This window comes from Polychytrium aggregatum (genome assembly GCF_025602895.1).
Source record: "Polychytrium aggregatum strain JEL109 chromosome Unknown BJ171scaffold_61, whole genome shotgun sequence".
NCBI classification, from domain to species: domain Eukaryota; kingdom Fungi; phylum Chytridiomycota; class Chytridiomycetes; order Polychytriales; genus Polychytrium; species Polychytrium aggregatum.
In genome coordinates, this window is record NW_026516263.1 from 50,483 (window position 1) to 181,929 (window position 131,447).

General features: G+C 57.5%; 28 protein-coding genes across 28 annotated transcripts; 15 read left to right on the forward strand and 13 right to left on the reverse strand.

Annotated features, from left to right (window-relative positions):
- Window positions 1-777: 777 nt before the first annotated feature.
- BJ171DRAFT_429764 (uncharacterized protein) lies at window positions 778-2,443 on the reverse strand (the record flags this gene model as incomplete). The annotated part of the gene is made up of 4 exons (XM_053107881.1): window positions 778-1,416; window positions 1,602-1,811; window positions 1,964-2,167; window positions 2,354-2,443. 4 exons carry the CDS (start codon window positions 2,441-2,443, stop codon window positions 778-780), a joined length of 1,143 nt encoding a protein of 380 aa, XP_052962397.1.
- A 1,144-nt stretch (window positions 2,444-3,587) lies between these two features.
- On the forward strand, window positions 3,588-4,653 carry BJ171DRAFT_526681 (uncharacterized protein). Its single transcript, XM_053112674.1, has 2 exons — window positions 3,588-3,863; window positions 3,971-4,653. The coding sequence occupies exons 1-2, from the start codon at window positions 3,788-3,790 to the stop codon at window positions 4,312-4,314; spliced, it is 420 nt and encodes a 139-aa protein (XP_052962398.1). The 5' UTR covers window positions 3,588-3,787; the 3' UTR covers window positions 4,315-4,653.
- A 936-nt stretch (window positions 4,654-5,589) lies between these two features.
- On the forward strand, window positions 5,590-7,723 carry BJ171DRAFT_262519 (ferric reductase NAD binding domain-containing protein). The gene is made up of 3 exons (XM_053106775.1): window positions 5,590-5,790; window positions 5,919-5,994; window positions 6,162-7,723. The coding sequence occupies exons 1-3, from the start codon at window positions 5,778-5,780 to the stop codon at window positions 7,609-7,611; spliced, it is 1,539 nt and encodes a 512-aa protein (XP_052962399.1). The 5' UTR covers window positions 5,590-5,777; the 3' UTR covers window positions 7,612-7,723.
- Window positions 7,724-8,762: 1,039 nt separating this feature from the next.
- Window positions 8,763-9,853, forward strand: BJ171DRAFT_603363 (uncharacterized protein). The gene is made up of 2 exons (XM_053115171.1): window positions 8,763-9,021; window positions 9,138-9,853. The coding sequence occupies exons 1-2, from the start codon at window positions 8,948-8,950 to the stop codon at window positions 9,703-9,705; spliced, it is 642 nt and encodes a 213-aa protein (XP_052962400.1). The 5' UTR covers window positions 8,763-8,947; the 3' UTR covers window positions 9,706-9,853.
- A 605-nt stretch (window positions 9,854-10,458) lies between these two features.
- Window positions 10,459-10,851, forward strand: BJ171DRAFT_262544 (uncharacterized protein). Its single transcript, XM_053106777.1, has one exon. It carries the CDS (start codon window positions 10,542-10,544, stop codon window positions 10,770-10,772), a length of 231 nt encoding a protein of 76 aa, XP_052962401.1. The 5' UTR covers window positions 10,459-10,541; the 3' UTR covers window positions 10,773-10,851.
- BJ171DRAFT_262543 (uncharacterized protein) lies at window positions 10,852-18,005 on the reverse strand. Its single transcript, XM_053106776.1, has 13 exons — window positions 17,941-18,005; window positions 16,434-17,604; window positions 15,940-16,150; window positions 15,321-15,795; window positions 14,892-15,159; window positions 14,705-14,786; window positions 14,360-14,540; window positions 14,216-14,257; window positions 13,852-14,123; window positions 13,112-13,718; window positions 12,843-12,997; window positions 11,656-12,633; window positions 10,852-11,452 (listed from the first exon to the last, which is right to left on the reverse strand). Exons 2-13 carry the CDS (start codon window positions 17,546-17,548, stop codon window positions 10,931-10,933), a joined length of 4,908 nt encoding a protein of 1,635 aa, XP_052962402.1. The 5' UTR covers window positions 17,549-17,604; window positions 17,941-18,005; the 3' UTR covers window positions 10,852-10,930.
- Window positions 18,006-18,651: 646 nt separating this feature from the next.
- Window positions 18,652-21,048, forward strand: BJ171DRAFT_262572 (kinase-like domain-containing protein). The gene is made up of 6 exons (XM_053106778.1): window positions 18,652-18,981; window positions 19,133-19,259; window positions 19,363-19,410; window positions 19,517-19,694; window positions 19,922-20,001; window positions 20,080-21,048. Exons 1-6 carry the CDS (start codon window positions 18,694-18,696, stop codon window positions 20,979-20,981), a joined length of 1,623 nt encoding a protein of 540 aa, XP_052962403.1. The 5' UTR covers window positions 18,652-18,693; the 3' UTR covers window positions 20,982-21,048.
- Window positions 21,049-21,661: 613 nt separating this feature from the next.
- BJ171DRAFT_398591 (uncharacterized protein) lies at window positions 21,662-22,039 on the reverse strand (the record flags this gene model as incomplete). The annotated part of the gene is made up of 1 exon (XM_053107195.1): window positions 21,662-22,039. A coding segment is annotated over one exon (378 nt), but the record flags the coding sequence as incomplete, so codon positions are not given.
- Window positions 22,040-22,241: 202 nt separating this feature from the next.
- On the forward strand, window positions 22,242-24,957 carry BJ171DRAFT_526689 (regulator of chromosome condensation 1/beta-lactamase-inhibitor protein II). Its single transcript, XM_053112675.1, has 8 exons — window positions 22,242-22,538; window positions 22,712-22,788; window positions 22,919-22,938; window positions 23,051-23,106; window positions 23,229-23,470; window positions 23,554-24,144; window positions 24,319-24,339; window positions 24,515-24,957. Exons 1-8 carry the CDS (start codon window positions 22,360-22,362, stop codon window positions 24,883-24,885), a joined length of 1,557 nt encoding a protein of 518 aa, XP_052962405.1. The 5' UTR covers window positions 22,242-22,359; the 3' UTR covers window positions 24,886-24,957.
- Window positions 24,958-32,236: 7,279 nt separating this feature from the next.
- Window positions 32,237-33,211, reverse strand: BJ171DRAFT_587174 (uncharacterized protein; the record flags this gene model as incomplete). Its single annotated transcript, XM_053114420.1, has 1 exon — window positions 32,237-33,211. One exon carries the CDS (start codon window positions 33,209-33,211, stop codon window positions 32,237-32,239), a length of 975 nt encoding a protein of 324 aa, XP_052962406.1.
- An 85-nt stretch (window positions 33,212-33,296) lies between these two features.
- Window positions 33,297-35,808, reverse strand: BJ171DRAFT_526739 (uncharacterized protein). The gene has a single exon (XM_053112676.1). The coding sequence runs from the start codon at window positions 35,396-35,398 to the stop codon at window positions 33,509-33,511; it is 1,890 nt and encodes a 629-aa protein (XP_052962407.1). The 5' UTR covers window positions 35,399-35,808; the 3' UTR covers window positions 33,297-33,508.
- On the forward strand, window positions 35,593-36,224 carry BJ171DRAFT_587176 (uncharacterized protein; the record flags this gene model as incomplete). The annotated part of the gene is made up of 3 exons (XM_053114421.1): window positions 35,593-35,857; window positions 35,890-35,957; window positions 36,108-36,224. 3 exons carry the CDS (start codon window positions 35,593-35,595, stop codon window positions 36,222-36,224), a joined length of 450 nt encoding a protein of 149 aa, XP_052962408.1.
- A 400-nt stretch (window positions 36,225-36,624) lies between these two features.
- BJ171DRAFT_636837 (uncharacterized protein) lies at window positions 36,625-37,958 on the forward strand (the record flags this gene model as incomplete). The annotated part of the gene is made up of 1 exon (XM_053115724.1): window positions 36,625-37,958. One exon carries the CDS (start codon window positions 36,625-36,627, stop codon window positions 37,780-37,782), a length of 1,158 nt encoding a protein of 385 aa, XP_052962409.1. The 3' UTR covers window positions 37,783-37,958.
- A 3,691-nt stretch (window positions 37,959-41,649) lies between these two features.
- Window positions 41,650-44,125, forward strand: BJ171DRAFT_447450 (male sterility protein-domain-containing protein; the record flags this gene model as incomplete). The annotated part of the gene is made up of 4 exons (XM_053108198.1): window positions 41,650-41,904; window positions 42,035-43,377; window positions 43,568-43,760; window positions 43,876-44,125. Coding segments are annotated over exons 1-4 (1,836 nt in total), but the record flags the coding sequence as incomplete, so codon positions are not given.
- Window positions 44,126-44,436: 311 nt separating this feature from the next.
- On the reverse strand, window positions 44,437-46,630 carry BJ171DRAFT_526769 (lysozyme-like domain-containing protein). The gene is made up of 2 exons (XM_053112677.1): window positions 46,194-46,630; window positions 44,437-46,094 (listed from the first exon to the last, which is right to left on the reverse strand). Exons 1-2 carry the CDS (start codon window positions 46,533-46,535, stop codon window positions 44,691-44,693), a joined length of 1,746 nt encoding a protein of 581 aa, XP_052962411.1. The 5' UTR covers window positions 46,536-46,630; the 3' UTR covers window positions 44,437-44,690.
- Window positions 46,631-46,825: 195 nt separating this feature from the next.
- BJ171DRAFT_479054 (uncharacterized protein) lies at window positions 46,826-47,400 on the forward strand (the record flags this gene model as incomplete). Its single annotated transcript, XM_053108920.1, has 2 exons — window positions 46,826-46,913; window positions 46,946-47,400. The coding sequence occupies 2 exons, from the start codon at window positions 46,826-46,828 to the stop codon at window positions 47,398-47,400; spliced, it is 543 nt and encodes a 180-aa protein (XP_052962412.1).
- Window positions 47,401-48,305: 905 nt separating this feature from the next.
- On the forward strand, window positions 48,306-54,521 carry BJ171DRAFT_526771 (Saccharopine dehydrogenase-domain-containing protein). Its single transcript, XM_053112678.1, has 20 exons — window positions 48,306-48,933; window positions 49,355-49,439; window positions 49,580-49,647; window positions 49,738-49,884; window positions 50,035-50,113; window positions 50,290-50,423; window positions 50,569-50,715; window positions 50,977-51,062; window positions 51,174-51,285; window positions 51,470-51,585; window positions 51,719-51,837; window positions 51,934-52,060; window positions 52,200-52,310; window positions 52,419-52,668; window positions 52,837-53,010; window positions 53,130-53,216; window positions 53,353-53,495; window positions 53,667-53,826; window positions 54,056-54,164; window positions 54,301-54,521. The coding sequence occupies exons 1-20, from the start codon at window positions 48,487-48,489 to the stop codon at window positions 54,420-54,422; spliced, it is 2,823 nt and encodes a 940-aa protein (XP_052962413.1). The 5' UTR covers window positions 48,306-48,486; the 3' UTR covers window positions 54,423-54,521.
- An 8-nt stretch (window positions 54,522-54,529) lies between these two features.
- On the forward strand, window positions 54,530-56,577 carry BJ171DRAFT_262750 (WD40-repeat-containing domain protein). The gene is made up of 2 exons (XM_053106779.1): window positions 54,530-54,970; window positions 55,155-56,577. The coding sequence occupies exons 1-2, from the start codon at window positions 54,687-54,689 to the stop codon at window positions 56,476-56,478; spliced, it is 1,608 nt and encodes a 535-aa protein (XP_052962414.1). The 5' UTR covers window positions 54,530-54,686; the 3' UTR covers window positions 56,479-56,577.
- Window positions 56,578-57,029: 452 nt separating this feature from the next.
- BJ171DRAFT_262769 (acyl-CoA N-acyltransferase) lies at window positions 57,030-58,569 on the reverse strand. Its single transcript, XM_053106780.1, has 3 exons — window positions 57,773-58,569; window positions 57,416-57,550; window positions 57,030-57,286 (listed from the first exon to the last, which is right to left on the reverse strand). The coding sequence occupies exons 1-3, from the start codon at window positions 58,326-58,328 to the stop codon at window positions 57,063-57,065; spliced, it is 915 nt and encodes a 304-aa protein (XP_052962415.1). The 5' UTR covers window positions 58,329-58,569; the 3' UTR covers window positions 57,030-57,062.
- A 269-nt stretch (window positions 58,570-58,838) lies between these two features.
- Window positions 58,839-60,336, reverse strand: BJ171DRAFT_464339 (uncharacterized protein). Its single transcript, XM_053108542.1, has 4 exons — window positions 60,059-60,336; window positions 59,772-59,875; window positions 59,512-59,614; window positions 58,839-59,339 (listed from the first exon to the last, which is right to left on the reverse strand). Exons 1-4 carry the CDS (start codon window positions 60,153-60,155, stop codon window positions 58,864-58,866), a joined length of 780 nt encoding a protein of 259 aa, XP_052962416.1. The 5' UTR covers window positions 60,156-60,336; the 3' UTR covers window positions 58,839-58,863.
- Window positions 60,337-61,172: 836 nt separating this feature from the next.
- BJ171DRAFT_526778 (uncharacterized protein) lies at window positions 61,173-62,841 on the forward strand (the record flags this gene model as incomplete). The annotated part of the gene is made up of 6 exons (XM_053112679.1): window positions 61,173-61,312; window positions 61,658-61,726; window positions 61,903-61,958; window positions 62,047-62,095; window positions 62,259-62,556; window positions 62,683-62,841. Coding segments are annotated over 6 exons (677 nt in total), but the record flags the coding sequence as incomplete, so codon positions are not given.
- Window positions 62,842-64,483, reverse strand: BJ171DRAFT_526779 (uncharacterized protein). Its single transcript, XM_053112680.1, has 2 exons — window positions 64,120-64,483; window positions 62,842-63,997 (listed from the first exon to the last, which is right to left on the reverse strand). The coding sequence occupies exons 1-2, from the start codon at window positions 64,419-64,421 to the stop codon at window positions 63,181-63,183; spliced, it is 1,119 nt and encodes a 372-aa protein (XP_052962418.1). The 5' UTR covers window positions 64,422-64,483; the 3' UTR covers window positions 62,842-63,180.
- A 496-nt stretch (window positions 64,484-64,979) lies between these two features.
- Window positions 64,980-67,125, forward strand: BJ171DRAFT_262937 (uncharacterized protein). The gene has a single exon (XM_053106781.1). It carries the CDS (start codon window positions 65,226-65,228, stop codon window positions 66,951-66,953), a length of 1,728 nt encoding a protein of 575 aa, XP_052962419.1. The 5' UTR covers window positions 64,980-65,225; the 3' UTR covers window positions 66,954-67,125.
- A 239-nt stretch (window positions 67,126-67,364) lies between these two features.
- On the forward strand, window positions 67,365-69,697 carry BJ171DRAFT_526784 (uncharacterized protein). The gene is made up of 7 exons (XM_053112681.1): window positions 67,365-67,740; window positions 67,888-67,985; window positions 68,139-68,285; window positions 68,449-68,556; window positions 68,704-68,845; window positions 68,969-69,151; window positions 69,278-69,697. Exons 1-7 carry the CDS (start codon window positions 67,622-67,624, stop codon window positions 69,591-69,593), a joined length of 1,113 nt encoding a protein of 370 aa, XP_052962420.1. The 5' UTR covers window positions 67,365-67,621; the 3' UTR covers window positions 69,594-69,697.
- BJ171DRAFT_526785 (mitochondrial biogenesis AIM24-domain-containing protein) lies at window positions 69,698-71,978 on the reverse strand. Its single transcript, XM_053112682.1, has 8 exons — window positions 71,418-71,978; window positions 71,216-71,295; window positions 70,964-71,047; window positions 70,709-70,876; window positions 70,501-70,619; window positions 70,157-70,415; window positions 69,990-70,066; window positions 69,698-69,825 (listed from the first exon to the last, which is right to left on the reverse strand). Exons 1-8 carry the CDS (start codon window positions 71,815-71,817, stop codon window positions 69,759-69,761), a joined length of 1,254 nt encoding a protein of 417 aa, XP_052962421.1. The 5' UTR covers window positions 71,818-71,978; the 3' UTR covers window positions 69,698-69,758.
- Window positions 71,979-72,545: 567 nt separating this feature from the next.
- BJ171DRAFT_263017 (Piwi domain-containing protein) lies at window positions 72,546-75,868 on the reverse strand. The gene is made up of 2 exons (XM_053106782.1): window positions 75,398-75,868; window positions 72,546-75,095 (listed from the first exon to the last, which is right to left on the reverse strand). The coding sequence occupies exons 1-2, from the start codon at window positions 75,783-75,785 to the stop codon at window positions 72,685-72,687; spliced, it is 2,799 nt and encodes a 932-aa protein (XP_052962422.1). The 5' UTR covers window positions 75,786-75,868; the 3' UTR covers window positions 72,546-72,684.
- Window positions 75,869-76,616: 748 nt separating this feature from the next.
- Window positions 76,617-77,751, reverse strand: BJ171DRAFT_263035 (uncharacterized protein; the record flags this gene model as incomplete). Its single annotated transcript, XM_053106783.1, has 1 exon — window positions 76,617-77,751. A coding segment is annotated over exon 1 (718 nt), but the record flags the coding sequence as incomplete, so codon positions are not given.
- Window positions 77,752-77,905: 154 nt separating this feature from the next.
- Window positions 77,906-79,480, reverse strand: BJ171DRAFT_587190 (uncharacterized protein; the record flags this gene model as incomplete). The annotated part of the gene is made up of 1 exon (XM_053114422.1): window positions 77,906-79,480. One exon carries the CDS (start codon window positions 79,478-79,480, stop codon window positions 77,906-77,908), a length of 1,575 nt encoding a protein of 524 aa, XP_052962424.1.
- Window positions 79,481-131,447: the final 51,967 nt, after the last annotated feature.

Here is a 131,447-nt window from a genome sequence, read left to right on the forward strand (position 1 = left end):
GGCGTCGGAGCTGGGACGCAGGGAGATGTGAGAAGAGTAACGGAGCTCGCAAAAGCAACGACAGGCGCCATGGTGGAACAAAGCCAAAGTTGCAGCTGGGGGGGGGTGGTAATTCAACGGTCCTGTTGAGTCAACGACCCTGTTGACTCAATGGTCCTGCTGAAGAAAGGGAGTGCGAGTGCAACCTTGAAATGAAGATGAGAGGCTCGATAATGAGGAGGCCGCAAAACAAAATGATATCTAAGGTTCGAAAGGTTTCATCCCGACACTTTGAGGGAGGGCAGTGATTGCACGGTGCTGTATCGTGCAGCAGCGCTGACAGTGCTGACAGTGCTGGGAGCCGTTGCACCGCTACTGAGCCCAGATGTGCATGACATTGCCATGTGACAGCGCCGAGTCAATAGCAATGCTGAAATCCTCGTCGTCCATCATGGAAATCAGAACTTGTTCGTGTTCGGGCTCATCCTCGTCGCGGAACGACAGCTGTGGCATCTTGGAGAGACCGAGCTTCTGCATGACCTTGACTGAAAAGTCAGCAAAGCTCATCGAGTCCTCAATGAGGATGACGACCGTTTCCTTGGCATGGATCTTGACCTTGATCTGAGTGGCACAGTGGCGAAAAGGTGCACCAGATGGGTGAGAGAGAGAGGGGGCAAGGGTGAATGTGTAGACACAAATTAGATACTAGCACGGCGGGATTGTGGTTGTTTGTGAAGCTGATGGAACGTCGCCGTGTCCCTTCATCGCCCAGACCCCGGCGACTGTTTCCGCAACAAGTCAGCACGAATCCCTCACCTTGCCCAGTTTTGACTTTGTGTAGCCGGAATTCGAGAGACTGGCGCTTGGGGCGATGCTATCCTCTTGATCACGGCCAAAGATCGACCCTTGGATGCTGTTCTCGGTGTTGGATCTTGGGATCACCGGTCGGCTTAGCGACGAGAGGCGCGGAGTGTGTCGAGTGTTCATGGGCGGACTCGGATAGCTGCGACCAGGGTCCTGGTATTCGTCACTCGAGTCCGAGTTGAGTCGGAGGGGGATCGGCAGGGCCTCGTCGCGGAAGGTTCCAGCCCGGGGGAGCCCGGGGTTGCTGGCCTTGTGGCGAGGGCCCGGCGGAATCGGGGTGGGCCCGTCAAAGGTGGTTTTGCGCGGTAGCGATGAGGTTGGGAACTTGGAAATATCGTCCATATCTTCGAACCGTCGGTTGCCGTTGAGGTAGTCATAGGCCTCGGTGGTCTTGGTGCGCTGTGGACCAGGACTGGTGATGGCGGCACCAGAGAAGCCTGTGAAGGTGTCGTCGTTGTCACGGGCGACGACGACCTTGGCGCCGTCCAGATACTGCTTCTTTTTGAGATTCTTCATCTTGGACTCGCTGACAGTGAAGAGGGTTTCGTGCGGCACGGTAAAGATGGTGATTTCCTGCAATAGAGAGGGCGGTGAGCATCGGGCCCGAGGCGAGTGCGGCGGCAATGACTGATGAGATAAGATGGTGTAGAGCCCAAGGGCGCTGCGTGAAGAACAGACGCCGCACAACCAGGTTCGACGACAGATATGTGTTTTGGACCCAGCAGCGAGACAGAGTGGACTGGTTTGCAACCACATACCTGCAAGCCCACACGGGCTGCTCGCTCGATGATATTCTTGTGCTCCGAGGTTCGAACGACCAGCCGGGCGCTTTCAATGTCCCTGGAGGCCTCCTTGGAGTCGCCAAGCATCTCGAAGCACATGGCACGGTTGAAGTGGATTTCGCAGCGATAGAGCTTGTATTTGAGGCCCACCTGGGCATAGTCGATGTTATCGTTGTCGCGCAGGAGCTAAGAGGGTGGCATATGCGGTGCAGAACCACGAAGGGTGGAGCAGCAGCCCGTGGATGTTAATATCGAGACCAGTGGCAATGCTAAGATCGAGAGCGGGCAGGTCTCGCCCTAGAGCAGGAACCAAGCGAAAGCAAGGACGAGATCCGTACCTTGAGCGCCTCGTCGTAGTCCGAGATGGCGTATTCATAGTCTTGCTTGGCAAAGCTGCTGTATGCACGCTGGAAGAAGGCGATCGCAAAGAAAGGATCGGCAGCAATGGCGCGGGTGTACATCATGGATGAAGTGTAGTGGTCGCCCAGTTGAGAGTAGACCATGGCGATGTTGAACGAGATGCGGGAATAATCTCCAATTTCCTGCAGCGGCATGCAGCGGGAGGATGAAGGGCGAGGCTGGAGGTTAGCTAAGAGCAGGATGTAACGACATGTCGATGTGCCGGGCGGGGATCGACAGGGCAGATCGAGAGGGGGACCAAGGAGCCAGCGACCGGGCAATTCAGTCGGAAGACGGAGAGTCGGATCGACGGAGGAGCCGGATCTTACCTTGAATGCCCCCAGGGCACCGTTGAAGTCGCCCTTCTCGTAGGCTTTGATGCCCTTGTCCCAGAGCTCGATTTCCTCCTTGGTGGTCATGGCGAAGACTGCTGATGGAGCGATTGGGAGGCGGCGGATGCGACGGCGCTTTTAAGAAGTCGGGAGGGGGGGGTTCGAGGCGGAAGAACGATAGCCCAAGTTGCTGAGGAGCGGGAGAGAGTTTGAGGAGCGGGCGCAGGTGGCGTCGACGAGTGGTCCGGGAACTGCGGGGTGCGGCCAAGGCAGGCCGGAGGAGGGGGGTGAATCGCAGGTGGATGGAGAGAGAGACGCAGGGAAGCGAGGGCAGAGGAATAGATTAGTTGGCGGATGCGATCGCAGCAGCCCGGGGAGGAGAAGAAGGCGATGATCGACTGCTGGCAAAGGACTGTGTGCGAGACCCACAGAGATGCGATTGCACAGACGGAGCCGGCGGACGATGCGACTTGGCAGATGAGATGCACACGGCGGGAGCGCAGAAGACGGACAAGCAGCTCAAGTACAGATGCGGGTGCAAACGGGAGACGGGGGCGGTCTAAATGGCGGCGGCAGCCACGGACGACAGGGCATGACGACAACCGCATGCTGTGCGGGCACAAGGGCAGGCCCGGGCGGTTCCGCCGATCGCTGTGCCGGTTGCGGTGTTGATTTGGGGTGTTGGTTTGGGGTGTTGGTTTGGGTGGGATATCGAATGCAGATCGGTTTCGGTCGATGGTTTGGACAGCGATTTCGGAATGCACCAGTGCATCACATCCACCACATCCACCACATCCACCACATCCACAGCATCTGCAAACATTAGCATATCAATCCGAGCTGTCCATATCGCGTCCATCTATCGATCTATCCATTTGATCTGTCTCTCTCTCTCGCTCGCCCTCTCGCCCTCTCGCCCTTCTCGATCGACATCATCCGTCTTGCTGACTCCTCGTCGCGTCGGTGCGCCCTTGGCGCTTGGCGCAGCGCGCGCCCGTCGTCTCCTGCGCCGTAACGCTCGCGACGCCAACGTGGCTGGGCGCGGCCGCGGCGACAGCCCACGCCAAATCGGGCCCAGTCCCACGGGCCACTGTACAGTCGACAGACTCTGTGGCTGCTCGGCAGAAATCCCACAGCCAGCCAAACGGCCCTGCAAACCCAGCCCTGGCAACAACGCCGCTCGGGCCCAAACACTCCGCACGGCCCTCATGGCGGCCTCGGTGTCGGTGCGCCGTGTGCGCCAGCCCGTGGTGGTGTCTTGCCATGTCCGCGTCCGTCGCTGTGTCGCTGTCTATTGCCATCCAAAGCCGGTCTCGACGTTATAACCCGACCCGCGCCTTCCGGGTCGTCCGTTTCGAGTCCCTCGTCGTTTCGGCATCCCATCCCACTTGATCTGCATCTCTCCAGCCAATCCCTCCTCTCCGTCAAATCATGAGCTCCAGGCAGAAAAAGTGGGAGTCCACCGCCGAGGTCTGGGGAAAGTACCAGTCCATCACCACCGCGTTTAGTAAGTGACATCGCTGGCAGGATCCGAATCGATCGCATCGCTGGCAGGATCTGAATCGATCGCATCGCTAACACGCTCATCATCTCCATCTCTCGCTCCCGACCCAGTTCTCATCGATGGTGGTGTCCACAGTCTCTTCTACTCCTGGCCCTTGGTCGACAGCCTCCGCAGCCTGATCCCGTCGTTTTTCACCCCATTCAGCATCCCCGGCGTGGCTGCCATCGTCTTTGGCGTGCTCCTCCTCCTCCTCGAGACGCTGCCGTTTCTCAAGCCTGTCAACGCCGCCATGAACTTTTGGCCAAAGATCATCCTCTTTCTCCTCGCCGGCGCCTTTGTCATCCTCCAGTTCTCCAACATCTGGGGTGCCTCGGCCCTGCTCATCACCTCCATCACATTCGGAATCGCTGCGTTTTCCAAGGAGCCGCCTCGTGAAGACCGGGGCCGGAAGTAGATGATCTTGGCTGCTGGTGCCATTGTCGCTGTCGTGAATCTGCCTCGCCAGAAGCCGAGTTCGGACTCTTCAAGCAGCACGGATGCGCCTATTGTCAGCAAGGCTCCAGCAACGGATATCTCCAAGCGCCGTCCAAACAGCAAAGTACTCCTGTGGTGTACACATTGCCAAACAACGTCTGCTTCTACGCAGCCCGATTTTGCTCTCGATTTTCTGCGCTCGTTGAACTCGCGCTCTCCCACCTTCTGCCATGTCCCTTTTTGTACACTTTGCGCCCATGCACCGACCTTTGCGCCAGCAACACTACTGGTGGGTGTGCTGGTACGGTGCTGGTACGGTGCTGGTACGGTGCTGGTACGGTGCTGGTACGGTGCTGTTGCCCCGCACGGGGGCTCGCCGGTGCCAAAGCAGCTACTTTTCATTGTATTCATGTTCCACGATTGTGTTATGCTCCGTTAATATACTCAGCGCTAGTCCACTCAGATAGAAATGGTCGTCATTTGTTATCGTACTGCCAATGCTCTGCCTGCCGCACCGCTCCTTGTGCCCTCATCCACAATCACATCTTGTCGAGTGCGCAGTGTCTCGAGACTCGTCCAGGCTCTCTCAACGGCCGACGCGATCGGGGGTTGCCAGTCAATCGCTGACCACAGCGTCGACATGCGCATCGATGGACAGCACTTTCAGCCGCCGCACCGACGGCGCATCACTCCGAAATGCCAGCTGATCGGATTGGCACGCTGCATCCCCCCCCCACCGCCGTCACGAATCTCCACGGGATTTGACGAATATCCCCACATTCCTGACTTGATCTCCATGGATATCGATCCGGCGCAACATCCACCGACGCCGAAATGCCTTCATCAACGCGACATGGTTGCATCGCCGCGACGCCCGTCCCCCCTTGCGACTGCTTGTCTCGCTCACGTCATATCACGCCCACCCGCTGTTGCTTGCCGCTGTCCGTGTCCGTATTGCTCGATATCTGCGCCGGTCCCAGACGACGCCTGCACCGACGCTCGTCCCATCCGACACCGTGCCGTCCCATTTCGGCGGCGACGACAAGGCCGTGCCCACCTGGGCATGCATGGTGAGTCGCCTTTCGTCCCCGGTGTCCCTCTTGAGCTGGCGCGGCTGGCGCGGCCGACGCGCTCTCGGCTCGTTGGCGCCGCGCCTGGCTGAGCCGGGCACTGGGCTTGTCCTCTGGCGCAGGGGGGACGCAGCGGCTGGCCGCCTCCCGCCGAGCTGGCGGTCTGCGGGTCGCCATGCGGGCTGCTCGGGGGTGGGACCACAGACACGCCATTTAATAGCGCTCTCGGTCTCGCCCTCGCCGGCGGGTCAAGTGTCTGCCCTGCGAACCCGCTTCTCTCCATCTTTGGCTGCCTCGATCTGCGAATCTCCACCGATCAGCCAGCTCTTCCAACTGCAAATCACAACCACCTGCCGAGCTCTCCAGAAGAACAATGGGCCTGTGGGGTGAGCATCATCAGGACTGTCTCACACAGTGTCTTGGTCGAGCCTGGCGTCCCACATCCCGAAATCCTGGGGCTTTCGCTCTTGCGTTTGTTCGGCGATCGTTTACTGATCCGCCTCTCCTACCACAGAGATCACACCACGCCGAGTCATCTTTTATGTCCTCTGGACTGCGATCCATGTGGGTCTGTTCGTCTTTGGATACATGTACGTACTCGCTCGAACGTGATGGGTGCAGTCAGTCCCATGTCGATGTCAAAGTCATTCAGAGCGACCGACAGCTCGGCAGGGGTCGTATTCGGCCGGATCAGACCACCGCGCTGCTGGAGTTTCCACTCACATCTTCCTGACCCGCCTCATTCTTCCGCCTCCAGCAAGCAAAAGGATGACCCCGAGTTGTTCGTACTCGACTCGCTCGGCGCCTCAGTCTTCACCTCGCGTGGCGCCGGTCTGGTGCTGGCCTTTGACTGTGCGTTGCTCTTGCTGCCCATGTGCCGCAACCTGATCCGATACGTCCGCGACTTCAAGCCCCTCAACTTCATCATCCCGTTCGACTACAATGTCTATCTGCACAAGTGCACGGCCTATGCCATGCTGTTCTTTACCCTGATCCACACCAACGCCCACTACGTCAACTTTTACCGCGTCGAGATGATGCTTTTCGATGCCCTCCATCTCAGGAACTGGCAGGTCCACTACACCACCTGGGCCGGCACCACCGGACACATCATGCTGCTGTTCATGTTCCTGATCTACACCTCGGCCAAGATCGAGGTCCGCCATCGCAACTTTGAGGCCTTCTGGTTCACCCACCACCTGGCCATTCCCTTCTACCTGCTCCTGTTCTACCACTCCTTTGGCTGCTTTGTGCACTCGACCGTCACCGGCCAGTGCAAGGGCTATGGCTCCAACTTTTACACCGTCCCGGTCTTTTCGATCTACATCCTCGAGCGCATCATCCGCGAGCTGCGTGCCCGCCAGCAGACGACCCTGAGCAAGGTCATCATGCACCCCGGCAACACCATGGAGATCCAGTTCGAGAAGCCGTCGTTCCAGTACAAGTCGGGCCAGTACCTGTTCCTGAGCATCCCCGAGGTCTCCAAGTACCAATGGCATCCCTTTACCATCACCTCGACCCCCGAGGAGGGCTTTGTCTCGCTGCACATCCGCCTCGTCGGCGACTGGACCAAGGCCTCGGCCAAGCTGCTGCAGAGCTACTCGGCCCAGGGCTCGATCCTCAAGGTTGATTCGCCGCGGCTCCCGACCATCCGTGTCGACGGCCCCTACGGAGCTCCCGCCGAGGACTTTTACAACTACGAGACCGCCATCCTGATCGGCGCCGGTATTGGCGTGACGCCCGCGGCCTCGCTGCTCAAGTCGGTGTGGTATCGCCACTACCGCAAGGCGCAGATGCCTCTCAAGAAGGTGTACTTTTTCTGGGTCAACCGCGACAAGGAGGCCTTTGAGTGGTTCCAGTCGCTGCTGTCGTCGCTCGAGGAGTCCGTGCCGACATCGTTCCTGGAGATCCATGTGTACCTGACCGCCAAGCTCTCATCCGACGAGATTCAGAACATTGTCCTGCACGACGCCGATGGTGTCGATCCCCTGACGGAGCTGCAGAGCCGCTGCCACTTTGGCCGCCCCGAGTGGAATCGCATCTTTGCTGGTGTTCGCCAGGCCGCGGCCAACTCGGTGCGGGATCGCAAGCACGAGATTGGCGTCTTTTACTGTGGCCCATCGCCGCTGGCATCGTCGCTGAAGCAGGCCTGCAACAACGCCACCGGCGGCAACATCACCTTCACCTTCCGGAAGGAGCACTTTTAAGCAAACCAAAGGAAACCCACCCGATGCCTGGAAGGAAAATGCAAGAGAAGGCCGGCTAGTTGGCCTTTGCGGCTCCTCCACCTTTTTCTCCCCCCCCCGCAAGTTGGCAGCATATTGATGCCGGTGGCTCGTGGCTGCCGTTTTTGGGACTCCGTCTCCTGGCGGGACGGACAGGAGGACAACATCAAAGGCGTCTCCGTAGCCAAAGAGCAGAGCAAGGACGAATGCGGGGAAAGATGCGACAAGCAGACAATGTCCCCAGAGCGTCGGAGAACAGAGACCGGAGAACGGGGGGGGGAGCAGAGATGGAGACGGGAACTGGTCTGGTTCCTGCACCATCATCATCTTGTACAATAAGTGGCCGAGCAGCACAAATAATCTAAACATTCGAGCTCATCACATCGGTCTGCAGCGCGATCAGGTAGAATCATGGGGGGAGAGTCCCGTTCGTAGGCAAGGTGCAATCGAGTCAATCCACAGCGTTCTCGCCGAGACATGCATATCGCTGCCCACAGACGGATGTGATGCGATGCGATCTTGGTGGCTTTGGGCCGTGAGCCCACCTACTCACATACACGCATATTCGCCCTCGCGCAACAGCATCCGCCCGCCATCATGCCGCCGTGGGGGGAGGGAGGCGATTCTCGGGATTGTTTGTCGGGCATGACATCACCCGCCCCTTCCAAGCCGGTCTTGGGAGCTGGGCCGCTGCAGACCAGGCGAGCGCCTTGGACGCGTCTCCACGGCGGCCGGCGCCATGGCGCTGGCACGGAGGCCCTTGGCGCACGGCCCGCCGCTGTCGCGCCACACAGGGCCCAGTGGGAGAATGCGGCACCAGCGGGCCGAGCCAGACGGTTGAATAGCATTGAATAGTATGGCATTGAATTGAATAGCATTGAATTGAATAGCATTGAATGGAGGTGAATCAACTTGAGTCGATGGCTCTGTTCAATCCAAATGCAGCCCAGCCCAACAACAAACAAGCGGCGGCTCTGGGCAACCGCACACCGACCAAGTTGCTGATTGCTCCCACCGCAGCACAACCCATGCGCCAGCCAAGCAAAGCCCTGCGCCGGCCGTGAGAAACGAGGCCGCCATGGCGCCGCACGGCATATATAGCCCAAAGTCCCTTCCCCTCCCCATCTCCCCACTGGACCAGTCCGGCTTCATCGCAGCGTCGCATTCGATCGATCGATTTGGGGACCCTCCTATCGTGCAACTCGCCGCCGCAGTCTGTTGATCACTATCCGTTCTCGCTCGCACTTGCCTGCTGCATATCGACCTCGCTCGTCTCTCTCCGATCAAAGCACGCCTTGCACTTGACAGCCCCGCCAACATGCGATCCGTCCTGCTTGCCTTCTTCATCGCCGCCTTCTCCACGGCCGTTTACGCTCTGCCCACCGGCGCCCCGTAAGTCTCGCCCAGACTTGTGCTGCTATCGTCGCCATAGGTGCTGTCACCTCCCTCGAGACCTCTGCCCCTCCCCAAAGCACTAATTGCGTTGCCTCTGTCTCGTATGGTCACAGTCGCTGTGGAATCAATGCCACTGCCATCGCCAACGGCCATAACTTCCAGCCGCAAGACTTTGGCTTCCGGCTAAATGTCTCTCCCCAGAACGCCGGCGACATGAGCATCACCATCACCATCAGCAACGTCCAGAACAGCAGCATGAACTTCCAGGGCATCCTGCTGTACGTCGCCGGCGCCAACCTGACCCACCACCTCGGCCACTTTACCCAGTTTGATCAGACCAACTTCCACGCCCAGACCGAGATCTGCAAGAACCTGGGCTTTGTTGGCGACGATGCCTCGACCCTGACCCACTCCAACCCGCAGCCCAAGATCCTCGGCTCGACCCAGTTTGTGTGGACGCCGCTGCCCACGGATTCTTCCGAGCCCGGACCGTACATGGTCTATGCTGCCGTCGCCGGCACCGGTAACACCCCGGCCCAAACCCCGATCCCCTGGCAGGTTGTCGACCCCGTTGCTGTGAACTTTGTCGCCTCGGCCAACATGCTCTCCAACTCCAACAACAACAACATGTCCGGAGGCAACAAGCGCTACCGCTGCAAACCCAAGTCCTCGTCTTACTGAGTTCTCGGTGCTGCCGATGACATTCTTGCACTCTGCCTTTCTTTCACTTCTCGGGGTCTGAGACCACCGCCACCGTCATTCTCTTTCCTTCCTTTCCACTCCATTTTGGCAAGCCAAACTGTAATAAACACCTTTTTTGCTGCTGTCGTTGCTCGCGCGGTTGCGGATCAGAGGCCATTTCACTCGGACGACTCTGTCAACAACGGCGCTGTGATCTGGCGCGACTACAGGATATCTCAAGCGCGATGTCGGAGTGTCCCCCGCCTACTTTTGGGAGAATTGTATTTTGTATCTGCTTTTGACCGCTTCTTTCACGAGAGCAACAGCCAAGTCATCCTTCCCTCAGTCGGCGAACGATGAACCAGACGGACGGATACGTGCATGTATATTAAAATTGCGAGCTGACTCTGATCCTCTGGCTGCTCTTGGTTGCACTCTCGTTATGAAAGCCCTCCTGAGCAACTCGGCTGGCCCTCAGGACCCAAGTTCGCTCCTCGGCCCTGGTGGCAGCAAAGTATCGCTCAAACTTGTATTGGTGTCGTTTATGGTATTTGTGTCAATATACGTGTCCGAGAGTTTGGTCTTCGCAGTCCAAAAAAATAGAGAGAGAAAGAAAGAAAGGAAGAAGGCAAAGGAAGTAGGAAGGAAGGGGGGGGGGATGGAAGAGTAACGAGTACCAAATAAAGAACAGGGAGCGGCTGCCAGTGAGCAGTAAGAATAGGGTCCGAGATGAATGGGATAGGCGCGGGGAAGGATGTTATACTAGTTGCTGTCGAGCGAAGGTGGTGGTTATGGAGGGAGGAGGCAGTAAAGGATGAGAGCAATCATAGCTGCTGATGAACAGAGGGGTGGGGCATTCGCTTTTGTTGTGGCTCGGCTTGATTTGGTTTTGGAGTCACCGCGCATCGATCATCGTCCGTCCGTCGACTACTGCGTCACTGGTCTTTGAGCCGAGCGAAACCAAAAGCCAGAATCCAAATCCAAATCCAAGTTCAAATCCAAATTCAAACCCAAATCCAAATCCAAAGCCAAAGCCAAAAGCCAAGTCAAAAGTCAAAAGCCAATAATAATTACAAGGATGATAATAGTAGTAACAAAGAACAGAGCCCATCACAGGGAGGGAAAAAATGGTTAGGGCCAGGTGCCCCAGATTTCCGCTCCGTCATTGCTTCCCCCCCCCCAGAACTTGTCCCAGGAGCTTGCCGCCTCCGCACGGAATTGCGCCTCAGAACCCAAAGTTGCCGCCAACACCATCATCGTTCAGACCTTCAAGGTCGGCCGGGCCGTTGCTGTCAAAGACAGACGAAAGAAAGTCGTTGATGCCGTTGCCGTTCCAGTCTCCAAAAATGTTGTCATCCAGCATGCCTGTATCGGTCAAGCCCAAGTCCAGTCCGCGGTCCCCGGAAAGCGATCCGTCCATGGGATCGCCGCCAGATTCGCCGACATTCTGGGATGTGGGATCCAGCATATCTTCGTGCGGCTCGTTTGTCGGATTGGAGAGCAGGGGATCCTGCGAATTCGGCAGCGCTGAATTTTGGCGCGACTCTAACGGCTCCAACGGTTCTTGCGGCTGCGGCTCCAACTGTTCCAACGGCTGCTGCTCGAGCTGCTGCTTGTGCTTCTGCTGGTCCAGTTGCTGCTGTTGTTCCAGTTGCTGCTGCTTTTGTTGCTGCAGCAGTTGCTTTTGCTGTTGCTGCTGCTGCCGCTTCGTTAGCTTTTGTGGTTTTGATGCAGGTGGCGGCGGTGGCTGGAGGAGAGAAGAAGGAATCAGTGACGTTGTCAATGAGCCATACATTGCCAACGGTTGTACACCAAGTGCGCCGAGCTCCGAGTCAATACTGAATTGCCTTCGCCCCGCCAGAGTTCTCGCAAATCACCAAGCATGCCGCTGGGAGGGAGGAAGCGCGATGCTCTGTGCGCATGCAATGCAAGGCCCATCACACGACTTACCGCCGCAGCATCGGTGCTGGATGTGGGGGTGTTGGCACCGGTGCTGTTTTCCGACGGTGCCTGGCTTGGCTGGGGTGGGGTGTCGGCAGCGCCAGACTGCCGATTCGCGAGCTGGGCGGCAGTGAGCTGCGGCGAAGAGGTATCATGTCCGACCGCGGACGGATGTGTCGGTGGAACAGGCATGGGCCGCGCGGCACTGTTGACGATCATTCCGGGAGGGAGGCGCATAGAAGGCTGCTGTGGCGGCCGCTGTGGACCGGCTACACCGGGCATATGTGAGCCGCCAGGCGGGGGCCGCATCATCATTGCGGGTCGAAACCGAGGCTGCATCCCAGGCTGGCCCATGGCCACCATGCGCTGGATCTCGGGGCTGCTGACGGCACCTGGCATCGCCATGGCCATGCCGCGGCCGATGGCATACTGCGGGCCGTTCGCCGGGCCACGAACAATCATAGGACGAGCACCGGGAATCATGTGAATCACGTTGCCGGGCGTTGCCGGCGCCGTTGCGTTCATCATGCCTGCGATGCCGGGGCGGACATAGCTTCCGGGAGGGGGCACCATGCCCGGCATCGGCACGCCCATGGGGTTGCCAATCACCATTGGCGGCCTCACCGGCCCTGCCAGCGATGGGTTGCCCTGGGCCATCATGTTAGCAGGGCCGTGGACAACCATGCCGAGGGCGCTGTTGGTGGTGTTGGGAGAGGCGAGCATCTCGCGCAGCCGATTTTGCTGGGTAGCGCTGTGCTGCTGGGCGGCCATGATACACTCGTTGGGCGTCTGTTCTGACGGCGAAGTGTTCTGGCGCCCAGGCAGCGCCTGTCCAGATTTGATACCGGGCTCGGTGAGGGTTGGTGTGGTCGGCTCCTCGGTGCCTGCCTTGCGCTTCAGGGACATGTGGCCAGCCAGGTTGTCTGTAGAGCCTGTTCGGGGTGCCACGGGAGGGCTTGTGATAGAGCCCGCAGACATCGGGGCAGTCTGGAGCGAGGAAGGTGGGGAGATGAGTCAAAGGGTCTTGTGAGCAGCTGAGCCGAATCGACACGATCTATCGTGGTGAGGCAGCACGATAGCGCACGGGCGGAGAGAGCGAGGGCAGCGCGATTGTGCGATCGGCACACCAAGACAGTTTTTCGTGGCTCGGTGAGAGTGTGATTACACGGACAGACATGTCGCGCATGTCAACTCACCGGGTTGGGGTAGAGCCGGAGACGATTCATTTCGTCCTGGGCCTTCTTCTGGATGTCCTTTGTTGATTCGGCGAGCGAAGGCAGGCCCGGCTGAGGGAATTTAGAGTCGACCATCATGTCCATGGCCTTGTTTGCATTTGAACCGCCAGAAATATCTGCAGAGACGATGCAATCGAGAGACGCGGATGAGCAAATACGGCGATATCGAGGAAGCCACGGACGAGTGGGAGGGCAAGGCCAAGTGCATCGCAAAAAGCCAAAGATATCACCTTGTGTTCCGAGCGAGCCATCGCCAATCTCAGACTTGACATTCGCCGTAAAGACCGACAATAAATCGCTGGTGGAGGAGCTCTCGGCCGAGTCTTCGGCGCTGCCAGGATCCTTCTTCATAGACATCATAGAGACCGAGCCCGGCAGGGACGACTGAGACAGTAACGACGGAGGCTGTGAACTTGGTGCGCCGTGCAGGCTGGACGGGTGGACAGGCGGCGAGGATACGGCTCGGCTCATGTTGAGAGCGCTCACTGCTGCGGCATTCTGACCCATAGCGTGGACGCTGCCGTCAAGATTTGCACGGGCCAGACCAAAGCCAGCGGCGCCGCCCAGTTGTTGCGGCGTTGCCGGTTGCGACGTCGGCAGCGACGACGAATGGGACTGGGGAGACTGAGGGGGAATCGAAAAGGTGCGCTGATTGGAGAACGACGATTTGAGAACAGACGAAGGCATTTGCGGCGTGGACTGCTGCGAGGACTGTAGCGACGACGGGTCAACGACGGGGGACGATGGCTGCGTGCCCATCACGTTTTGCATTACCGTTGGCTGGGCACTGTCCATCTGGGCGGCCACGGCTCGCCTCATACCGTCGGACTGGATGGTCTGGCCAACGCGAAGCAGGCGAACCGGTCAGCGACATTGCCCAACCGATTCGGCGATTGAGACTTGACCGAGCATGCGGCCATTTTACCGGCCAAAGCGACACCCGCGCCCGCGATGAGTCTAGAGCACGTACCTCACTCGGAGCCCTTCGCATCGATGGCGGCTGCCCAGCAGGCACTGCGCCCATGCCAGGCATGCCCATCTGTTGCTGCAGCTGCACTTTCTGCTGGAGATAGTTCACGGGAGGCTGGCGTTGGGCGTGCATCGCAAAGGCAGGGTTGCCTTTCACATGGGCCATGAGCGGCTGTCCAGGAGCGGCAATCCCACCCATGAGCTGCTGCTGGCTCACGAGCGGCGACGAGTTCATCATCACGGCCGCATTGACGTTGGATCCCTCGAGCATGGCTGTGAACAGAGTGGATCAGCATTAGGACAGGTGCTCTATCAAGTCGACATCAAGAATCAAAGCGATGCAAAGCTACGGATAACGGGTGTACCATTTGGAACAATCGGACTCTGACGGATACCGATGCCTTGAACTACTGGATCCAGAATACAGACAGGTGCACGCGGTATCAGTAGCCAGCTCTGACTCGGAGCAGAGCCGCAAGCAGATCATCGCGGACATGTGCGCAACGTACGCTGAGCGCTCGTGACAATGGGACTTTGCCGTCCAGGGACGACGCTTGGGGATGGACTGAAGCTCCCAATACTGTTGTTCCTCTGACGCTTCTCCGCCGGCATGTTGCCAGCCAGAGCGTTTTGCTGACTCATAGGCGTCGCCGACATCCGGTTGTCTGCAACAACTGCGTCACCAGCATGCTGTGGGAGGGTAGTTGAGGATTCCAACAGCAGGCGCAAAGATAATGTGATGATTAGGGTGCGCAGGTTGGAGACGATGGCGGCAAGGGCTACAAAATGCCGCTGCGGGCTCAACGAGCAGGTCGGGCGATCGCATTAGGTGCAGTCGACGGCTGTGTCCATACCCGAATCTGGCCTTGAGGATGCGCTGCATCAGGCTGAATGGCGCCAGGGATCGGCTGGGAGTTGCTTCGTACCAGGGCCCCTCTGAACAACGACGCTAGAGATCAGCAAAGGAAAGCGAGGAGACCATGCAGGAGGCGAGGCTGCGCGGTAAGCGGATGAAGCGAAGGTGGTGCAGGAGGGAAGTACCTTCCGTGTCCGTTCTTTTCGTTAAAGTGGTGGACGATCCGAGCTTTCTGCTCGCTGCTGAGATCCTCGACCCGCATATTGGACAGGCCCAGCTCGTTCATGCTCTGTATGATGTCATCACGGCGCATCCCCATTGCCTCGGCCATGGACATATGGGCCACAGGACCCTGTGCTCCCGCGGCGTGCTGGGCCAACGCCGCTGCCCTCAGACCCTGGTTCATGGAATTGGCGGCAGCAGAGGCGAAGGCGGACAACTCCGCTGCATTGGCTGTAAAGGAGGTGGGAAGGGAGGGACCGATATTAACGAGAGAACGAGGGGTATTTGACATAAGCGGTGAGATATGACATAGATGTGACATAGTGGGGCTGACGTGGTGGATCGGCACACGCAGCAATCAGTCTAACGAATGGCAGACGGCGAGCACGTACCTCCAGGCGTACCGGGGCGAGAGACAGCGATGCCAGATGCACCCACGATCGGAGGCGTTCCGCCCAGTATGGGATTAGGGCCGCCTCCAGGGACCATGCGAGCACCGGTGCGATCTCCGGGTACCATCGGTACAGCCACCGGATTGACATATGGGAACACTCCCGGCTGGACAGGATTTACGTTGACGACGCCTTGTGGGAGATGTAGCTGCTGATGAGTCGGGGCCGGGGACTGCAACTGCGATTGTAGCTGTTGGTTCAGCGGCTGCGGCGAGGCTTGCTGGGAAAGTTGGACCTGCTGAAGCATTTGTGCGGACAACGCGAGCGGCGAAGGATGCTGTTGCTGCTGTTGCTGCTGCTGCTGTTGATGTTGCGGTTGTTGTTGTTGTTGTTGTTGTTGCTGTTGCCTCTGCCGCAGTGCCATGGCATTCCGCTGACGGACAAGAAAGTTTCGACCTTGGAGTGACGCTCGAACCTGGCCACCAGCAAATGAGGACAATATGACCAGTTTCAAGGGCGAGTGAGGACGGCAGAGTCACGAAGAAAGAGTCCTACGGGGACGATGCAACAGCGGGGGTTCAGGCAAGCCCACACGTTCTTCAAGCAGACGAGTGCGTACCTCTGAAATCAGGCCGGCCAGCTCAAGAGGGGTATGGATGATTCCGGACTTGCGCAACTCGTAGTAGATTGCCCACAGCTCCGGGAGTTGGTCGACGAAAGGATTCTGCCCGGTAATGAGTTCGGCCGGTATGTTGGACTCCTCAGCAAGGAGAGTAGCAGAACGGGGGCATTTGTGCTTGGCCAGATAGTCGTAGATTGAAGCATTCAGGCTGCGTAATTTTTTGGAGACAGACAGAGGTGGATGGAAGCACAGTTGGAGGATGGTTGGCAGCAAGCACAAGCAGTGATGACCCGAGGGCGTTAGCATGGTCCGGACAGCATCGAGAACGGTCCGAGTGGCGTCGATATTGAATCGGACAGCGGCAAAGGCAGACACGGCGGGCCAGCTCAATCAAGGAGTGCCCCAGCAACTGCGGCAAGGAGCGACTGAAGCAAGTGAGCATACAGTGGCTGGCACGGCATCTCAAGATCACTATCGGCCACGGTACATACAATTTCATGTGTTCATCGGAAAAGGCGATCCGGCCCAGGCCGGTGTCCGGCTCTGGGGAAAAGAAGGTAGATTGCGCGGTGGCAGCGGCACCGACAGGATGGCCGATCAAAGGGTTGCCGGCGATACCAAGAACGGCTTGGTGGCCGGGCTGACCCAGCGCCGACTGAGCGAGGACCGTCTGAACCATCAAGCCATTTGGCAGCGGGATTGGCGAGGGATTAGTGGCCTGCAACGAAGCACCCGGCGCAGCAATCGAGGACGGCAACCCGACAGCCGACGACGTTGCGGGCGTCGGCATTGGGTTCCTCCCAAGGTTTGGGTCGTGGGCATCGGCTTCGGCCATAGCCGTAGGCTGGGCACTGAGGAGCGCCGGATCGAGCAGCTTTATAGATGGGTCGGAGGGAGTGTCGGCAGCATGAGCGGGGTCGTCGTGCAAGAGTTTTTGTGGCTTGAAGGGTTGATTTGGTTGTTGGGGCTGAAGCTGCTGCTGAGGCTGCTGCTGGGGTTGCTGCTGGGGTTGCTGTTGTTGTTGGAGCTGTTGAAGCTGCGGCTGTTGGAGATGTTGCTGAAGGTGCTGCGGCTGAAGTTGGGCAACTTGTTGGTGGATTTGTGGACGCTGTTGGTACATCTGCTGTATGTGACGGTGCTGCAGCTGTTGGAGGCTCAACTGATGCTGACTCTTTTCATGCTGATGCTGCTGCTGCAACATACGAATCTGCTGTAGCTGAGAGGGATGCAGAGCAGATAGCTGCTGAGAATGAAATTGCTGCTGTTGTTGCTGCTGTTGCTGCTGTTGCTGTTGTTGCTGTTGTTGCTGTTGTTGCTGTTGGAAGTGCTGTTGCGAGATCTGGTTGGCATTAAATTGCTGGAGCATGCTCTGCGGCTGCTGGTGTTGCTGCTGCTGTTGCTGTTGCTGCTGCTGCTGCTGTTGAAACTGCTGTAGCTGTTGCTGTTGTTGTGGAAGAAAGGCCATGGCGTCGGCGGAGGACATTGCACCGATCGCGAGCCCTGAGCCATTCATGAGCAGAGGGTTGCCGGCCATGCTGGGGTTATTGTCGACCACTGTGGAGTGCGAACTGGGCGGAGGAGGGAGGGAAAACTGTCCTTGGTTCATTCGCTAGCAGAGAGGAGCGGAAACCGGGAGAGGTGCAGTGTGCCAAGCCAAGGATGCTGTTGGAGGAAAGCGGCACGAGAGCGGGCAAGTTAGAGCATGCGTTTGCGAGCCAGGCGCGAGGACGAAGGAAGGCCCCAGGTAGCAAACGAGACGGATGGATGTGGGGAAGGATTGAGGACGACGTGAGGGTGAGCGAGAGAGCAGACTCAAGACAAGAGAGACGATCGGGCAGCCGTGGATAAGGAGCCAGGAAGGATAGAGGAGGCGGAGAGGGCGAGTGTGTTGGATGCTTTGGGAGCAACAAGATCTGTGGCGGTTGAGGCGATGATTCCCATGCAGCCAGAGAAGGACATTGGGCCGATCGGCGGGGATCGACATGCGAGGACACTGACGTGTACTGGAGTCCAGGGGGCCCGGAGAGGGAAGCGGCTTCGAGACGAAACAGACAGGAAGCGGCAGGTTGTCCTGGATAGCCAGCGAGAAATACGAAGCTGGATTTGCGGACGCTGGCGAGACAAAGGAGGAGCACGGGCCGTGATTGGGCCGGCAGGAGCGACAGACAGGTCGGAGAGTAGACCGATGCCGAGGAGGCCGATGGGGGGTAGAGGCCAGCCAGCGGCGATGCAGAAGAGCGGTAGGCAGGTGGGAGGGAGGCAGTGGGATCAGGGCCAGGCCTGCAGAGAGCGAAGAGACGGGAGCGTGGATCTGCGATCCATTCTGCAGCGCATTTGGCGGAAGAGCGACGAAGGGGGTTTGGGGAGAACGGGAGGCGTGGTGGCGAGCGGCGGTTCGAGTGGCGGTTGCAGCCAGCAGACACTGTGGCGGTTGCTGTGGCGGTTGCTGTTGCTGTTGCTGTTGCTGTTGCTGTGTGACCCTGGATGCAACCCCTGTGCGACCATCACTGCAACCCTGGCTGCAAACCCTTGTGCGACCCCCGTTCCAGCCTCTCGCTCCAGCCTCTCGCTCCGGCCTCGTCGACCGAGAGCATCTTCTCGCTGGCTGGATCCCACTCGAGCCACACACACACACACATCAGCACACACACACACACCATAACCCAACAACCCAACAACCAACAACCCAACAACCCAACAACCCAAATACGCAAGTCGCATCATGGTCGATCCTGACTCCCGCCCCGCAGAATGACCAGCCGCGACCAGTCCGCCCTTGATCTCGTCCCTCCCTCGTGCGTCCCGGACCTGCCGCTCCAGAAGCTGGGCCAGGGCTCCTTTGGCAGGGTCTACCGCTTCCGCACCAAGCCCCGGCCGTCGTCCAGGGCCCTGGCTGTTTCGTCCGGGCTTGTTGCCGCCAAGGCCATTCCGCGGGCGTCACTGCTGGCTCTGCCGGCCCGCCAGGAGAGGCTGCTCAAGGAGATTGAGATCCTCAAGCGTCTCCACCACCGCAACGTCGTCCGCTTCATCGATCTGGAGGTGCGCCGCTCTTGATCCAGCGTCTATCCCTCCCCTCCATGCTCTTCGCAGCTGGTCGGGGCAGCATGCCGCCTTGAAATGCCATCGTCGTTGCTGCCTCACTGTTCATGCGGCTGATCGCCCATGCGGCCTCCCGTCTGGACCCATCCAGTGGAACCCCGTCTATGTGTTCATATTGATGGAATACTGTCCGCTGGGCTCCCTCCAATCCCTGCTGCTGAGGCGGCGCAAGCTTGCCGAGATCGATGCCCGTCTCCTTCTCAGGCAGATTGTGTGCGGTAGGCATGATGCAAAGTCGCTCCTATCCTCTCTCTCATGCCATAACAAACGTTGGCCATTTGCCTGTGCTGACGATCGATCGCTCGCTCAATCGCTTGCCAGGCATGGACTTTATATGGAGAAACAACTTTATCCATCGGGACCTCAAACGTATGTTCTGTGGTCAACACCATGCGCTTCCTCTGATGCTTCGCCTCTCATGCCTGTCCTTTGCTGTTGCGAGCTACTGACCCCACTGCAATGGGTTTCGATCCAGCGGCCAACCTGCTTCTCACGCGCACCGTCCCGCTCTCGGAGAACGATACTCCCGACACTCTTCTGCTTGCACAAGACGATGCCCACGGATACGTGATCCTCAAGATTGCCGACTTTGGAATTGCCGATGAAATCACCCAAGAGGCACACGAGTTTACCGACAGAGTCGGCTCGTTGAGGTATCTACGATGCATACTACTTGTCACTTGCTATTGGTCGTGCCATTGGTCTTGCTGTGTCGGCACCTGGGATACACCTGATGATATGGCAAACAGCTCGTCAGCAAGCCATACCCTTTCACTTGGACAACAGACATCTGCACCCCGATTCTCATGCTGAATCTCGTGTTGAATCTCGTGTTGAATCTCATGCGGATCCCACTCCGCTGTGCTGAACTCGGCCGCAGATACATGGCTCCAGAGGTCCTGGCGCACGAGACCTACGACCAACGCTGCGATCTGTGGTCGATCGGGGCCATCCTCTATGGTGAGAACTCTCTGTGGCTGCTTTCCAGGTCCGGTCAGATCGCGCCGCTTACTGATACACCCAACTCGATGCAACCAGAGATGCTGGCAGGCGCTGCCCCATTTTCAGATTGCCAATCGGAGAGCGGGCTCATGCAGGAGCTCTTGCGCTCTGAGCCGCCTTCGCTGTCTCTCCCGGCCTCGTCTGCAATCCCATCAACCACTCAAGACTGCCGCTTGCTGGTCTCGTCCTTGCTGACTCGGGCACCCTCCCAGCGCATCAGCATCGGCGAGCTGGTCGCGCATCCGTACATCGACCTCGACCATATTCCACATCTCGGATCACTTGCGCTATCGAACAGAGCCCTCGACAATGCCCTAAAGCTGGAGCGGCGCTGGGCCGACAGTAAGCTCACTCTACGAGAGGCCAGAAGCCTGGCCCGCGAATACACTGAAGCGGCCGCCCACATCCTGTCGTGGATCGAGTACTGCAATGGACTTTGCCCTCCAGCTTCTCCCTCAGAGTTCTTGAGCATGAAACCTCCCTCCAGCTACAGGCACGCCGAACTCCATATGCTGCGACGGAGAGCTGCTGCGCTCATCAGTCGCGCAGAACATGTTCGGTACCTGGAGCAAGACATGTCCCTCCGCACCGCATCACCTCCGACTTGGATCCAAGAGTGCAAGCAAGCACATGCCCAACTCGAGCGCTCGGGTTTACTTTGGACACCCGAGTTCCACTGCATATCGCTGCCTTTCCCCATCCAGAGCACCGGCTTCGGGCCCACAGTCGGCGCCACGATCAATTTAGCAAATCGATCGCTTTTGGAAGGACTCGAGTGTGAGTATCGATATGATTCGATCGCAGCCATCGCCTCCTACACTACTGGCCTCGGCTGCCTCCTCGAGGCTCTTGCCAGTGAGCAAGACCCCGGACGCAAGCTGGGGCTAAAGCATTTGTGTGGGCAGTGGATGACATATGTTGAAAGACTGAAGGGATAATCGGTCTCGAATGAACGCAAATAATATACCCACGGAATGAAGGTGCAATGCAGCCTGCGACTGAAACAGCGCTGCGATAGTGAAGATGGATTTTCGATCTGTCGGCACATGGCTCTATATTGCTCCGTATGAATCACCCTCCCAGGATACTGCCGCAGCAATCGGCGCATTGTTTCGGGGATGGAGCCTGCCCTTCGAGCTGCATTGAACTTTCCGACACGATGAGCCACTGCCGAAGGCGAAGACGACAAGCTGAGACTCGTCGGGGAGTCAACAAGCAATCCTGTGATGCCGTCAGTTTGACGAACTCGGCTGGCTCGATCGGAGCGTTCAAAAAGGATTCGAAACTCTTGTGCTGAACTGCAGCTAGCCCGTATCGTTTGGTGTTGCATCGACTATTCCGCAGATGGGAGAGGCGGCGACCTTCCGAGCGCCTTGCAGCCTCATGAACCATTGATCTGGCGGCACCGCTTGACCTGCAGGAGCAGATCGACTTGCTTCTGCTTCTGTTCTATCCAGTCGGCTCTGTCCAGTCGGATGGCTGTCTGGCTTGGGTGCTTCCAGGAGAATCACTCAAAAGAGGAGAGGAACGATTCCGCCGTCTCTTCGTCGGATCTAGCGCCATCGTTGACCTGGTCGCTCTGGTCTCGGTTCCGGTCTTGGCCATCGCTGCCGCCGTCGTCGAACCACAGATGGTCGCCATATGATATGAACAGCTCCTGCTCCGGCTGAATGTCCCTCAGGGTGTAGTATTTGATGCACGAATGCTCAAAGTCACGGATGAATCCAACGTTCTGACACCGCGACGAGTGATTGAAGAGCGATCCGAGGCCGAGCGCCAGGGCCATGGAGCCATTCTGCCACTTGTAGGTGTAGTGGTCCAGGATGGTGTGTCGCCCGTGCGCCTGGTACTCTTCCGGTGTGAAGAAAAGGATGGGCGAGATGTCGACGAGGGTGTTGGCGGGGATGGTCTTGGTGGCATAGACGCCTCGGCCCCGCTTCGGATGAGCAGCAAGCTTGAGGCTGTGGTTGTGGGTGGTCAGGAAGAAGGTCTGCGACATGTTCCATTGCGGCGCATCAGGGCTGTCGGTGCTGTGGGTGCAGTCTTGCATGGCGAGGGCTGGCGAGGGCTCGACCAGAGAGGCGATTGGAGAAGGCAGATTGCGAATCAAGCCCGGCTGCATCAGCGCACCCAGCGATCCAACAGCATCAGTCGGCGGGCCAAGGACAGAAGAAAAAAAAAGTTGGTGCAACAATCCTCCTGGCAATTGGTTTCTCTGGTTTGGGCGTGCTGGGGCTGGCCATCCAGCATCGGTTGCAGCACTCCCCATCGGAAACGCCCACTCCATTCGATTGCAGCAAGGCACAGATCGCACCGATGCTGGCGAGACCCACTCAGAAGGCCACACTCTTGCTCCGCTCTGCCTTGCTGCGGGTGCCGGCGAGAGCATTTGGGAAGCGAGCCTCCAAGCCCGGCGATGCAAACACCCTCGATGTCGACAGCTACGATCCATGGGCCCATCACAGCACCTTTACGCTCTCCTGGGGATCCGGCAAGTGCGTAACAATTCCGGCAGCCTCTGTGCGCAAATGCAGTGCGCATGAGCGTGGCTGCTTCTATTTCAAATGCCGTGACGATGCAATCTCTTCATCCTGCGCATCCCCCAGCATCTGAGTCGGCTCGACACGGGCTGACCTTGGCCGTTCCTTTGCCACCATCACAACCGCAGAGAAGGGAAGCTCGGTCACGGTACCACGGCTTCAAAGTCAAGAACCACCGTCATCCCGAGGCTGAACGATGTATCTGGTCAGTCGACATGAATGGTGTGCTTTGGGCTTGGCTTTGATGACGGAGTCAAGGGCGATCTGGCATGACGGTCTTGGACAGCGATCAAACGAGCGACTAACTCGGGACAACGCTTTCCATCGGGCTCCAGTGCGGGCACTCGCTTGTGGGGTATGGCACATTCCGCAGCAACATCTGGGCTTGTCCATGATCTGTTGCATCTGTTGCGTCTGCCAACGACGGGTGCTCGACTGACAGCTTTTATCGACAAACGGACGGACAGGCGATGCACACCGTGGCGATCGTGGACTCGCCGCAACCGCAGACTGTTCATGCTTGGTAGGTACTCAAGATCTGCGCCAGTTCCTCGATGGTTCCTGTTGCGGCCAAATCTCACGTTCGGCTCCAACCCGGGTGTGTACTCACAAGCCGTCAAATGTCCGTCCAACCCTTCATCCCAGGGGCTGCAACTTTTACTCGCAGGCAGGGCACGTTTCGGAGCCGACCGGATTCTTTGTCGAAGATGAGGAGGGTGACCAGGTTCTCAACCCTACGCCGATCTACGGACTCGAGGACTTTAGGGTCGCCGAGATTGCATCTGGCGACTTCCACAGCCTAGCGCTAACAGCACCCCGCGAGGAACAGCCGCCAGGCTCAGAGTCGGGCGGCGGCAAGGTGTACACCTGGGGCGCTGGTCTGCTGGGTGAGTTTGGACACGACTTGCCGGCCATTTGTCTTCAGCCCGTCAAATGGTAAACCGGGTCGCTGATCGTTCTCATCATCCAGGTCATAATGACGAGGTCTACGATGCCAATCCGCAGCCCGTGCGCTACTTTCAGGATATCCGACGTGAGGTCGTGGCCATTGGTGCCAATGCCAACTACTCGCTCGCCGTTGCCCGGGCCGAAACCAAGTCGGAGACAACAACACATGCGCCCATTCCGACCGAGAACGAAGTCTACGTCTGGGGTTACCTGAGGAGCCATACTGGCGAGCTGCTCAAGGCCCTTTCGCCCGTCGTGGTGCAGGCCAGTCTCGGATCGTTTACCGAGAAAGCTGTTTGTGGCTACGAGAGCTTTGCGGTGCTTTCGACGCGATTAGACGACGGCACTCGAATCCGGACACTTTCTGTATTTGGACTGGGCAAGAGAGAGCAGCCCCGCAAGACGACTCTGGAGACGAAAGCCGGGTGGCTCGGATGGCTCAAGGGCGCTCCTGGCGAGCAGGACAGGGTCCTGCCCGAGCACAAGACCTTTAAAAAGCTGCCAGACTATCCTCCCTCCTGGGAAGTGCCCCTCCTCAAAACAGTTTATCCGTTCGAACCTATCCTGCAAGTCCCTGTCGAGATAACTGTAGCCGATCTCGCTCTTGGACCCGGTGAGTAGGACCCGATGGCTGAATGAGAGTTCTTGGAAACGCACTGCAGATGAGCCGCACCAGCGACCCGACAACTCTGTGCCGTGAGACAGTCGAGCGACACCATATCATTTATTTTGATCCCCCCCCGGACCCATATCTACCACTCGCTGACCGATATTTGCCCGTGCCCAGGCTTTGTCGTCATTCTCGAGGGTCAGTGGACGACCTTGCCTCTGGACCGTCGGGGCTCGTCCGACATTGAGTCACAGGCATTTGGACTGCTGCGCTGCAGTGGTTAGTCATCAGCCAAATGCCAATCACAGCAACGCTTGCTAACGCATTGGATCTCTTTCTCCCGAATTCGATGGACAAAATGATGCGCCTGCAGATTCGGGATCCATCCACCTCCTTGAATTGCCTTGGGCAAGCGATCTGGGCTCAAGGAACGAAACTAGACACCAACTATGGCGTTTAGGCATCGAGTTGCCGAACAACGCTCGAGCCCGGAACATTGTATTGGGTCCCAACAGCCTCCACTGCCGAACCACGGAAGGAGGGGTCTATGTGTGGACGCCCGAAAGGAACCACTCGGACGGCGATGCTCCGCTGGACCTGTTTGATAGTCTCAAAATGCAGCGCGGGTCGTGGGATCGGGTGATCGAACGGGATGTCAAGATTCTGGCCGGTGGCTGGGACCATTGGGCAGCGTTTGTGGACAGGCGCCGGTACACTTTATTCAGAAAAAACGGGACAATATAGCCGTTTCCATGAACATGTAGTATGTGCTGTGCTTGCGTCAAGCAAAGCCACAAGAAATAAAACAGATCACTTTGGCAGCCTCCGAGTGAAGACCGCCGGTCGCTCTCCGATCTCCACAATCGACCTGCATACTATGATCATGTTGCGCGCCGCATTGACGTCGCGATTCCACACTGTCCGGCAGCTGGGATTCTTGCAGCTCCTGACAAAGTGGGAATTCGCAACACTGGGCGCATCGAGTCCTTCCAACCGAACTGGCTCCAGGCACTTGGAGCACACTTGCGAGGTGTTGAACTCGTTCGTCGAGGCCACCTTGATGCTTCCGTGAGGGTGATTGGGACGGCGTCGGTGGTGCTCGAACTGCTCAAAGTACTGAGCAAATCGCTGCCTCCGAGGGCTGGATGCATAGCCCTTGCCTTGCCGCCATGAGGCATTGCCAAAGGCGATCACCACATCGGTCCGTATCGGGGCGTGCTTCAGGACGGCCTTGCACATCCTGTCGACGGCCACTTGGCGTCTCCTGTGGCCCGTGAAGCGATGGTGACGGGCCTTCTTGCCAAGGTGGAAGTCGAGCTGCACTCGCAGCTCCGGTCGCAGGACATGGGTGAGATGGACCTTGAAAGCCTCCGAGGACGACACCTTGGGCGAGGGGGTGGTCGACATCCAGGTCTCGATGCTGAGTCGATACTTCATGATATTGTGCCACTTGGTGTTGGACGTATGGCCACACATGTGCTGGTAGTGGCCATTCGAGAATGAGACCACCTCGTCTTGGTGGCCCGGTGCTTGGATGACCGCCGTGAAGATGGAGCCGACTCCAGGATCGATGCCAATCCAAGTGGTGCGATCGGGGTCTGGGTCACCGATGTGGGCCTGGATACGCTGCTCGGCAGTCGGAGGAGGCTCGATGGTCTCGGTGTGATCGGTTCGAGGCACAAACTTGACGAGGCCGATGGTGCATCCAATGCCATCGGTGCTGATCTCGTAGTTGAACAGCTTCTTGTTCACGTCCCGCTCTTGGAAGAGGGAACGACGCAGCTTGAAGCAACTGCGCCAGAGACGATCCTGGTTGTTGACACCGTCCTCACCTTCATCCTTGAGCTTGTCCCGGGTGAGTCCAAGGCGCTTCTTTGGACCCAGGAGTTGCCAAAGAGTGACCGTGTCGATCTTGACATACTTGGCCCTTGCAGTACAGAGAGGGACCATCGTGCACACGGCCGGAGGAGTGTCGACGGCGAGTTGCTTGAGTGCCCACTTGAGCCTGGATGCCAGCTGGTTGATCTTGGCCTTGGTGGTGCCGAGCTCCGACTTGGCCGTGGTGAACCTCTTGTCGTCGGAGGGAATGCCTTGGGTAGTGAGCTCGTCCAGCTTGGCCTGGCGCTGCAGCTCGGTGACTCGGAGGGCGGGCATGTCACAGTCGATCCACTTGTGGACATTGTCGACCATCTTGTCTCGGGCGAGGATTCTCACATGGTGTGAGAGGCGATGGAGGGCCCGGAAGCGGTCCTGGTCGCTGCTGTACCGAAACTCGTCCAGGACGTGGCCAAAGTCTGGATAGAGGAACTCGAGATCGGCCTTGGGTGGAGTCTGCCCTGGTTTCTCGAAGAGCTCGAGACAGGCCTCGATGGCTTCGTGCTTATGCTTGTTGGCTGGGAAGACGGCAGCGCAGAAGCGGCGAAGGAGTCGCCAGTAGGCCAGGTCGAGGTGGGTGGTGCAGTTGGTGGCATAGGCATTGACAGCCAGGGTGAGAAGCTGACTGTGAGCACCATCAGGCAGACGAGGGGCCGGAGGCAGGTCTGCGTGCCGAGTGGTCTGGTAGTCGCGAAAGGAAGCGACCAGATGCTCGTTGTATTTCTCGTTGTCCCCGGTCGGCGAGAGGGCACCGGCCTCGACAATCTTGAAGCATTGGCGGATGAAAGCAGGGGTGGACTTGGAGATGACGGGGACGGGAAGATCCTGCTCGATGCACCGGAGGATGTGCAGGTTGAGCAGCCTGGATGCCTCGAACTGGATCTGGGTCATGGCCTCGACGGTGGCCTGGATCTTGTCGCGGAGAGCGGGATTGAGACAACAGCCATCCATCGTCTGCTTGAAGCAGCTGAACTGAGGGGCGGATGGCCTTCCATCCACGAGAGGGACGACAGAACTCTTGAGGGGCCGGTATTTGGGACATTTGCTGGTGTTGCAACGTTCGTGATCGGTGCCATCGCACTGGCGACATCGCTTGCCGGTACTCGAGGAAGTAGATGGACCAGGCTCGGTGGGATCGACATCCATTGGATCTGCAGAAGCAGTGGTGGTGAGCGACGGAGCAACAGACGACCAAGCATGCGCGGGGTCAGAATACGAACCAGAGACAGGCTCCGACTGTGACTTGGCTTTCTTGGGCCTGGGTGGCCGAGGCTGGCCATCACCGGCACCCTTGCGCTTCGGAGGCATGGGGACAGAGGGTGCTGGATGCCTGCCAGTGGTACTGGTCAGAGCAGAGACTTCTCTTTATCGTACAATAGCGCGATGATCCGATCAAGGCGAGATGAGGGAAGAAAGCAGCAGGACGAAGGTGTGGCATTTATACCCGAGAGCAGGAGCCCGTCTGCGCGGGCTGGTTGGGAAGTGACCCTGTTCAAAAATCGCCGAGAGGTTCAAGCCAGGGATGTGAACGCGAAAATGGCGGAGTTGACGTGATTCACACCCAGAAGCGCATCGCTCGCTCAATCAGCCGTGGGAAGACATCTGGAAGCACCCTCCGAACGGCAGACTCAAACAGGGTCACCATCCCGACTCTGAACCCCTCGGACGCATTCAGCGCTGCCGCCTTCCTGTACTGACGCTTCACAATCCCAAAGAAGTTCTCGATGGGATTGAAGTCGGGTGAAGCAGGTGGGGTGAAGATCACTGACCATCCTCGGCGATCGATGCAGTCCAGGACAGGCATTGTCTTGTGCATGCTGACATTGTCCATCACAATCACAGAGTCGTCTGGGAAGGTCGCTCGCTCAAAGAACTCGACCATCGAGTGTGTCTTGAATGATGTGGGGATGTACATGCGATGCAGCACACCAGAGTGGTTGATGGCAAATGCAGCCGAGACAGACTTGTGTTTCATGTGATTGCGCTAGCGAAGCGAAGCACCCTTCGGTGAGTATCCGTAGAGAGGGAAAATGGATTTCCTGATCCCCGTCTCATCGACAAAAACGAATCGTCGTGGGTCGATGGAGCGGACCTGGTCCCTGAACTGTGCCACTCGCTCATCCAGTCGCTTGGACTTGTAGAGGTGTGTTGCCCTCTTGTGTGAGAGACCTGCTCGGTGGATGGCAGTGTGGCAGAGTGAGAGTGATACTTTCCTCTGGAGGATGGACTCGAGCTTGCATCGCAACACAGGACCAGTCTGGAACGGGTCCTGTTCAATCAGGGTGCGAATGACTGGACATGCCTGCTCGAAGAAAGTGGATCTGCGAGCTGGGACCCGGGATGGGTCATCCAGCTTGCATCCTCGGTGCCATCGATGGATGGTGCTCTTGGATACACTGAATATGGAGGCGACCTTACGCAAGCTATGGATGAGATCGTAGCATCGCAATGCGGCGGTGCGAAAGTCGGATGTGTGGCGAATGGTCATGGCCAGCGCGCGATAGCATTGGGTAACAAAATATTCGATGAATGGTCAAAAACCCGGGTGTCCCGTTTTTTATTGGATTGCCGGTAAGCTGTCGACTGTCAGCCATGTCGCACCATCGACCGAGAATGCTCCCAAAGCTCAACACATCGCAGCCGGTGCCTGTTTGCCCGTCATCCATCTGCTACAGAGCATGAGTCGTGACAAACAAGACCCATCTTCCAATTGAGCGTGCCGACCGGAGGATCGCCTGTGTTCGAGGCCATGGAGATGGAAGCGGAACTGGGTCGATGGTCGATGGAAGTGAGATGAGAGCCCCGCCATAAAACGCAGTCTTGGACTACTGCTTGCCGGAGTAGACGAACTGGGCGATTCTGATGCAGGGCTCGTCTTGAGTCAGATGGAATGAGCGTCGTGGTGATTGCTGCAAACGTTATTATTGACTTATACGCAAGATAATGCATTGCTCAGCATGGCGTTTTCTGGCTCTACCGACTACATTTCGACCGACCCGTACATCTTCTGGGGACATCATCATCGTTGTCATCGTGGGTGTGAGCCATGTGGCGGCGAGAGTTCTGCCCTTGGTTCGGCGGTGCTTCCACTTCTGCCGGAGATTGTTGGCAAGAAAGCAGTTTGGACACCGACATCGTGGAGTCTGGCAGTTCGAACCCTTATATCCATCCCAGACACATACCCTGGAATACGGTGTGTATGAGGGATCGGACCACCGCATCATCTGGACGACCCTACCCCTCCAAGGCGGCGCCTACCCCAAAGAAGCCGCACCCCAGTGGAGACTGAGGAAGCTCGAAGACCCAGCGACCAGGGCTGAATACCAAGCGGCTTTCGACCAGGCCCGACACCCCACAACACAAGAAATCGGGGCAGCCCTGGCGCCGATCTCGGCTGGCTCGCAAGTCCCAATCAGCGAGACAGAGGCCCAAGAGGCAATCGACAAAGCCTGGGGCATATTTACCTCGACGATATACACCATCGCCGACACCGTCATCGGCAGATCGGCCCCAAAGAGGATCTGGAAGTCGCCCACACTCATCAAGAGCCTGAACGCACTCGACAAGAGACGCCGGTGGTTATGCAGACGACTGAAACGCCGATGGCTCACGGAGCTGGAGGAAAACACCACCAGAATCGGGCTGCGCGAGGTCCGAAGAGAGATCCGCCAGAAGACCCGCAGCTGCAAACGCGAAAGCTGGAGCCTGTTCATGAAGGAGATCAATCACATGAACAGTTCGGAGATGTCAAAGGCCATCAGTGCCCGACAGACCCGGCAGGAGAGGCGAGGCGCCCACAAGTTCGACAACTCCGACGAGGCCCTCGAGCAGCTGGTAACTCACTTTGGCAAGGTGTCGGCAGCCACGAACGACACCGACGAGGAATACGACCGCACCTCGGCGCCAGCACCCCAAAGCCAAGCACGGAGACACTTGCCGGATATCAGCTACCTTGCGGCCATCAACACCAAGACCATCAAGGACGCCATCAAAGCAGCCCCGCGACGGAAGGCATCGGGTTCCGATAGGATCAAGAGCGAATTGCTTCACCCAGTAGCGACGGTAGTCGCGGAGTGGCTCTGCGACATCAGCCGAGCCGCAATCAAGGCCTCGATCATCCCCACCGAATGGAGCACCGTCCTGATCCACCCGGTATACAAGAACAAGGGATCACAGCTAGACCCAGCGATGTACCGGCCGATAGGCCTCACGCAGGTGTGCCGCAAAATCCTCGAGCGGGCACTGCTACCATACCTGACGGACGCCTTCAGACCGATGGGTATTGCACAAGGCGGTTTCCGATCCAAGCGCGGAACCCTGGACCAGATCTATGCACTGGACTGCCTGATCAAGGACCGCAACGTGGCCGGAGAAGAATACGCCCTCGTCTTCCTGGATATCAAGGCTGCCTACGACAGTGTATGGCGAGAGAAGATGTGGGCCAAGATCGAGGGACGCATGGAAGCCACAAACCTGATTGAGTTCCTGAAGGTCATGTTTGACCGGGTGCACATTCAAGTGGCCAGCAAAGGCCGCCGCTCCAACCCCGTGTGGCTGCAGAAGGGACTGATCCAAGGCTCGGTCCTGAGCCCTCTGCTCTTCAGCGCCTTCATTGACGACCTCCCGAAACTCTTGAGGAGAGAGGGAGGAACGACCCTGACGACCACCCGCGGCATCAACATCCAGATCAACTCGCTGTGGTTTGCCGACGACGGCGCACTGATCTGCAGGCCCAGGCAAGCACAGAGATTGCTCGGCATCTGCGAACAGCACAGTATCGACAACAGATACAAGTTCTCGCCGCCCAAATGCGAAGTGATCTTCTCCGAGGGCAATCCTGAACGAGCAACCGGCCTCCGACTCTACGGCCAGCCGCTGCCCATGGCAAAGGAGTTCAAGTACCTCGGAGCCACCTTCGACGTCAACGGCCTCCGGATGGACCGACAGATCCAGAGGATGACGGCGACAGCCCAAGTAGTGGCTCAACGGACCGCAAAGCAAGGATACACCCTCGGCAACATGACCGCCAGATCGCTGGTGCGGGTCTACAAGACCTTTGTCCGACCGACGATGGAGTATGCCCTGTCCCTCGATCGGCTCGAAGCCAAACAAGCCAAGACGCTCAACCGAACCCAGATGCACTGCCTCACGGCGCTGTTCAAAGTGGTCCGAAACACATCGTGGGGAGCCATGCACATCAACTGCGGGCTCATATCAATGTCGGGCCGCCTCAAACAGCTGGCGATTCAATACCGGGCTGTCTGGGAGGACCGGAAAGACCAAGACGACAAGATGGTCTCGCTGGTGCTCCGATTCACCCGCGCGGACCCAGAACGCAAGTCCATATTCCTGGGAGCAACCATCTACGAGGACGACTACTGGAAGCGCCTCGAACAAGTCAAGACCCGGCGTCCCCTGGGAACAATGGGGTGGCTCTTTGCAGAAGGAACGGTTCAAGAACCCGGCCCAGCTCTGAAAATGGTGATGCACCTCGAAGACGCCCGCAGTTTCGACCGGAAGAAGGAGCTGACGGCGGCCTGCTCGCCTCTGACGACCATGTCGGGCCTGTGGGCTGCCAAGAAATCCAAAATGGACCGATGGCTGCACTGCATCGCGGCCCGATGGAGACTCGGAAGCTTCCCTGGCCACCCGAAAGGCGGGAGGAGGCACTGCAAGCAGTGCACGACAGACCCAAATGACCCGGTGATCCTCGACAGAACACATGCTCAGGAATGTGCGGACCCAAACGGGAGCCTCCACGAGGTGGTCCAAGAGTACAAAGACCAACACCCAGAGTGGGAGGAACCGACCCACGACAGCGTGGGGCCGATAGACAAGATCCTCGACCTCCTCAGCCATGTTGGATACGACAGAAGTGAGAGGATGGCGCGCTTCGTGAGATTTGACCCAGAGGTAGAAGCCCTGTGGGGTACGATCTCACAAATCTTCGTGAAGCTGACAAAAGACCTGGCTGGGTGGGCAGCACCTATCCATAGAAGATAGCCCAGGGGAGGAGGCGTATAGCCACCTTCCAGAACGACACTTTGCCGAGTATCAGTGATGCTGAGGGCAGGCGCACAAATAAAAGTGCGCTATTGAAACAAAAAAAAAAAAAGAAGCAGGGCCGGATGAAACTCAGCGATATCCACACGTGCTACGCCTGGTGTGGATATGAGAGTGCCCGTCGAAACAGGAATAGTTGCCAACACTTCGCTTGAGGTCATTGATCTTGATTGATCTTGGAGTATACACTGACATTGGGACTCCAGGCTGTGACCAGCCCAGAGGGGTCAAAGGTGGTGATGAAATCGCGCACACCAGGATCGACAGAGACAACCCCGAGATCACCCTGAGGAGCTTGGCTTTCGCTCCTCTTGGGTAGTGGCTCGGCGACGACAATGTAGACCTTGTTGGTGCGTGTCTTGATCAGGCGGGTGTCATGGGCCAGGGGGAGAGTGAGTTGCTTGCCTCGCTCGACTCGGCCCTCGACATTGAGCTTGAAGGGATTGAGTCTGTTCCAGAAGCTGTCCTCCTTGACGATCTTGCCCCAGTGCTTCTTGAGCAGGACACAGGACTCTTGTTTGGCCCGTTTCTTGCTCGAGAAATGCATGTCGAATGGACTGGGGTTGTTGCCTTGGGCTTGCTGGGACAGGTATCGCTGCTGGTTCGAGAACCAGTTCTTGACAATGTCTCGGACTGCTTCATCGATGAAATCGGCAGCGACACCAGTCTGGCGGATCCAGTGGTCCTTGTCGTAGCAAGACAGGACACCGACGCGCTGTCTCAGGTGCTCCAGGGGGACTGCCTTCTTCTTCTTGGGTGGATGGGGTTTCGGTGGCTCTGGAACCAGGATCTCGCCAAGGCGATTCTTCCACTGCTTGGGATACTGCTTCTGGAGAGCCTTGCGGGCAGCCATGTATGGCTCTCGCTCTCGTTTCCAGACTTGGAGTCGCTCGAGGTCTGCTCGCTGGTGGGATGAACTGACTCTGGCATAGTAGACGACGATCCTGGTTGTGATGGGCTGGGTGAGGCAGAAGACTCGCTCAATGTCCCGCACGTTGTAGAGTCTGTGTCCATTCTCGTTGGGGTGGATGTATCGCACTTTCCCAGCATCGGCCCACTTGGACAGGGTGGATGGGACGAGGCCGAACTGCTTGGTGAGCTTGTGGATGGATATGTATTTTTCATCGCTCATGGCAGACAGGGTTGTTGTCGATGCTGGCCCGTTCTTACCCTTGCCCAAGGAAAAAACAGCCAGAATCAACGCACGTTTTGAACAGGTACTGGCCTGGACGACGAGGATATTCTGCCCCAATTCATGGTGGGCTCATCCTCGTCGTTTCCTCTTGAGCGGCAAGTACAACGGCATCAAGTTCAAGACACACCGCTTCCCCGCGAACCTGCCCCCTCGGTGATGGATGGAGAAACCACTCTGTCAACTATCGAATCAAAAGAATGAAGGAATAGGCATAGTGTGGTGGAAGAGGGCTTCTCACAAAAGGTCGCGAACAGCATCTTTCCACTTTCTCTCACAGACCTCGACCATCTCATGTGCTCTTGGATCTCCGAGCCGATCTGCCATCCTGAACATCATGTACGCCAGCCGGTGCCTGCAAATGGGCTTGGAGTACAATGACATTCCAGTGTCGAACAACGGGGTTGCCATCAGGGCATCATCGTCGCCCATTGAGACCATATTCTGGATGATGGCTTTGTACTCTTGCTCGAATTCAACACCATGCTTTTGAGGGTCCTTCTTGGTGGCTTGAGCCAGGAGCATGAGTCCCTCCTGTCGTTGTCGGACTGACGGATTACTGGCGTTCTTGGCGTCGAGCCAATATTCGTACTCACTCTTGTTGTGGCGAGAGCCTGCCTCTCCATCAATCGCAATCGACACAAGGGGCGAGACAATGAACGTGGTCTGGAGCATGTGAGCGATCGCTCTGCGCATTGGTCTTGGACACACTGACTGAATGGTACTGAACCATTTTCTTGCTTGGCCAGAACCAGTCACATCAAAGTATACTGGATGGCTCTGAAGCCTCCGGATGTGTGCCTCGGATTCTTGGCATCCCAAATCGAGGGCCTTCTTGAACCAGTAGAGGGCGAGAATGGGATTTCGTCGTTTGTTGTTCGGATTGAAGAATGTGACTCCAAGCTTCACCAAGAGATGTCCATTTTGGACCGAATCAAAGAAACGAACTGTGGTTTGCATGTTCTTTCCTAGGTCCAACAGATACATCCCGCAGTCATAGACCACAAAGGGGTCGAGACCTTCGAAGGACACGATAGATACGAGGAATCTCGTGGCGTGGGGGGCAAGTTTCGCATGCATGTACATCTGGGCGAGATCGAGGAGTGCCCTGGAATCGCCATTTGTAGCAGCTCTCCGCATAAAGTAGTGATATCGCAGTCGATCAGAGGCAGTGTAGCGACGTTTGCTCTTCTTGATGGTAAGAGCATGTGCATAGAAGTCGCCAGTGACATCGGGACCAATGTAGGTGGTGTGGTATGCTGGAAAGTGGCTGTGGATGTCCAAGTTGTTCTTGATGATCAAGTCAGATGCAGCGATGCACCCCTTGTCCTCAACGAGGCGAACAAGCTCGACTACTGGTGCCTTGTTGATATCGCCATTCCCATATCCCATACTGGCGTGCGCCATGGTGAGCGACGCAAAGGCGTCGCCTTCACGAGCGAGTTCTTGGATCTCGATACGAACATCGCGATCCTTGGACTGCTTGATGCGAGCAGCGACGCTCCTGGCAAGCAGGCGGAGCTCGGGGCTTTCTTGCTTCTGGATCCTGGTTTGAAGCCAGCGTGCGTTTTCGTGGGCAGGTGGCTTTTGGGGAAACAGGTGGGTGAGCACCTTCTTGACCTCAAAGTCAAAGAGACCAATCTCGAATGGCTTCCCTACAATGCCAAGGGTGTGTGTCGTGGAAGACGAGGGGAGCACAGCCAGTCCGTTCTTGGCCATCCATCTGCGAAAGGCGATGGTCTTGAAGCTTGCCAGGAAGCAGAACATGTAGCGACAGGTGCGCATGAGCCTGATGATTTCGCGGGGCTCGAGAATCCAGAGCAGGTCTCCTTCCATGACACAGGCGTTCACGATTTCTGCCAGTTGGTCGATGTTGGGCTGGGTGGCCACGAGATCGCTCATGGAAACCTCAGAGCAGTCGAACCCATCGACGTAGCTGATCGTGCGCTTGAGACGCTTGGTGCCTCGGGGAGCAGGGGGCTGCGTGCTGGCTCGCTTGGGCATGGCTTGCTTGGATGTGGGCTGCGAGATGGAGGGGAAAGAGGAAAAGTCCAGCACCTCTCTGTTTGATTCATCCAGCACAGAAAATCCACACAGAACTCCAGACGCAGCGCCAACAAGATGCATCAACGCATTCCACCACCCCAACGCTCGCTCGTCGCAGACCTGATTTGCACTCCCCACAGGGATGGCCAAGCGACTCCATGACCCATTCTGGATCTTTGATCCCGCGATACTCCTGACGAGAGCCGACGAGTTTGTGCCGCGCGCCGAGTTCAACCTGGAAGAGAAGCGCAACTCGATCACCAGGTTTGTCGCCTATGTATGCCGGCCTGTTCCTGGCGACCTACAACCGAAACCTGGGCTATGGCTGTGTGGGCGTGATGGTCCTGATGCTGATCTGCGGAATGTACCTGCGGGTCTACAACATGGACCAGGCCAACGAAGAAGAGCAGCACAACGTCTCGCAGACCGCCCGACTCACATCCTCTGCCGCCGCATCCCAGACCGTCCTCAACATCAACGACCAGATCACGGACTGCACCCTGCCATCCGAGAACAACCCGCTGATGATGTGGCGGCCCGGTGACGACATGAACCAGCGCCGCCCTGCAAAGGCCCTGTCGTCAACGAGGCAGTCGATGCCATTCTCAACAACTACCCAAACTGGGAGGATCTCTTGAGCGTTTCAAAACTAAATAGGACACTCGTTTTGAGACAGGACTGATGTTATTTCTGGAACCTGAATACCCACCCACTCATCGCTTGTCACGACCAAACGCAGTACCATCGATTTCCGCATCGCTGCACTGCGATGCTACTCGCTGCTCCGCAGAGTACCAAGGTCGCCACCATCTTCAATGTGTCCAAGAACAGCATGATCACTGTGTGCAGGTCGATTGTGGTGACCGGAGAGCGACTGGAGGTCTTCACTCGGAGGCTGCCAAAGTGATCTGTTCCGTTTCTTATGGCTGAGCTTTATGCATGCCATCGCATACTACGCTGGCATGTGGGATGGTGAGCGTGTCCCGTTTCCCCCTGAATACAGTAGCGGTTGGCTCATTCGAGCCACTTCAAGGCCACGGCATATTGATTCGAGATGTTGCCCAATGGGCTCAATCAAAGCATCTTGTGTATGATTGGAAGATCAACAACGACCCCAGCCGACCCAATCCTCCGAAACGCCCTGTGATGTTGCGTCATCCAAACGAGTATCCGCCCGTTTTCGCTCATCACTCCGAGAAAAGGGCTTTCTCCGACCCAAGCGAGCACCATCAAGTGGTATCGACATTCACCGTTGTCGCCTATCTCTTCTCACTTGAACTCGACGCTGTCCATCGTATCGCTCCAATATGGCAAGCCAAGCCTTCGTTCCCACGGACCCTGAAGTCCCTGTCCCTCCCCCTCTCTCCACCATCGAGGCCTCTTCGGTCGACCTTCATGCCAGCGACTCGGCCACTCTCAACAGGGACAGTTGCTGCTCGTCCAGGTCCAGTCGTTCTGCCAAGTTCAAGTTTGATGGCATCTACTCCTCAGCCACTCGCCTCCCTGACTCACTCGTCTCTCGCGCCAAGCAAGGTGATCCCTCTGCTTGTTTCGATGCTGCCAAGTTGGTCTCAGAGGGTCTCCCGATCGACCATAATGAGTGGAAGCTCGCCGCTCAGTTGTTCAAGGCCGCCGCCGAACGGGGCAACCTCGAAGCGTCCTTCCAGATGGCCTGGGTCGCATTCCTGGGCGAAGGAATGGTCAAGAACGACCGCCGCGCCCTTTGGTTCTGGCAGGAAGTCAGCAGCAAGTCCACCGACCCGGTTCTCAAGCCCATCGCCACCCACATGGTCGGGTGGATGCACTATCTTGGCCGGGGCACACCCCTCGACAAACAGAATGGAATCAAGACCATCCGCGACAACCAGTCGGATGACTTCAAGCTCGGGGAGGACGAGTGCCTTGTCAAGTGGTGGAACAATGTCAAGTCGGAATCACCCACAGCCCACAAGTTCTTCGAACTGTGCCAGTCGGGATCTGATCGAGACTGGCTCTGCAGCCACTTGATGGCTGTGTGTCTGTTTCATGGATTCGGAACCACCCAGGACCAGACGAGAGCAGCGAGAACCTTCGAGCAACTCGCCAACGACGGCCATAGTGACAGCCAGGTGTGGATCGGAATGAGTTACGATTACGGCGATGGAGTATCTCGGGACTTGGTGAGGGCGTTTGAGTGGTACAGCAAGTCGACCAAACAAGACAACTCATATGGACAGTGGAGGGTTGGTCGATGCTACTACTATGGGCGCGGGGTTGCCAAGGACAAAAGGAAGGCATTCGAGTGGTTCAGCAAGTCGGCTGAACAGGGAAATCGGTACGGACAGTGTTGGGTTGGTTGGTGTCGCAATGAAGGTGACGGCGTTCCCAAGGACATTGATTCTGCCATCTTTTGGTGGCAACAGTCCGCCGACCAGGGAAACAGAGATGCCATCACCACCCTCAAGTATCTCGGCAAGTGGCCCTGATTATCGATTGTCATTCCCAACTGCCATATCATCATCACCGAGCCTATGGCCAGAGCAGCCGAGCAAACTGCACCAACACCCACCCCAGACAGCGCGATACCAAAGAGTGAGCTCGCAAAGTGATTCCGATGTTGTGGCAATGGCCGAGTGATGTTGTATTTGGCAACCAATACACCCAATACATTCAATACATCCAATATACAAGAGTGCTGTCCCACATCCGTTGCTCATATTGATTTACAGAACCATCGAATGACTCGAAAACGCCATTATCAACATTCACTCATCGATACCCGCTCTGCAGCCATAGATGATGAGCACGACCCAGACCATCCCTCGCCTCATCGTTCGGAAGAAAGCAGGCAGCAAGCCACCAGCCACCAGCCTTCCCCGACACCAAGACCATCTTCTCTCGATCCGACATGACCCACGACCAGATCAGTTCCTCTCGGCACATAAACCTCCCCCCTTCCAACCACATACATGGCGCGGGCCGTCGCACCACATCGCATCGTATCGCCAGCAGGGCTTGACCACTCCATCATCGTCGACAGAGCCAACCAGCCTCTCGAATACTCTCTCGCATTGGCGAGCAATTGATCATTCACCCACCAGGGTCGCCGTGATCAGATGACCCTACCCTCCATCCATCTCGCGGCCAGCGTTGAAGATGGTCGATTATATTTGTTACTATAGTCAACTTTATTCAAGAAGACAAGCCATCAGATCAAATAGGTTGGTACCCCCGGCACGTTGAGTACACAGGCAAGCCTATTTACTCCTGTTGCAGCCTAGTGCTGCCTCAGCTGCCCACAAGGTCAGAGACCAAGCGGGTGAACACATTTTCAAGCAGTTCCCACAAGGGAACAGCAGGATCGAGGGGAGGTCGAGGTGGTGGAGTGGCAAGTGCTGGCACTATACTACGCTGTGATGAGGGAGCAGGGGGAGACTGCAAGGGCGGAACTACACTGAGTGTGGGGGTGGGTGCTGGTGCAGGGTGTGCACCAAGTGCGAATGCTCGGAAGGCAGTGCGGGGAGCGGGTACATGAGCAACAAGTGATCCAAGTGCGGGAGGGGTGCGACTGCGAGGGGGAGTGCGATCGAAACTGAGCAGGTCCAGCAGCTTGCCTACCTGCTGTGGTCCTCGATGGTCCCGAATCCATGAAACAGACACACAGCCATGAGATATCTGCACAACCAGTCTCGGTCCGATTCCAGCTGGCAGAGGTTGAAGAACTTGCGAGATGCGGGTGAACCAGAGTTGGCAGTCGTCCCGTATTCATTTGCCAGACACTCGTCTTCTCCAAACCTGATGTCATCCGTTCTGCTGTCTCGGATGAGGGGAGTCGAATGAAGCCTGGGCGAGCAGCAACGCTATCCACAACCCCAAACCACACCCCGAGTGCAAGATCATGGTGGCCCTCACCATCGTTCTGCAAGATGCGATTCCTGAGATGGCAGGACGAGATGCAAGGCCAATGTCGGTATCGGCAGCTCCCACACTGCACTCCACAACGGTCCAGAAGCTTACCATCGCAATGCAGTTGATGGAGAAGCATGAATGCGGGTGCGCCGACCGACAGAGCATCGAGGTGGTTCGACAGAACAAGACACGATATCCACAATCAGAGCTGCTCACCAAAGAAACCACTCATCAGCGGGCCTGACGATGTCAGCTTGAGTGAACTGTCCAACAGCCGAGTGCTGGAACAGCAGGCTTGCCGAGCAGGGCAACAGCACAGCATCGAGGAGACAACCAGCCAGATCCACCGCCCAAGCACAGAGTCACATCGGCAGACTCAGCAGCCCAGTGAACACAACAGCACTCACGATGCAATCTGGCAGAACGGCCACACCAAGGCCGTCTCCTGGCTTGCCAACCCGACAGGGGGAAAGCGTCTGTCCTTTCCTTTCGGCTTTCCCTTCCCTCTGCTTTCGCCCTTTGGCTCTCCCTCACTCTCTGGACCTCATCTGCACGTCTTTGGAACCAAACGTCTCTTGACTCCCTCACCCAACCCCGCCATGCTCAGAGCAATCTCTTGTTGCTTTGGGGGACTCGCCGTCCCATCCAGCGACCGAGATGTCTCGTCGCAGACCCCTGTCTCCCAGCAGCCAACCTTCCCTTCTCCGCCCGATCCCTTTGGCCCCTGGCTCCATCCCGTCGAGTGTCTCGTCAACACTGCCCGCGACGAACCCGATTCCCTCCTGATCAACACCTACGAGAGCGGCGCCTCGGAGCGACTCTGCTATCTCCGTGTGTGGAAGCAGGCGTACTCGGTCGCCCAGGCTCTCAAGGCTCTTCCCGGCTGGGACGACGACGGCCACGAGGTCATCGGCACCTTCTGCGAGGCCGAAGCCAGCTGGGTGATCGACTCGCTCGCCGTGTGGATGCTGGGCAAGTGAGTGTCGCTGGTCTGGTGGGATGTTGTGATGTTGTGATGTTGTGATGTTGTGATGTTGTCGCTTGTTCGAGGCGATATTCACAACCCACATCACATGTCCAACCCTTGCTCCGTTCCATGACAAGGGTCGAGTCTCACCTGTCTCTTGTTGCCATCCAGGAAAACACTCAACTTTGCCCTCAACCTGCCTCCTGCAGCCCGCAAGGCCCTGTGCGAGAGGCATGTCCCTGTCCTGTTGTCGTGAGGATGAGCAGGCTGGTCCGAGGTTTGAATCGGGCCAGCTATGCCCGATCCCGATCTGACACTCGCTTCACCACCAACTGACAGACATGCGATCAAGTACATTCTCCACCACCACACCAAACCCGGCCGCACCGAGGGTGTGACGCTGATCGATGCCGCCACCTTCCCGGTGCTGGACAGCATTCCGTCCCCGTCTCTCGATGTCTGTGGGCCGCTTGATGAGTTTGTGACCATCCAATGCACCTCCGGAACAACAGGTACACCTGCCAGGCTGAGTGGATGTCACAGCAGGAAGGCTGAGGATGATGTTGTGTCGACGACGCATTTCCGATCCGTGACGCTGATCCATCTTGTCTCGGGGCCGATCCCACAGGCATCCCCAAGTCGTGAGTCTTCCTGAGACGGTTGATCACATATTGCAATGTTTGAACTCTCGCCTCTGGATCCCAGTGGAGGAGCCTCAGCACCCGACCTGATCCCATTTGGGTTTCGCATCCATCGATGCAGCTTCAAGTTCTCGCACACCGGAGGAATCGCAATTCGAAATTCCATCCGTCTTGCCGGAATCAGGACTGGGATCTGTCAGGTGAGATGGCCGACCTTTGCAGCCCAGATGGCTCGACACTCGGCCTTGTAACCAATGATATCGCTGTGGCCGTCAGACGCCATCGTTTGTGGCAACAATGACCTTGCTGCTCGGCACGCTCAATCTGAAGGGCTCGTTATGGATGCCTGAGCCAACACACAACACTGTCGACAAGGTCAAGAGTATCATACGGACACTGGATGATGGCGTGTGGTACCTCTACCTGGTAAGCTGTCAACCTGCCTCGGAGGAGTCGTTCACGATATGGATGCTGACGAACGATATTGTGCTGTCACTCTCATCGGTCAGACTCCCTCGTTCATGAAGATGATCATCAGCATGGCCCAGTCCGGTCGCTCGGATGTGGAGTGGGCGGCCGCCAAAATCATCGGCCTCGGCTCCGAGCTCGTTCCGTCAAGTGTTGTCCAGAGTGCGAGTCAGGTTTTCCCCAATGCTGAACTTCAGCTTGCTTATGCATCCAGTGAGGTAAGTGCAGAGCCAAATCTGGGTTGACATGACTTTCCGGAACAAAGGCTGTTTCTCACTCCATCTCGATCATCAGTCGCTGCTTGTGGGTGCTCTCTCAGTGGCATTCCTTCCAGCCAACAGCGATGTTCCTGATAAGCTGGTCTACAAGCTCGTCAAACCCGGTGTGCACTGTCTCCTCTTTGACGAGGAAGGCAACATTGTCGACCAACACCAAACCAAGGAAGGAATCCTGGTCTTTGCCGTCGACAAGGACCATCCCATCAAGAACCACCCCAACTTTGCCAACGCCGATCCCGGCAACAAACTCTCACCCTTCGGCTTCCTTGAGGATGGCTCGCCCCGTGTCTGCACCATGGACTGGGTCGAGATGGTTGGCGAGAACCAGTTCACTGTGGTTGGAAGGTGAGTCAATGGCTGGGTGTTGCATCTCTCATTGATGGCGAGTGCACATCCGGTACCCTGAGGACATATCCCACTCCTGTATCCCGGATACTCACGCCATCCACTCCCTCACTCCACACCATCACTCCAGATTCGACCAGAAGATCAAGGTCAACGGCGTCTATGTCGACCTCAACGCCCTCGAGGAGCTGGCCAACGAAAACATGTCCAAGGTCATCTCGGACTGTGCCTTCATCCAGACCTCCGAGAAGAAGATCGTGATGCTCTTTGTCCGCAGAAGCGGCTCTCAGGTCAACCCCACTCCTGCCGAGCTTCTGCAGCTGACCGAGGACATGTTTGCGCTGACGAACGTCGCCAAGTTCCCGATCCACAACTGCTTCGAGCTCGACGAGTTCCCCTTCAACGACTCGGGCAAGCGCGACCTCAAGAAGCTCAGGCGCATCGCCGAGAATGTCGATCAGTTCGGCAAGTCGGTCGAGTACCCTCGTTTGAAACTCGCCAACACTCCCCTGTCCCGCACTGCCGCCAAGATCTCCACACTTGGAAGCCAGATCATCGACAACCCCGCCCTCGACGGCCGCAACTACTACATCGGCGGCGTCGGCTTTGACTCGCTGAGTGTCGGCCGTCTGGCCCTCGCCATCAAGGACGAGTTCAATGTCGAGATCTCGCCGCTGATCTTGCTGTCGAACGGAATGACACCGACTGATGTCGCCCAGTTGGTTGTCGACATCCTCGACGACAGACCGATGATTCCGCCGACAGTTGATCTGGCTGCTGAGGCCGCCAAGCTCGACGATGCGAGTGTGACGGCCGAGGGTCTCCCTCCGTTTGTCTATCCCAAGGACCCTCGCGGCATCGTCCTGACCGGTGCCACTGGCTTCCTCGGTGCCTTCCTGGTCTTTGAGCTGGCACACAAGTTCCCTCGGGCCAAGATCAACTGCCTGGTCCGAGCCCCGACCGAGCAGGCCGCCATCGACCGCATCATCAACACGGCTCAGAAGTTGGTCCTCGATCCGAGCCAGAGAGCCTTCCTTGACCACAACCTCAAGTCTCGACTCGTTGGACTGTGCGGCAACCTGTCGCAGGACAAGTGGGGACTCTCGGACGAGCGATGGAAGGAGATCAGCGAGGAGACCGACATGATTGTCCACAATGGCGCCGAGGTCCACTGGCTGTTTGACTATGACAGACTCAGGGGACCCAACGTCCTCGGCACGGCGACGGCCCTGAGACTGGCCACAACCCACCACCTGAAGCCGCTGCACTACATCTCGACCATCGGCACGATCCCGATGGCCAAGAAGGCAGACAAGCCGCTCGAGGAGAAGATCTACTCGGCCTGGAACATCTCTGGCGGGTATGGCCAGACCAAGTGGGTCTCTGAGCAGCTGGTCAACAAGGCACGATCGAGGGGAGTACCTGCGACGATCATTCGCCCAGCCGTCATTGCCGGCGACAGCCAGTACGGAGGTGAGTCGAATGTGATGTGGTGTGGTGTGGTGTGGTGTGGTGTGGTGTGGTGTGGTGTGGTGTGGTGTGGTGTGGTGCAGATGTCTCAATCGTCACATGGACTGGCCATGAATCGATGGTCTCGATTGTCAAGTGCCACTCATCCACCAACTGACATCAACTGACGCCTTCACACCCTCCATCGCTCCAGTGTCCAACTCTGATGACTACATCTGGCGATATGTCAAGGGATGCATTCAGCTCGGTGTTGCTCCCTCGCACGCCACTCTCGTCACGATGACCATGGATCCCGTCGACCATGTCGCCAAGGTGGTTGCCGAGATTGCCGGCTCGGAGGAGGCCCTGTCCAAGTTTGTGTTCCACATCAGCGACTCGGAGCACAGGTGAGGAGTGTGTGATGTGGTGTGAAGTGCGATGTGGTGTGCGATGTGGTGTGGATGGTGGATTCCGACTCTGATTACTCACTCACCCACTCACTCACTCACTCACTCACCACAGTGTCCTCTCCGAGACCCGGCTGTTTGAGATTGTCAGGAACCATGGCTGGCCGATCCTGTTCGAGACCCGCGAGCAGTTCAAAGAGGCATTCCACTCCCATCCCGCCGTCGAGAGCAACGCCCTGTTCCCGCTCATGCACATCATGATGGACATGTCCTTCACGATCGACAACGCCAACACCCGCTCGATCTACCCGACTCCCTGTCCCTCGCTGGAGGAGGTCGTCGAGAAGTGTCTCAGCTATCTGCACCACGTTCGCTTCTTGGGCGATCCCCTGGACCCGTCTTCGTCCTTCAAGATCAAGTATCCCGAGACCAGCGTGGTCACCCGCACTGGCCGCAACTGATGTCCGATGCGCCACGGCAATGTGCTGATCCCAGTGCCATCAAACAGCACCATGAAGTCGAGCGAGTGAGTCTCGAGGCTGTCGTGAGATTGCTGTCCCCCAACACGAGCGCCATCAGGCACATGTGTCTGTGGTGAGGATGAGATCCTGGATGCCTCATTGGGCGAGCGCGGGAGGCAGACACGGCCAAGCAGCCGCTCTGGGACGGAGCAGCATGTGTGTCCATAGGAACGGCGTTTATTACAGTTTCGGAGGCGATTACGGAGGAGGATTAGGGGGGGAGAGAAGCAGGGCCGGGGAGACAAGCAGGGCCATGAAGACGCTCATCGGCAGATCGCTGCCACGAGCCATGGCCACCAGCAGGTCGCTGCCACAGGCCATGCCCATCCACATGCCCATCTACATGCTCATATGCATGCTCATATGCATGCTCGTCAGTGGAACGGCACGGCGCCTGCTGCCGCTTGGTTTACTTGAGGGTCACGTTCCACTTGTGCTCAACACAAGAGACATACTGGTCGTCGATCAGGGCGTTGAAGGCCGTCTGGTAGTTGACCAGCTTGCAGGTGAAGGGCGAGTCGGCCTTGTCCCAGTAGATGAACAGCGCGGCCGAGCTCTGGCCGCTGAAGAGACCCATGCCGGCACACTTGAGGTTGTCGTGGCTGATGTCGATGCCGAGGTCGGCGGTAAAGTTGCGGTAGTAGTTGATGCGGTTCTGGGCGGCGGCCTTGGTGGGCGAGTCCTGGCACTCGCTGTTGATGATCTGGATGGTGGTGGGGAAGTCGTTGCCGAGCTGGCGCGAGATGTCGTCGGCGTTGGGCACCCAGGTGCCGTCAACGACAAACAGCATCGAGGGCTTGGGCGGCTGCGGGTAGACAAAGAAGAACACGGCCGAGGCCAGGTTGAGCCAGGAGGTGGCCACACGATCGGGGTCGTTGAGCAGCACGGTCGGGTCGCCGTTGAACATGATCTGGCTGAAGGGCGCATAGTTGAAGAAGTAGGTCAGCTGCTTGGCGCCGCGGCCAAAGTAGTTCATGAACGAGCCGTCGGGGTTCTTGCCGCAGGTCCAGATGTAGTTCCAGACAGGGTCGACGCAGCCGTTGTTGTAGCTGCAGCCGGGACTCTCGGGACAGCCGTTCTCGCGCACGGCGACGAGGGCCTGCAGCCACTCGGCGATGCCGTACTGCTGGACGCTGTGGCCGCCGGTCTCCTGGGCAAAGTGCGAGAACATGGCCGCCAGCGACCGCTTGCAGATGGCGTTGGCGTCGCGGCCGTCCGAGTAGTCGCCGCAGAAGGCCGTGAACTTTGCGACGGCCTGGAGGAACCCGGTGTAGGTGTACAGCGGGTTGGCGACCGAGAAGTAGTAGTTCCACTTGCTCTGGGGGATGATCTGCTCGACGCGCTTGACGTTGGGCGGGTTGGAGGCCTTGCCGGGAGCGACCTGCTCGACGACCGAGTTGTCGAGGGTGGCGATCGAGCGCTTGATCTTCTGGAACAGGTCCGAGCTGGTCTGGGAGGCCTCGAAGGCGCGGGCCTGGGCGAGGGTGGGAACGCCGTCGCGGCCAGGGCCGTCGGGCATGCCGTTTGGATCGCACGGGCCGAGCGAGACCCAGTTGTTTGACTTTGTGGGCTCGTCGCCGGCGTTGGCATAGAAGCTGTTCTTGAAGTCGACGTTGTTGTAGCTGACGATGGAGCCGCCCTGGTAGGTCCAGACGGCAACCCAGGCCTGGTGGCAGGTCGGGAGGGTGCCGGTCGGGGCGGGGCCGGCCGAGCTCGTCGTCGTCGTTGTGCGAGCCGGGGTGGTCGTGGTCGTGGTGGTCGAGGTTGCGGCCTTGGTGGTGGTTGAAGTGCGAGCCGGAGTGGTGGTGGTGGTGGTCGTGGTTCGAGCGGGAGTGGTGGTGGTCGTTGTAGTGGTGGTGTGAGCAGGGGTGGTGGTAGTGGTTGTAGTGCGAGCCGGAGTGGTGGTGGTGGTCGTCGTGCGAGCAGGAGTGGTGGTGGTAGTGGTGGTGGGAACAGGGAGAGCGCTGCTGGAGGGAGCGTCGCCGACCAGCTGCCAGAGAGCGTTGCCGGCCATGGGAGCCCAGGGGCTGATGGCGCTATGGGGAATCTGGCAGGTCCAGGTGCTGCCACCATAGGTAACGCAGTCGCCGATGTTGTACGAGACACCGACGGCCCAGTTGTTGCAAGACAGCTGTGCAGCAGCGACCTGGGCGCCGTGAGGCATGTTGGGAAGAGCATTGCCCAGGGAGAGCGAGGAGACCAGCAAGGCGGCGGTGCCGACGAGCTGCAGGGTGGAAGAAGACAGCAGTTTCATAGTTTCGAGATTAAGGTGTCAGAAGAGGAAGGCGACAGCGAAGCGAGGGTGCTCAATGAGGCAGAACGAGGCAGCGAGCCGGAGGAAGCGGGCTGTTGCGTCTGATGTCCCCAACGAGAGTTGCCAGGACCGCCGTATTTATATTTTGTTCCGTCTGCCTCACACGACCAGTCCACAAGCGAATGAGTGTCAGCTGGGCTGGCCAAATGGAGACGGTGGGGGGCAATGGGCCGGCGCGGTCATTGAAAGCTTCCAGGCGGTGGGAATTGTGCAAGGTCAGACAGACGCACATGCCGTCCAGCAATGGACATGGACGCTTTGTCGTCGTCGCATGTGTGGGGCTGGCTGGGGCCTCCTTGGCACAGGACATGCACCGCTGTATGTACACCGACTGTGCGATCGATCTGCAGCAGTGGCAATGTCCGGCTCTGTGCGAGGGCCGCGCACCGATGTGTCCGCGCTGGTCAGCAGCCCCGAGGCCCCACCCGACATACAAGGCAGAGGCAGCGACCGGGCTGCCGAGTCGAGCAGCCGAGTCGAGCAGCCGAGAGACAAGATGAGATGGCGACAACCATGTACCTTCTCCGGAGCAGGCGAAGAGCCGTCTGTCGTGGTGGTTATGCGACCGGTCGTCGACACAGCTGCCATGCCCTTTGGGTTGCAATGCATCTCACCCGCCCTCGTGCCGCAACCACACCCGATGCCGGCTGCCATCGCCGAGCGGGTGCAAAAACGCAAGAGGACCCATGCCGGTGCGGGCACACGACCGCCCCCCAGCAAAGTCGGTTCCCTGACCAACGCGTCGCCGCGCAGCGCGAACGTGACCGGCCGGCAAGCGACACGTGATGGCACAACCGGCAGGTGACTCTGTGCCGCTCACGCGGGCGCTGCTGCGCGGCACAGCAAGGAGCCAGCCCCAACTCTCTGTCAGTGAATGTGTCACAATGTCGCTGTTCTGTGTCACTGTGTTTGTGTCACTGTGTTTGTGTGTCGTGGCTGCGCTCGACCTGCTGCGCTGCGGTGCCATCACGTGATCATTGCTCTCGCTTCCCTCTCTCTCTGCGTTCCTCGCTCGGTCTCGCCCTCGCTCTCCAGCTGGCCATGCCGTGGCCGTGTCTTGGCCGTGTCTTGGCCGTGTCATCCCCGGACTCGTCCACGTGAGCTCATGTCCGGTCACCCATGTCGACACTTTCGTCGTCCAAGTCGTTTGACTCGCTCAGGTACTTTCTCGATCCAACCGGCGCATCTGGCTGTGACTGCAGCAGCTCTGAACCAGCCAGCTCGAGGATTCGGTGCAGAGGGCGAGCATTCCGACAGCCCCCGCTCGTCTTGCCCATTCGCCCTCTGTCTTGGTGCATGCACCAGCCGCCCCCGAATGCTTCTCGTCCTCTTCCCCAATCCACTCTTTCCATGGTTGCACGGTGCCGTCGGCTTGTCTTTTCCGGCCGCCCGCTGCGCGCTGCCGGCTGCGTGAGGGGTGGGTCGGAAGCGCCTCACTGCGACCAGCCATGGGATATTCGGCTGTTCGACTGTGGGGAAAGCGATGGCTGGTCGCTGGGGGAAGCTATTGCCAGCACCAAGACCTCAACAACATCATTAACAACAAATCATCAACATCAACAGCATCATCACCATCAACAACATCAACAAATCAACAACAAAACAACTCCCAGCATCAGCAACAACAGCACAGTATGTCCTCCACCCCCACAAGCCCCCCGGCCGCTCAGCGCCACCCGCCCGCGCCGCCTTCCTCTCTGGCCGGGTCTTTGTGCGCCTTGGCCCCGGGGCCACTCGGAATGCCTTCCCGCCTCTGGGCCATGGCCCCTGGTGCCCTCGCCTGCTTCCCCCCCCCCAGCTCTGATATATCCCAGCCTGCTCCCTCTGGGTTCGCCCCTGCCGACCCTCCCTGATCCTATTCGGCTGATCTCTCTCGCCCATTCCCTTCACCATGACCCTGTCTCGAGTCATTGCATCCCCTCTACGATCGGCTCGGCCTGTCGCCGCTGCTGCTGCCTTCCGCACAGCCCACCAAGCTCCTAATCTGGCCCGTTTCGCCGTTCTCGCCCGTTGGGTGCGAACACTTGCCATCCGTCGCGAAGACAAGAATCGATGGGAGCGCCGAGTGCCGCTCGTGCCCCAGGATATCGCCAGGCTCGTCAAAGAGCACAACGCCAAGGTCATCGTCCAGCCGTCCACCCGCCGCGTCTACACCGACGACCAGTTCGCCGATGCCGGAGCCATCATCAGCGAGGATCTCTCCGCCGCCGATATTGTGCTCGGCGTCAAGGAGGTTCCCCTCGACCAGCTTCTCCCTGGCAAGGACTACATGTTCTTTTCCCACACCTTCAAGGGCCAGAAGCATAACATGCCGATGCTGCAGGACATCCTCGATAAGGTGAGCGCAGGCTTCGACCGGTGATGCAGAGCGCCACCGGGGAGAATCGGCTGCCGTCCTCCGGAATTGCTTGAGACATGCCTCAAGAGTCGATGGAGGCACAATCGATGGTGCAGAGCGAGGAACCCCGCTTCCATCGGAGGCACAGATTCATGGACAGGACGTCCCATGAAGAGCGTGTGACATGAGCTGCCCAGGACATGGATGAGGCAGACCCAGGCAGCACAGCCTGATCCGTCATGCGAGTCGCTAGGAACAAGATTTGGCTGGGTCGCGGATGGCTCTTCATGCCACCTGAACTCTTTCCGACGATCGAATCGGGTTCAGAGTTTCTGCACAGCGCAGCAGCCTTCCAGCGCTAAACAGGCATGCCAATCGCTTGGCAATCCTATCGACGATTCACTTCTCTACTGCCCAACAGAAAATCCGTCTCATCGACTACGAGCTGCTTACCGACGACCATAATCGTCGCTTGGTCTTTTTCGGCCGATTCGCCGGATATGCAGGTACAATCCGCTGATACCCGCGTTTGCATTTGAGGGCGCTGGCCCAGTTCCCCTGGTCAATGCCGCTGCACCGCATCTCGATCATTGCACCAGATCGATACAAATTTACCCAATCGCCGCTGCACCTTGTTCTCGTTCAGGCATGATCGATGGCCTCCATGCCCTTGGACAGAGGCTACTTGGTCTGGGTTTTGCCACCCCGTTCCTGGTAAGCGTGTCGAGCAAATCTGGCTGGTGAGTGGACCGCTCGTGTCCGCGAGTGGTTGTCCACTGATCCAGCGGCACCATTGCTCCACAGAATATTGGAATGTCGTATGTCTATCGTTGCCTTGCCGACGCCCGCCTCGAAGTCACTCGCTCAGGACAGAGCATCATGGACGACGGGCTTCCGAAGCAGCTCGGACCGCTTACTTTTGTTTTCACGGGCAATGGGAATGTGACCAAGGTGAGTCGGGAGCCTCACACGGCTACGCATCCCCCTGTGATGAATGGAAGAAAAGCGACCTTATCGCAGCCATCGCAAACAAGCGAGCGCATGGGCCGCACTGGTATCCCGCCATTGACACAGCCCCATCCGATCGACTCTACAAACTAGGGTGCTCTGCATGTGTTCAAGTGCCTGCCCCACGAGTGGGTCAGTCCCGACGATCTCAAGGATTTGGTCGAGAGCGGCAGTGAGTGCATCCTTACTTTCACCAAAATCTTGGCCAGATCGCTTGTTCGCTCTCATCGCGTCGCATGTTACTGTCTGCCAGTCGACTCTCACCCCTCTGTCGGCTTGGCATCAATGGGCAATCGATCCGGTACCAACGCGGCATCAATATGACACCAATCCCATCATATTTTGCAGACTACAGCCGACATAAGGTGTACTTGACCCAGGTCCAGGCAAAAGACTACCTCGTCCGAAAGGATGGCCAGGCCTTTGACAATGCTCACTACAAGATGCACCCCGAAGAATACGACTCTGTGTTCCACGAGAAGGCAAGCTGCATTCCAGTGTTCTGGATGCGGGCTGTCGAGCGAATAATCCATGGAACCTTGGCAAAGTCAACTGCGGGTGTGCCCAGATTCACTCGGCGCCGCAATTTCAAGCACATATTTACCGACGCCTCTGTTCCACCGCCAGATTGCACCTTACACCAGCATGCTCATCAACGGCATCTTCTGGGACCTCAAATACCCCCGGCTCATGACGATCGAGCAAACTGAGAAGCTGGCCCGTGAAAATCGATTGAGAATGCTCGCCATCGCCGATATATCGTGCGATATTAATGTAAGAGACAAGAAGGGGTCAACAACCCACGGGGGTGCTTGAGGAGAAGGGGCGGCACGAATTGCATTGGTGCTTCAAGCGAAGGCGGGATCGCCATGGGGTTACTGTGATGTTCTCACCGTGAGCGGCAGTTGCTTGTGTCGATGAATGACGTTGCCGTCAACCCGTGTCCCGGTTGTTTGTGTCCTCCTGCGTGCTTGGAAAGTCGCCGGCCGACCTTTGCCAACGGTACTGACTGTACACCACCGATCTGTGCTACAGGGCAGCTTGGAGTTCATGAGCCATGCCTCAACCATTGACCACCCGTTCTTCATGTACGATCCCATCGAGAAGAAGAGCCACCACGAGTACGTATATTTGCGCCATCTATCTCCTTGTCTCCCAGCATGCGATTTTGAGCACAGGCGGACCGGGGCTGATGCCAACCATGCCTACCCTGGGCTCTGCGTCCTTTACAGGGTCGAAGGTGATGGCATGATCATCATGTCCATCGACAACTTGCCGACCGAGATGCCGCTCGAGGCGAGTGCGTACTTTAGCGACTCGCTTCTGCCATTCGTCAAGGAACTGGTGAGTTGCAGCGAGGGCCCTCTCCGCCGCCCGACCGGCACAGAAACGGATAAGCCGCGGAAAGCACAAATCCATTCTCATGATGCACCTGAAGGGGAGCAGCTCCATCTTGATCGATCGTTAACCCACTTCCGCAACAACGGCAATCGTACCCCATTCCTTCCCGGGTACGCCGATCGGATAGATCCTCGGCAACGTGGACCACGCGGTCCTCAATCGAGCGACCATTGCCCGTGATGGCAGCCTATTTGCCCGCCACACCCAGCTGCAAGACCAGCTGGAAAAGTATGGTCGGCCGAGGTAGGATTCTGCCGGATGCCTATTCCACTGCTCCGAGCGTCGAATCATTTCCAATAGCCGAATGAACCAAACTCCTGTTCTTGGTTGTCTCACCCGAGCGACTCTGTCTTGCCTCTTTCGCCCCTTTCTCAAGTGCGGGAGCTGGAATCCGCGTCGAAGCCAACCACAAGGTCCTGGTGTTGGGATCGGGCTATGTCGCCGCTCCTCTGGTGGAACACCTCTCCGGCGTTCAGAACACCCACGTTACCATCGGTGAGTTGTCCCCCGGCCGGTCGGGCATGGGGCGGGAAGATTGTTGCTCCATCATTCCCTCTTGCGCTGGTGCTTACCGCCTGCTGCCTGATGCAGCGAGCAATGCCCTGGATGAAGCCGGGAGAATCGCCGAGAAACACAAGAACGTCCAGACTCAGAGCGTGGATGTGAAGAACCAGGCGCAGCTCCAGGACCTGGTGTCGAAACATGATATTGTCGTCAGGTGAGTCGCTTGGCTCATCTATGGTGCCCAATGGTCGATTACAATGGTCCTGGCAGTTGCGACGGTCTGTCGGAGCCACTGCTGACCACTTCACTCTGCTTGCAACACATGGCTTCCTGACGGCTTGTTCGCCACACAGTCTCATCCCCGCTACAATGCACATTCCTGTGGCCGAGAGTTGCATTGCCCAGAAGAAGCACATGGTCACGGCCAGCTACATCTCGCCCGATATGGAAAAGCTTCACGAGAGGTAGGCCGCAACCACGACCAGCATCCTTCCAGACCGTAGGACCCTGGTGGCCATCGAGTCGTGTTGGCTCCTCTGCTCACACGGCACGATTCCGTCAAACCCGGATAGGGCCAAGGCTGCCGGCGTGTCAATCCTCAACGAGATCGGCTTGGACCCCGGAATCGATCATTTGACGGCCATGCGAACCATCCACGAAGTGCAAGCCGCCGGGGGACGTGTGAGCTCGTTTGTCTCCTGGTGTGGCGGCCTGCCGGCTCCCGAAGCCTCCAACAACCCGCTCGGATACAAGTTTAGCTGGAGCCCTCGCGGCGTGCTGCTGGCTGGCCTCAATTCTGCAAAGTTCAAGATGAATGGGAAGGTAGGCGCCTGCCCTGGCCGACTTCACATCCTCTCACCGAGTGCCTCAAAGCCACATCTGCCGCACATCCGAATGGCACAGTCCGTACTTGCAGTATCAATCCAGAGAGTCAGTTTCTGCAGCAGACCGTCCACTGAGCACCGCCTATATGCTGCCTCGCCCTGACAGATGCACGAGATTCCTGGCTCGCACTTGCTCAAGTCGGCCATGAATGTCGATATGTATCGGGGATTTGCCCTTGAAGGAGTGCCCAACCGTGACTCGCTCAAGTACACCAGCCTCTACGAGCTCGGGGATCTGAACAAGCTCGACACCATGTTCCGCGGCACACTGCGGTACAAGGTGAGCTCTCTCATCTGTCGCCCATCGACAGCCTTTGTCTGTTGCATCGCGCTGTCGATGTATTGTTGATCCAAAGGCATGCACTCTGACCTGCTGCACTGTGGCTGTGCTTCCACCAGGGCTACGGAGAGCTCATGTCATGCTTCAAGGACCTCGGCCTGTTTGAGACGGCGCCCTCCAAGCTTGCCAGCCAGGGCACATCCTGGGTGAGTATCGGCCGGCCGCAGCCCAGGCTGTTGCGATTCCATCGATCTGATGGGTAGGAATAACAGCACCCACATCCCCCGCTCTGCTCTAATACTGCTTGCGTGATTGAACACCTTGGCCCACTCTGCTTTGCAGCAAGAGCTGATGAACAGCCTGCTCGGTATCTCCAAAGGCGCCGACCCCGTGGCAGCCATCAAGGCCAAACTCGCCGCGGGAGTCAACGGCGATGTGGCTGCGGACTCTTTGAAGCTCCAGCGAATCTTGTCGGCGATGAACTGGTACGCTCAGCATCCCAGCTCGGCATCCAGCTCAGCATCCCAGCTCGGCTCCCTGATTTGACGCCCAATTCGACGCCACCAAGGACAGCCTCTGTGGGATGCTGGCTGGGCTGATGCAAGGCTACTCACTGCAACTGCTGACGAGAATGGATATGTCTCTGCTGTCCCTAGGCTCGGCATTTTCGACAGCGCGAACCCTATCGTTTCCTCCGAGTCTGTTCTCGATGCTTTCTGCAGTCTCTTGCAGCAAAAGTTGGTCTATCTCCCTGGAGAACGAGACATGGTTGCCATGCAGCACGAGTTCGGCATCGAGTGGGCCGATGGCCAGAAAGTAGGTTACGATTCAGTGCCGGAGTCCGTGGCTGACTGTGAGGAGCCATGTTCACACGATGGCGTCCTCGATTAGCGATGCTGGTTCTGGACACCGAGGAGGAGTGTTGCGGATTTGAATGTCTGGGTCGAGTGTGCACACAACGACGGATCTGGGAGTGCGTTTGGGTCGCTGGTTTGCATGATATATCCTTGCTGCCGAACTGACCCACGCCATCAACCGATGCCAGGAACGCAAAACTGCCACCCTGATTGCATACGGCGAGCCCCAGGGATACTCTGCCATGGCCAAGACCGTCGGTCTCCCCGCAGCCATTGCCACCGAAGCCATCATGACAGGTCAGCAACAGGATCATTGGCTGCATGAGCGATCATGTCCCCGACAACGACTCCACTCGGATTCTCGCGCTGACACCGGCACTGACCTTTGCCCTTTGCGCATTCCGGCACTTCTCAAACTGCGCGGGGGCTGCAGGCGTCATCACCCGCAAAGGCGTCTTGGCCCCCGTGAGCAAGGATATCTACGAGCCTATCCTGGCCCGTCTTGAAGCCCGCGGCATCAAGTTCGATGAGGCCTCGACCCGACTATCCAAGTGATTCGTGGCTATGCGAGCACTTTTGGGGGCGTGATGGTGCCGTGGGGCTTCCGTCCTCTTGACTGCGTCCTTCAATACAGCGCTCGGATATGCGAGGTGTGTGGTTCCTGGTCCTGGCGGAGAGAGAGGTGGGCCCGAGCGAAAGCCGCCGGGGTGTGTATTTTCTGGTGCGCCAATCTCTGCCCCGATCATCCCATCCATTGCACCCATCGCATCGCATCACATCCCATTCCATCGTACCCATCCCATCCCATCCCATCCAAATATGCTCTCTGCTGACCAGGGCAAGATCCAGACCATCGCCCTCGTCCGCGATTTCCTCCAATCCAGCGGCTTTTGTCGAGCCCTCGCCGAGCTCGATCGCGAACTCCTCGACTGGGACTCCAACCTCAACTGGAGCGAGGTCGGCCCTGCAACGACGCCGGCGGCCGTCAGGCTCGAGTCCGGCAAGGCCTCGTTCACTCTTCCGCCGCTTCAAGTGGTCGTTGACGACTATGTAGCGCGCACGTCTGCTGCTTGGAATGCAGCCCACTCATCGTCGGCCGAACGGTAATCCACTTGGGGCAAGCGTCGAGGCAAGCAAAGGGAGAGAGTGTGGGGCCACGACGAGCATGCTATTATCTCTCTTTCCCTTCTTCCTCTCTTCCGAACCTCTTCAGCCACCTGCAATTGACTCACTCGCCCGTTGATCGGCATCGCGGGGGTATATATACTATCGTTGCCATCGTCACAGGAATCTTGCCCAAGCCTCGTTTCAAAGAGTCGAGCCATTGTTCTCCTCGGAGCCACTGCAAAGACTCGAGTCGATCCATAAGAGCAACATCCTGGTCTCCAAGCTCGTCGATCTTCCTCGTCGTCTCTTTGCAGCCCAGGGGCCGTCGGGAAACCTTGGGGATGAACCAAGCGAGTCAACGGTTCGTGTGGTCGTCACGGCCTCGACCGACAAGATCGTCAAGATCAGCGACACCCAGACAGGCGCCGTCTTGTGGAGCTTTGAGTATCCCAAGGGATCGGTCCTGGATGTGGAACTCGACTGCGACGAGCCAGGGTGGCTGGAACGACGAGACGATGCCGGTGCCGATGCCGATGGCAGTGACAAGTCTCGAAGCACAAGCGTCTATCGTTTGGTTCTCGCGGGCATGGACGGCCTCGTCCACATCGTCGATATTGCCACCCGCACGATCGTGCAGACCCTGGAGCCCCACTCCAAGTACGTCACCGCCGTCAAGGTCGTCGAGTCCAAGGGAGAGTTCTTTGTCGTGACGGGATCGCACGACAAGACAGTCAAAATCTATCGCCGGACCGGCGCTGGTGCTTCTCCAGGCGCATCCGAATGCAACAAAATGCAGCAGCAGCAACAGCAGCAGCATTATCGACAGTCGCTGTATTCGCTCGTACATTCGGTCGAGTTCCAGGGTGCCGTCGAATGCATGTGCCTCGTTCCTCCAGAGCAAGAAGAGCCACCAGCACCCCAGGACTCGCTCGAAACAGCTCAAGCAACTCACAGCGTCGCTGCTTGCCAAGATGAAGAAACTCAGCAACATCATCGGCGCAGGCTCGGTTGTTGGTCCATCGCCGTGGGCTGTCGAGACGACAACTATCTGCACTACATCGACCTCGACAGCTCCACCGGCTTTCGGCAGCACCGGTACAATCTTAACGCCAATGGCGACGATTGGGTTTCCTTCTCGCCAATGTGCCTGGCGCTCTCTCCCTCGGGCCGGCATCTGGCCTGCTACACCGACACAGCAAGCGGCCGAATCCTGGTGCTGGGTGCCCGATCGGCCGTGCAAGTGCAGAGCCTCTGGGGCATCGCAATCGACCCCATGTTTGCCCAGCCCCGGTGCATCTTTGATCCGTCCGGCAACTTTGTCCTGGCCACGGCCGACGACCACGCCATCTGGGCCTACAACATCGCCTCGGGCCAGTGCGTCAGAAAGATGCTCGGCCACACCTCGACGATCCGTGGTCTCCACCGACTGGGGGACTCCTGGGCATCGTGTTCGTTCGATAAGAGTGTCCTGCTTTGGGGAAGCGTCGCCACGATCAACCCCTGAGCACAGGACAGCAGCAGGATCATGGGAATCGCTTCGATAGTTTGTGTGGGCACCATGTCGGCCAAGCGGACCGTGCGAATACAACAAGCGCTTTTCACAGCAAGAGCGGTTTGTATTGGCAGCCCCCCCCCAGGACATCCAGCAGATTCCACCGCAAGAAAAGAGGCGGCACGGGAGAATGCGAGCGCCAACGTTGGGGACATCGCAGGAGCAAACTTGGCAAGCAGACCGTGTGGGGAAGGGTATGCAGAGTGGCCAGCGACGGTGGCAGCGAGAGAGAGACAGGCAACAGGCAGGTTGGTCTGACTGGGCTACGCCTCCAAGCCGGCTCTACCCAAGGTATGTTCTATCGAAACAAGGATGGTGAAATATCCCAATGGCCGTGCACAACGAGGCCGGTTTGCAGAAACAGCGACATCCTGGTCGAGCGGTCCAGGATTGCCCTTGTCGAACATTGACAAGTTGATCAAGGACGAGCGAACGGGGCACATCCGTTCGTTGTTGTCCGCAATTCTTTGATCCGATTCGGCCCAAGCCAGGCAGCAGGAGAGGGCTCGGCCCGACAGCCTCGGACGCAAGCACATCTACTCGGATTTGCGTGGAATGTAGCGATTGAGGAGATAGGCGTCCGGCGGCTCCACACCTCGGTTGCGGGCATAGTATCCGTCTACTCGCGAGTGGACGATAAAGTCCAGCTTCTCGTAGAAACGGATGGCTTCGTCGTTGGTTGTCTGCACGTGCAGACTGATGTGCTCGACGGTGGGATCCAGCTCGCAATTCCGGATGATGTAGTTCACCAAGTGCGATCCTGAAGCAAGTTGCGGTGCCTCGAGCGTTAGAGGGCGGTGGGGGGGGGGATCGGCGGCGGCAGCCAGGTCGAGACACCATGCAGTCTTGGTCAGATCAGCAGGCGGGCGGGAGGCTTCCGGCAACTTACCAATCTTGAGGCGGCGATAGGGAGCCAGCACGCCGATGGTCATGATGTAGACACGATAGCGGGTTTCGGTCTCGTTGTGGTATATGGGCTCTTTGCGGCAGCTGACGGCGCCGACACAGTCTTCCTTGTAGAAGGCTGGGACCGAGGCAACGAATTCGGCCACAGCGTTTGGAATGAATGAGATTGTAAGAGGAGCGTGGTGAATGACGGGGTCGCTGAGAAAGGCCATTGAAGCCAAAGTGGCATAACGAGCGATTGTGCAGCGGCATTCGAGCAAGTGAGGTCGGGCGGAAGCGACTGCGATGGAGCACCGACAGAGCAGGGCACTGCCCGGACGATCGGCGCAGACAAGCATACCAAGGGCGCTGAGCTCTTTCGGATATTTGTCGCAAACTTGCCGATAAAAGGACTCTTGATAGACCACAGGAAAGATGATCGAGTTGATGCGCCGGAACTCGTCCAGATTGTCGTCGTTGATCTCCTCGAGCCGGATGTCGCTTGACCACGACTCATACTCGTGCTGGCGCTTCCGGCTCTCTTTTGGGATGAGGAGATGGAAGCGTGGGTCGATGGGCGTCGACGAGGGCGGAAGAGGAAGCTCGGCAAAGCGCCGATTCGGGCCAGGCCGTTGGTCCGAGGTTCGAAGCATTGCGGCTGGGGAAGGCCCTGGCTGAGGAGTGGGCAGCGGATACGGATACGGTGACGGAGGCGACGGATGTGAGAATCCCGGCCGAACAGAGAATGGCGAGGCCGAGGCTGACCGAGACGGAGAGGTGGAGGACGGGGAGGAGGTGATTGAGGGAGACAGAACGATCGAGGATGCGGCGTGATGGGCCGGCGACGGCAAGGGGCCCGCCGGCTTGAAGAAGGAAGTGATCCGAGACTGCTGGTGTTGCGATCGAGCTGGCTCCATGACCAACGGTGGAACAGATGAGGGCAGTGGGAGTAGTGGGGAGCGAACGGAAGTGTGGAATGGAATGGAATGAAAAGGCTGGCAGTCGAGCGAGCAGAGAAGCAAGAGTGGGCTGGTGAGGAGCTGGCCGGGGACAGAGAGTGCCGGCGGTTGGTGTCCGAGGGTGGATGGACAGGCCGAGGGTGGATGGACAGGCCGATGCGGTCAGAGAGGATGGAGCGCAAGAGGGCCGGCTGCAGCGAGAAAACGGCGATGGAACAAGATCGCCGGAAGGGGCGGCTCATGGACAGCGTCGAAATGACTCTGGGTGGCGCCGGCGACCGAGCGGGTTGCGCTGACGGCGATTGCGGTGATGGCGGTGGTGATTGCAGCGGCGATATCCGCAATGGAAATAGACGTCATGACGGTATTGGATCGCCAGCGCAAGTCATCCAGGGGTGAAGGTGTCTCGTTTCAGAAAAGTTCGCCGTAGCAACAGCGATTCACAGTCACGGCAGCACCACACAGGACTCGGATGGGATGCAACCGCAGTGTATTAGTTGCCGGCATTGGCATTGGCATTGGCAGCAGCCGCACCATCGGCACCGAGATATCGCACAATCAGATCCCGCACGGTGCGGTAGCCATTTTGGACGACGGCCGGGACGGCAGGGAGGCCAAACAGGACATCCAGACGGCTCCGCAGTTCGTGGACAGCCTGCTTGGTCAGGCTGGAGAAGAAGTAGCGGAATCGCAGGAACTGGATGAACAGAATCGGGGTCGTGAAGGAGGCGTATCGACCAAACACCGAGACGATCAGGAAGGGCAGGATCAAGAAGACTTCGATGAAAGCCACGGCACGCAGAGCGGGCTGCTGGTTGGCCTTGACAAACTTGTCGATACTGGCCGAGACCTGCTGGGTCAGGCCCGAGGCGGCGCCAGCGACGGGCGGGAAGATGGCGGGCAGGACGCTCTGGCGGGTGTAGCTCAGGAACTGGAAGAGCGAGAAGGTGGCATACGGGAGCAGGGTGACTGCAGCGTCCGAAAGGAGCGATCGATGCGACGAAGGGGAGGAATGGCAGACCAAACGAACGGTGAGATACGAGACGCATATCGACTGTGTCGGCACTCGGCTGATACGCAATAAGAGTTGCGATGATGCCGACAGACAAATCCAGCAAGAGGAACGGTGGGTCTTACACACCTGAGATCGGCGCAGACGAAACCCACACGATGGCAAGCAGGAGATATTGGGCGTTCTCGTCGGTCATGACCTTCTGGAAATAGTCACGACTGAACTTGGGGGTCTGCCGGGCCGGAATACGGATGGATAGGATGGGCGTGCGAGAGAGAAGAGGAGTGCAGCCAGCAATTAGCACCCGCAGAGTCGGCAGTGAATCGCGAGGAGGAAGAGGAGGAGGAAGAGGGACTCGGGTGGCTCGGTTTGCTCGATGGACGACTTACGCCGTGACACTTGTAGAGGATAATGCCATAGCACAGGATGACGCCGTAGTAGGCCTTGTAGTAGCTCTTTCCACCGCTCAGGATAAAGAGGGCTGACTGGGAGACTGCAGCGTTGCGAATCGAGGCAGTGTTGCGAGTCGAGGCAGCGTTGCGAGTCGAGGCAGCGACGACAGCAGATGAAGGGGTCGGAGGGAGAGAAACATGGCGTTAACGATGGCATCCATTCGTCATTGCGGCAACAGCGGCGTCGATCGATGGTCAGACGAGCAAGAACGAGTCGGCCGTACGTGTAGTCAAGTGGCCGATAAACCAGAGGAACTGGATGTTAAGGACGAGCTTGGTGAGGCGAGCCTGCAGCCCGGCGACGGCGTTTGGATCGGACATGGCGAGATCGAGAAGGCGGATAGAGATTCAGGCCGAGGGAGATCGGTGGGTGGTGGAGATGCTAGATAAGTGCTGGGTAGGAGGGACGGTGGATAAAGCCAACGAGACCAGATCGATGTAAATCAACCCGGAGCAGACGACACCAGGGCGGACAACACCGGAGCAGAGATCAGCGCAGGGCAGATCGGCGCAGAGCAGACTCGGCCGGCGAGAAAGGGGTTGGCCGAGGCGCGCAGAGGCGGTTTCGTTGGTGTTCTCGCGCATTCGGCCGACAAGGGTGCGGGCGAACCAGGGCTGCGATGCGAGCAGTGCCAAGTTACTTGATGTCATGGGAGTCGTTACTTGATATCATGGGAGTCGTTACCTGATATCATGTCATGGCGGGTGCGTGCTCATCCGCTTGCCCGTCCATGGCCTCCATTCCATCGCTCATGCCATCCATTTCGTTTGCTACCAGACCCCTCGAGTGCCCCAAATGCATCCCACCGTCCGCAGTGTCCTTGCTCGCTGCATCGGCTCTCCAATCACTTGTCTGCAGGAGACTTTTCTGATAGAAGGGTCCTCCGGCGATATCGACGGGCACTCGCATGCTCATCCCTGGATGCTGTCTTCAGCAAGGATACAGAGCCCCCAAGCGACATCGGCATACAGGCTCGCTGCGACTCGATCCCGGATCGTTCCCCGGCTCGGATAGTCGAGTCTCCTAATCGCAGTGGCCTGCGGTAATCCCTCCAAGTGCACTCCAAGCTTGCCATCCTTCTGCTCGAACTGCCGCATTTCTGGTCCTATCCGCCAGCCCCAGAGTCATCGTTGCTTGGCCAATCAACCAACTATCGGAGGAATACCTTCCGTGGGAGAATATCCCCCCCCCTGCGTCCTCTCGCTTGTCTGCTTGCCTGTGGAGAAAGCCCAGGCTCGCAGTGAACCCTTCTTCCGACCCTAGCGTCCATCTCGCTTCTTCCAAGAACGACCTTGCTTGCACCCCCCCCCTTACACTCCTCACTCGGCCTGCTTGAACGATGCACCAGTTTCATCTCCAGCTTGACCCCCTGAGCCCCCTGCCAATCCCTCCGGTTCCATCCGTGCCGACCGAGCAGGAGGCATCGGTACTGCGTCCACCCAGTGGCCCCGCCAGGGTGGTCAAGAAGGCCGATGGAGTAAGTCCAGTGCATCCTCGGTCGTCCTGCGCTTGCTGTCCCCGGGCCAGCCTTCACCATGACCTCGCTTCTCGAAGATGTGTGTCGCTTGGATGTGAGATGTACTTGGTCCTCGGGTGCTGGTGCAATGTTGGCTTGCCATGAGTCCAACGACCTCTGTCCGAATCCTGTGGCGACATTGTTGATATTCCAGCAGCATCCATCTCTTGAGTATCCCCCCGGCCTATCTCTCCACAGTCTTCGTGGAAGTCGCTCGGCAATGTCTTTCCACTCACGACGACGCTGACCCCGGGCTAAACCCGCTTCGCTTCCCATGAATCCCGGGCCATCGGAAATTTCTCTCAGAAACTCACAGACCTCGAGGATTTTTTCAACACCACCACAAGCGACACCTATCCGCGGCGGGATATCAAAGTGAGTCGCAGGCCCGGTGCATTCACAGCGCATTCGGTGACACTGGGGGTGGGGAAGCAGTATCGAGGGCGAGATACTTGGTTCGAGCAATAATCGCACCAGATTGCACCCTCCCTCTGCAAATAAGCGTCGAGGATGCTGTGGAGGCTAACGGAATGTATTGCGGCATCTGCCAGGGACGGCATGACACATGGGAAAGCCAGCAGATGCAGCAGATTCGAATCAACCGAGGGTGAGCCCCACAAGCAGCAACGCCTGTCCCGATGCATAGTACCCCCCGACTCGGCAACTCAGCTTCATCTCGTTCTCATTTCCTCCAGGTACATGACTGGCGGAGGCTGGATCAAACTCAGCGGGCCGGATGGAGAGGTAAGTACCAAACTCGCCGCCTGGCAAGCATCGCAACGCTTCGGCGCAACGGATGAACTCACTAGAGCACCAATGGTTACCGCTGGCATCCGACCTTGATCTCGCATTGGCTCGATCAAACGATTGCTCGAACATATACCCATCCGTCTCCGACCTCTGCAAGGATGACTCGTCGTCGACATTTCGAGACTCATACCACCATCCCAAGTCAATTCTGCCTCCGGTAGAGTCTCTGCACTTTGCCGGTATCCGATTGACGGAGCTGCTCCTCGCCGGAAAGAAGGGCCACAAGCACCTCCCAAAGCGAGTGCTGCTGCCGGCCCTCGACGACACCACCCAGGCTCTGCGCCAGTCGGCATTGATGTCCAATCTCGATGTTCCTGTCGCACGAAAGCGTCCTGGTGTCGTTCGGCCCTCGAATCTACCTCGCACCTGGGTCGAGCACTGGGACATCTTGAATGGTAGGCACATCGTCAATGTCGGCGTTGGTGTCTGTGCTGGCAGAAACTCGGCAGCCAGCTTGAATGGAGCAATATCAAAGGGTACTCGACCTAACCACCGATGATCTGCGTTGCTCTGGCGTCCAGGGGCCCATGTTGCCCGGTTTGGGTCCATGGCCGTACCGGAATCAAACCCGCATTTCACCCATTGATCTGTCTCTCCAACCGCTGCACCACCGCCCGATTCAGCAACAATGATACTTTGGACCATGTGTGCCAGTGGCAATTGGGACAACAGACAGGGCATCTGGGTCGCACATGGGGAATCCAATGCATAGTATCTATACACCATTTCTGTTGACAAGCATCAACGACAAGTTCTCAGACACCATGGACTTGAATGCACGAGGGCTACCTCTCTCTGGGTGCAGTGGTCCGATGATGGGTGCTCTGGGGATGGGAATGTTCTTGGACACAATCGGATGAGCAAGTGCGTATCCATGATCGAGACGGCATGACAATCGACCTCGAAAAAAAGGCAGGAAGGAGAGAGAGTGCCATCTCAGCTCAGTGCGAGCTCCGTCCCAGTTCGGTGTGAGTGCCATCCCAGCTCGGTGCGAGCGCCAGAACGATACGATGCTGGCTCTATCGCTTGAGCACTTTGAGGGCGTTGCCGAGCACATACTGGTTGAAGCGGCTCGACTCCAAAAGATAGTCAATGTCGGCGATTTTCCAGACGATCGAGTCGGCAGCGTCACCGCTGTTGTCGACCAAATGGCTTCGCGGGATGTGGTTGCTTTCCAAGAGTACCAGAACCTCACGACGCCGAGAATCTGACACAAACGCTTCGGCAGAATCGGAGGGATTTGGGTCGGGGGACTGGGACGACAGGGCATCTGGTGGCTCAACAGTGATGCTGGAGCGAGTATCGGCAGCTCGGGGATCGGCTGATTGCGAGAATTCCACCTGGGCGTTGATGGCGACTTCGACAAGCAGCGTGGCCCCTTCTTCGATGGCAGCACCAAAGATCTCATGCAGCGGTACGCCCTCCTTGCGCTTGGCCCAGTCGGCAGCACTGCAGAGGAATCCGACCGAGTGGTAGGTGTAGTAGACATGCGATTTACCGTACTTGTACAGGCGATGATAGGGATTGCAGTTGGTCAGGGTTCTGGCCAACGCAGGTGCCGGCTCGCCCAGTCGGATTTCGGTCCTGGACTCCCGGCAGTCGAGGATGTCGGTGACGCTGATGTTGGCTGCTTGGCGGTGTGCGACGAGTGCATCTTGCTCCCGTTTGAGTCGCCTGAACAGTTCTGGAGTCACCATCCTCTGGACGGCCTGCTCGTAGAGCTTGGCATCGGGCCCCTGCGGGTCGGAGGTCCAGCTGCCGAGGACGCTGGCGAAGGTTTCGAACGAGCGAGCAGCATTCGGCAGGAACTCTGGCGGCATGTTTGACGACGACATCCTGTTGCGGCACAGGAATCGCACAGGAGTAAGCAAATTGGAGTGCGTCTGCCTGGCGTTAGTATGCATATCCCTCTCGGGCGCTGTTGGTCGCTGTCAAGTCGATGGTGCGGAGGATCTCACATGCTGGTGTCCTTGAAGATGTTGGTGTAGTAGCTCGAGACGGCAAACTCGGTCAGGAACACGACCGAGCTGTTGGTGATCCAGTTGATGAGAGCAGATCCGGCTTCGGAGAGGCTGCGAGGAGCGCGGTCCTGGACGCTAATCACTCGAGGTTGGTCCGAGGTGTGCCAGGGATAGATGCGGTGTGGTGTGGAGAACGACTGGGCGACGGCTGACCGACAGCGGATGGGCGGTTTGGGCAGAGCGAGCCAGGTTGCAGGCCGGGCAGCAGGCCGGATCGCAGGCCGGGTCAATATCCTCATTGTGCGTTTGTGTGGGAGTCGGCGATGGGATGAGATGAGATGGGATGGGATGATGAGGGTCCAAGTCGGTGAGAGCGCTGTCTGGGCTGGCCGAGCTGTTTCATCCCGATCTCACTGGGCATCAGCGCATCGGCGTTGAGAGATCCACCGCATGGTCCACCGCATGGTCCATATCTCGCCGAGCCCATCGCTGCATCCGCTGCCGTGTGCATCGCTGCATCGATCGCTGCATTGATCGCTGCATCGATCGTTGCATCTGTTGTTCGTTGAAGTTCCGGGCTCTGGCTCGGCGCTCTCCCTTGGGCAGCTGACCCGTCTCTCATCCCCACAGCCTTCCCTGCCTGCTGGCGTCGGCCGGCTCTGTGTGCATCTCTCCAACAAACCGAACCGGCATTGTGGTCCTGCCGCCAATGCTCCCTTGACCTCTCGTCTGGACGCTCCAGCCCGAGATCTCTGTCACTGTTCCCCCCCTCCCGTCTTTCCATCCGACGTTTCTTCCTATCGCGCAGGTTGGCCTGACTCGCAATCAGAGAAGCCGTCTGCCAATAGCTCGCTGACTCGTTCGGGCAGTGTATTTGCATCTCACCTGCTGTCGGCCTTGCAGAATCTCCAGCGGGACGAGCAGTTCCATCCTCGATATCCTGCATCCTGCATTCTCCATCCCCGTCTTGATCTGATATCGGAATCGGCAGCATCAAGATCCAAGTGGCAGCATCAAGATCCTAGTGGCCGCCAAGTCTGGGCAGATCGGCAACCCATCCCCTTCAAAGCCGAGCCACCTTTCGATCGGGGTCGACTTTCTTCATGAAAATCCAGCCACGCTCAACTCCCCGGTCGGCCTCGGCTGCCGCCATGGCCCCCGACCTGGTTCTGTTCCAGCTCGGCCGGTGGATCCTTCACCTCTTCCCATACTCGGTTTCCAAGTCCATCTTGTTTTCAGCCGCCTGCGTCTCTCGCCACTGGGCCCTGGTTCTGCTTCCGCTACTCTGGTCCGACATCCGCTTCGAAGCCAAGAGCGGCGTCAAGGCGATGCGGGTCTTTACCGACCTCACCGAGAAGAACATCTTTGGGCAGTGCGACCCATCCAAAGAGCCAAGGTCGCTGCTGCCCTACGGCCGGTTCGTCAAACGGGTGCGCTTCCTGGGCAAGAGCAAGGACTACATGGTCTCTCGGGTGCTTCCGCTCTTTGTCAACGCCGAGGCCATCCAGTGCCAGTTTATGCAACCCTTCCGCACGCCGTTCTTGAACTCGCTCCTGGCGCTGGCCATGCCCCGCCTGGCCGAGCTCGAGCTCAAGTGGCTCAAGATGGATGTGGCCAAGAGCGAGCGATCTATCCAGCTGAACAGCGTCACGGCCTCGTCGCTGGCCCGGGAATGGGACCTGCGTGTCCTCAAAGTCACCGGATGCCCAAAGTTTGACGATGCCGTTGCCCGACTGTGGATCCAGCAGGCCGCCCATATCACCGACTTGGACCTCTCGCTATGTTCCCTCACTGCTTCGGGCCTGGCCTATGCCGCTCAGCAGCTGGGCCATCAGCTCTTGCGCTTCACCTTCCGCTCGCGGGCCGAGGGCGAGTCCATCCTCGAGCAGCACATTGTTCACTTTGTGACGGCCTGTCCCAGGCTCGAGGTTTTCACCATCGAATCGCGCATCTGGTCGTTTGCCTTGATCCTGCCAGCGCTCGCAGAGGCATGTCCCAGGCTGACCACTGTCTTCATGACCTCGTGCTTCTCGATGGACCAGCGTTTGTTCGAGAGCAGGAATGTGGTCTCGCTGCTGCGACGGCTGCTCCATCTCACGGCCATGAACTCGTCCTTCTCGGATGTGGCCCTCAGAAGCATCGCTCGAAACGCCACCGCACTCCAGAAGCTGACCGTCATTCCATACAGCCTGCCAGGCGAAGACGCTGCTATGCTGCCGATGCTGTCCTTTGACTCGGACGCCGTGCTCGATCTTGGTATTCACCTCACGAAGCTGCGAAGCCTGACCCTCACGCTGCGGGGATTCATCACGGTCGAAGATGATGCCGACGAGTACGGCTTCCAACCGGGCATCGCCCCCGGCGACCTCGATGGCGGCCAAGAGCGCAGCTTGACCATCGCTCGCTCCATTGCATCGCTGGTCTACGTGGTCCTGCGGTCAAAGTCGCTGGAGCAAGTTCATTTGGTCTATGGCGAGACGGTATCGTCGCTGTGGGTTCTGCAGTATCTCGAAACCGGGGTGCTTCCGAGCGAAATCATATCGTCGTTTGACTGGCGACCGATCGAGAAGTGGGTCGCGGCAATTCAGAAGGGCAAGTTCAACGACGTTGTGCACTCGGGGCACTTTCGAGCCGATCGGATCCGCGCCGTTACCAAGAAGCAGTTCCCGCAGCTGTGGTCGCTGGCTGAAGCAGGCGACTGGCCCGGGTTTGTTGTGCAGTGGGAGGGCTTCTACAACCACTTTTGGGTGCTTCTCGACAGCAGTGTTCGCCACTATGCCACAACGAAAACACAGAAGCAGTTTTTGGCCAACCCACTGGTTATGGGCTGACGGGCATCGAAGGACGGATCAAGAGCAATCCTACCCGGCCTGAATATCGGGTCAAGGATAGTCAAGCCGTGGACTCGGGCATGTGCAGAGTACTGCGACCGGGTTGGCATGCCCAGGGCGCTCACGGCCACAATCCAGCTGCGTCTGAGCCCATGATAGCCCCACGGCCCAGATACTCATGCAAAGGGTAATCCGCCACGATGACGAGTCCGAGCCGCAGGATGTGCGATGCCCAAGACCACCGAGCCGGGCCGCATCGACTGTACTCGCGATCGCATTCGACAGAAGCCATGCAAGTAACCCGGAATACGATCATGGTGCTACGCAGTCAACAGCAACAGGATCAGCAAGCAAAGGTCGCTGCTGGCCATTTGATATCACCCAATACATAGTGTCGTAGTCGATGTGGTTCTCGCAGTCGGGGGGCAACAACAGTGATCGACGACAGCTCATTTCCAGATGCTGGTGGGTTTGGCCAACCGAAATGCCATCTATCCTCCCTTTGATCGTCCCCTTGGGACCCATTCCAGCCTCGAATCGCTGGCGCAAATCCAGTCTTGTCGGCGCAGCATCTCCTGTCGTTTGATTTGACCGCCCTCTGCCCCTGCGACTCTCCTCTTGCAACTCTGCCCTTCATCTTGGTGCTTCCTTCTGCCCATCATCCGACCATGATCGCCCTGGCTCGAGTTCCTCGTGCCTTCATCTCTGGCCGCCTGGTTCGCTCGATTGCGACCCACACACCAGCAGTCACATTCGCTGCCCACGGCTCGCCCGAGTCGGTTCTGGTGTAGGTTGCCGTTGCCCATTCCGCTTTCCATCGAACACCATCGTCGCTTCGTCGCTCGCTTCAGTGAAGAGACGCTGCTATGAGCCATATTCCACCGCAGTGCCAAGCTTTGACGCTCACGCCACCTATTTATCTGCGGCCATCCAGTCCAGCCAAGATCGCACTGCCGGAACTCAAGGACGATGGTGTGCAGCTACAGTTTCTCGCCTCTCCCGTCAACCCCGCCGATCTCAACCAGGTGCAAGGTAGGCTCCGGTGGCTTCGGCAGAACCGTGAACATACTGTCCTTCTCGACGAACTCGCCTGGGATAGCGCTGAGCTTCAGGGACATCATGGCGCCGCTGATCCTTGTCCTCGCATGATCTGGTCTGCATGGTCTGCATGGTCTGAATGAAAAGGCACCTACCCGGTAAAGCCAACGTTTCACCCCGGCCACGGCGCTGTTGGAGGAAACGAAGGCATCGCCAGAGTCGTCGCCGTCGGATCCCAGGTTTCCAGCGTTGTTCCCGGTGACCTTGTTCTGCCTCTCGATGGCCCATCGCATGGTACGAATCGGCTCCAAATGCCTGCCTTCTGCACCAAATATACTCGCATGCGCTCGACATTGATCCACCGGCACCCGGGAACCGAGGAATACGCGCAGAGCGAGCAAGATCTGCTTTTGAACCTTGGCGGTGCTCGCTTGCTACTGACGAAAGTGTTGTGCAGGTACCTGGAGAAAGTATGCCAATGTGAGCTCGGACAAGGTGCTCAAAGTCGACCTTGGGAAGGCTTCGATCGTTGCCGGGGCCACGGTCACAGTCAATCCATGCACAGGTTCGGGCTGAGCTTCGAGCAGAATCAGATATGGGGGATGACGAGGCGACTCTGGTCGGCAGAGCGCATGGCCTTGGGACGACGCTTCGCCTGGCCAATATGCCGCCAGCATAGAACCTGACTAGTGCAATCTGGCCGAATCCACAGCGTACAGAATGCTCAAGGACTTTGTGTCGCTCCAGCCCGGCGATGTTGTCGTCCAGAACGGAGCAACTTCAAGCGTTGGGCAGGCTGTGATCCAACTGGCCAAGGCCTGGGGCATCCAAACAGTCAACGTCATCCGTCCAAGGTGTGAGAGTGCAGCAATGCATTGGTGCGTCGGTGCACATCCGGGCAACAGAGCACTGGCGCCGATAGGGCCGACGCAATTGTCGCTGCGTTGCAGTTACTGACGATCGTCCTTGCTGTCCAGACCCGATTTTGACAGGGTCGAGAGCGATCTCAGGGATCTTGGCGCCACCCTGGTTCTTTCGGAAGACGACGTTCGCAAGCCCGAGACCCTCCGAAAGGTTCAGCAGCTGGGTCCCCGCTTGCCGCAGCTGGCTCTGAACTGCGTTGGCGGCAAGAGCGCAACCAACCTCGTCCGACTCTTGGGGTGAGTGGTGCCTCCATAGACCGATGTGCATGTGGTTCGTGCTAATGGCCGAGTCGAGCAGCCTGGCCACACACTGCAGACACTAACTCGCAGGACACGATGCGCCGCTTTTCGACCTGTATCCAGCGACAATGGCATCATGGTGACGTACGGAGGCATGTCCAAGGAGCCGTTGACATTCCCTACTTCGCCCTTCATTTTCAAGAACTTTACTGCAGCGGGCTTCTGGATGACCCGCTGGTACCAGCAAAACTCGATCGAGCAGCGCAAGAGCATGGTGGACGAGTTGCTGCAGCTTACGAGCGAGGGCCGTTTCAAAGATCCCTGGCACCAGCTGGTGCGCTTGACCGGAGATGCTGCCGACGACCGCCTTTCGATTGCCGCCGCGCTGCAGAACTCGTCCAAGCAGGGTGCAGGCAAGCAAATTATCGTGTACGAGTGAAAGCCGAGTGTGATGTGCAGGCTGGCAAGGCATACAGCACCGTTATGCCTCCACGTATTCAAGCTGTGGGCTGAGCGTCCATATCGCAAAGCAGCGAAGTGTATTAGCAGTTGCGAATAATTGACAACCAGAGACTTTCCCGATGGCCCGGTTGCGTGGTCCACTCTACAACTTCTTGTAATGCTCGGCAACGGCGCGAGCTTGATCCTCGTTGAGGCTGGGAGTCGTGAGTCTGAGGGCGATGTGAGTCACAGTGATCGTCGAGAAGTCAGTAGGAAGCGGGGGATTGAGCAGCGAGTATCAACTCCCCCCCTCGGGTGGGCTTCAAGTGGCTCACTATAGGAGCGGAAGCGGCATGTCCATAAACACGAACGACATATCACAAGCACTGCCTACATTTTGGAGATGTACGACGATGACTCGGCATGGGACGAGATATAGATGTCGCCTGGCCCTTCGAGGCGGTAGAGTCCCTGGACGGTGGAGTACAGAAATGAGGGTGAGCGGTGTATACACATCCAAAAGAAAGCCGTCGGATTCTGCTGCTTCCATCAGCCTCGCACCTTGTCGCCATCGAGAGCGGCTTTGACTCTGGCTCGGACGGCCCAGAGGACCCAGAGGACTGTTCGCACCGAGCTGTGTTTGACAGCACGGGCATAGCCTGTAATCGACTCGCCGATGCGACTGGCCAAGGTAGAGGCAGAGGCAGAGGCAGTGGCATCTTGAGCCTGTGTCTTTGCAGCCTGTTCCAGAGCCACATGCGGTGTCGACGGTGCGACCAGAGGAGTGGTTTCGACGGAGGTGTCCCAGCCAACAATGTAGCTGGGGGAGGAGCAGCATGGCGGGAGGAGGTTAGGATCGAGTGGGTGCAGCGTGCAGGGCTCGCTATCGATGCGGTATTCCATACCTAGGATGCACGATGTACTGCTCGCCAGACTTGAGATGGATGCGGTAGAGTGTACCGCAGCTCTGCAGTGCAAGCTGTCCTCTGCCGCTGACCTTGTAGTTGAACAGGCCGTCGACGCTCTGAGCACCAAGGCGGGATTTCATGCTTGTGAGCCAGCGATGCTTTCGACCGCATCCACACGCAGCTGCAGGCTGGAAATCGATCCTACCAGTCCAAAGGCACGGAGACGGTTGTCGACAGCGATGTGAGGGGTGGCTGCAAGAAAGTTCTTTCGGCGTATATAGAGCTCACGCGAGCCGTCCAGGCTCACAATGTCGATGCTGCCAAACGACTTTGGCGTGATCAGCACGTCGCCAGCAGAGTCCCGGGCCGTGTACTGAGGCAAGAGAATGACGCTGGTTAGGCTGTTGATGGGGACATGGCATATTTGCCGAGACCACGAGCCCCAAAGCGACGGACAAACCTGTTGGAAGAACAGCGGGCCACCAGCAGCCTTTCGGGAAACCGATTCGGACCAGCCGCCTTCTCTGGAGAGCGATGAGATAATCTGATGACCCCCCGAGTCCAGCGCAGAGATAGAGGTGAGAATCGAATCATCAGCTCGGCAATCGGTTTAGGCCAGCAATCCATGGTTGCAAGCCGCCAGCTTGGCATTGTCTTCAGCCACAGCAATTGGCCTCAAACTCGATCCTGGCCATCGCGCGGCCTAGCCTACATTCGAGGAGTATCCGATGCTGGTCGAGAATCCGGTGATGATGTGCGAGGACGGAGGGAGGGCAGCAAGAAGCAGCGATCCTGTGGTCCGATAGAGCCAAGAAATCAGCTATGGGGCTCGTGGGCTGCTGATATCCTGGCCGCCGAACAGCGTGGAGGCAGTTCGCCATCGGCTGTCGATCTCTCTGGACATGACGACTCACCGGCATGATCGGGCTGAAGCACCTTGAGCTGCGGCTCTGGTTCCGAAGGAGGCTGAATCCACTTGGAGGCAGCATGCACTGGAGTAAAATCCGACGGAGTGGGAGAGTTGGCTGTCAAGATCTGATCGGATATCGCAGCGGGTTGCGATGATCGGTCCAGTCCAGGGCACGTCGGCGTGCATATGCAACAGGACTCTGCTCTTGGTGCCAATGGACAAGAAAGCTGCTGCCCATGCGAGAGTGTAACTGTCGGGTTGGTCGACAGGGGTTGATGATTACCATTGACGAGGGGATCCTCGGGCTCGGCTGTGGCGACAGGGCGCTGGATTGTCGTAATGGACCGGATGCCTTGGGCGGCAGTGCGGTTTCTGAGGCAGGCTCTCGCAGCAGGAGCAATCATCTGTCGTTCGTCGGGAAGGTGGAGAATGGTTGATGAACAGGGTTGGAGGGGTATGTTGCCCAGCCAGCGAACAGCAGCCTGGCCAGCATTCACTGGTGTCCTCGCTCCTGGAGCTCCGTGTATCAAGCCGACCCGTACCTTGAATCAGCGGCTCGCGGGAGAGGCTCTTGGATCGATCAGCGGCGGGAGAGCGCTCGCTGGTGGGTCGGTTGCGGGCCGAGATGGAGAGGCCACGACAGAAGCAAACGCAAAAAGCGCAAACCCACAGCGCGTCCGTCGCGCCAGCCCAGACAACCCCAGGGCAAAGCGCGATGGAAACACTCGGTTGGGTGGCTTCAATCACTTCTGCGAGTGTCTGCCACCTGGAGTTTGTCCAAGACTCCAAGATCGCTGCGGTCGGTCGAGTCTGCCACAAAAGGGAGAGCGCCGACGGGTGTCATCGAGCCAGGCGTCCGCGATCAAGTACCGCTCAACCCGCAAGCCATGCTCGCCATCCGCATTTCCAAGTTCCTCATTTGGATATGGACAGGTTGTCGTTATGGTCGGTGTGCTCGGCAGCAGATTCGGATGGTGTGCTGCCGATGGGATAGGCGAGAGGGAATACGATCTGACTGCAGTGTTTACGATGCCATGTGCACAAGAGGAGTCATTCAATCGATCGCTGCAAACATGGTGCATCATTCAATAAACCCGTAGCGGATGTAGCGCATTGTTTGCGAGGAAGCACATCGTCTCGTCGACCAGCACCGGCGGATTGGGGGTCGCCATGGCCAGCATCCTTGTCTGCTTTGCGCTTGGGCTGCTCTCACCAACGAGGAGCCAGGCGCATCCACCTTTGTGGATGTGAACTTTGCAGACAGGGTGGTTTCACATGTAGAACATACTATAGGCATCGGCAATGGGGCAGGCAAGCGGGAGGAGTGTTGCCTCCACCGGGGTTTTGCCGCTCGGGTTGCTGGGGTTGTTTGGGTCGCTCGGACCTCTCTGACCACTCGCGGTGCTTGTACTAGCGATGTCGCTAAAGTTGTCATCCAGGAGGAGCTTGGCCTTGTCTGCCAGATGGTGCGCAAAATAGACCGGGCTGGCGATGCTGAGACTGCGGGTTGCGCGGCCGGACAGATAGGTCAGGTTGTATGTGAGCGCCTGCAGATCATCGGGGCGGATCTTGTTGTCGTCGTAGATCACATGGTAGTGAGTTGGTCGGCTGGTTCCAAGGAGTCCGGCATGGGACTGGAGGAAAAAGTCATATTCGAACGGATGGGTGATGGTATCTTCGATCAGAGTGCCTGGAGAGCAGTTGCCGGTGCGGTCGCCTCCGGGTCCGTTGTCCTGTGGGAAGAAGCGGACGTGGTGGCGCTTCTGGCAGATAATGAAGGTGACGCCGATGTTGTTCAAGTTGAGCTCGTGGCACGCATCCTGAATCGCGGCGACCTCCAAGTCCAGGATGTTTTCAAATTGGCCTGAGGAGACGCCGTCACGGTAGACAATGATCTTCTCGGGCGAAATGGGGATGCCGTTGATCAAGTTGTTTTTGCGGAAAGCTTTGAGGGCCTCGATCACCATGGCCTTGAGCTCCAGGACGCCTTCGCTGCGGGACAACTGGAGTTTGACAAAGGGCACGAAGCGAGTCGATTCGGGATCGATGCCAGCAACAAGGGCAACGATGGAGGGAGCAGCCGATCCTGGTGGCGGGTGGCTCACATCGATTCCCAAAATCAAGGTCGGGCGAGACATGAGAGGGGGCATCTGGCGGACTTTGTTGACTTTGCCGCCGAGCTTTATGGCGACCTTGGTGGCGACGTTGCCGGCGTACTGATCATTTATATCCTGGGCATTGGCCACGTTTCTGTCCACAAGACACTGGGTTATAACTCCGGCGGTGCACAGCGATATCTTCTTGACGGCCGCATAGATTGCAGTATTGCCCTTCTTGGAATTGCCAATGGCCGGAATGATGCAAACAAGGATCGAGGGCCTGGTGCCGTTTTTCTTCTCCGTTTCTTTGAAACATGTCATCATCGCGGTTGAGACATCGGTGGCAACATTTTGTGGGTTAATATTGGCGATATGGACTGGGATGTGTTTGGCGCAGATATTTATGCCGTATCTTTGCCACTTCCGGACAAGAGCGTGGGCAATGGCTTCGGCTTCGTATTGACCTTTGGGTGCAAACCAAACGAACCCGATGCTCCGCACCACAGGCGAAGAGTAAAACTCGACATTCTTGAGCATCCAGGAGCCATTATTGGCTCGGAGGCTGGTGTTGCCAAAGACCAATTCCGGGGACTGGAGGACCCGCGCTGGCACGGACATGAGGGAGGGCTGCGACTCGACTTGGATTCCAAAGGCGCGAGCGGTGTCATTGGTCTCGTACTTGAACAGCTCTACGCTGCTGAGGGCCTGCTCGATCTGGCGACGTCGTTCGTTTGGATTGGTTTTGGCGGTCTTGAGCATATCATCTGTTTGTCTTGCGCTGAGCTTTTTGAGGAAGCGCTGACCGGGCACGACATTCACACACTCCATGGGAACAACGATCCGCCCGTTTGAAGACTTGATGCAAGGGAGGAACCCGTAGCGAACGCGATATTCGTACTGCTCCATGAAATACTCAGCCACCGACACATTTCGGGTGTCGTTTTCGCGTTTGATATCAAACCTGAAACGGTCGGGGGTCTCGCTGAGGATCTTACCGATGCGGTAGCGGCGACGAACGCCCTCGCCGCGGTAGTTGGTCTCGACTTTGACGTTCTTGAGCTCCTTGCTCAAGATATCCAGGCCTGGGAGGATATTCCTGGGGTCCTTGCAATCAAGAATGTCCATGGCAATGTCGACGAGGTTCTTTCCGCCGGTGCGGAAGGCGGCGGTGGCGATGTCGATGTTGACACCGAGGCTTCCGCAGCGCATGGGGCGCGCAGACTGGTGGAATCCACGCCAGATCTCAAGGCCGTTGGAGATTTTGATGCGATCGTTTGGCGAGAAAATGTTGTCGCGGATGCGCAGATAGTGGCGGCTCGGGACGGAGCGCAGAATAATGCCTATGGCTGCCAAAGCGTGCTCGATGCTCTCGCTCTTGTCGGCTTTGGCATGGCAGAACCTCTGGAGCTCAAAAAAGTTGATGGTTGTAGCTTCCTTGAAGGTGATGGTGAACTCTTTCTGCTGGGCCTTGCTCCGGGGAGACAGCCTGTGAAAGGAAGTGGGAGCTCTGGAAGTGGACGGTGGCGAGTAGCGTCCCTGGCTCCTCTGCTGGTAACCGCCGCGTCCCCTTGGGCCGAAATTGCCTTTGGGTGTGGCGGATCGGACAAGGAGACCAGAAGGACATATGAGTATGAGTCAATCGGTTATGCGCACAAGGATAGCAAGTCGACGATAGGCAGGTCAAGGGCGATGATGGAGGGCGCAGCCGATCAAACGGTGGACACCGGCGGCAAGAGGAGGGAAGCTTGGCGCAAACAGTCGCAAGCAGAGATGGGCAGTAGAGACAAGTCGGGTGGTGGCGGAACGATAAAGGATTGGACAGACGCGAACACTTTTGCGGGGTCAAGCGCAGATCCAAGCCAGCGGAAAATGGCTCGTTGCCTACCTCCAGCGGGCATTGGTTTGGCAGGCGTCGAGGCGAGTCGCTCCATTTCGCTTTGCTCGTCCTCGTCATAGGGAACGGTGAAGGTCATGGTGGACTCGGGCAAGCGAGCGTTGGCAATAGCAATCTTTTGGCCATCAAAGACGACAAAGAGATCGATTTTTTTGTCTGGCTCACCGTTCGAGACGGTGGCGGGCAAGAGTTTGCGAGCATGCCAGAAGAGAGCCTTGGCCTTTTCGGGAGGAAGCTCAGGATGAATGGTCACGTCGTATTGAAAGACATTCGAGGTGGAGAATCGGGTCATCTTCACGATGTTGGTGGTCACATAAAGGCTTCTGCCGACCGAGCCCATTCCAGGCCGTTTAGGAAGTCTTGCTTCGGGATTGGCCATGGTTCAGCCAACAGGACGTCTCAAGAAAGGCAAGAATACGCAAGCAAGTCTGAGGGAGAGCTGTCGGGAGCGGTCTGGTGGCGTCAGGTTGCAGGGCCGTGGGTATGGGTGTTGTCTGGGGGTATTGGTGGTGTTGGGGGTATAAACAGATCGCAGAGGCTGCTCGGCTACAAAGAGGGCTCGCTCCTCGGCACAAACAAAAGCTGGCTGCAGCTGGGCGGAAGACGGTCGGTCCGAAGCGGGCGATCGACAGAGGAGCGAGATGAAGACGGAGCCGGAGGAAGCCAGAGCGACGAGGAAAGGAGAGGGGATGGCTGGTTGACGCGTCGTGGGGCGGGCGGCCGAGCTTTTGAGCAGCGGAGAGCGGGGAGATGCAAGCGAGAGAAAGGATGAGCACGACCAAAAGTAACGACGCAGCGGGGACAGCGGAAGCGCTGGTGCAGGCGATCGCAGTGCTCCGATCTCTGATTGGATCTCTGGCAGACGACTTTGGCATCGCAGCGAGATGTCTTGGTTGATGTGATGCGGCGCCGGCATGGACTGGGGCAGGCATATGCAGACGGTGATGGCGACGGCCCTGAGAGTCGTCGTGCATATCACACCACACCACACACCACACACCACCACACAGCGCTGCATCTCAGCGTAGCATTAGCAAGTCCACTATCAACATCCGACCGAGGCAGCACCGCGCCTCTGATCTGGGAGAATACTCTCGTAACTCAACGCCAGCCGGGCGAATCGCTCCCAGACACCATCGATGTCGCCGCTGTCACTCATGAGCTGGCCAGTCACACGCCCGATTGCTTGCACCACAAACGACGCCATGCAATTCTGTCCCACGAATGCCAGCCAGCTTCTGGGATAGTGACCCCATCGCCACCCCTGTTCTTGCCGTCGATTTCGCCCTCTTCCCAACCACCAGGAGGCAGCCCTCTTTGGCCGGTCTCTGCCCGTCTCCGCCTGCTTCCCCAAGTCCATCGGCTCGTCTCCACCAGCACCAGAACCATGTCCGAGCCAGCCATTCTCTTCTCCTACAACACGAACCAACCCGCCTGGCAGATCCAGAGCCCCTGTCTGCCTCAACATGCTCTCCGCGGTCATCGGCCAGCGCCTCTCCCTGTACGAGCTGCAGAATCGCCTCGACGTCTTGACGCAAAACCTTACTGCCAAGAACAACGTCTTCCTCTTTGCCATCATGTGCCTCGGCTTTGGATCCTTCCTCGGCGGCATCATCTGGATCATTGCTGCAGGCGCCAACTTTGGATTTGGCCTGCCGCCTCCGTTCATGATCATGTTTCCAGGCATCATAGTGGCAATGATCGCGGGCAGCATCCGGCAGTTGTTTTTCTCTCGAAGTCTTGGGAGGATTGACAGCCAGCTGCCGGGGCTGCTGCAGCAATTCAATCAAGTTGATATCTCCAAGGGTCTCCTGTGGGATCAGCACTCGACCAACGAGATTATTGAGACACACTACCAGAACGGTCGCAGGGTCAGTTCCGCCACTTCCAAAAAGATCTGGGTGGTGTCCCTCACCGTCCTGAAGCATCCTGGCGTATGAGATGACATCAACATCGAGATCATCAAGATCAGAATTCAAGAGCACTCCCAGCTGCGTAAACTCTAACCACGCAGAAGGCGTCAACCACAGCTAGTCTTTGCATGAAATGACATCATTTCCTTATCTTGAGGCACCGATATGATAACTGGCCAGGTGAATGCAATTGCCGAGCCCCTTGAGGGAGTCGATTGAAGATGCTGATCAGGGCACACTGCCTGGTGTCGGATCAAGGGAGGATGGTCCTGGTCGTGCTCATCATCTGCGGCTGCAGGACGAGAATCGATGAGTGAATGTTGATAATGGCGTTGTCGAGTCATCGGATGTTTCTGTCGATCGATATGAGCGATGGATATGGGACAGCATTATTTGAATATGAGATTTATTGGGTTTCTTGGATGCCGAATACAATATCACTCGGCAAATTTCGATTGATTGTAACCACTTTTCTGATCCACTATTTGGCATCATGGTGTTTCGGGTGGGTGTGGGCGGCGCGGTTCGCTTGGCTGCTTGCATATTCAGTGTTGGGACATGGCTGTTCGGGAATGGCACTCGGTGATCAGGGCCACAAGCCGAGTTCGTTGAGTCTTTTTATGGCCCAATTGTAACTCTGCTTGGCGGATTTGCGCCACCAGAAGACGGCGGTGTCGATGTTGACAGGGACACCCCATCCAAACTCGTAGCAATCCCCGAAATAATCTTGCCCATACCGATTGCCCTGCTCGGCCGACTTGCGATACCACTCAACCGCTTTGATATAATCCTTGGTGACGCCGTGTCCATGGGAGTAGCACACACCAACCATCCACTGCCCGTACGAGTTGTCTTGGTCAGCTGATTTGCAGAACCACTCGAATGCCTTCTGTTCGTCCTTCGACACTCCTCTGCCGCTTCGATAGCAAAGTCCGATCCAGTACTGGCTGTCACTGTGTCCATGGATGGCAAGCTGTTCGAAGATGCATGCTGCTTTCTCTTCATCCTTCGTGGTTCCGTACCCATTGAACAGATACACAGCCATGAGATGCATGCAGAGCCAGTCTCGGTCCGATTTCAGCTGGCACAATTGGAAGAGCTTGCGGGAAATGCGTGAGTCGGAGGGAGCCCAACTACCAACCCAGGACATTGCTTCCCCAAGCTTGAACTCATCCGATTCGTTGTCTCGGATGATCTTGATGCCTTTCTGTTTATCGAGCTGGGTACCCCGGCCGAGATAGTGCATCCACCCAACCATGTGGGTGGCGATGGGTTTGATGATCGGATCTGTAGACTTGGTGCTGACTTCCTGCCAGTGGTTGAAGGCAATTTCGTCGCTCTGTTCAACACCATGGCCGAGGAATGAGAACCAAGCTTGCAAGAACACGATGTGGAGACGGCCGTCTTCGCCGCCTTGATCTGCGGCCTTGGAATACAGCTTGATGGCTGTGTTATAGTCATGATCGACACCTTCACCACTCTCATAGCATCGACCGAGGACGACTTGGGCGTGAGGGATTCCACGATCTGCAAGCCTGCGATACAACTCGGCGGCCTTGGTGTGGTCTTGGTTGACTCCAAGCCCGTTGCGATAACACTCAGCCAGGTGGAACTGTGCCATCGTGTGGTTTGTGTTGGCGGCGATCTCCAAATGGCGGAAGATTCGCTGGCGGATAGCTTGCTGCTCGGATTTCTCCAAATACTGATCGATAGCGAGTTCGACTTGAAGGATCCGTGCCAAAAAATACGAGGCCACAGCATTGCCCTGCTCTGCCAAGGTAACGAGCCAGGATCGATTGGCTGAGTTTGGATCCTCGCAGTGCAGTGAGAGGGCAATCTGGTCGCTGGGCATGAGGCCGATCCGCAACTGTCCATTGGGAGAGCACAATCCAGCCTTCCAACACCAGCTGTTGAAACGAGGCAGCTTGGAGCTCAGGAGAGGACGGACTCGTTTGCACACGAGAAGGAGGGTCTTGATTGTGTTCAAGTCGAGTGCCAGCTGGAAGGTGTCGTTGCAGCAGATGATGGTGAATATGTCTGGGTTGTGTTCGAGGGAGAGCTGGGTGATATCGGGCATCGAAGAGGCTGCTCTGGCTTCAGCTTGGCTTTGGTGAGTGGCAGATGATGCGGTGGTTGAAGCAGACTCGATCATGCTGGCCATGTTGAATGTGGGAAGGAGGAAAGTGGATGATGGCGATGGACAGGGGCCAGAGGGAATTTGTGGCGAAGCAAGCCAAACCCTGGCAAGCCATACACTGGCCATTGAACACACACACACAAGCCTGGCTCGATCTGATGGTTTGATGGCTGGAATCGATGTTCTTTGCACTGCCACAGGCACCGCCACATTCATCGAACATGAATCGAACATGGAATCGAGCCCACATCTCAAACTCAGTGCTCACAACCATGTCCATCCTAGTTCCCTCATTTTCTCATTCCCTTGCATCTCGTAGCACACCAGAACCAACACCAGTTGATGGTCGGACAAGATGGAATCCAGATTGCAGAGGTCATGGCCAAGATCACTTGTGCGAGGCTTCCATCAGAGTGTTGTGGTTCAAGTATGGAGAGGCGAGCAATGCCGTAACTCGCCTGAGAGGAGGAGGGGTACTGGACAATGATGCGACGGGAGTATCGTCTCTGTCCCAGGTTATGGGATAGAACTGGGTCGATGGTCGATGAGAGTGAGATGAGTGACTCGGCCATGAAATGCAGTCTTGGACCGAAGTTGGCTCGTGAATGTAATCTCGATCCTCTTGGAATACTGCGACTCTGGTCCTCATAAGGGATCGCATCAGATGATCCTGTGGTGTTTCGTTATTTCTGGTATTCGTGGTCAGCGCAGATGCAGAGAGGCCAGTGTCACGGACGGGCAGGGCTGGAGAGGACGGAACGGCGGGCGAGGCTCGAGCGAAGGCAGGACGGAAGCGAGGCGACGGCAGGGCGGAAGCAGGACGGGATCGGGGGGACGGGGACTGGAGACGGTCGTTTATTTGGCGAACGACGCAGGGCAAGGCGGAGAATACAGGTGATTCCTCTTGCTGGGCCTCTCGGGCGACGGGGATGGCGCCTTTATATAGTTTGGGCCCAGCAAGAGTCGGTGCGGGGAACCGGGTCGAGGTTCTCACGCTGCGTCGCTCAGTCTGCGTGCACGCGCTATGTGACGAACACGCCGGTTCGTCACATCACACCCTTCTCAACCCTTGCGCTTGCTTGTTGGGGGGAACTGGCTTCTCTGGGAAGCGCTGGTGGAACTCCTTGACAATCAGTGGTGCGTGGGCAAGATTCGAAGCGGGTTCCCAAGTGGCTTCGGTGATGTGATAGCCTCTCCAGGCGACCAAGTATTGGATTCCCCTCGCTTGCCTTCTCGAGTCCAGAATCTCTTCAACTTCGTATTCGAGTTGGTCTTCCACCTCGATTGGAGGTGGAGGAGGGATATCCCGGTTGGGGATCGTTGACTTGTGGTACGGCTCCAGGAGTGCGGTGTGGAACACCGGGTGCACTCGGAAGTGTGCTGGGAGGTCCAGCTCGAACGCTACCTCGTTCACCTTCCTCTTGATCTTGTAAGGGCCAATTCGCCTATAATCGAGCTTCTCCGACGGGCGTGTGGTCTTGATGTTGACCCGCCGGAGCCACACCTTGTCGCCCGGTGCATACGGCGGTGGTTCTGCCCGGTGATGGTCGGCAAATCGTTTGTGTCGTTCTTGCGCCTCTGTCAAGACCTTTGTCAGTGTTAGAGTCCGAAGGGGACTCAACGGCAAAAGAAGAAGTGAGCTCGAAGTGAGCTCAGGGAAAGCAAGGGTTGTAACAGGACTGGGGACTGGACGAGAGCGGACGGACTGGAGTGAGCGGGTAACGACTGGTTTACTAGGCGAAGGACGGTGTTGTCGTCTCGCCGGTTTATTTTCGGCGGGCGACGCCTTGCATTTACATCCCTGGGGGGTAGCGGACCGGCTTGCCTGCGCTCCTTGGCGCGGGCTAAGCCCCCTCGGGATGCCTTCCGGGTCGTCCCGGAGCTCCCTGTCCGCGTGCCCATTACATCACCCTCTTCCTAAGCCCCCTTCCTATGTCTGGGGTGTCTTGCGGACTTGGTCTTGGTCGGCGTTCGAGGCTTCAAGGGGTACCGTTGATGGAATTCTTGGACTACTTGAGGTGCGCTCCTGCAATTCTCTTCGGATTCCCACGAGTCTTCGTCTGGTCCGTAGCCCCTCCATCGGATCAGGTATTCCAACTTATTACCCCTTACCCTTGAGTCCAGTATCTCCTGCACCTCATATTCTTCGTGGCCGTCAATTTCGATCGGCGGTGGAGGAGGTGCCTGTCGTCCTGGGAGCTCATTGGGCTTGACCGGTTCCAGCAGAGACGCATGGAACACCGGATGGATCCGGGCCATCGACTTCGGCAGCTTGAGTTCGAAGGCCACCTCGTTGATCGCCCTAACGACTTCGAAGGGTCCAAGGCGCTTCCAATCCAGCTTGTCGCTTGGGCGCTGCGTCCTTATGTTGCGACGAGACAACCAGACCTTGGATCCGACGGCAATGTCAAAAGACTTACGGTGCCTGTCGGCGTTGGCCTTCTGTCTGGACTGTGCGTCCGCGAGGTGAGTCTTGAGTTGTTCGAGGTGCTGCTTGATTTTTTCGATGCGCTCCTCGGCTGCAGGCACCTCGGACTGGGTCGACAGCTTGAAGTCACAGGCAGGGTGGAATCCGTAGTTCGCATAGAACGGTGTGCTCTTGGTGCTCGAGTGGGCCGAGTTATTGTATGCGAACTCAGCTAACGGCAAAAGCGAGACCCAATCGTCCTGTTGGTAATCGCAGTAACATCGGATGAAGGTTTCGAGGACGCTGTTGACTCTTTCCGACTGCCCATCCGACTCGGGGTGGTAGGCGCTGGACAGGTCAGTCGAAGTGCCCAGAAGCTCATGGAATCGTCGCCAGAAGGTGGACTTGAACTGCGGACCCCTGTCCGTCACGATGGACTTGGGAGCCCCGTGGATCCTGAAGATGCTGTCCATGAACAGCGTTGCCGTTTCTTCGGCCGTGATGGAGGTACTGCAAGCCCGGAAGTGGGCCATCTTCGTGAGCCTGTCGACGAACACGGCAATTGCGTCGAAGCCTTCGGACTTGGGAAGTTCGACCACAAAGTCCATGGATACGGCCGACCAGGGTGACTCCGGGATCGGGAGTGGCTTAAGCAGTCCGTATGGTGCGTGGCGTGCTGGCTTGGCTCTGCAGCACGTCTCGCAGGACTGCACGTACTTGCGCACCGTGGCGGCCATCTTGGGAAACCAGTAGTTCCTGCTCAGGAGCTCCAGTGTTTTCTCCCTCCCAAAATGGCCCGCCGTCCTCGAGTCGTGGCTGTCCCACAGCACTTCAAGCTGCAGCTCGGTGGTCGGGACATACAGCAACCCGTCTCGGAAGAGGAGTCCATCTCGGAGGCGGAAGGCATGGAATCGCGGGTTGGTCAGGTTTGCGATTACTTCCTGGGCATAGGGGTCAGTCTGTTGAACTGCCTTGACCTTCTCCTCGAATGCCGACAGTGCTATCACCTGAAGGGCAGCGATTCTGAGGCGACTTGCATCCAGCAGCACTTGGTGCTGCTGTGTGTAAGCCGGCTCGTCCGGCTTGATCTCCAGCTGGGGCTTCCTGGAGAGGGCGTCGGGCACGACCATCTCCCTTCCAGGCTTGTACACGATCTCGTAGTCAAACTCGGACAGGAACATCGCCCATCGCGCTTGGCGACGGTTGAGCATGCGACTGGTGGTGAAGTACACCAGGTTCTTGTGGTCACTGTGGACCACCACCTTGTGCTTGGATCCGGAGAGGAAGTGCCTCCACTCCTTGAGTGCCGTGACAATGGCAAGCATCTCCTTGTCGTACACTTCGTAGTTGATCTCTGGTGCCGTCAGCTTGCGTGACATGTACGAGATCGGATGCATCGACTCGTCGGGTCCAAGCTGGCAGAGCACGGCTCCCAAAGCATAGTCGCTGGCGTCTGTCTCAACAACGAATGGCTTATCCGGGTCTGGGTGTGCGAGCACAGGTGCCGTCGTGAAGGCTTGCTTCAGCAGATCGAATGCTTCCTGAGCCGTGGGAGACCACTCGAAACTCCCCGAGTTGCCCGTCAGGGCGTGCAGTGGGGTAGCTATCTTGCTGAAGTCGTGGATGAATGTCCTGTAGTAATTGGCAAGACCCAGGAACATCTGCAATTGCTTCACAGACTGGGGCGGGACCCAGTCGAGGACACCTTGCACCTTGCGGGGATCCATCTTGATGCCCTCGGTGTTGACAATGTGTCCCAGGAACTCGACTTCGTCCGTGTCGAAATGGCACTTCTCGAGCTTGCAGTACAGTCCATTGCGGCGGAGCTGTTCCAGGACAGCACGCACATGGTCTTCGTGTTGCTCGGGGTCCTCGGAGTAAATGAGAATGTCATCCAAGTACACAGCCACACAGTGTCCCAGATCCTTCATGACATGATCCATGAACGCCTGGAATGTGGCCGGCGCACCTTGCAGCCCGAATGGCATCACCAAGTATTCGAACTGCCCCAAAGGGCAAGTGAAACTGGTGAGCCACTCGTGGCCCTCGGCGATCCTCACGAGGTTGTACGCCCCTCGGAGGTCCAGCTTGGTGAAGACTCGGGCGCTTCGGATCTTCCTGAACAGGTCTCGAATGTTTGGGAGTGGGTAGAACTGCTTCTTGCATGCTTGGTTCAAACGGCGGTAGTCGACGCACAGCCGTAGCTCGCCGGATTTCTTCTTCACGAACAGAATTGGAGCGGCAACCGGGGAGGTGCTCCGGCGAATGAATTCCTTGTCAAGGTTCTCCTTGACATAGTCTTGCAGTGCCTGCATCTCCAACTCTGTGAGGGGGTACACCGGGCCACGGACCGGGTGCTTGTCCGGGTCGACCAGCTCGACGCGGTGGTCCCACGGTCGGTGGTCGGGCAAGTGGTCAGCCTGTTGCTTGCTGAACACATCGTTGTAGTCTTCGTATTTGTCTGGGAGCGGGAGGTCTGTTTCCGGAGTTGCGGTGCTCAAGGCTCCAATCAGGACTGGCTGGCCCCGCTTGAGCATTCTCTTGAGGCCCGCGGCGCTGACGAACGACACATGAGGCAAGGTGGGCACGCTCGGAGCGTCTTGTTGTCATGAACACCCTCTGCCTTTGCCCACTTCCTTCCTCTACCCTTGCCCTTTCCTTTCTGTTTGCCTACCTTAGTGCTCTCCCTTCCTTCTGTTTGTTTGTTTCCCGCGCTGTGCTGCCTTGTTGTCTTACCGCCAGCACGCGCGCTGTCTGTGTTCCGCTCCCGCTTCCTTGCTGTTGGTCATGGGTTACGCCCACGACGCCGCCTCGACGCCGCCTGACGCCTTGGCGCCGCCATGCCGCCGCCACCGACGCCCGCTGACTCACGGATCCCGAGTCACGGCCGCCACCTGCTTCGCTCGCTGCTTCGCCCTCCCCGCCGCTGCTTCGCCCTCCCCGCCGCTGCTTCGCTCCTGCCCCCTCGCTCTGCAGCGTCGATCCTTGGCGCTCGCATAAATAGCCCTCCGACCAGCCTCTGTCTTTTGCCTTCGTCTTGCCACTTTGTATTTTTAGTATCCTAAGCCTTGGATCTAGAATAAAACTTTGGCTTTACACTTGACACTCTGTGTCCCAGTCCAGTCCCCGCTCCTCTCCCTACGTTCGAGTCTTGCATTAGGACTCTTGCGCACTTCCCTGCTTGCCCCGTTGTCCAGTCTTGACACTTGTGCGCTCTCGGTATCTGGCTCGGAGGGTGCAGAGTCCGGAGGCAACGACTGACTTGGCTCCGTTGGGAGCGATACGGTTTCGGACCGACACACCTCTTGGCAATGACTGGATGTGAATCGGATGATCTTCTTGCCCCAACGTATCCAAGGCTCGTGGGATTGCAGCCACGGGTAGCCCAGGATAACTTGGTGGTATGGGGACTTGATGATCTTGAAGGTGATGACTTCCTTGTGGCTATCGATGTCCATCACAAGGGGCAAGGTCTCGTGCGAGATGCCCCCGGATGTGAGTGGTTGGCCATCGATGGCCCGTCCATCAATGGGGCTGTCCAAGCATCGGAGTGGAACTTGGTGGCGTTGGGCAAAGTCAGCATCCATGCAGTTCAGCTGGGCCCCAGAGTCGATGAAGGCCTTGGCGGTAAACTGGGACTCTTGGGATTGGCAAGATACGGGAATCTCAAAGCACATTGGTGAAGTACCACTCGAGAGGCTGCTGATGAGTGCACGCTCTGCATGGGTAGGGTCAGGAGGTTTGTTGTTGGAGTCCGGCGGGGCTCCTGATGCAGCCGCCGGACTCAGCGAAAACCCTGCTGTTGCTTCTCAGGGCAGTGCTTTGCGATATGGCCTTTGCCTCCACAATAGAGGCAGAGGCCCAAGCGACGACGTCGGTCGCGCTCGTCGATGGCCAGCTTACCCTTCGCTGCGGGCTGCGGGCCAAGAGGTGCCTTTAAGGCGTCCACTTCCATTGGAGTGGGTTCGGCCGAGGCGTAGGCGTTGGTCGGGAATCTTGAGCTTGCGCGGGGGGCGGGCTGGTAGCGGCGCTCTGCACGTTGTTCTTGACGGCGCTCGTACAGGCGGTTGTCGATCGATATTATGTGTTCGACAAGGTCGTCGAGGTTGAACGGCTCTCGGGACTTGGCGAGCTCGTCCTTGACCTCTGGGTGCAGACCACGGCGGAGGGCAAAGCGGAGGGCCGCGTCGTTCCAGTCCGTGTCGACTGCGAGGCGACGGAACTCGGCGATGTAGCTGGCGGCCGATCGGGTTCCTTGGGTGAGCGTGTCTAGGGCTCTCTCGGCTGACTTGGTTCGATCGGGGTCACCGAACGAGGCGTCGAGGCGGCGGACAAACTCCTCGAAGTTGTCCAGCACCATGGCGTCGTTGCGCTCCAGCACCGGAGCGAACCATGCTGCTGCAGTTTCGCGAAGGAAACTGGCAGCGAACATGACCTTGAGGCGCTCGGTGCTGTAGCGGCGAGGTTGGACCGAGTAAATCAAGCGCAGGTGGTTCAAGAACGAACGAGTCTCCGAACGGCGACCCGAGAACATGGGTGGGTCAGCCATCCGTGGCTCGTTGGGAGCCTGGGGAAGTTGGGCGAGGAAGTTGCCCAGCGCGGCGTGCTGCTGGGCATTGGGAACTTGGGCTTGCTGGAGGGCAGCGTATGCGTGCTGCAACTGACCGAACTGCTCGTGCAGTTGCTGATAGGCAGCGAACAGTTGGTTGGCATCGGGGGGAGGAGGAGCTTCAGCCTCCATCGGCGGGACGTCGGGATTGTACATGGTTAACAGAGAGACAGGGCACAGGGCACAGGGCAAGGCAAGGCAAGGCAAGGCAAGGCAAGGCAAGGCAAGGCAAGGCAAGGCAAGGCAAGGCAAGGCAAGGCAAGGCAAGGCAAGGCAAGGCAAGGCAAGGCAAGGCAAGGCAAGGCAAGGCAAGGCAAGGCAAGGCAAGGCAAGGCAAGGCAAGGCAAGGCAAGGCAAGGCAAGGCAAAAGGAGGGGAGACGACAAACTGTAACAGGACTGGGGACTGGACGAGAGCGGACGGACTGGAGTGAGCGGGTAACGACTGGTTTACTAGGCGAAGGACGGTGTTGTCGTCTCGCCGGTTTATTTTCGGCGGGCGACGCCTTGCATTTACATCCCTGGGGGGTAGCGGACCGGCTTGCCTGCGCTCCTTGGCGCGGGCTAAGCCCCCTCGGGATGCCTTCCGGGTCGTCCCGGAGCTCCCTGTCCGCGTGCCCATTACAAGGGTAAAGTCCGAAGTTTTTTTTTTTTGTTTTGATAGTTGTATATTCAGGAATATTCAACATGCCATCAGTATCGCAGGATACCCGGCAGTGGGTGGCCAAGCTCGCTCATACACCCCTGTTGCGGCCTTCGCCGACTCTCCAGCCCACACGGCGAGCCATGCGGGTGAACACTCCCTCTAATAACTCCCAGAGGGAGTCGCACGTTTCCAGGTCCCTCTCAGGGATGTCGGGGGTTGGTTTATCCAAGTCTCCCTCTAGTATCAACTCGAACCCACTCCAGGGTTTGCTGTGCGGTGTTGGGTCTTGACTTGCCCTCAAGGGAGTGTGAGTTTGTCTGTGGGAGGGGTACTCGGGATTTATCTCGTATCCTGGGGTCTGCCCCAGACCCAAGTCATCGTCGGACTCTGGGATCGGGTCAGTACTTCGTCCTTGGGAGGGCGTGGGAACCACTCTCGGTTCAGGGCCGGGGACTGGATGTCTATTCGTCTCCCTGGCCCGGTTTCGGTCTCGGTTCGGGAGGGAGTCTTGGTTGCCATCAGGGGAGTACTCTGAGCCAGACTCTGAGACTGACTCTGAGGTTCCTCCCCAGTTCGACCCCGAGGCAAGGTCTGAGCTCGGTTCGGGGTGGTGGGGCTCTAAGTCCACACTCTGGTCGGAGTGAGGTACTAAGTCCCCACCAAGGTCAGAGTGAGGCACTAGGTCCCCACTATGATCGGAGTGGGATACTAAGTCCAAACTCTGGTCAGTGTCCCAGCAGTAGTGTCCTCCACTATCGAGAGACAGTGTCAAGACTGGACAACGGGGCAAGCAGGGAAGTGCGCAAGAGTCCTAATGCAAGACTCGAACGTAGGGAGAGGAGCGGGGACTGGACTGGGACACAGAGTGTCAAGTGTGAAGCCAAAGTTTTATTCTAGATCCAAGGCTTAGGATACTAAAAATACAAAGTGGCAAGACGAAGGCAAAAGACAGAGGCTGGTCGGAGGGCTATTTATGCGAGCGCCAAGGATCGACGCTGCAGAGCGAGGGGGCAGGAGCGAAGCAGCGGCGGGGAGGGCGAAGCAGCGAGCGAAGCAGGTGGCGGCCGTGACTCGGGATCCGTGAGTCAGCGGGCGTCAGTGGCGGCGGCATGGCGGCGCCAAGGCGTCAGGCGGCGTCGAGGCGGCGTCGTGGGCGTAACCCATGACCAACAGCAAGGAAGCGGGAACGGAACACAGACAGCGCGCGTGCTGGCGGGAAGACAACAAGGCAGCACAGCGCGGGAAACAAACAAACAGAAGGAAGGGAAAGCGCTAAGGCAGGCAAACAGAAAGGAAAGGGCAAGGGTAAAGGAAGGTAGAGGGCAAAGGCAGAGGGTGTTCATGACAGACAGTTCGTCAAGCTCGTCCCAGATTGGTCTCGGCGTTGGGTCGGTTCTTACCAAGAAGTCAAAGTCAATGTCGTAGTCTGACACTGAGCTGACTTCAGAGCCAAGGTCCGAGTCCACTTCGGGGCCAGTCAGTCGGAGCCTCCCCATCCGAGCAATCACTCCCGGTAGGGAGCTCCAGAGCCGATCTCGATCATCAAAGTCGTCGTCTACATCAGCATCACTGATGCCAGTGTCATCATCTGTATCCGAGACTATTGATGCGATCAAAAGCCCCGGTCTCTCCCCTCGCTTCCCCACCGAGTGATTATTATTGTTATTGCCATGTCTCTCTCTCCCTGGTGTTTGGGTTCCCACACCAGTGTGCTGCTGTTGCTCTTCTCTATCCTTCTTGGCTTCAAACTCCAGCAAGTCAAGCAGCATGTCTATAGGCCCCACTCCTTCGACTGTGGGTTTGACCCAGCTTGGGTGGGTCCGTGCGAGTTCGTTGACCTTTCTTGCCAAGATGCCTTTGGGGTCGACGCATCTTTGAGCGTGGGAACGGTTAAGGTCTACTTTGATTCCGTTCTTGGAGCACCATCGGCAGGGTCTGCTTCCTCCCTTGGTGTGTCCTGGGAATATCCCAAGTCGCCATCGAATCATTAGCTCGAGGATAGGCTGACTACCTGTGTATCCCTCGGCTCTCCACAGTGCCGACATCGAGGTTGTCGGTGTGCATGCGGCTGTGAGTTGTTGGTCTCGTTTGAACGCTGTCCTCATGTGTTCTGTGAGGATGGCTTCTCGCAGAGGGATCGCCAAGTCGTCCTCTTGGGCAACCTGGGCTCGCTGTCGATGTCGTGCTCGTCCGTTAGCCGGGTCTGGGAATGCTCGAAGATACCTGTTCTTCCGTAGGTCCCGGGCTAGTCGCAGTGTCCACTCTGGGTTGTTGCAGAGTAGTGGTCTATCGGGGTCGAGGAACGGGTGGAACCAGCTCCTTTGTGTCCCTATGGTTTTGTCCTTCTTCCTTAAGGCCGACGCTTCCGTTCCAAGGAAGGCCTCGGTCGCTGTCAATTCAGGATTGGTGTCCTGCCTGGCCATTAGTCGTTGCCAGTGTTTGTCTTGCAACAGCTTGTGTCCAAGGAATTGCTCGCCTGTGAACGGGGGTGAGCGGGTGTTTCTGAGGACGATCGATATCATCTTTGAGTTGTCTGCGATCTCGTCGTCCCATCTTGCCCATGTCTGGAGTGCCAGTATCTTTGCTTTTTTTTTTTTGTTTACAATAGTTGTATATTCAGGAATATTCAACAAGCCATCAGTACCATGCGGTACCCGGCAGTGGGCGTACAAGCAGGCTCACACGCCCCTGTTGCGGCTCTCGCCGACTCTCCAGCCCACACGGCGAGCCATGCGGGTGAACACTTCCTCCAAGAGGTCCCACAGGGACTCGCATGTCTCCAGGTCCCGCTCGGGGACCCTTTCTCTCTGGCCATGGGAGCTCCTCTCCGGGATCTCCTCAAAGCCCATCCACGGCTTTGTTCGTTGGGGTCGCTGTCGTGGCCTCGTGGCCCTGAGCGCCCCAGTCGCTCTGTCACTGCTCGGTGTGGGGAGAAGGCTGCCTCTCCTGCTGGTCGTTGGGAACGGTGTGTCTCCGAGTCCGAGGTCGTCGTCCGAGACCAGGTCCGGGCTCAGATCGGCATCGTCGATCAGATCGATGCTTGGTGTTGTGTTCGAGAGCAAGTCGACACTCTGATCGCTCTCCCAGTCCCATCCGTGGCTGGGCAGGTCGTCGTCGATGTTGGTGAGGAAGGAAAAGTCCAGATCTCTCTCCAGATTCAATTCCCAGTCTGGCACCGAGCTCATTTCGGAGCTCAGGTCTGTTGAGTCGTCGTCGGTCAGCCGGAGTCGCTCCAGTCGTGCCAGCACCTCTCGATGTGGGTACCAGAGCGACTCCCCGTCGTCATCCGAGACTGCTTCGTCAATGCTGGTCTCCCCATCCGACGTGGTGTCGGACACGATTGGTGGTGGCCTGCAATCCGCTCCACCGTCAGTGTCCTCGTGGTTCTTCTGTCTTGCTTTCTGTTGCTCAAAGGTAATCAGGTCCAGCAGCTTGTCGACTGGTCCCACTCCGATGGTCTGAGGCTCCACCCATGCTGGGTGTGATCGTTGAAGTTGGCGCACCTTCCTCGGGAGGATCCCTCTTGGGTCGATGCACCGCTGTGCGTGGGTGCGGTTGAACTCCACGGTGGCTCCGTTTGTCGAACATTGTCGGCATATTTGAAGCCGGCCTGTGTGGTTTTTTTTTTGTTTTGATAGTTGTATATTCAGGAATATTCAACATGCCATCAGTATCGCAGGATACCCGGCAGTGGGTGACCAAGCTCGCTCATACACCCCTGTTGCGGCCTTCGCCGACTCTCCAGCCCACACGGCGAGCCATGCGGGTGAACACTTCTTCTAATAACTCCCAGAGGGAGTCGCATGTCTCCAAGTCCCGCTCCGGGATGTCGGAGGCTGGTTTCTCCAAGTCCCTCTCTAGTATCAACTCGAACCCACTCCAGGGTTTGCTGTGCGGTGTTGGGTCTTGACTTGCCCTCAAAGGAGTGTGAGTTTGTCTGTGGGAGGGGTACTCGGGATTTATCTCGTATCCTGGGGTCTGACCTAGTCCCAAGTCATCGTCGGACTCTGGGATCGGGTCAGTACTTCGTCCTTGGGAGGGCGTGGGAACCACTCTGTCAAGACTGGACAACGGGGCAAACAGGGAAGTGCGCAAGAGTCCTAATGCAAGACTCGAACGTAGGGAGAGGAGCGGGGACTGGACTGGGACACAGAGTGTCAAGTGTGAAGCCAAAGTTTTATTCTAGATCCAAGGCTTAGGATACTAAAAATACAAAGTGGCAAGACGAAGGCAAAAGACAGAGGCTGGTCGGAGGGCTATTTATGCGAGCGCCAAGGATCGCGCTGCAGAGCGAGGGGGCAGGAGCGAAGCAGCGGCGGGGAGGGCGAGGCAGCGAGCGAAGCAGGTGGCGGCCGTGACTCGGGATCCGTGAGTCAGCGGGCGTCAGTGGCGGCGGCATGGCGGCGCCAAGGCGTCAGGCGGCGTTGTAAGGAGTGAACAAGCGCAAGGACGAAGACCAAGTGCTTGGTATGAGCTTTATTAGCTTTTAGCCCCGAACACCAAAGAACAAGTTTTGTTCGAACTGGTGTTCAACATAGGCTCAGACATGCAGGGCTATTTATAGACCGGGAGAAGGTCGAGGGGCAAAAGTGGGCGAGAAGGGTGGAGCATCACAGAGAAGCGAGAAGGGGGTGCGAGAGTGGCTGGTGTGCAAGCGAGAGAGGCTTGGCACAGCCCGGGGACATGTGCCGAGCGGTGGGGGAGGCAGGAAACCAGTAGACGCGGGTGGCAACGGCGCGTGCTCATGCATGGGGGCAAACAAACACGTGGGGACTCATGATTGGTGCGGAGGGCGAGAGCATGCGGGACAATCTCATTGGTCCGTTGTGATGCTGGTCATCACACTATCTCCTCCTTAAACTACGGCGTGTTCCATCTTGAGTTCTCCTGGGGCCAGGCTTGTCTGGGTAGCGTCGGTGGTACTCCGCGGCCACCGTTGGGGCAAAGACAATGTCGGCGGGTGTGATGATCATGCACGTTGGGAACACGTGTGGACTGCTGCGCGTGATGCACCGTGAGTCATGTTTGTTTGTCTTGGCGTGTATTCCCTGATTGGCTGGCGCCGATGACTCTTACTTCGCCTCCGACTGCGCTGTGCTTCGCCCCTCTCTCTAGCAGCTCCGCCTCCCTCGCACCCCCATCTCGTCCCTCGTTTGTCGCTCCACCCCTCTCGCCCACTTTCGCCCTTCGGTTTCCCTCTTGGCTATAAAGCCCCTCCTTTCTTGCACCCATTTTGTATCTGCAGTTCGAACAACACTTGTTGTTATCTGATAAGTCGTAATATAGCTGTGATGATCATGCACGTTGGGAACACGTGTGGACTGCTGCGCGTGATGCACCGTGAGTCATGTTTGTTTGTCTTGGCGTGTATTCCCTGATTGGCTGGCGCCGATGACTCTGACTTCGCCTCCGACTGCGCTGTGCTTCGCCCCTCTCGCTGGATGCTCCGCCTCCCTCGCACCCCCTTCTCGTCCATCGTTTGTCGCTCCACCCTTCTCGCCCACTTTCGCCCTTCGGTTTCCCTCTTGGCTATAAAGCCCCTCCTTTCTCGCACCCATTTTGTATCTGCAGTTCGAACAACACTTGTTGTTATCTGATAAGTCGTAATATAGCTTATCGTTGTTCGCCAAGCACCTGGTCGTCCAGTGTCGTTGCTTGTCGTGGTCCTCACATATTGTTCGAACTCCCTCTCTCTGTCTGACCACCTGCTTGGCTGAGGCTTCGTTGCTGCCCTCATCCTTCTATTCTCTGTTGTCTTCTCTGCACTCTCCCCCCCGCCCCCATATCCCACATGGACCAACTCCAGGCCCAAATCGTTGCCCTCCAGGAGGAACTGGTCCTCCTCCGGACCACACACTCTTCCGCCGCCCCGCAGCTCCCGCACATGCCGACCCCGGACAAGTTCGACGGCACCAGGTCAAAGTTCCGCCCCTTCGTCAACCAGTGCCGCCTGCTCATGATGCTCCAGGCATCCAGGTTCCCGTCCGAGCAAGTCAAGGTGGGTTACGTCTTGAGTTTGCTCACTGGTCCGGCCCTCCAGTGGGCGACTCCCTTGATCGAATCGAACGATCAAATCCTGCACTCGTTCGACTCGTTCATGGAACGCTTTCGCCAAGCGTTTGACGATCCCGACCGCACCCATACTGCCGAGCTGCTCCTTTCCTCCATGGCACAGGGCAACCGCTCGTGCATGGATTATGCCTCAGAGTTCCTCCGCGTTGCCGCCGACCTTCCATGGAACGACGAAGCCAAGATATCCGCCTTCCGCCGTGGCCTGTCGAGGGAGATCAAGCAGCGCCTCTCCTTCATCAACCCTCTCCCTCTCCGCTTGGTCCCGTTCGTCGAGCGTTGCCTCAAGATCGATGCACGCATCATCGAGCTCAACAACGAGCTCCGAAACACTGGCCCTGTTTCCTTCGGCACCCAGGCCTTCAACTCCCGACCTCCGTCCTTCCAGCCGCCCGCCCAGGAGCCTCCGGTTCTCTACTCCGAGCCGATGCAGATCGACGCCGCCGTCGTCAGCCGCCTGACCCCCGAGGAGAAGAACCGCCGTTTCCAGGAGCGCCTCTGCTTCCGCTGTGGCAAGCCCGGCCACGTCGCCAAGTCCTGCCCCCTCAAGTCCGGCTCCCGTGCTCCCGCCTCTGGTTCCCGCTTCCCTGGCTCCCGTCCTCAGGCTCCCGGCTCCCGTCCCCGTTCGAAGGTTGTCCGAACCATCGTCTACGATGATGGTGAGGAGGAACACTTCGAGTCGGGAAACGACCAGGCCCAGATCTAAGTGGAGGCTTAGATCTGGAGCCGTCCCCCCTTCCTCCAGAAGCAAGCGTCGATGGTAAGGAGCATGAGGTAAGTGTCGAGCGCATGGCTATGTGTGGAATGATCAATGTAGTCGGTGGTGGATCGCACTCTGTCAAACCCGCCTCTTCTAAGGGCACATCTGGCTCCCAGATGTCTTTGACAGAGCTCCCGATCTCCACACCACCTGCGAACTTGGTCATCTGCTCGAACCATGCTGCCGACACTGATCTCTGCTCCGAGCCTTCTTCGTGCGTTTCTTCGATTTCTTCTTCTTCTCCCGTTTTTTCCGCTTCTCTTGTTCTCCCTTCTGGTCGCTCCCTCTCTTGCCAACTTCTCGTCGATTCTGGTGCCTCCGGCAACTTCATCGACGAGAGCTTTGTTGACCGCTTCTCGGTCCCCCTCGTTTCCAAATCCACTCCCCTCCCTGTCCAAGGTGTCGATGGCCAGCCACTTTCTTCCGGCCCCATCACTTTTGAGACGGAACCCCTCAAGATTGTTCTTGGGGACTACACTCAACACCTTTCCTTTGATGTCATTAAGTCTCCCCACCAACCTGTTATCCTTGGCTATCCCTGGCTGCAGTCCATCGAACCCAGGTTCCACTGGGCTCGTGGACTCCTTTGCCTTCCCCGTCCTGCAAACCACATCCTCAAGGTTGTGGATGCCTCTTCCCTCCCTTCCGTTTCTTCCGTTTCTCCTTCTCCCCTTCCTCTTGTTGGCGACACACCCAATGTTTTCCCTCGTGCCTCTACCGACACCACTGTGGTGCTCGCTTCTTCGCCTCGCACCGTTTGTACTCGCGAAGATGATCAGAATAAAGTGATCGCTCAACGTTATTCTGATTGTGTTCCGAGTGAGGTGCCCTGTTCCTGTGCTGCTCGTCCTGGTCCCTCCGGTCTCGTCTCCGTCCGTCCTGGTCTCCCCGGTCCCGTTGCTCCCAGCCCCGCTCCTGTCCGTGTCCAAGCGATCAGGTACAAGTCGTTGGAGCAGTCCGTCCTCGACAGACAGTCTAGCCCCGAACCCCTGACTGTGTTCCAAGTCCTCGTCCTTCCTGCCACCGATCCGGATCCGACGCCCCTCTCGACGTCGATCCCCGAGGAGTACAAGTCGTTTGGCTCAGTCTTCTCGAAGCAGGAAGCCGACTCGTTGCCCCCGCACCGGACGTACGACTGCCCGATCGACCTGGAGCCCGGCAAGACCCCCAAGTTCGGACCGCTCTACTCCCTGTCAGAGCCCGAACTCAAGGCCCTTCGTGAATACCTCGACGACAACCTCGTCAAAGGGTTCATCCGTTCTTCGTCCTCTCCCGCCGGTTCCCCGATCCTTTTCGTCAAGAAGAAGGACGGCTCTCTGCGTCTCTGCGTGGACTATCGCGCATTGAACACGATCACGGTCAAGAATCGTTATCCCTTACCGTTGATCAACGAGATGCTGGACCGAGTTCGGGACGCGAAGGTGTTCACGAAGCTGGACCTCCGCGGGGCCTACAACCTGCTGCGTATCCGCGCAGGCGACGAGTGGAAGACGGCCTTTCGCACTCGTTACGGCCAGTTCGAGTACTTGGTGATGCCCTTTGGACTCACCAATGCTCCGGCCACCTTCCAGCACTTCATCAACGATGTCCTTCGTGATGAACTGGACAACTTTGCGATTGCCTACCTTGACGACATTTTGATTTACAGCGCTGACCCCACTCAGCATGCAAATCACGTCAAGCAGGTCCTGGCCAAGCTCCAGGCTGCAAAGTTGTACTGCAAGCTGGAGAAGTGCGAGTTCTCCAAGGACAAGGTCTCGTTCCTCGGCTACGTCATCTCGCCCAAGGGTATCGAGATGGAACGAGCAAAGCTCTCCGCCATTGTCGACTGGCCCGTCCCCCGCAATGTCTCCGACCTTCGCTCCTTCATTGGGTTCTCGAACTTTTACCGTCGCTTCATTGACGGATATGCCAAGATCGCCGGTCCGCTCACGCTCCTGTTCAAGAAGTCCCAGGTCTTCCGCTGGTCCCCCGACGCCCACAAGGCTTTCCAGTCCCTCAAGGAAGCCTTCGTCTCCGAGCCCGTCCTTGCGCACCCCGACCCATCCAAGCCCTTTGTCGTGGAGTCTGATGCCTCAGACTTTGCGATCGGATGCGTCCTGTCCCAGCGCGGCTCCGATGGCCACCTGCACCCGTGCTCCTTTCACTCCCGCACGCTCATGGATGCTGAACGCAACTACAGCATCTATGAGAAGGAGCTCTTGGCCATCAAGGAGGCTTTCGAGGTCTGGCGACACTACCTCGAAGGTGCCCAACACCCAGTCCAAGTCCTTACCGACCACAAGAACTTGGAATACCTGGCGTCGGCCCGCATCCTCAACCAGCGACACGCCCGGTGGTCGCAGTTCCTGTCTCGGTTCGACCTCCGGATTCAATACCTCCCCGGTCCAAAGAACGGCAAGGCCGACGCTCTCTCCCGCCGCCCGGACTATGTCCCTCCGTCCGCACCTGTGTCCAAGGAGCCTCCCCCGTTGCTGCCACCTTCGTCGTTCGCCTGTGCCGTCCGTCGCTCCTCGGATGCAAGTTCCACTCGCCCTGTGGACTTGCTCAAGCTCATTGCCGAGGAGCAACCAAAGGACCCGTCCCTGGACCAGCTCCGCAACGATCCCAAGTATGTCCTGAAGGATGATCTCCTCACCTTCATGGACAAGATCGTTGTGCCCGAGTCGTGTCGAGTCCCCGTCCTCAAGTCATGCCACGATCCTGTCGCTGTTGGACATCCTGGCATTCGGCGGACTCGGGCACTGATCTCGAGGCAGTTCTGGTGGCCCTCAATCCGCAAGGATGTCCAGGCTTATGTCTCGACGTGTGACACTTGTGCACGCTCGAAAGTCCCTCGACATAAGCCGTTTGGATACTTGCAGCCCCTCCCGACGGCATCGCGACCCTGGTCTCTGGTAACGATGGACTTTATCACCGACCTCCCCGAGTCCAACGGCAAGACTTGCATCTTTGTCGTCGTCGATAGCCTGACCAAGATGGCCCACTTCCTTCCCTGTCGGTCCCTCCCAAGTGCCGAGGAAACAGCGTCGCTGTTCCTCGACAACATCTTCCGTCTCCACGGTCTCCCGGACAACATCGTCTCGGACCGAGGAAGCCAGTTCACCTCGCGGTTCTGGCAGGCCCTGTGCTCGGAACTCGGCATCAAGACCAGTCTGTCCACGGCGTTCCACCCCCAAACCGATGGACAGACTGAGCGGGTCAACCAAGTCATCAACCAGCATCTCCGCTGCTACACCTCGTACCAGCAGGATGACTGGGCGATGCTACTTCCGCTCGCCGAGTTCTCATACAACAACCTCGAGCACACCTCGACCAAGGCCTCCCCGTTCCTGGCGACTTACGGCTTCAACCCCCGATTCGAGTCTCCGGTCCTTCCTTCCAGCCTCGATGTCCCCTCCGCGACCGACCGAGTCGAACACCTTCGGCACAACTTGGCGTTGCTGAAGGAGAACCTCGAGAAGGCCAAGGCGGACTACAAGCGCTTTGCGGATGCCCACAAGTCCGACGCTCCCAAGTTCGCTCCTGGCGATCAAGTCTGGGTCCTAACACGCAACATCAAGACCACCCGTCCAAGCAAGAAGTTGGACTACCAGCGCATCGGACCCTACAAGATCGTCGAAGCCATCGGTTCCCTCGCCTTCCGCCTCGACCTTCCCAAGGATCTCAAGATCCATCCGGTGTTCCATGTCTCCCTCCTCGAGCCCCACAAGTCGAACACCCTCCCCGGCCGCATCCAAGACCCTCCTCCGCCAGTCCGCGTCGACGACCACTTGGAGTATGAAGTTCAGGAGATCCTCGACTCCAAGCTGGTCCGCGGTAAGTTGAGCTATTTCGTTGATTGGAAGGGCTACTCGACTGATCATCGCAGCTGGGAGCCCGCCAACTACGTTAACGCTCCCGACAAGATAGCCGACTTCCACCGCCGGTACCCCGACAAGCCTGGACTTATTGTTCGCAGGAGTGGCCGTAGTTTGGGGAGGGGATGATGTGATGATCATGCACGTTGGGAACACGTGTGGACTGCTGCGCGTGATGCACCGTGAGTCATGTTTGTTTGTCTTGGCGTGTATTCCCTGATTGGCTGGCGCCGATGACTCTGACTTCGCCTCCGACTGCGCTGTGCTTCGCCCCTCTCGCTGGATGCTCCGCCTCCCTCGCACCCCCTTCTCGTCCATCGTTTGTCGCTCCACCCTTCTCGCCCACTTTCGCCCTTCGGTTTCCCTCTTGGCTATAAAGCCCCTCCTTTCTCGCACCCATTTTGTATCTGCAGTTCGAACAACACTTGTTGTTATCTGATAAGTCGTAATATAGCTTATCGTTGTTCGCCAAGCACCTGGTCGTCCAGTGTCGTTGCTTGTCGTGGTCCTCACAATAGCTTATCGTTGTTCGCCAAGCACCTGGTCGTCCAGTGTCGTTGCTTGTCGTGGTCCTCACATATTGTTCGAACTCCCTCTCTCTGTCTGACCACCTGCTTGGCTGAGGCTTCGTTGCTGCCCTCATCCTTCTATTCTCTGTTGTCTTCCCTGCATCCTCGCTCCCCACTTTCAAAGCCCACATGGACCAACTCCAGGCCCAAATCGTTGCCCTCCAGGAGGAACTGGTTCTTGTAACGGGGATGGGAACTGGGCTGGGACTGGACCTGGGCTGGGACTGAACTGGGATCGGGCTGGGACTGGTTTTACTGGCGTTGTCTGCCTGGAGTTTATTTGTTAAGCTCAAGGGCATCCTATTTATCGACCCTCCTCTCGCGGTCCGCAGGCGGTGAGCTGGTGCCTGCGGTCGGCGGGCGTGGCTGCGGAAGGTGCGGATGCCTGCGGACGAGGCTGCGGAGCGGAGTTGGCAGAGTCATCGGCGGCCTTGCTGCGCTCTGTCACATCACCCCTTCTTTAAAGTCACCTCTTAGCGGCCTTGTTGGTTCTCTGGCTCTCGTTGCTGCCTCGGGGTTTGTTCGGGTACTTCTTGTGGAACTGATGTACGATTAGCGGTGCGCTTATGCAGTTTCGTTCAGGTTCCCATGAATCCTCTTCGTGGCCGTAACCTTTCCAGCGTACCAAGTACTCGATACCTTTGCCTCGCTTGCGTGAATCGAGTATCTCCTCGACCTCAAATTCCTCATGTCCTTCGACGTTGATTGGCGGAGGAGGTGGTGTATGTCGGCCTGGAATTTCGTTGTCAGTTACGGGTTCCAACAAGGACGTGTGGAATACTGGATGTATCTTGCTCATGCTCTTGGGGAGCTTAAGCTTGAATGCGACATCGTTGATTTTGGCTTCAATCTCGAAAGGCCCGAGTCGCTTCCAGTCAAGCTTATCGCATGGTCGTTGGGTCTTGATGTTCTTCCGAGAGAGCCAGACCTTGGAACCGATTGCAATTGTAATGGCCTTGCGATGCTGATCAGCGTATTCCTTTTGTCGTGCTTGTGCCTTCTTGAGTTCGTGTTTCAATGTATCCAATTGCTGCTTCATGTTCTGAACTCGTTCCTCGGCGGCGGGGACAGTTGCTTGTGTTGACGTCTTGAAGTCGCAGATGGGGTGGAGCCCGTAATTGGCGTAAAACGGCGTCATCTTCGTGCTAGCATGAATCGAGTTGTTGTATGCAAATTCGGCTAGTGGCAGGAGTTGCACCCAATCGTCTTGTTGATACCCACAGTAACATCGTAAGAACGTCTCGAGAACTGCGTTGATCCGTTCGGTCTGTCCATCGGATTCTGGATGATATGCGCTGGACAGGCTGATTGAAGTGTCCAAGAGTTCATGGAATCGCTTCCAGAATGTGGACTTGAATTGTGGACCGCGGTCCGATATGATCGTCTTTGGAGTTCCGTGGAGCCGGAATATAGTGTCGACAAAGAGCTTTGCTGTTTGTTCTGCCGTTATCGTTGTGTGGCATGGTCGGAAGTGCGCCATCTTGGTTAGTCTGTCTACAAATACTGCAATGGCGTCAAAGCCTTCTGACTTGGGCAGCTCAACAATAAAGTCCATGGAGACGGACTCCCAGGGCCTGTCTGGAATGGGCAATGGTCTCAAGGTGCCGTATGGGAGGTGTCGTGTCGGCTTGGCGCGGCAACAGACCTCGCACGACTTTATGTAGTTGCTGGTGATCTTGAAAAGTTTCGGGAACCAGTAGTTCCTTCCGATGAGCTCAATTGTTTTCTCCCTCCCAAAATGCCCGGCTGTCTTTGAGTCGTGTGCCTCTTTCAATATCTCGAGCTGGAGCTGCAGCGTGGGGACGTAGAGGAGGCCCTCGCGGTAGAGTAAACCTCTTTCGATATCGTACACCCGGTACTGGGGCTTGTCCATCCCCGACATTACTTCCTGGGCATAGGAGTCATCCTTGAGGGCGGACTTAACTCTTTCTTCGAACGGTGTCAATGGAGTGTCTGCAATTGCTGCAATTCGAAACTGTTCGGGTTGGAGGAGTATTTGCCGCTGTTGGATCGAGGCTGGATCCTCAGGCGTGAGCTCGTGTTGGGGTTTTCTGGAAAGGGCGTCTGGTACGACCATATCTCGTCCTGGCTTGTAGACGATCTCAAAGTCAAATTCGGACAAGAACATTGCCCAACGTGCTTGTCTGCGGTTCAGTACACGGCTCGTTGAGAAGTAGGTTAAGTTCTTGTGATCGCTGTGGATGATGACCTTGTCCTTGGAGCCGGCTAAATACTGGCGCCATTCCTTGAGGGCCGAGACGATAGAAAGCAATTCCTTGTCATACACCTCATAGTTGATTTCAGGGGCCGTTAGCTTGCGTGACATGAAACATGTAGGGTGATGAACCCCGTCGGAATCGGTTTGGCAAAGTACCGCACCGATTGCGAAGTCACTGGCGTCCGTTTCAACAATGAAGGGTTTTTGCGGATCTGGATGTTGAAGAACCGGAGCGGAGGTGAAGGCCTGCTTGAGTTTGTCAAAGGCTTGATGGGCCACCTCGGTCCATTGAAACTGCTCCTGCTTGCCGGTCAGGGCATGGAGAGGCACGGTGATCTTACTGAAGTCGGATATGAATGTTCTGTAATAGTTGGCCAGGCCAAGGAACATCTGCAACTGTTTGACGGATCGGGGTGGCTCCCAATCGAGGACTGCCTGGACCTTTCGAGGGTCTATCTTCACTCCTTGTGTGCCGATTATGTGGCCAAGGAACTCGATCTCTTCGGCGCTGAATTGGCACTTTTCCAATTTACAAAAGAGATTGTGGCTTCTCAGCTGCTCGAGGACAAGTCGCACATGGTGGTCATGCTCAGCTGGGTCTTCTGAAAAGACGAGGATGTCATCGAGATATACTGCCACGCAGTGATCCAGATCCCTCATGACATGGTCCATGAACGATTGGAATGTTGCGGGTGCGCCTTGCAACCCGAAGGGCATGACTTTATACTCAAACTGACCCAGAGGGCACGCAAAGCTTGTGAGCCACTCATGGCCTTCATGGATCCTGATGAGGTTATATGCGCCTCTTAGATCCAACTTGGTGAAGACACGGGCTCGTCGTACTTTGCGGAACATTTCCTTGATGTTCGGCAAGGGGTAGTGCTGCTTCTTGCAGAGCTTATTCAGCCGGCGATAATCAACGCACAACCTCAGTTCTCCTGACTTCTTCTTGACAAATAGAATCGGGGCCACGACGGGGGAGGTGCTGCGTTGGATGAAACCGCATTCGAGATTTTCCTTGATATAGTTACGTAGTGCGCTCATCTCGGTCTCTGTCAGTGGGTACGGCGTACCTCGTGCTGGTAACGTGTTTGGGTCAGCGAGCTCCAGTTTGTGATCCCATGACCGATGTGAGGGAAGTATCTTGGCTTGGGTTGGGCTGAACACGTCTTGGTACTCGCTGTACTTGTCTGGTAATACAATCGTTTCATGGGGGGTGGTGACATCCAAGGAACTGATGATGTATGTTTCTCCTTGGGACATATCTCTCTTGAAGGTCCGAGCGCTGACAGCTCTCACCGCTGGTTGGTTATCGGACAGGTGCAGATCAGGTATCGTGCTCCGCTGTCCACCGCAATGGGATTGGCAGTGAGGGGAGTCAAAGCGTATATCCCGCGTAGCCCAGCTGATATTAGGCTCGTGGGTTTTCAGCCAGGGGTATCCCAGGATGAGTTCGTGATACGGGGATTGAATCAACTTGAAGCTGATCACCTCACGGTGACCATTGATGGTCATTGCGAGCGGCTCGGTCTCATCTGTGATGTGGCCTGAAGCGAGGAGCTTCCCATCCACGGCGTAACCTTGGATTGGATGCTCGAGGCGACGAAGGGGAAGTCGGTGTTTGGCAGCTACGTCAATGTCTATACAATTCAATTGTGACCCGGAGTCGATGAAAGCAACCATTTGGAAGCTAGTGCTCCCATAGCAACACAAGGCTTGGGTTTCGAGGCTGAGTGGTGCCCCGTTATTGGTAAGACTACTAATGTGTCCGCTTGAGAGACACGGAGGGTCAGGAGGTTCTAGGTGAGGTGGGTCCGACGGTACTCCTGTAGCAACCGTCGGACTCAGCGAAAACCCTGCTTCTCGGGGCAGTTCTTGGCATAGTGCCCCTTTGCAGAGCAATACATACAGAGGCCAAGCTTACGGCGCCTGTCGCGCTCTTCTTGCGTAAGCTTAACTTGGCTGGCATGACCCGATGGTTCTTGTCCTCGGAGGGCATCCACCTCCATCGGTGTTATCTGAGACGCATGGTGTGAGGTGGGGGCGGCCCTGTGAAGCTGTCTGGGTTCGGGGTGCGAGGGGCGACGTTCGGTGCGTTGCTCCCTTCGGCGTTCAAAGAGTCGGGCATCAATGCTGATAATATGGTTTACCCATTCCTCGAACTCGTCGGGCTCCCTGGACTTGGCCAACTCGTCCTTAACTTCTGAGTTGAGTCCACGACGGAGGGCGTGACGCAGGGCGGCCTCGTTCCAGTTGGTGTCTACGGCGAGGCGGCGAAACTCCGCAATATATGCTGCAGCGGAGCGTCCCCTTTGGACGAGGGCATCGATCGCCCTCTCCGCGGATTTGGTACGGTCCGGGTCTCCGAAGGAGGCGTTGAATCTCCTAATGAACTCTTCAAAGTTCTCGAGGACAGTTGGGTCGTTTCTCTCCAGGATCGGAGCAAACCATGCGGCGGCAGTCTCCCTAAGGAAGCTGGCGGCATACATGACCTGAATTCGGTCGGTATTGTATCGTTGGGCTTGCATGGAAAACACAAGTCGGAGTTGATTGACGAAGCTTCTAGATTCCGAACGGCGGCCCGAAAAGAAGGCGGGGTCAGCGACTCTAGGTTCTCGGTCGTTGTGGACGGCATGCGCCTGGAACTGGGCAAGGTTATTGGCTGCAGCTTGGGCCTGTTGCAGAGCGGCCATGTGGGCCTGCAGCTGGGTGAATTGATCGCGAAGGTGGTTGTATGCCGCGAGGACTTGATTCATGTTGTCGGCGTTTCCATCGGGGTGGCCTTCGGGGTTCATGATGAGAGGAGGCAGACAAACTGTAACGGGGATGGGAACTGGGCTGGGACTGGACCTGGGCTGGGACTGAACTGGGATCGGGCTGGGACTGGTTTTACTGGCGTTGTCTGCCTGGAGTTTATTTGTTAAGCTCAAGGGCATCCTATTTATCGACCCTCCTCTCGCGGTCCGCAGGCGGTGAGCTGGTGCCTGCGGTCGGCGGGCGTGGCTGCGGAAGGTGCGGATGCCTGCGGACGAGGCTGCGGAGCGGAGTTGGCAGAGTCATCGGCGGCCTTGCTGCGCTCTGTCACAGTTCTCCTCCGGACCACACATTCTTCCGCCGCCCCACAGCTCCCGCACATGCCGACCCCGGACAAGTTCGACGGCACCAGGTCAAAGTTCCGCCCCTTCGTCAACCAGTGCCGCCTGCTCATGATGCTCCAGGCATCCAGGTTCCCGTCCGAGCAAGTCAAGGTGGGTTACGTCTTGAGTTTGCTCACTGGTCCGGCCCTCCAGTGGGCGACTCCCTTGATCGAGTCGAACGATCAAATCCTGCACTCGTTCGACTCGTTCATGGAACGCTTTCGCCAAGCGTTTGACGATCCCGACCGCACCCACACTGCCGAGCTGCTCCTTTCCTCCATGGCACAGGGCAACCGCTCGTGCATGGATTATGCCTCAGAGTTCCTCCGCGTTGCCGCCGACCTTCCCTGGAACGACGAAGCCAAGATCTCCGCCTTCCGCCGTGGCCTGTCGAGGGAGATCAAGCAGCGCCTCTCCTTCATCGACCCTCTCCCTCTCCGCTTGGTCCCGTTCGTCGAGCGTTGCCTCAAGATCGATGCACGCATCATCGAGCTCAACAACGAGCTCCGAAACACTGGCCCTGTTTCCTTCGGCACCCAGGCCTTCAACTCCCGCACCCCGTCCTTCCAGCCGCCCGCCCAGGAGCCTCCGGTTCTCTACTCCGAGCCGATGCAGATCGACGCCGCCGTCGTCAGCCGCCTGACCCCCGAGGAGAAGAACCGCCGCTTCCAGGAGCGCCTCTGCTTCCGCTGTGGCAAGCCCGGCCACGTCGCCAAGTCCTGCCCCCTCAAGTCCGGCTCCCGTGCTCCCGCCTCTGGTTCCCGCTTCCCCGGCTCCCGTCCTCAGGCTCCCGGCTCCCGTCCCCGTTCGAAGGTTGTCCGAACCATCGTCTACGATGATGGTGAGGAGGAACACTTCGAGTCGGGAAACGACCAGGCCCAGATCTAAGTGGAGGCTTAGATCTGGAGCCGTCTCCCCTTCCTCCAGAAGCAAGCGTCGATGGTAAGGAGCATGAGGTAAGTGTCGAACGCATGGCTATGTGTGGAATGATCAATGTAGTCGGTGGTGGATCGCACTCTGTCAAACCCGCCTCTTCTAAGGGCACATCTGGCTCCCAGATGTCTTTGACAGAGCTCCCGATCTCCACACCACCTGCGAACTTGGTCATCTGCTCGAACCATGCTGCCGACACTGATCTCTGCTCCGAGCCTTCTTCGTGCGTCTCGTCGATTTCTTCGTCTTCTCCCGTTTTCTCCGCTTCTCTTGTTCTCCCTTCTGGTCGCTCCCTCTCTTGCCAACTTCTCGTCGATTCTGGTGCCTCCGGCAACTTCATCGACGAGAGCTTTGTTGACCGCTTCTCGGTCCCCCTCGTTTCCAAATCCACTCCCCTCCCTGTCCAAGGTGTCGATGGCCAGCCACTTTCTTCCGGCCCCATCACTTTTGAGACGGAACCCCTCAAGATTGTTCTTGGGGACTACACTCAACACCTTTCCTTTGATGTCATTAAGTCTCCCCACCAACCTGTTATCCTTGGCTATCCCTGGCTGCAGTCCATCGAACCCAGGTTCCACTGGGCTCGTGGACTCCTTTGCCTTCCCCGTCCTGCAAACCACATCCTCAAGGTTGTGGATGCCTCTTCCCTCCCTTCCGTTTCTTCCGTTTCTCCTTCTCCCCTTCCTCTTGTTGGCGACACACCCAATGTTTTCCCTCGTGCCTCTACCGACACCACTGTGGTGCTCGCTTCTTCGCCTCGCACCGTTTGTACTCGCGAAGATGATCAGAATAAAGTGATCGCTCAACGTTATTCTGATTGTGTTCCGAGTGAGGTGCCCTGTTCCTGTGCTGCTCGTCCTGGTCCCTCCGGTCTCGTCTCCGTCCGTCCTGGTCTCCCCGGTCCCGTTGCTCCCAGCCCCGCTCCTGTCCGTGTCCAAGCGATCAGGTACAAGTCGTTGGAGCAGTCCGTCCTCGACACACAGTCTAGCCCCGACCCCCTGACTGTGTTCCAAGTCCTCGTCCTTCCTGCCACCGATCCGGATCCGACGCCCCTCTCGACGTCGATCCCCGAGGAGTACAAGTCGTTTGGCTCAGTCTTCTCGAAGCAGGAAGCCGATTCGTTGCCCCCGCACCGGACGTACGACTGCCCGATCGACCTGGAGCCCGGCAAGACCCCCAAGTTCGGACCGCTCTACTCCCTGTCAGAGCCCGAACTCAAGGCCCTTCGTGAATACCTCGACGACAACCTCGTCAAAGGGTTCATCCGTCCTTCGTCCTCTCCCGCCGGTTCTCCGATCCTTTTCGTCAAGAAGAAGGACGGCTCTCTGCGTCTCTGCGTGGACTATCGCGCATTGAACACGATCACGGTCAAGAATCGTTACCCCTTACCGTTGATCAATGAGATGCTGGACCGAGTCCGGGACGCGAAGGTGTTCACGAAGCTGGACCTCCGCGGGGCCTACAACCTGCTGCGTATCCGCGCAGGCGACGAGTGGAAGACGGCCTTTCGCACTCGTTACGGCCAGTTCGAGTACTTGGTGATGCCCTTTGGACTCACCAATGCTCCGGCCACCTTCCAGCACTTCATCAACGATGTCCTTCGTGATGAACTGGACAACTTTGCGATTGCCTACCTTGACGACATTTTGATTTACAGCGCTGACCCCACTCAGCATGCAAATCACGTCAAGCAGGTCCTGGCCAAGCTCCAGGCTGCAAAGTTGTACTGCAAGCTGGAGAAGTGCGAGTTCTCCAAGGACAAGGTCTCATTCCTCGGCTACGTCATCTCGCCCAAGGGTATCGAGATGGAACGAGCAAAGCTCTCCGCCATTGTCGACTGGCCCGTCCCCCGCAATGTCTCCGACCTTCGCTCCTTCATTGGGTTCTCGAACTTTTACCGTCGCTTCATTGACGGATATGCCAAGATCGCCGGTCCGCTCACGCTCCTGTTCAAGAAGTCCCAGGTCTTCCGCTGGTCCCCCGACGCCCACAAGGCTTTCCAGTCCCTCAAGGAAGCCTTCGTCTCCGAGCCCGTCCTTGCGCACCCCGACCCATCCAAGCCCTTTGTCGTGGAGTCTGATGCCTCAGACTTTGCGATCGGATGCGTCCTGTCCCAGCGCGGCTCCGATGGCCACCTGCACCCGTGCTCCTTCCACTCCCGCACGCTCATGGATGCTGAACGCAACTACAGCATCTATGAGAAGGAGCTCTTGGCCATCAAGGAGGCTTTCGAGGTCTGGCGACACTACCTCGAAGGTGCCCAACACCCAGTCCAAGTCCTTACCGACCACAAGAACTTGGAATACCTGGCGTCGGCCCGCATCCTCAACCAGCGACACGCCCGGTGGTCGCAGTTCCTGTCTCGGTTCGACCTCCGGATCCAGTACCTCCCCGGTCCAAAGAACGGCAAGGCCGACGCTCTCTCCCGCCGCCCGGACTACGTCCCTCCGTCCGCACCTGTGTCCAAGGAGCCTCCCCCGTTGCTGCCACCTTCGTCGTTCGCCTGTGCCGTCCGTCGCTCCTCGGATGCAAGTTCCACTCGCCCTGTGGACTTGCTCAAGCTCATTGCCGAGGAGCAACCCAAGGACCCGTCCCTGGACCAGCTCCGCAACGATCCCAAGTATGTCCTGAAGGATGGTCTCCTCACCTTCATGGACAAGATCGTTGTGCCCGAGTCGTGTCGAGTCCCCGTCCTCAAGTCATGCCACGATCCTGTCGCTGTTGGACATCCTGGCATTCGGCGGACTCGGGCACTGATCTCGAGGCAGTTCTGGTGGCCCTCAATCCGCAAGGATGTCCAGGCTTATGTCTCGACGTGCGACACTTGTGCACGCTCGAAAGTCCCTCGACATAAGCCGTTTGGATACTTGCAGCCCCTCCCGACGGCATCGCGACCCTGGTCTCTGGTGACGATGGACTTTATCACCGACCTCCCCGAGTCCAACGGCAAGACTTGCATCTTTGTCGTCGTCGATAGCCTGACCAAGATGGCCCACTTCCTTCCCTGTCGGTCCCTCCCAAGTGCCGAGGAAACAGCGTCGCTGTTCCTCGACAACATCTTCCGTCTCCACGGTCTCCCGGACAACATCGTCTCGGACCGAGGAAGCCAGTTCACCTCGCGGTTCTGGCAGGCCCTGTGCTCAGAACTCGGCATCAAGACCAGTCTGTCCACGGCGTTCCACCCCCAAACCGATGGACAGACTGAGCGGGTCAACCAAGTCATCAACCAGCATCTCCGCTGCTACACCTCGTACCAGCAGGATGACTGGGCGATGCTGCTCCCGCTCGCCGAGTTCTCATACAACAACCTCGAGCACACCTCGACCAAGGCCTCCCCGTTCCTGGCGACTTACGGCTTCAACCCTCGATTCGAGTCTCCGGTCCTTCCTTCCAGCCTCGATGTCCCCTCCGCGACCGACCGAGTCGAACACCTTCAGCACAACTTGGCGTTGCTGAAGGAGAACCTCGAGAAGGCCAAGGCGGACTACAAGCGCTTTGCGGATGCCCACAAGTCCGACGCTCCCAAGTTCGCTCCTGGCGATCAAGTCTGGGTCCTAACACGCAACATCAAGACCACCCGTCCAAGCAAGAAGTTGGACTACCAGCGCATCGGACCCTACAAGATCGTCGAAGCCATCGGTTCCCTCGCCTTCCGCCTCGACCTTCCCAAGGATCTCAAGATCCATCCGGTGTTCCATGTCTCCCTCCTTGAGCCCCACAAGTCGAACACCCTCCCCGGCCGCATCCAAGACCCTCCTCCGCCAGTCCGCGTCGACGACCACTTGGAGTATGAAGTCCAGGAGATCCTCGACTCCAAGCTGGTCCGCGGTAAGTTGAGCTATTTCGTTGATTGGAAGGGCTACTCGACTGATCATCGCAGCTGGGAGCCCGCCAACTACGTTAACGCTCCCGACAAGATAGCCGACTTCCACCGCCGGTACCCCGACAAGCCTGGACTTATTGTTCGCAGGAGTGGCCGTAGTTTGGGGAGGGGATGATGTGATGATCATGCACGTTGGGAACACGTGTGGACTGCTGCGCGTGATGCACCGTGAGTCATGTTTGTTTGTCTTGGCGTGTATTCCCTGATTGGCTGGCGCCGATGACTCTTACTTCGCCTCCGACTGCGCTGTGCTTCGCCCCTCTCTCTAGCAGCTCCGCCTCCCTCGCACCCCCATCTCGTCCCTCGTTTGTCGCTCCACCCCTCTCGCCCACTTTCGCCCTTCGGTTTCCCTCTTGGCTATAAAGCCCCTCCTTTCTTGCACCCATTTTGTATCTGCAGTTCGAACAACACTTGTTGTTATCTGATAAGTCGTAATATAGCTTATCGTTGTTCGCCAAGCACCTGGTCGTCCAGTGTCGTTGCTTGTCGTGGTCCTCACAGCGGGCTCCCAACTTCGATCGGTGACCGGGTAGCCTTTCCAATCGATGAGATAGTGCAGCTTTCCGCGCACGAACTTGGAGTCTAAGATCTCTTCGACCTCCCACTCCAAGTTCCCATCGATGACCACCGCAGGGGGCGGCGCTTGCACCCGACCCGGAAGCGAGTTCTTCTTGTAGGGCTCAAGAAGAGACACATGGAACACCGGGTGCACCTTTATGTCCTTTGGCAAGTCCAGGCGGAAAGCCAATGTCCCGACGGCCTCGAGGATGGTGAATGGTCCAATCCTCTGGTAATCCAGCTTCTTGCTTGGGCGAGTGGTGCTGATGTTACGAGTCAGCACCCAGACTTGATCGCCCGGACGCAAGTCGGGAGCCTGGGACCTTGTCATGAACACCCTCTGCCTTTGCCCTCTTCCTTCCTTTACCCTTGCCCTTTCCTTTCTGTTTGCCTGCCTTAGTGCTTTCCCTTCCTTCTGTTTGTTTGTTCCCGCGCTGTGCTGCCTTGTTGTCTTACCGCCAGCACGCGCGCTGTCTGTGTTCCGTTCCCGCTTCCTTGCTGTTGGTCATGGGTTACGCCCACGACGCCGCCTCGACGCCGCCTGACGCCTTGGCGCCGCCATGCCGCCGCCACCGACGCCCGCTGACTCACGGATCCCGAGTCACGGCCGCCACCTGCTTCGCTCGCTGCTTCGCCCTCCCCGCCGCTGCTTCGCTCCTGCCCCCTCGCTCTGCAGCGTCGATCCTTGGCGCTCGCATAAATAGCCCTCCGACCAGCCTCTGTCTTTTGCCTTCGTCTTGCCACTTTGTATTTTAAGCATCCTAAGCCTTGGATCTAGAATAAAACTTTGGCTTTACACTTGACACTCTGTGTCCCAGTCCAGTCCCTGCTCCTCTCCCTACGTTCGAGTCTTGCATTAGGACTCTTGCGCACTTCCCTGCTTGCCCCGTTGTCCAGTCTTGACACTTGGCAAGACCTTCAACAACCCCCCACTTGCCCTGCCTTTGCCCCGTCCCCTTCTCTATCTCTTTTACCAATGGCTTCCCCTTCGGGCCTTTCCGAGCCCGAGCTCCAGGCCATCCGTGCGGTCATTATCCAGTCCGCCGAGAACGCCCGTTCTCTCCAGGACTTCTCCAAGTTCCTCCACGATCAGGATGATGCGCTCAACCGCATCACCGATCGTATGGACCAGGTCCTGGCTCGCCGTGAAGAGGATGTCCGCCAAGTTGTCGCCGCCAGTGTCCAGGAGGCCCTCCGCAGCTACCAGGCCCAGCTCCCTCCTCCAGTTCCTGCTCCCGCTCCGATCCGTCGCGCAGGTCGCCCCTACTTCGGCGTACCTGACGACGTCGATGATCCTGCCCAAGACCCCGAGGATCACTCTGCTGGTCGCAACTCTGCCACCAGGCAGATAGGTCCTCCCGACCGCTTCTCTGGTAAGGACCCGAGCCGCTGCAATGCCTTCCTCTCGCATTGCAGACTGGCCTTCGTGTCCAACCCTCCCCTCTTCCAGACTGAAAGGGATAAGGTGTTTTACGCCTTATCCTATCTCGATGGTACTGCTGCAGACTACATGCAGCCGTACATCGATCAGTTGGAGAAAGACCCCGAGTGCTCCCCCCCTGCCATCCGTGACTTTGCCGGCTTCTCCGAGTGGCTCCGTGCTGCCTTTGGCCAGGTCCAGCCCACCATCGCCGCTGCTCGCGAGATGGTCAGGCTTTACCAAGTCACCTCCGCCGCCGCCTATGCCGCCGAGTACCGCCGCCAAGCCGTCCACCTCGTCACTTGGTCCCAAGACCCTCTCATGTTCCACTTCGAGAGTGGACTCAAGCCCTCGGTTCAAGATGAGCTCTCCCGCCGCTCCTTCGACAACCTCGAAGATCTTATGCAAGCGGCGATCGCCATCGACAACCGCCAGGAGGACCAACGCTCCCGCCGTCCCAACCACCGCTCCGCTCCTGCTCCTGCTCCTGCTCGTCCGGCTCCTCTCCCTTTCCGTCCGGCTCCTCGTCCCTTCGCTCCTGCTCCTCCTCCTCGCCCCGCTCAAGCCTTCAACGTTCCCCAGCCCATGGACCTCAGCCAGGCTTCCGCTCGCAGGCTGACCGCCGAGGACAAGGCCGCCCTCCGTGCTGCCAACCGCTGCTTTTATTGCAAGCAGGAAGGGCACATTGCCCTTCGCTGCCCCAATAAGACCTCCTCCCGCTTGGCTGTCATCGATGCTTCTTTGGCTGCTGTTGAGGTGAATAAACTTGACGACCAGGAAAACTTCTCTGCCTAGAAAAGGTCGGAGGAGCTTTCCTAGGCGTCAATCATGTCATAAATCTTCCTCCTGTAAATGTCTCCACGGTAAATCACTCTTCTGCCTTTTGCCATCTTGCCCCCGTCACCATTGCCACCGCTTCCACCGCTCTTGCTTCTTCGTCTTCGCCTCCCGAGCCTGACATCCAACGTCAGCCCTCCCTCGCTGTGACTCTGCTGTGCGGTCCAGAGTCCATACGGGCAACCGCCATGATCGATACCGGCGCGGTTACTTCGTTTATGGACACTGGATTCGCCGCAACCCACGCTCTCCCCACCTTTACAACTTCTTTCGTCATCACTCTTGCCGATGGTTCTTCGATGGAGTCTAGTCTTGGAGTTTGTGTTTCTATGATCACAGGCATCAGCCACTATGAACAAATCTCGTTCGCGCTGATTCCCTTGGCTTCATACCCGATCATCTTGGGTATGGATTGGATCAAGAAACACAAACCCTACTTTGACTGGCACCATGACTCTATTTTCTTGCCTTGCACCTCTATCCACAGTTTGGCCTCCCCGTTCTCTCCCGAGCCACAGTCCTCTAGGTCCAGCCCTGCCGAGCCGCCTGCCGAGTCCCCTGCTGAGGTCCCCGCCGAGCCTGCCGTGTCCCTGCCCGAGTCCAAGATTGTTCCTGCCAAGTCCCCAGCCGAGTCCCCAGCCGAGCCCGAGATCCTCCCTGCCTTGCCTCCTGCCGTGCCCAAGCCCAGTCCTGCCTTGCCTCCTGCCGTCCCAAAGACCAAGACCAAGACCCAGTCCCTGCCCAGCGTCAGCCTGATCGGCAGCATCCCCTTCCAGCACGCCGTCCAGAAGGAAGGCCTGGAAGTGTTCCTCTTGGATGCCGCCCGAGTCCTGTCCCTCTGCTCCGTCGACGCTGGAGCCAAGCCCAAGGCCGAGCCCTCTGTCCCCTCCAAGTACTCGTCCTTTGCCAAGGTGTTTTCCAAGTCCGAGGCCGACAAGCTCCCCCAGCACCGCCCTTACGACCACACGATCCCGTTGGTCGAAGGTGCGTCTCCGTCGTTTGGGCCCGTCTACAACCTCTCCAAGCCGGAGATGGACGCCCTCCACACCTACATCCAAGAGAACTTGTCCAAGGGTTTCATCCGCCGTTCCGAGTCCCCTGCCGGTGCCCCAGTCCTGTTCGTCAAGAAGAAGGATGGCTCCCTCCGTCTCTGCGTCGACTACCGGGCCCTGAACAAGATCACCGTGCCGAACCGCTGTCCCCTTCCTCTGATTGCCGAGACGTTCGACAACCTCGGCAAGGCCAAGATCTTCACCAAGCTCGACATGCGAGGCGCATACAACCTCTTGCGCATCGCTGAAGGTGAAGAATGGAAGACGGCTTTCCGCTGCCGCTACGGCCACTTCGAGTACAACGTCATGCCGTTCGGCTTGACCAACGCTCCTGCCTCGTTCCAAGCCTTCGTCAACGATGTCCTCCGAGAATACCTTGACCAGTTCGTGGTCGTCTACCTGGACGACATCCTGATCTACTCCTCCGATCCTGCCGAGCACGAGGCTCATGTCAAGAAAGTCCTGACCAAGCTCCAAGACGCCGGACTCTCACTCAAGCTTGAAAAGTGTGAGTTCGACCAGTCCTCCGTCGCCTTTCTCGGGTTCATCATCTCGCCCGATGGAATCTCCATGGATCCTGACAAGGTCAAGGCCATCCAGGAGTGGGAGATCCCCCGATCTGCCCACGACATCCAAGTCTTCCTCGGCCTGGCGAACTTCTACCGTCGGTTCGTCAAGGATTATTCCAAGATCGCCACCCCGCTGACGGACCTCCTGAAGAAGGACATCAAGTTCTCCTGGTCTCCCTCGGCTCAAACGTCATTCCTGAAGCTTAAGGAATGCCTGAGCACCGGTCCTGTCCTCCGCCACTTCGACCCCGAGCGTCAGTGCGTCATCGAAGCCGACGCATCTGACTATGCTCTTGGCGCTGTTCTCAGTCAGCGCGACGACGAAGGCCTCCTGCACCCCGTCGCCTTCTACTCCCGGAAGCTGCTCGATGCAGAAATGAATTATCAAATCTATGATAAGGAACTTCTCGCCATCGTCGCAGCCTTCAAGCAATGGAAACACTACCTCGAGTTCTCCTCCCAAGCCACCGAGGTCGTCACCGACCACAAGAACCTCGAATACTTCCAGACCTCCCGCAACCTCAGCCGTCGCCAAGTCCGTTGGTCCGAGATCCTTGGCGATTACAACTTCGTCATCAGGTATCGACCCGGAACCCTCAACAATGCCGCCGACGCCCTCTCCCGCAAGGACAAGTTCCCTAAGGAGGGGGGTAACTCCCGTAGCTCCCCGAACACCCAGACCCTGCTGCCACCAAAACTCTTCGTTTCCGCCCTCCGAGCTGTTCCCGTTGCCCCCGAGTCCGAGGATATCGCCGTCCTCCTCAAGTCAAACCTCAAGAAGGACTCTACCTTTGGTCCGATCCTGTCCCAAGTCCTCAAGAATCCTGCCTCCTGTCCCGGCTACTCCGTCGACAACGACCTTCTGCTCTTTGAAGGTCTCGTCTGCGTCCCCGATGTCCCCGAGCTCAAGCGCAAGATCCTCGTCGAGTGCCACGACTCGCCGACCGCCGGCCACTTCGGCGTCGCCAAGACCTTTGAGCTCGTCTCCCGGACCTTCCACTGGCCGACCATGCGTCGTTACATCAAGGAGTATGTCTCCGGATGCGACACCTGCCAGCGGAACAAGCACTCCCGTCACAAGCCCTACGGACTCCTTGCCTCGCTCCCTGTTCCCGATCGCCCTTGGTCCTCAGTCTCGGTCGACTTCATCACCCAGCTCCCCGAATCCTCCGGACACACAGCCATCTGTGTGTTTGTCGACCGCTTCACCAAGATGGCCCACTTCGTCCCGTCAAGCAACGAGGCCAACGCCGAGGACACTGCTCGGATGTTTGTCGAGCACGTCTTCACCAAGCACGGTCTTCCAGACGATATCGTCTCAGACCGAGGATCTACCTTTGCCTCCAAGTTCTTCCAAGCCGTCCTGACCCGCCTCAAGATCAAGCACAAGATGTCGACTGCCTTCCATCCGCAGACCGACGGCCAGACCGAGCGGGTCAACGCCATCCTCGAGCAGTACCTCCGCTGCTTCATCAACTTCCAGCAAGACGACTGGGCCCAGCTTCTCCCTCACGCCGAGTTCACCTACAACAACACCTCTCAAGCAACCCTCGGCTGCTCCCCCTTCTTTGCCTACACCGGCTACCACCCTCGTTTTTCCGTCGCCCTTCCCCGCACCACCAAGAATGCCTCCGTCGCCGACGATCAAGCCCGAGCCATTCACTCCCTCCACGATGAACTCAAGTTCAACATCGCCCTTGCCCAGGACTCCCAAGCCAAGTTCTACGACCCCGGCCACTCCCCTTCCCCTCCGTTCAAGGTTGGAGACCGAGTCTGGCTCTCCGCCAAGAACATCAAGACCCAGCGACCCACGGCCAAGCTCGACCACACCAAGCTTGGGCCGTTCAAGATCGTCGCTCAAGTCGGTTCCCGCGCTTTCAAGTTGGACTTGCCCTCGTCCATGCGCATTCATCCTGTCTTCCACGTCTCCCTGCTCGAGCCTGCCGCGGACGACAAGATCCCAGGTCGAACGATCCCGCCCCCTCCACCCATCCAAGTCGACGGCCACGACGAATGGGAAGTCGAACAGATCCTGGACTCCAGGCTGTTCCGAGGTAAGCTCCAGTATCTTGTGCACTGGCGTGGCTACTGTTAGGGATAGCTCCTGCTTGTTCTCCACTTTGACTGCACACTTGGCTATTCTTTTGCCTTTCTGTTTGTTTGTGTGTAGCCTTGCAGTTCCCCTCCGATTTTCCGCCTTTTGCCTGTCTTTTCCGCTCCTTCCGCACTTCCGTTTTCCCGCGCTGCTCCGCTTCCTTTGTCTTCTTCGCACGCGCCGGTTTGTTTGTGCACGCGCCTTGCTGCGATTGGTTGCAATTCGGCTGCCGGTCATGTGTCCCCCCACCGGTGACTCATGACCTGCCTGACCGCCCCGATCTCTTGTTCATCTCGCATGCATTTGCCCCAACCTTATACTTGACCAATCCGCTTCTTGGACGTTGAGTCACATTGCTTCGCCTTTGCACGTTTCTCCTGCCAGGTGCTTCGCTTTTGCTTGCGCCTCTCTCGCTTTGGTTCTCTGCCTGTCTCGGTGGTCCTTCTCGGCCCTCGTTCGTGCATCGCCCCCTTCGCCCTGCTCGATCGCCCACTTTTCCCTCCCTTGGCCGCCCTTCGCTGCCAAGTCCGGACTTGTCTATAAATAGCCTGACCCCCGCGATGTGTAGTCGAACCTTAGCGTTCAAAATAGGACTAAATAAAGTGCCTTCTACTTTATTCTCTGAGTGTTCCTCACGTCTCATTTCGAGACAAGTCTTATCTTGAACGGATCTTTGCTTCCCTCGCTCCCTCTCCGAGTCCACTTCGGACTCTACCCTTGCTTTCCCTGAGCTCACTTCGAGCTCACTTCTTCTTTTGCCGTTGAGTCCCCTTTGGACTCTAACATCATTTTGAACGCTCCCTCTTGGCTTCCCGGCCTTTCTTCTTCTTTCGCCTCTCTTTCCCTCGTCGATCCGATGGCTGAGCCTGCTGCACCCCCGGCAGATCTCAATGCGTACCTGGCGCGCATGGAGGAGCGTATGAACGCCCTCATGACCCAGAACGCTGCTCTCCATCGTCAGATCCAAGATCTGCAAGCTCCCGCCGCCGCTCCCCGCCAGGTCTACCAGGTGAACAAGCCCAAGGAGTTCCTAGGTTCCCGCGACGAGACGACGGCCTTCCTCGCCCAGTGCCACCTCGTCTTCCTCGCCGATCCTGCCTTCTTTGCGCCCGAGCGCCAGAAGGTCCTTTACGCCACCTCCTTCCTCCGCGGCGAAGCCTTCAAGTGGTACGAGGCCGCCTTCTACATGGCCAACCGCTTCCCCGCTTCCTTCGCCGATTTCGAAGTTGCCCTCAAGTCGACCTTCGGTGAGGACACGGCCTCCTCGCAAGATAAGGCCCTCAACGACCTCAAGCGCTTGGTCCAGCTCAAGTCCTGCCAAGCCTTTGCCACCCGCTTCGTCCAACTTGCCGCCCGGGTCCAGACCGATGAACCCACCAAGATGCACTTCTTCAAGGAGGGTTTGAAGTCTGAAGTCAAGTTCCATTTGATCGGTCTCCGCCCCGCTCCCGCTTCCTTGCCTGAGTTGATCAAGGCAGCGGTCGAGTACGATGATGCCCTCCATCGTCTCAAGGTCTCCTCCCGTTCCCAACCTCCTCCTCCTTCTTCTCGCTCTGCTCCCCATCACCACCATTCTCCCGCTCATGTTTCTTCTTCCTCCTCTTCTGCACCCACTCCCATGGACCTTGACTCTGTCTCGGTCCGCCCTGCTAAGCTCTCCGACGTCGAGAAAAAGCGACGTCGTGAGCAGGGTCTCTGTTTGTACTGCGGGGAAAAGTCTTGTCCCGGCAGTCGCGATGTTCAGCAGTGCCCGGTTCTGGTCAAACGGAACTCGGGAAATGCTCACAGCCGAGCAGCACCTCGCAAGTAAGCGAGGTGGTCTGTTCGGCGATACGAACATCTTCCCCCTCTGACTCGTCACTATCGGACGATAAGCTTCTTCTTCCGGCCACTCTTATCGTCATGAGTCTTTCTGGCCCGGTCTCCATCTCCCTTTCTGTTTTTATTGATGATGGATGTTCCGCTCTTGCCCTCATTGATCCTGCCTTTGCCGATCTCCATAAACTCTCTCTTATCCCTCTTTCTACTCCTTACTCCGTTTCCCTTGCTGATGGTTCTTCGGCCGGTTTCGTTCGTTTCCAAACCGCGCCTTTGACTCTGACCATTGGTTCCCACACCGAGTCGATTTCTTTTCTTGTGACTCGACTCTCCACCACTCCCATCACTCTTGGTCTTCCCTGGATGCGCTTGCATAATCCAGTTGTTAATTGGAAGTCCCTCTCCCTTTCATTCTCCGATCCCTCTTGCCTTGCTGATGGACACATCCTCGCGGATGTCTCTGCTTCTTCCTTGGACACTCCGTCCGCTTCCGGCTCCTCGCCTCCCCCTTCGGGCACTTCGCCTTTGACTCCTCCTCCCTCCGGTCCTTCCCTTACACCGGTTCCCTCCTTTGGCACTTCGCCTTCCCTTTCTTCCCGCCTTGACTCTGCTTCGCTTTCTGAAGAGCCAACGGCTTTATCTTCACCCGACATTGAGCTCGTTAATGCGGCGAGTCTTCTCCGTCTTGCACGGGAAGACAAGCTCGACATTTTCGCTGCCCAAATGGATATCCGTCCTCCTTCGCCGGAGACGTATCCTACGGTGTCGATAAGGTCCGTGCTCACGACGAAGGTGTATGCCGAGTCTGGCACCCCTGTTGACTCTCGAGGCGTCCCACTCAAATACAATGAGTTTGGCGACGTTTTCAGCCTCAAGTCTGACCCTCCTTCTTCCTTGCCTCCTCATCGTCCGTATGACTTGTCCATTGAGTTTGTACGGACCGAGGATGGAAAGGAACCTCGTTTGCCAAAGCCGGGGAAAGTCTATCCTTTGTCCCCGGCCGAGGAATCTGCTCTTTCGGAGTATCTGACCAACGCCCTCGCACGTGGTTGGATCTCCAAATCCTCTTCTCCCGTTGGTGCTCCCTGCTTCTTCGTGAAGAAGCCCAATGGTGGTCTTCGCCTTTGCGTCGACTACCGAGGCCTCAATGCCATCACGAAGAAGAACCGTTACCCACTTCCCCTCTTCCAGGATCTTCTGGATAAACTTTCTTCTGCCCGCGTCTTCTCACACCTCGACCTTCCTGATGCTTACCACTTGGTTCGTGTCAAGAAGGGCGATGAGTGGAAGACTGCTTTTGTTTGCAAATCTGGCTCATTTGAGTACAATGTTATCCCCTTTGGTCTTTCGAATGCCCCCGCTGCTTTTCAGTTTTTTATGAACGACATCTTCTCGGACCTCCTTGGTGTCTGTGTTGTCATTTATCTTGACGACATCCTGATCTTCTCAAAAGATCCCCAGGAGCATGAGGGGCATGTTAAGCTTGTTCTCTCTCGCCTTCGTGAACACTCCCTTAAGGTCAATCCGGCCAAGTGTTCTTTTGACCTTTCTGAAGTTGACTTTCTCGGCATGATCATTTCTGCCGATGGCATCAAAATGGACCCTGCCAAGGTCGAGGCCGTTTCCCTTTGGCCTGTTCCCTCTTCTGCTCGCGATATCCAAGTCTTTATTGGTTTCGCAAACTTTTACCGCCGCTTCGTCAAGGACTTTTCCGCACTTGCTCGTCCTTTGACTTCCCTCACTACCAAATCCTCCACCTTCTCTTGGTCTCCCGAGGCCCAAGAGGCTTTTGATTCTCTTAAACTTTCCTTCACTTCCGCACCTATTCTTCGATACTTTGATTTCTCTAAACCCGCTGTCATCGAGCCCGATGCTTCTGACTTTGCTTTGGGTGCCGTCCTTTCTCAGTTTGACCCTGACGGCGCTCTTCACCCCGTTGCTTTTCACTCTCGGCAATTCCGTCCCGCCGAGGTGAATTATGACACTCACGACAAAGAGCTCCTCGCCATTGTCGATTCCTTTACCGCCTGGCGTCATTACTTGATGGCTGCCGACCCTGATATTCCCACTCTTGTTTTCTCTGATCATCAGAACCTTACCCGGTTCACTGCCGCTTCTCAACTTTCTCGCCGCCAGTTCCGGTGGGCCCAATTCCTTTCTGACTTTGCTTTTCGCATTTACCACCGCCCTGGTCGTCTCAACACCAAAGCCGATGCTCTCAGTCGCCGTTCTGACTTTGAGATAAAGCCTGGTGACTCCCTCCACTCCACCAACTTCCTTCAGCTGTTCGAGTCTATTTCTCTCGACAGCATCACTGTTATCGGCTCGAATCCCGACTTTCTTTCCGAGATTCGAGCTGCCACCCTTTCTTGTTCCCTCCTTTCTGACTTTAACGCCAAACGTCTTGATGGCGATTACTCCTTCCGTGACGGTCTCCTTTACTTTAAAGACCTGATCGTTGTCCCTTCCCCCGAGCTCCAGCTCAAAGTGTTTGAGCAACGTCACTGCTCCGCTGCCGCTGGTCACTTTGGTCTTGCCAAGACCGTTGAGCTCGTCTCCCGGGACTTTCACTGGCCCCGGCTTCGTAAGTCTGTGCGTCGCTTCATTGCTAATTGTGAAGCGTGCCAGCGAGCCAAGCCGTCCCGTCACTCCCCTTATGGTTTACTTCATCCTCTCCCCGTTCCTTCCGAACGTTGGTGGGACCTGTCGATGGACTTCATCACGGATCTCCCACCTTCGAACGGTTTTGACTCGATCTTCGTGGTTAAGGACCGCCTGTCCAAACAAGCACACTTTGTGCCCACCACGAAGACGGTTACAGGCGAGCAAACCGCCGAACTCTTCCTCTCCCACATCTTCCGCTTGCATGGTTGTCCCCGGTCTATTGTTTCGGACCGAGGAACTCAGTTTACTTCGGCCTTCTGGAGGCGCTTCAATGAGCTTCTGAAGACGAAGATTTCCCTTTCTTCTGCCTTCCACCCCGAGACCGACGGTTCGACCGAGGTTCTCAACCAGGTCATCGAGCAGTATTTGCGTATCCATTGCAATTACCTGCAAGACGACTGGACCCTTCACCTTCCCCTTGCCGAGTTCACTTACAACAACTCGGAAAACACCTCCACTGGCATGACTCCCTTCTTTGCAGTCCATGGCCATCACCCCATTTTCGATCCCTCTATCATTCGTGATCCCTCTGTTGTGCCCTCTGCCGAAGAACGTGTCGACCGACTTCAGACCGTTCTCGAGGATCTCAAGGCCAACCTCCGGGTTGCCCAAGAGTCCTACACTGTGCAGGCCAACAAATCCCGTCTCCCCACTCCCGACATCTCCGTTGGCGACCTCGTTTTTCTGGATCGTCGCCACATTCGCACCCTTCGTCCCTCCAACAAGCTTGACCAGAAAAAGCTTGGCCCCTTTAAAGTTCTTCGCCGCATCAACCCCGTTGCCTTTGAGCTTAAACTCCCTTCCACACTTAAAGTTCACCCCGTTTTCCATGTATCCCTCCTTGAACCCCGAACGAAGGACATTGTTCCCGAGTTCACCCAACCAGAACCACCTCCCATTCTTGTTAACTCCCAGGAAGAGTTTGAGGTCGAGACTGTTCTCGATTCTCGGCTCTTCCGTGGTCGCTTACAGTACTTGGTTCAGTGGAAGGGCTATTCCGAGACTGACCGGTCTTGGGAGCCCGCTGCCAATGTTTCCCACGCCACTGATCTTGTTGCTGACTTCCACCTTCGCTATCCCTCAAAGCCGAAGGCGACGTCCGGAGTTCGTCGCTAAGGAAGGGGATGATGTTAGGGATAGCTCCTGCTTGTTCTCCACTTTGACTGCACACTTGGCTATTCTTTTGCCTTTCTGTTTGTTTGTGTGTAGCCTTGCAGTTCCCCTCCGATTTTCCGCCTTTTGCCTGTCTTTTCCGCTCCTTCCGCACTTCCGTTTTCCCGCGCTGCTCCGCTTCCTTTGTCTTCTTCGCACGCGCCGGTTTGTTTGTGCACGCGCCTTGCTGCGATTGGTTGCAATTCGGCTGCCGGTCATGTGTCCCCCCACCGGTGACTCATGACCTGCCTGACCGCCCCGATCTCTTGTTCATCTCGCATGCATTTGCCCCAACCTTATACTTGACCAATCCGCTTCTTGGACGTTGAGTCACATTGCTTCGCCTTTGCACGTTTCTCCTGCCAGGTGCTTCGCTTTTGCTTGCGCCTCTCTCGCTTTGGTTCTCTGCCTGTCTCGGTGGTCCTTCTCGGCCCTCGTTCGTGCATCGCCCCCTTCGCCCTGCTCGATCGCCCACTTTTCCCTCCCTTGGCCGCCCTTCGCTGCCAAGTCCGGACTTGTCTATAAATAGCCTGACCCCCGCGATGTGTAGTCGAACCTTAGCGTTCAAAATAGGACTAAATAAAGTGCCTTCTACTTTATTCTCTGAGTGTTCCTCACGTCTCATTTCGAGACAAGTCTTATCTTGAACGGATCTTTGCTTCCCTCGCTCCCTCTCCGAGTCCACTTCGGACTCTACCCTTGCTTTCCCTGAGCTCACTTCGAGCTCACTTCTTCTTTTGCCGTTGAGTCCCCTTTGGACTCTAACAGCTACACGGTGATGGATTGCACCTGGGAGCCCGCCAGCAATCTTGCACATTGTCCGGAGCCTGTCACTGCCTACCACTCCTCTCATCCCTCGAAGCCTGGCCCTCTCGGAGCTCGGGCCTTGAGAGGGGGGTAGTGTCATGAACACCCTCTGCCTTTGCTGTAACGTCCACTACTGGGACGTTGGGGCAAGACGGGGAGGGAGGGGGTACAAGACAAGACAGGACGGGGCAGAACAGGGCGGTGCTAGGCTACTCTAGCGGACGGGTGAGCTCGGGGAGCACTTACGTTTATTCACGATAAAACCGAACTCCAGACAAACGGGGGGAACGGGGGCAACCCGCAGGTATACCCTGCGGTGGCCTGCCTGCGGTGCGTGAAAACGCAAAGCGCAGCACAGGTCACGACCCACTGCGCCGCGCAGTACGCGCAGTACGCGCAGCACAGCGTCGGAGATACCATCTCCTACACTCCCACACTTAAGAAGGCTTCCTGCGAGGAGCCCTGCGTGTGCTCTTTATTTGGGGCTCCTCGAGGTGTTTACCGTATTTACTCAGCTCCTCGGGTGCATGGGACAAGTCCTCCAGTGTTTGCCATGTGTTGCCCGAGTGTGGGTAACCAACCCACTTGACATAAAACCGAAGTGACCCATCAGCCACTTTCTTGTGCCTCACGATCCTTTCGACTTCATATTCTTGAGTATAGTATTGTCCGAGGTCGTCTTCCAGTGGTGCGTCGTCCGGGACACCTTCGTCGGCGTCGGGGAACTGTGCTGGACTGCGGGTCGTGTGGCGACGCAGCTTGGACACATGGAAGACAGGATGGAGCTTGCTTCCAGGTGGCAAGTCCAACAGGTAGTTGAGGGGACTGGGTCGGGCCGCTATCTTGAACGGTCCTCGGTACTTGGGCAACAACTTCTTTGACTGGGCTTCGGGGACCTTGATGTTGTCGGCGTCCAGGTAGACAAGGTCTCCAACTTCAAAGGAGACATCCTGGTGTCGGCGGTCGTAGTACTTCGCCATCACTTGTTGCGCATCCGTGAGCGCGTCGGCGATCATCTTGTGTCGGACTTGATGATCTTTGACAAAGGCACTTGGTTTGGGAGGCAATCCAGCCGTGGACTCGGTCAGTGTCAAGGAGGTGGGAACATCAGGCTGGAATCCGTAGAGCGCCTCAAAGGGGCTCAAGCCAGTTGTGCTCGACTTGGCGGTGTTGTATGCAAACTCTGCATGACTCAGCTGTATGTCCCAGTCGTCTTGGCTGGTCGAGGCGTATGTCCTCAGGTATTGCTCGAGGGTGCGGATCGTCCGCTCGGACTGTCCATCCGTTTGTTGGTGGTGCGAGGTTGACATGTTCAGCTTGGTGCCGAGATGGTCGAACAGACTTGTCCAAAACAAGGAGGTGAATCGGGGGTCTCGATCACTGACGATGGACTTTGGGAGGCCGTGGTGCTTGAACACATGCTTGAAGAACAGCAGTGCAAGGTCAGGCGCGGAGCATGTCGTCTGGCACGGCACAAAGTGTGCCATCTTGCTGAACCTGTCGACAAAGACAGCGATTGCATCGTGGTCCAACTTGGTCGTCGGTAGATGCGTGATGAGATCCATGGACATGCTGGTCCAGGGGCGGTCGGGAACAGGCAGGGGTTGCAGCAATCCTTGCTCTCGGGTCGTGCGTGACTTGACCATCTTGCAGGTATGGCAGGACTCGATGTACTTCTCGACGGTGCGCTTCATTCCAGGCCAGTATGCGACTTTGGCCAGTCGGTCGTATGTCTTCTCGACTCCAAAGTGTCCAGCGAGGGGCGAGTCGTGGACCTCTTGGAGCAACTTGGTCTTCAACGACGGAATGTCCGGCACACAGACACGGCTGTCCTTCTTCAGGAGGAGCAGGCCATCACGCACTGTGTACTCGGATGATTCGTCGTCCTTGGGGAGCTTAGACACCTTTCGGAACAGTTCTCCGAACTGTTTGTCGTTGGCGATGTTGTCTCGGACAACATCCAGCATCGTGTTGTCGACACTGACAGTCGACTCGTACAGTGACGCCAATTGGTAGTCGGGGCGTCGGGACAGTGCGTCAGGCACCACATTGAGTTTGCCTTTCTGGTATACAACCTCGTAGTTGTACTCGGCGAGGAACTCCATCCATCGCGCTTGGCGTCGGCTCAGGTTCTTCTTGGTGTCGAGGTAACGCAGTGACTGGTGGTCCGTCACAATCTTGAAGGGCTTGGCGGTACCGTGGAGGTACACTCGGAACTTCTGCAGCGCGTAGATGATCGCAAGCTGCTCCTTCTCGTGCACGGGATAGTTGATCTCGTGTTGGGACAGTTTGCGCGACTCGAAGGCAACGGGCCTTCCCTCCTGCATCAAAACAGCTCCCACCGCAAAGTCGGAGGCGTCGGTGTGCACGGAGACATCCGTGTTCGGGTCGAACACAGCGAGGACAGGAGCGTTCGTCAAGGCGTGCTTGAGGGTCTCGAACGCTTGGCGTTGTGGGTGGTCCCACACGAAGGGGCACTCTTTGCGGAGTAGGTCTGTGAGTGGACCGGCAGTGCGCGCCAGATCGGGGATGAATCGGCGGTAGTAGTTGACGAGACCGAGAAACGACTGCACGTCAGAGACGCATGCGAGCGGCGGCCACTCGACCACAGACTTGACCTTGGCGGGGTCGACTTCGATTCCTCTTCCTGAGACAACGTGTCCCAGGAACGGGACTTGATTCTTGAAGAACTCACACTTGGACAGTTTGGCATACAACTTGTGCTCGCGTAGCTTGGCCAGCACGCGGGCGACATGACCTTCATGGGTCGCTTCATCCTTGCTGTACACAAGGATATCATCCAGGTACACGATGACAGAGTTGTCGAGCTCTTGGCGGAACACATCGTTCATCAGCTGCATGAACGTGGCAGGTGCGTTCGTCAATCCGAACGGCAGCACTAGGAACTCGTACAGTCCGTAGCGAGTCCTGAAGGCGGTCTTGTGGACATCATCCTCGTGGATGCGGATCTGATGGTAGCCTGAGCGGAGGTCTATCTTGCTAAAGACCTTTGCTCCACTCAGACGATCCATCAACTCGTCGATCCTGGGCAACGGGTAGGTGTTCTTGATGGTCTGTTTGTTTAGTGCGCGATAGTCGACGCACATCCTGAGATCACCTTCTTTCTTCTTGACAAAGAGCACTGGTGCACCATACGGTGACTGGCTCGGGCGGATGAACCCATGGGCGAGGAGGTCATCCAACTGGCGCTTGAGTTCGTCCATCTCCGTCAGCGACAGTTGGTACGTCGGTCTTGACGGAGGCGACGAGCCTGGTTCGATGTCGATGCGATGATCGACGGTGCGTTGGGGTGGCAGGCATTGTGGCAACTGGTCGGGGAATACGTCCTTGTACTCGTCGAGCAGCTTGGTCACCACAGGCGGGGGACCGGGACCGGCTTGGTCGGTGTCGTCGACCTCACGCACGACACAGAGGAACGACGTGTCCTTCTTGATCAGCCTCTTGAATTGCATGGCTGAGAGGAGAGGTGGCATGTTGGGTGAGGCCATGCCCTGCAGGACAATGTCAGGGCCAACACGGACAGTGCGGCCTTTCCAGTCGACGACTGGAGTCGGCTCGGCACGAGCAAGCCAGCTCATGCCGAGGATGGCATCGAACTTGGTGTCGATCACTTGGAACAACAGGACAGGATGGTACTTGGGATGGAGGGCCACTCGCAGGACCACTTGGTGTGTGCACTGCTGCACACGATCGTCTGCAAGCGCCACACTCATCGGCGACTTCTTCTTGGTTGCATGTATGTTGAGCTCCTGGAGCAAGCGTCTGCTGACAAAGTTGCAGCTTGCTCCAGAGTCCACCATCATTCGGACGGTGTGACCTTGGACGGTGGCAGGGAGGTACAGCAGGGACTCTTCATGGTCCTCCTGCACAGCCTCCTGCACCATGACTTGACTTGGGGGAACGGGCGACACTTGGTCTTGGTTGGCTTCATCACGGCCACTCGGACATTTTGGATAGGGTTCGGCCATTGCGGGGGCCTGCGGCGTCAGCACGCCATTGCACACGACGTCCACGGCTTGCGGACACATGTCGGAAGCATCCGACACACACGACTTGACAGGGGTGAGGGCACAGGCGGTCCTGTCCCTCAAGGGTTCTTGATTTTCTTTTTTGTTTTGGTTTTCAATTTTGGTTTTCTCTTCACGTTCGTGGAGAGGCAGGCGGCTTGCGCCACCATGCACCTCTCGCACGACGCACAACACTTGGTTTGTTTCTCCTTCGGGGGAGGGGGCGAGGTGAACTTCCTCTGGAGACGCGTGGACTGCATTGAGCAATCCACGGCGTTGGTCTCCTACTAGGGCTCCAGAGCCACCTAGTAGGGTCGGCCGTTTCCCGACTTCATGGGGCACTCCTTGGCCTGGTGTCCCGGTCGGTGACAGAAGAAGCAGGAACCATGGCGGAGGTCCTCCTGCTTCTGTCTGTCCTTGGGGGAGACAGTGGCAGCTTGCTGGAACCGGGAGCGGGGAGGGCCACGAGCCTCCATGGCGTTGACGTCAACGTCCATGGGCTCAGGCATGGGTCTTGCGGGCGGGGCCGGGCGAGGCGGACGGGCTGGGACGTGATGAGACCGATGGCCGCCTGCCAGCTGCGGGTAGAACTGGCGGCCATGGTACTGGACGTTGTCGAGGTTCTCGGCAACGTCCATCATCACGTCCAGGGACTTGCGGGCATCAGGGTTGCTGGCGATGTACTCTCTGATCTTGGGCTTGAGGCCCTTCTGGAAGAGGTACATCGCATCAGCAGAGCCCAGCTCCTCAATCTGGGAGGAGAGGTCTTCAAACTCCTCGATGTAGCGGGTCACAGAACCACGCTGCACGAGAGAGTATAGCTTGTCACGGGCAATGAGTTCAGCATTGGGGCTGCCGAAGCGGCGACGGAGGCGGTCCTTGAAGTCGTCAAACACACCTTCGCTCTGCTCGTCGAACCCTTGGCGGCGGTACCAACGGTACGCCTGGTCCTTTAAGCAGAGCTTGGCGGCGACGATGTGGTGGGTGGGGGCGACTTGGGCAGCATCGAGGTAGTCCTCGAGTTGCTGCAGCCAGTCCTCCACCGAGGAGGAGCGGCTCTTCCCAGTAAACACTGGGGCACGGAAGGTCTTGAGGAAGGCTTCCGGAAGTGGGCGGGGGTTGCTCATGGCAGGGGCAGGCTCCAGGGACAGAGAGGAGAGTCGGTCGGCAAGAGAGGCGGGATCCAGCTTGAGGATCTAGAAAGAGGACAAACAGGACGAAAACAAGACGAGGATTTCCGATGCTACCATGTAACGTCCACTACTGGGACGTTGGGGCAAGTGTGATGACCAGCATCACAACGGACCAATGAGATTGTCCCGCATGCTCTCGCCCTCCGCACCAATCATGAGTCCCCACGTGTTTGTTTGCCCCCATGCATGAGCACGCGCCGTTGCCACCCGCGTCTACTGGTTTCCTGCCTCCCCCACCGCTCGGCACATGTCCCCGGGCTGTGCCAAGCCTCTCTCGCTTGCACACCAGCCACTCTCGCACCCCCTTCTCGCTTCTCTGTGATGCTCCACCCTTCTCGCCCACTTTTGCCCCTCGACCTTCTCCCGGTCTATAAATAGCCCTGCATGTCTGAGCCTATGTTGAACACCAGTTCGAACAAAACTTGTTCTTTGGTGTTCGGGGCTAAAAGCTAATAAAGCTCATACCAAGCACTTGGTCTTCGTCCTTGCGCTTGTTCACTCCTTACACTTTGTTCGAACTCTCTTCTACTGATACCACCTGCTTGGTATCTTCCGCTCCTAGCCCCGCCCCTTTCCTAGTCCTGTCCGAACCTCAAGCACACTTGTGTCTGAGCCCTCTTCGCTCTCCTGTTCTTGAACCTCCTCGCTTTTTTTTTTTTCCCAGTCCCAGTCCCAGTCCCGCCATGGATCCTGCCCTCGTGGACCGCCTCCGTGCCTTGGAGGCCGAGCTCGCCGAGCTCCGGACAGCTCGCGATGCTCCTGCCGCTGGGTACAGCGTGCAGATGCCGGACCGTTACGACGGTAACCGGCAAGGGTTCCGGGCATTCGTAAATCAGTGCAAACTGTATATACGAATGCAGCCCCACCGGTTCCCTGCTGACCCGATTAAGGTCGGATTCGTCATTAGTCTGCTCACTGGACCGGCTCTCCAGTGGGCGACTCCGATGCTTGAGATGGGTGATCCCCGACTCAACTCTTTTGGCGATTTCCTAGAACGCTTTTCCAAAGTGTTTGACGACCCTGATCGGGCCAGGACTGCCGAGTCAGTGATCACCACACTGTCTCAGGGCAACCGCCCGTGCGCAGTCTATGCATCCGAGTTCCTTCGTATTGCCGCCGATACGACTTGGAACGACGGTGCAAAGATCTCGTTCTTCCGACTTGGCTTGTCGGATGATGTCAGAGACGAACTTTCGCGAGTTCGCCCTCTGCCACGAGATCTGGAGGAGTACATCGAGCTTTGTAACGAGCTCGATGCACGAATCCGCGAGCGCCGTCAAGAGCGCCGAAGCACGCCTGCCCGCTACCGGTCTTCCCAGTTCGCCTTTGGTTCCGCCTCCGCTGCCGTTCCCGCCATCGCTCCCGCGCCCGTCCTCGCTCCGCCGCACCCCTCCTACATTGTTTCCGAGCCCATGCAAGTGGACTCTGCCGTCTCTGGACCCCTGACCGCCGAGGAGAAACAACGCCGCCGCCGCTTTGGACTCTGCCTGTACTGTGGCAAGAAGGGCCACTTGGTACGAAACTGCCCCGTCAAGTTTGGATCTACCAGAGCTACCGGACCGCCCCCTGGACCTCCCGGCCCGAGGATCATCCGCACCATCGTTTACGAAGATGGAGAAGTGCAAGACTTCAGTTCGGGAAACGACCAGGCCCGGTTCTAAGTGAAGGCCTTGAACCGGAGCCGTGCCCACCGCCTTCCGAAAGTGAAGACATTGGTAAGGTGCCTTTGGTAAGTACTGGGGAAGCAGTGATGTGCGGACAGCTTCGCCTTGCCTCTGGACCGGCGGACACTCTCAGCTCTGGCATAGTACCCGTGGCACCTCTGGTGTCACTGGGAACTGCACCTCATCCACAGGTGCAAATACCTGAGCTGTCCTGCCAACCCTCGGCAAAGTTAACTGTCTGTGCTAGCCGCAACCCTGGTGCCGAAGCTGGTACCGAACCAAAGTCTTGTGTTTCGTCTGTTCGTCGTTGCTCGTTGGTTGTTCCCGTCGCTGTTCGTCTTCCTTCTGGTGATTCTCTGTCGTGCGAAGGACTTGTCGATTCTGGTGCCTCTGGCAACTTTATCGACGAGGACTTTGTTGCTCGACACTCTGTCCCCACCTGCTCCAAGGCTTCGCCCTTGGCAGTGGAAGGCGTGGATGGTAAGCCGCTGTCGTCTGGCCCCATCCTCCGCGAGACTGCTCCACTCGAGGTGATTCTCGGGGACGTCTCGCAACGCCTTCGGTTCGATGTGATCAGGTCTCCACATCAACCACTTATCCTTGGCTTTCCTTGGTTGCGCACCGCCGAGCCCAAGATTGTCTGGTCTCGCGGTCTTCTTTGTCTCCCTCCTTCTGTTGATTCCGACCCCTCTCCATGCACTACTTCTCTTTCGTCTTGCTCCACTTCCTCCAATGTCACTCCCCTTCTTGATGATTCCACTCCTTTGATTGATCTAAGCTCCTCTCCTACGCTCCCACCTTCGTCTTCCCCTTCTTGTCTTGTTCCTCCCGAACCCCTTCGCTCTTCCCAAACCCCTTCTTCTGTTGTCAGTTCTCTTTCCCTCCTTGATGTACCTCCTCCTGTTGTTTGTTCTTCGGACATTGTTCAGAATAAAGTAACCGTCGAACATTATTCTGACCTTGTCCACGCCCCTCCTCTCAGCTCGGACGCTCCTCTCCGCGTCTGCAGCATTGATTACCGCTCGATGCGCGAGTCTTTGGATGCATGCAGGCATGGAACGCAACCCCTGACCATCTTTCAGGTCCATGTCCTGCCCACTGACGAGCCGAGCACTGCGACTGTCGAAGTGCCTGCGGAGTACAAGGACTTCCTGTCTGTTTTCTCTAAACAGGAAGCTGACTCCTTGCCTCCGCATCGCCCTTATGACTGCCCCATTGACTTGGAGCCGGGCAAGTCGCCAAAGTTCGGGCCTCTGTACTCACTGTCCGAGCCCGAACTTCACGCTCTGCGTGACTATCTCGACGAGAATCTTGCCAAGGGATTCGTTCGTCCTTCGTCGTCCCCAGCAGGCTCACCAATCCTCTTCGTCAAGAAGAAGGACGGCTCACTTCGTCTTTGCGTTGACTACCGCGCACTGAACGGTATCACGGTAAAGAACCGTTACCCTTTACCGCTGATCGGCGAGCTGCTGGACCGACTTCGAGGCGCGAAGGTGTTCACTAAGCTGGACCTTCGTGGAGCCTACAATCTGCTGCGCATCCGCTCCGGGGACGAGTGGAAGACAGCTTTCCGTACTCGATATGGGCACTTCGAGTACTTGGTGATGCCCTTTGGGCTCACCAACGCGCCAGCGACGTTCCAGCACTTCATCAACGACGTCCTGCGCACCGAGTTGGACCAGTTCGCAATTGCGTATCTTGACGATATCTTGATCTACAGTGCTGATCCGTCGCAGCATGTAGAGCACGTCAAGCAGGTCCTCTCGAAGCTCCGAGCTGCAAAGCTGTATTGCAAGCTGGAGAAGTGCGAGTTCTCCAAAACCTCGGTCTCGTTCCTTGGTTTCATGGTCTCGCCCGAGGGCATCGGTATGGAGCGATCCAAGCTCTCTGCGATCTTGGATTGGCCCATACCGCGCAACATCTCGGATCTTCGATCCTTTGTCGGGTTTGCGAACTTCTATCGACGCTTCATCGATGGATACGCAAAGATCGCGGGGCCCATGACTCGGCTCTTCCGGAAGACGCATGGCTTCCAGTGGTCCCGCGAAGCCGATAAAGCATTCAGATCCTTGAAGGATGCCTTCGTTTCGGAGCCCGTTCTGGTGCATCCGGACCCATCCAAGCCGTTCGTCGTAGAGTCAGATGCGTCGGACTTTGCGCTTGGATGCGTGCTCTCCCAGCGGGGTGCTGATGATCGCCTTCATCCTTGCTCGTTCCATTCGCGGACACTCTCGAATGCTGAACGTAACTACAGCATATACGAGAAAGAGCTGTTGGCGATCAAGGAGGCTTTCGAGGCGTGGCGACACTACCTCGAAGGCGCCCAGCATCCCGTTGCCGTTCTGACCGATCACAAGAACTTGGAGTACCTGGCAACGGCTCGCATCCTAAACCAGCGTCATGCACGGTGGTCCCAGTTCTTGTCTCGGTTCGACATCCGCATCCAGTACCGTCCTGGTGCGAGGAACGGCAAGGCCGATGCCCTGTCTCGTCGCTCGGACTACATCCCTTCGTCGGCCTCCGTGTCGAGGGATCCGCCTCTGCTTCTCGATCCTGCCGCGGTGATACGCGTGCTCCGAAGCAGAGACGCCCGCTCTTCGGTTGCAAGTCGCAGTGACCCTGTGGATTTGCTGCAGCTCATAGCCGAAGAGCAGGCTCGGGATCCCGGTCTAGACAAATACCGTCGTGACCCGAAGTTCGTCTGGAATGGCCAGTACCTCACCTTCCAGAACAGGATTGTGGTCCCAGAGTCGTGCCGAGTTCCGGCGCTCAAGTCGTGCCATGACCCAGTCGCTGTGGGTCATCCAGGCATCCGACGGACTCTGGCTCTGGTATCGCGACAGTTTTGGTGGCAAACCTATCGGAAAGATGTCAAAGAGTACGTCTCGACGTGCGACACCTGTGCACGCTCGAAAGCTCCGCGACACAAGCCGTTTGGGTTCCTGTTGCCACTCCAGACAGCCGATCGACCCTGGGGGACACTGACCATGGACTTTATCACTGATCTGCCAAAGTCCAAGGGTCACACCTGCATCTTTGTGGTGG

Coding starts and splice junctions, on each gene's coding strand:
- BJ171DRAFT_526681 (XM_053112674.1), top strand. CDS start 3,788: ATGAGCTCCAGGCAGAAAAAGTGGGAGTCCACCGCCGAGGTCTGGGGA. Junction 3,864..3,970: donor GTCCATCACCACCGCGTTTA/GTAAGTGACATC, acceptor CTCCCGACCCAG/TTCTCATCGATGGTGGTGTC.
- BJ171DRAFT_262519 (XM_053106775.1), top strand. Junction 5,995..6,161: donor CTGTTCGTCTTTGGATACAT/GTACGTACTCGC, acceptor TTCCGCCTCCAG/CAAGCAAAAGGATGACCCCG.
- BJ171DRAFT_603363 (XM_053115171.1), top strand. CDS start 8,948: ATGCGATCCGTCCTGCTTGCCTTCTTCATCGCCGCCTTCTCCACGGCC. Junction 9,022..9,137: donor GCTCTGCCCACCGGCGCCCC/GTAAGTCTCGCC, acceptor GTATGGTCACAG/TCGCTGTGGAATCAATGCCA.
- BJ171DRAFT_262544 (XM_053106777.1), top strand. CDS start 10,542: ATGAACAGAGGGGTGGGGCATTCGCTTTTGTTGTGGCTCGGCTTGATT.
- BJ171DRAFT_262543 (XM_053106776.1), bottom strand. CDS start 17,548: ATGAACCAAGGACAGTTTTCCCTCCCTCCTCCGCCCAGTTCGCACTCC. Junction 14,787..14,891: donor GAAAAGAACGGACACGGAAG/GTACTTCCCTCC, acceptor GTCGTTGTTCAG/AGGGGCCCTGGTACGAAGCA. Junction 11,453..11,655: donor CCAGCACCGATGCTGCGGCG/GTAAGTCGTGTG, acceptor TCTCTCCTCCAG/CCACCGCCGCCACCTGCATC.
- BJ171DRAFT_262572 (XM_053106778.1), top strand. CDS start 18,694: ATGACCAGCCGCGACCAGTCCGCCCTTGATCTCGTCCCTCCCTCGTGC. Junction 19,411..19,516: donor TATCCATCGGGACCTCAAAC/GTATGTTCTGTG, acceptor GTTTCGATCCAG/CGGCCAACCTGCTTCTCACG. Junction 20,002..20,079: donor GATCGGGGCCATCCTCTATG/GTGAGAACTCTC, acceptor CGATGCAACCAG/AGATGCTGGCAGGCGCTGCC.
- BJ171DRAFT_526689 (XM_053112675.1), top strand. CDS start 22,360: ATGCTGGCGAGACCCACTCAGAAGGCCACACTCTTGCTCCGCTCTGCC. Junction 22,939..23,050: donor TGCGGGCACTCGCTTGTGGG/GTATGGCACATT, acceptor ACGGACGGACAG/GCGATGCACACCGTGGCGAT. Junction 24,340..24,514: donor CTTTGTCGTCATTCTCGAGG/GTCAGTGGACGA, acceptor ATGCGCCTGCAG/ATTCGGGATCCATCCACCTC.
- BJ171DRAFT_526739 (XM_053112676.1), bottom strand. CDS start 35,398: ATGCATCTTGTTGGCGCTGCGTCTGGAGTTCTGTGTGGATTTTCTGTG.
- BJ171DRAFT_526769 (XM_053112677.1), bottom strand. CDS start 46,535: ATGAAACTGCTGTCTTCTTCCACCCTGCAGCTCGTCGGCACCGCCGCC. Junction 46,095..46,193: donor CCACTCCTGCTCGCACGACG/ACCACCACCACC, acceptor CGAACCACGACC/ACCACCACCACCACTCCGGC.
- BJ171DRAFT_526771 (XM_053112678.1), top strand. CDS start 48,487: ATGACCCTGTCTCGAGTCATTGCATCCCCTCTACGATCGGCTCGGCCT. Junction 52,311..52,418: donor ATGGAAAAGCTTCACGAGAG/GTAGGCCGCAAC, acceptor AAACCCGGATAG/GGCCAAGGCTGCCGGCGTGT. Junction 53,827..54,055: donor AGTGGGCCGATGGCCAGAAA/GTAGGTTACGAT, acceptor AACCGATGCCAG/GAACGCAAAACTGCCACCCT.
- BJ171DRAFT_262750 (XM_053106779.1), top strand. CDS start 54,687: ATGCTCTCTGCTGACCAGGGCAAGATCCAGACCATCGCCCTCGTCCGC. Junction 54,971..55,154: donor CACTCATCGTCGGCCGAACG/GTAATCCACTTG, acceptor CCATCGTCACAG/GAATCTTGCCCAAGCCTCGT.
- BJ171DRAFT_262769 (XM_053106780.1), bottom strand. CDS start 58,328: ATGGAGCCAGCTCGATCGCAACACCAGCAGTCTCGGATCACTTCCTTC. Junction 57,551..57,772: donor GAAAGAGCTCAGCGCCCTTG/GTATGCTTGTCT, acceptor CCTCGGTCCCAG/CCTTCTACAAGGAAGACTGT. Junction 57,287..57,415: donor CTATCGCCGCCTCAAGATTG/GTAAGTTGCCGG, acceptor AACTTGCTTCAG/GATCGCACTTGGTGAACTAC.
- BJ171DRAFT_464339 (XM_053108542.1), bottom strand. CDS start 60,155: ATGTCCGATCCAAACGCCGTCGCCGGGCTGCAGGCTCGCCTCACCAAG. Junction 59,615..59,771: donor TCCTCTACAAGTGTCACGGC/GTAAGTCGTCCA, acceptor CCGGCCCGGCAG/ACCCCCAAGTTCAGTCGTGA. Junction 59,340..59,511: donor TTCGTCTGCGCCGATCTCAG/GTGTGTAAGACC, acceptor CGGACGCTGCAG/TCACCCTGCTCCCGTATGCC.
- BJ171DRAFT_526779 (XM_053112680.1), bottom strand. CDS start 64,421: ATGAGGATATTGACCCGGCCTGCGATCCGGCCTGCTGCCCGGCCTGCA. Junction 63,998..64,119: donor ATCTTCAAGGACACCAGCAT/GTGAGATCCTCC, acceptor GTGCCGCAACAG/GATGTCGTCGTCAAACATGC.
- BJ171DRAFT_262937 (XM_053106781.1), top strand. CDS start 65,226: ATGAAAATCCAGCCACGCTCAACTCCCCGGTCGGCCTCGGCTGCCGCC.
- BJ171DRAFT_526784 (XM_053112681.1), top strand. CDS start 67,622: ATGATCGCCCTGGCTCGAGTTCCTCGTGCCTTCATCTCTGGCCGCCTG. Junction 67,986..68,138: donor CGATCTCAACCAGGTGCAAG/GTAGGCTCCGGT, acceptor CTGAATGAAAAG/GCACCTACCCGGTAAAGCCA. Junction 69,152..69,277: donor AACCTCGTCCGACTCTTGGG/GTGAGTGGTGCC, acceptor ACCTGTATCCAG/CGACAATGGCATCATGGTGA.
- BJ171DRAFT_526785 (XM_053112682.1), bottom strand. CDS start 71,817: ATGATTGCTCCTGCTGCGAGAGCCTGCCTCAGAAACCGCACTGCCGCC. Junction 70,620..70,708: donor GTCTCCGTGCCTTTGGACTG/GTAGGATCGATT, acceptor CTTGGTGCTCAG/AGCGTCGACGGCCTGTTCAA. Junction 70,067..70,156: donor CCGCTCTCGATGGCGACAAG/GTGCGAGGCTGA, acceptor TCCACCGTCCAG/GGACTCTACCGCCTCGAAGG.
- BJ171DRAFT_263017 (XM_053106782.1), bottom strand. CDS start 75,785: ATGGCCAATCCCGAAGCAAGACTTCCTAAACGGCCTGGAATGGGCTCG. Junction 75,096..75,397: donor CAAACCAATGCCCGCTGGAG/GTAGGCAACGAG, acceptor CCACACCCAAAG/GCAATTTCGGCCCAAGGGGA.